General features: G+C 38.4%; 3 protein-coding genes and 1 pseudogene across 4 annotated transcripts in view; 3 read left to right on the plus strand and 1 right to left on the minus strand.

The window, feature by feature from the left end:
- Positions 1-13,936, plus strand: part of LOC102911082 (cytochrome P450 2C27) — a 25,134-nt gene extending 11,198 nt beyond the window's left edge. Inside the window, exons 6-9 of the mRNA XM_015990684.3 lie at positions 570-711; positions 5,891-6,078; positions 12,130-12,271; positions 13,740-13,936. Of these exons, the coding sequence (XP_015846170.1) occupies positions 570-711; positions 5,891-6,078; positions 12,130-12,271; positions 13,740-13,921 (654 nt within the window). The 3' untranslated portion in view covers positions 13,922-13,936. The remainder of the gene's footprint in view (positions 1-569; positions 712-5,890; positions 6,079-12,129; positions 12,272-13,739) is intronic.
- Positions 13,937-54,688: 40,752 nt separating this feature from the next.
- On the minus strand, positions 54,689-106,843 carry LOC102910758 (cytochrome P450 2C18-like). Of its 2 annotated transcripts, XM_076563026.1 has the most exons (11): positions 106,761-106,843; positions 88,744-89,149; positions 70,253-70,386; positions 69,777-69,939; positions 69,411-69,560; positions 66,797-66,957; positions 65,553-65,729; positions 62,985-63,126; positions 60,253-60,440; positions 57,947-58,088; positions 54,689-55,194 (listed from the first exon to the last, which is right to left on the minus strand). In XM_076563026.1, the coding sequence occupies exons 4-11, from the start codon at positions 69,916-69,918 to the stop codon at positions 55,013-55,015; spliced, it is 1,284 nt and encodes a 427-aa protein (XP_076419141.1). In that variant the 5' UTR covers positions 69,919-69,939; positions 70,253-70,386; positions 88,744-89,149; positions 106,761-106,843; the 3' UTR covers positions 54,689-55,012. The 2 variants fall into 2 exon arrangements, with proteins under 2 accessions (XP_076419141.1, XP_006997719.3); XM_006997657.4 differs by lacking the exons at positions 70,253-70,386; positions 106,761-106,843 and having other exon boundaries at positions 54,698-55,194; positions 88,744-88,972.
- Positions 64,265-64,969, plus strand: LOC102911383 (non-histone chromosomal protein HMG-17 pseudogene; annotated as a pseudogene).
- A 9,240-nt stretch (positions 106,844-116,083) lies between the features above and the next one.
- On the plus strand, positions 116,084-117,843 carry LOC102911690 (ornithine decarboxylase). Its single transcript, XM_042260709.2, is given in 3 exon segments — positions 116,084-116,318; positions 116,321-116,722; positions 116,725-117,843. Coding segments are annotated over 3 exon segments (1,383 nt in total). The 5' UTR covers positions 116,084-116,128; the 3' UTR covers positions 117,516-117,843.
- Positions 117,844-144,179: the final 26,336 nt, after the last annotated feature.

The following is a 144,179-nucleotide window of genomic DNA, read 5'->3' on the forward strand; positions in this document are numbered from 1 at the left end:
TTATAGTGGTACACCATGTGATTACAAAACACTGCAACTACCAGCTCCTTCCAGTTGGAAAGGATTCCATTACTATGAAAGACACACCATGCCTCTACTTATCACTCCTTTTCCTCCACACCATCTGTAGTAGTTCTTAGTGTGATTTATGTATGTATAGATTTACCTATGATGAACGGATCATCTAAACTGACTCAGTATATGTAGCTTTCAGTTTCTGACTTGCACTTGCATAAAATCTTGGCCACTGATCTACGTTCATTTTGTTCCAGTACTTTCTCCTTTCTTTGCAGCAAACTTCGTTTTCACAAAACATTTTATAGAGAAGTCTTATTATAAATAATTGCAACTAAATAAAACATCATGTCAAATTAACTAGACCCCAAGTCTATGCAGCTTAGTAAATTCCTATACAGTTAGAACAACCATTTGGAATGGGAGCTATGGAGTTTTACTTTAAATTTTATACTTTCAGTAACAAATATACAAACTGTGTAAAACTGTAGATCCATTGTAATCACATGTTCTGATAAAGAATTTATCAGATTATTGCATCAAATTATTCTTAGGAAAACCACAATCAACAATCAGAATTTACACTTGAACATCTGGCAACAACTGTGGGTGATCTGTTTACAGCTGGGACAGAGACAACAAGCACAACGCTGAGATATGCTCTCCTGCTCCTGCTGAAGCACCCACATGTCACAGGTGAGGACTCAGGTGGTGTCGCACAGTGTTCCTGTAGGATGCTGGAATGACTCTGCTAGTGTCTGTGTGTCATTCTTAGAGAAGTCTCAGTCCTTACCTTCTGTGCCACTCACTAGCCGTAAAGAACAGCATGACTAAGAGAAACAGACTCTGACTGTAGGAAAAGCAATCAAATTCTGGTCAGTTTGTGAGTTATCTGGAAGGTAAACTATGACAGGTGTGGTCAGGATACATTGTCCTGTGGATACATATTTTTTATTCTTAATAGATATGTCTCTAGATCACCTAAAATCTTTCAGTTTCCTTTCCTCAATCTGATGAATCTAACTTTGGGTGGAGAAAAGAAAACTTACCTCACTGAAGCATAAGCAGAATGCCTAGAATGTGCTGAGTCTGGCTGAGACAATGTGCATTCTGATAAGTGTTCAAAATATTTAGATTCTTTAGAAACATTTTTCCATTAATGCAGAAAATGTAGATTAAGGATTTTTTTTCACTTCAGAAGTCTATTTCCTTAAACTTCTATTGAACAATGATTTTTTCAACTGTACCAAGAGCGTTTTCTTTTACACTGTACTTTAAAACAGATCCAGTGTTCCAGCATATATGAAATACACCTTCCCTCCTGTGCCCAATGTATACTACATGATAAAAGCACAAAAGTGAATCAAAATTTAAAATTTTTTTTTTTTTTTTTTTTGGTTTTTTTCGAGACAGGGTTTCTCTGTGTAGCTTTGCGCCTTTCCTGGAACTCACTTGGTAGACCAGGCTGGCCTCGAACTCACAGAGATCCGCCTGCCTCTGCCTCCCGAGTGCTGGGATTAAAGGCATGCGCCACCACCGCCCGGCAAAATTTAAAATTTTATGATAGGAAGAGATAACAATAAGCAGACAAAGGGGCTTCAGCAAATTACTGAAACAGTAGTATGAGGAATGAAAAAAATGTAGAGCAAAAAAGATGATGTTGAAACATAAATGTTAAATCATCATGCACATAGTAAGACAAACAAGCTGTGGATCTATATCTACAGACCAGTGAAGACTCCTGTTCCAAAGGAACAGAAGTTTAAGTAGAGAGTAAAGCTGCGTACAGGATGCTTGCTTTGCTGAGTATTCAGCAGGTGACCCCCCGCCCCCCCGCCTCCACAAAAATAAAATTCTTAAAAGAAACTGAGTCTGTGAAGCCCATTACTCTAGACATTGATGATTGACAGGAAATGAGCAGTGTATAGGGATGAAAGGGGAGGCTGGCAACATTTGAGTTCAAAATTTTAGCTCTCAGAGCCCTTTCAATGCCTTGTTCTATGAATGTGAGCAGTGGGGTCTATCCTCCAGACAAAAGGAATAAATTAGCATTCCTATTTCACAACATTATGGGAAAATATTTTCCATGTATTAATCAGAATTTATTCAAAACATTCACTCAAGACACACACATGGAGTTTCAGAACTGAATAGAAGCATGGAACCCTTCAGGGAGATCCCTGAATCTCATATAAACTATTCTCATTGAGACTCAGAATTCTCAGCATCAGCTGGTTTCTTTTGATTCTATGAAATAAAAGGCAGATGCGAACTCCAGGTTTGCCATAATTTTTGTTCAATTTTGCATCTCTTCATGAAATTTGTAAGAATATTTTTTATCCTAATATCTGAAGTAAAGTCACAGTTAGTCATGGTCTCCTGAAGTCTGAACAGCTCTTGTCAGAGGGTAAGCGTATCAGAGAGATTGCTGGGTACCAGGTCTGGGACGCTCCCAATTCAGCATTACCATGTGAATGCTGTAGGTGTTTAACAGAAAATGAGGAATGAAAGAAAAACACTTTATAGTCTAATGCTCCTTTTAATTAAGTATATATTCCCAGCATTTAAAAATATCTACCTAAATTTCCAGCATAAACCTGTCAAGAAATGGAAATTACAAACAATTAAAAATTTATCCATTTATCAAGAGGACTGCTAATAATGGAAAATACTCATAATTTTCATGATAATGAATAATATTTATGTGATTACAATTAAACTAACAGTGAATATTGGTATAATAAAGTACTATATGTGCTCCTTTCTTCCTTTTATTGAAAATGTATTTTTTTCTCACACAATATGTCATGATTATGGTTTCCCCTCCCTTTACTCCTTCCTGTTCCTCCCTACCTCCTCTAGCTCCAGATATCATTTTCTGCCTCTCATTAGAAAACAAGCATGCTTCTAAAAATAATATATAATATAATACAATATAATACATATAACATGACACAACAAAAAAATAACACATCATAATTGGACAAAACAAACAAAGGAAAAGAACACAAGAGAAGGCACAGGAAACAGAGACCCATTCATTTGTACGTCAAAGAACCCCACAAAAACACTAAACTGGAAGCCATAATATATATGTAAAGGACCTAATGTAGACCTATGCTGGCCCTGTGCATGCTGCCTCAGTCTCTGTGAGTTCATACGTCCTTTGATTATTTTGATTTTATGGGGCCTTGTTTTATTAATATCCTCCATCCACTTTGGTTCTTACACTCTTTCTGCCTCCTATTCCACAGGGTTTCCTGATCCCTGAGGGGAGGGATATGATGGAGACATTCCATTTAGTGTTAAGTATTCCAAGGTCTCTCACTTTCTGCATAATGTCTGGTGGAGGGTGTCTGTGTTTGTTGCTATCTGCTGATAGATGAATCTTCTCTAAAGAAGGCTTAACAAGACAGTGATCTACAAGTATAACAAAATGTTGTTAGGAGTCATTTTATTGCTATGTTTTTGTTTTGTGTCCTCTTGATAATGTTTGTTTTAAAACAGAGTATTTGATTTTAGCATAGGTCCCTGGGCTCTCTAGTCTTCCATTATTGGCTACCAAGCAGTTTTAGGAATGGGTTTCATATCATGGATTGAGCCTTAAGTTAAATCAGTTCTTGGTTGGTTACTTCCACAATTTTTATGCCACTATTCCCCTAGCATATCTTGCAGGCAAGACACTATTTTTGATCAAAGGATTTGTTGTTGGGTTGGGGTTTATGTTTCTCTTTTGACAGTATGCATAGTACATTCCTGTACCAAAGTTGCTGGAACATGGGGGTGAGGGTTCTATGTAGGCATCAGCTTGACTTCTCCATGTTCACAGTGTTGTAGAAGTGCTGCTTCAGCAATGGGGCTTTGCTGTCAGTTTGTGGAAAGCAACTTACTGTCTTGGCAATAGCCTGGGTTTTTTGAGATATCCACAGATTTCCTTTGACCAACAAATCAATTAGATGTAACCTAACCCTGGTACTGGAAGTTTCATTTGATGACAAGAGATGTTCAGTTGGGGCTCCGTCTCCCCATTATTTTATTTGGCTTTTGTTTTAGATCACCTTCATGTATATATGAAGTTTTTCCACTGTATTAAGATTCCATACTATCCCTCAAATGGGCCTGAATTTTAGATATTTCCTGCCCTCATCCTTGTCTCCCCTCCCCACTCAAGCCTCCCCCCAATATATCCATAACTATCTACTCTATCTCCCCTTCCTAACAAGATCTATCTGTCCTCCATAGTCTCTTACTTTACATCTAACCACTGTGGTTATACAGATTGTAGCTTGGTTGCCATTGATTCAACAGATAATATCCACATATAAATAAATGCATACTGTATTTGTCTTTTTGAGTCTGGATTACATCATTCAGGGTGATTTTTTTTCTAGTCCCTTCTATTTACCTGAGAATTTCATGATTTTATTCTTTTTTATGGCTGAGTAACATTCCATTGTATAAATATACCCATGGAAAAAAGTCTATTCTCCTGTTTATGGACATCTACTCTGTTTACAATTTCTGGCTATTATGAATAAGGCAGCAATGAACATGGTTGAGCAAGTGTTTCTGTGACAGGCTGAAGCAGCTGTCAGGTGTATGCCCAAGAGTGGTGCAGCTGTATCTTGAGGTAGATTCTCTTCTTCCTGATGCATTGTCACACTGATATCCTAGTGGCTGTACAGGTTTGCACTCCCACCAACAATGCATAAGTGGCTTCTTGTGTCACTTCTTTTCAGCATGAGCTGTCACTTTTTAAAAATTGATCTTCACCATTCTGAGGGGTGTAGGATGAAATCTCAAAGTAGTTTTGATTTGCATTTCCCTGATGACTAAGGTTTTTGAACATTTTTCTAAGTTTCTTTAAGTTTTTCTCAGCAATTTGAGTTTAATCTTTTGAAATTCTCTGTTTAGATCTGTACCCCATTTATTAGTTGAGTTATTGGTTTTCTTGTTATCTCATTTTTTGAATTCTTTATATATTTTGGATATATATAATGCATAGTATATTCCTGTACCAAAGTCGCTGGAACATAGGGTGTTTGTAGCCCAATAAAGGGCTAAGAATATATATGTATTCATATATATTTGGATGTGTAGTTGGTAAAAGTCTTTTTCTGTAGTCTACTGTTTTGTCCTAATGATGTTTTTTTTGCCATGCAGATTTTCAGTTTCATGAAGTTCCAATATGCTACTGTTAATAAAGTGAGGGGAAGGGAGTGTGTGTGTGTGTGTGTGTGTGTGTGTGTGTGTGTGTGTGTTTAGTGTGTATTTGTTTATGTAGATGATGTAGATGTAACTGAAATTTTCATCTCCTATATTTGAAAGTCATAAATGTTGTGCATATAAAAAGAAACTGTTATTTTACAAATATGAATATATTTCAGAAGTAGCTAAAGAGGTTGAACTTGTTCATTACTGGGTGTGGGAACAAAAAAGAAGAACCTTTCAAATTTTACAAATGTAACACATACATATTCATAAATACACATACATTAGAATGTGATTGTGAAAGAATATTGCATTTGGATACAGATTTAGCACATTACTTCCAATGTTCTTTGCCACAGACTAAAGCATGTTGACTAATTATATTCTGTTTTATTTGATACTTTTAATTACTTATACTTTATTTCCTGCTATGTCTACTAAATAGTAAGTATATGCTGATCTATTATAATATCTATATAAGGGTAGTAATATAAATCTACAACATAGCATTTCTTTATAATTGTATCTATAAATTCTTTTATTCCTGAATCAAAAATGCTCATTTATAATTCTTCTGGAACACTTACATCATGCTGTGTATGGTTTGGCATTGTGCCAAATATATCACTTTTCTTCTATTCCATTTCTCTTTGTGGCCAACCAGCTAAAGTCCAGGAAGAGATTGATCATGTGGTTGGCAGACACCGCAGCCCCTGCATGCAGGACAGGAGCCACATGCCCTACACAGATGCCATGATTCATGAGGTCCAGAGATTCATTGACCTCATCCCCACCAACCTGCCCCATGCGGTGACCCATGACACTAAGTTCAGGAACTACATCATCCCCAAGGTAAGCTTGTCTCTTCTCTGCTGATCTTCTATGCTCTTTTTATTTCAGATGTGAAACTATCTTTATTCCTTTTTTATTAAGAAAATTTTTTTTCATTTTACATACCAATCAAAGATCCCCCTCTTCCCTCCTTCCGCCCCTCTAGCCTCCCCCTCCCAATTCATCCTCCATTCCCTCCTACAAGATGGTAAGGCCTCTCATGGGGAGGTACATTTAGTAGAGTCAGGTCTAAGCACCTCTTCCTGACTCAAGGCTATGCAAGGTGTCCCATCATAGGTAGTGGGCTCCCAAAGCCTGCTCATGCACCAGGAATGGATTTTGGTCCTACTGCCAAGGGGCCCCTTAAGCAGATCAAGCTACACAACTGTCTCAAGAGACTTCTGTATTCTTGATGCTCTCAGTTCACAGTGATGTTCTAGTCCTCTGTGTCACCAGTGCTGCTGGTGGCTTATACTGCTTCATGATCTGGAGGACAGATCTTCTGCAGGTACAGATATATCTGGGTGAATATCTTTCTCTTACTATTTATTTGATGCTTTTGCTATTTTTTCCATCTGCTTAATGGAAACAATTGATGTAATCATTCCATTGGTCTTATTTTTATCTAGACATGTTAATTTTATTATTTCTAATGAGGTATCTTTAAGTGTTTGTAGAATTTGAAGTTATGTGGATTAATACTTTTCTGTGTACTTTTCATAATCCTGTGCTCTTAGTTGCTCTTCAGGTTGATGAATTAAAGCCTAGTGATGAACAGACCCAGTTGCAGTGGCCATCACTTGTCTCATTTCTGATTAGGATGAAGGATTATAACTTTAATATCTCCCTATCAAGTTTGATGTTTTTTGAATACATTGATAGTTATATAGATCATATGAAAAATTTTTGTCTGATTTTTTTAATGGTATAAGAGAGATACTTTACTGTGGAGCCAATTATGTTTAAGTATGTCCCAGGAACACGGATTTTTACTTTGAGATGACTTTTAGTCACAAAAGTCTGTATATTATTTTCAGTTCTCTGTACCCATTTTATAGTTCTATGCAGTGTTTACCCTTGGTCATTGACTGTATATGCTATAAACACATATGTACATTGTATTTTCTCTACCACACATTGCTTAATGACTTCTATGTAAAGAAATTTCTGTCCATAATTTCTTCCCTAAAATTTTTAGAACTTTTATACTAAAACAGAGCTGTTTGCATAAAACTAAGTTAAAAATGTTTCCTGATGTGGTTCTGTTTGTACTTTATTCATTTCTATGGCCAGTTAGTGTTACTTTGAAGACATCAAAATCTTCTCATTGATTATCAAATACTACAGCTGAAAAATGAATTTTTATAATAATAACTTCATCCAGAGAGGATGAAGTTGCTTTCTACAGAGCAGTCCTGTATTTTCTGGAGCGTGAGGTTGGGACAAAAAGAGATTGGTAAGGTTCCTGTTACTAGCATCATGTGGAGATGATAGAATTAACTTTTCCAGTGGCAATAGGATTTGCTGTGTAATAATAGACTTAGTATATGGGTGTGGTTGCCAGTCTGCTCTGGCTAAAGGACACTGCTGAGGTAAGACTGTTGAGGTCTATGCTAATATACAAAACTTGTTTATGTGCATGTCCTTAGACCCAACTAAATGGTAAATAGAACAAAGGACAAGAAAAGAGTGACATATCTGTAGTCAGAAGTTTCTCCAGTCCTGACTGGCCCTGTGGTCTGGACAGATCTCTCTTCCCCACAGTCCTGTAGCCACTTATAAAATAATTACTTAGAGGTTTATATTAATTACTAATTATATGGCCTATGGTTTTAGTTTCTGGCTAGCTAATTCTTTCATCTTAAATGAACACATTCCTATTAATATATATGTTGCCTCATGACTGTGGCATTATGGGTTTGCTAGCATCTTATTGCTCCTTTTTCGGTGGCTGGCATCTTTTGACTCCACCCTTCCTTCTGTATCTCTGCTTGGATTTCCACCTGGCTATAAGCTTTTGTGCCATAGGCCAAAACAGATTTATTTATTATCCAATGGGAGCCACACATATTCACAACATACAGAAAGATATTCCACAGTACTTCTCCTTTTATGTCTAGTCAAAAAGGAAGGTTTTAATTTTAATATAGTAAAATTATATATAACAACAATTATCAAGCAAGAATTATAGTTACAATATCTAGTATATTCTTATTTGGCAAAATTAAATAAAATATTCTATCATCTACTATATTTTGTGAGTCTAAAATTTTTTATCTAATTTATCTTTTATCATGACTAAGGAAAACTAATATTATAACTATGTAGTCTTCAACTTCATCAAAGACCCCAGAAGGATATAATATTACCTAAGTAAACAGGAAGTGCATTGTAAGCAACCTCCAAAGTTCTAGAAATGACATAGATCTGGCTGCCTGGACAGTCATCCCAAGTTCCTCTGTAACATTGGGTCATCTACTTTCAGCCTACAGGCCTAGAGTCTCTGACTGACTTTTTAATGAAGAAATTTGAAGGATATTCTCATCTATTTGCAAAGTTCATCAGTCATTTCTCCCTGTGTCCTGCAGAATGTCTGGCAGTCTCCTCTGTGAAGCAGGAAACTGAAGGAGCATCTGGCCCTGTTTTGGCAAAGTTCAGTAGTTATTTTCTTATGGGTCCTTCATGTCCAGTTTACACAACATGCTGTCAAGCAGTTCAGGCAAGAGCAGTTTCTTGCCCAAATATTTAACGTTTGCCATGAAGAAATCAAACTCCATATGAAGTTTCTTTGATGCCCATCATCTTCTCTGAAGTAGATTGGTGCTGCCAGGAGAAGACATATCTCAATGTCCAGAAAAGCCAAAGTTCTTAAAACATTTTAAATGCCATATTCTGTAGGTCTTTGAAGTGTTTGAAGATTACCTACCTAATTGAAATATATCTATATATAACTAGAAAACTTAGCTAACATGACTATAATTATTATTATAGATGACTAATTATTAATTTATATTTTTAATTATGTATTACAATTTCAAATGAGTTACATAAACCTAATACCTTAAAAAAGAGTAAAAATATACATACAGTATAACAAAATTAACTTTAAATTTGTATCAATAAACCAAAATCCATAGCAATCTAGAAAATTTTGAACAAGTTGTTGCTCTTTAAAAGTAGATTCAATAATTCACTCTTTTATCCTATCATATTTATCCCCTTTTTTCTTTAGAAAAAGATTGCATTTATAATCAACCTGCTTTAAATAAAAATAAACATTTATAAACAATATTTTGGGAATTTGGGCATAGCTTCTCATACTACTTCCTGCTGGTTGGGGGCACTTGCAATCTTATGGGGGATACTGGGAAAATTAAGAATTATAGTTAAATCTTGGTTGTAGTAGTCTGTGAGGGTGTGTTGACCTTTTAGGGGGTCTTGGTTGATCAAACTATAGTAGCCTGTAAGCAATCCACAGGTTCTCATCTTCTGTGGAAACAAAAGCAGAACATTTTCCCAAAGCAATGTATTGTTAGACACAAATTTTGAAGTCAACATACTTTTAAAATAAACATACTGGTTTAATTGAGTAGCTCCTATAATCAAATGTCTCTCTGCAGTTAAAAATCCCAAAGACAATATAATCCAGACTCTCTGTATATTTTCTATCTTTATGTGGCTTATTATTTTTATATTACTTTATTCTCATAAAGGACTTTATTTTATTATTTCAAAGCTATATATGTCTTTATTATGATTGTCTATACCTTCTGATCATTGTTTAAACTGCAGCTTGGCTAGGACCAAAGCGGCAGCCACAGCTGCTGGCTCCTCCCCCTGCTCAGCTTTTGAACATGGTGGAGTTTGCCACCAGCTCTGGGAGAAGCACTCTTAGGTAGTGTGGAGCTATATTCTAAAGCCCTTGACTGAGCACTCAAGCCCACAGGCAGAAGCAGTGGCTGGGAGAAGCCTCTCAGAACCACAGCCTGTAGGAGAGACTGTGAGAGCCCACCATGCCAATTAGCTCATGGCGGCTGGCATCCAGCTCAATCTTGCAGGCGGCTGTTGGGAACCATATCTCTGCACTCCCATTGGCATGAGACTGCAAGACCAGGAAGCCCAGTGCGGCTCCATTTCTGTGTCTTAAGAATCCCTTTTAAAGCCAGGCAGTGGTGGCGCATGCCTTTAATCCCAGCATGTGAGAGGTGGAGACAGGTGGATTTCTGTGAGTTCGAGGCCAGCCTGGTCTACAGAGCAAGTTCCAGGACAGGCTCCAAAGCTACAGAAAAACCAGGTCTATGTGTATCAATGCCTGCCAGGGGTGGCAGTTGTAGCAGGAAGTTTTTCCAGTTCTGCCTTGCCCGCAGTCTGGACAAATCCCACCCACCCACGGTCTCACAGCTGCTTATAAAATAATTACTCAGAGGCTTATATTAATTACACACTGTATGGCCTATGGCTTTAGCTTCTGGCTAGCCAACTCTTTCATCTTAAATTAATCCATTTTTATTAATCTCTATGTTGTAATGTGGCTGTGGTGTTACTGGCTTGCTGGCATTTTGTTGCTCCTATGGTGGTGGCTGGGCTCTCCTTGATTCTCCCCTCCTCCTCTTTGTGTACCCCTGCTTGGATTTCACCCCTGGCTGTAAGCTTTCTTGGCTTAGGCCAAAAGAGCTTTATCTATTATCCGATGGGAGCTACTCATATTCATAAAATACAGAAAGACATCCCAAAGCACATATCTTCTCATATCTTTAGTTTGAGACAAGTGTTGCATCAGCTAAATTTATTTCCCTTCATCCCTCTGCTGCTGGATCATGATATGACTAGTCTCTTTTGAATCTAGTCAAGTAGAATATTCAATTATTTTTCCTTCATGAAACAATCTGGTCTAGAAACAAACATGACTTCACAGTTGATTCTCCCTTCTGACAAGTTGGATAAGTGATCTCTTTGATCAGATTGGAGCCACTGATCTCAGCAGAAGTAATAGGATAGGAAGGAACTAATGATTTTTGCCATAATTGTTCTGGTAGATTTCAGAGTTTCTAGCCCATGGGGATTGTGCTGCCTCTTCAGAAACTCTGTCATTGTAGCAGAGAAGCAGTCATGGGCAATGTGTAAACAAGTGGTTATGAATATACGTTCAATGTCTATTGACACTAGAACTTAATTTTCACACAATTTACATATGTCAATAATAATTTTAAACATATTAAGTTAAGCTGCATATTAATATGTGTGTCAGCCTTGTAAAAGCATTGTAGAGCACATTGCTAGAAACTTTGAAAGGATATGGGGTTAGTTTGTATAGTAGCTAAAGAGAACTTAGCAGCAGCAGGTCACAACAATTTCTGTGTATGTTCAGAAGTTTTACAGATTTAGCTGCCACCAGATCATCTTATCTTCATGTTATTTTGTCTTATTTTTTTCCTCTTTCCCCCATTCCATTCTTTCATTTTCTTCTCCCAAAGAGTCTCCCATCCTATTATAACACATATACATATATGTATTTTTGTATTTGTGTCTGTGCATTCATAGATTACATATGTGACTGTACACCTCTACTCTGGCACATAGCCCTGTATATACTTTCTTATAGTACAAATACAGATATAGACAGATTCTGTGAATGAGAAAAAAAGGAATAGTATTTGTCTTTCAAAATCTACCTATTGTACATAAAGAATGGTCTCCTATTCTGTTCAAAACACTCAATGAATTATTCTACTTGGAATCTGATTCACATGAGGGGTATATACACAGATATGATGAACTAGAGCAGCCAGTGGTCAGAGAAACATGGGTCCAATCTGAAGGTAAGGAAGAAGAGACTGAGCAGTTTTAGTCCAAGTACTCATGTGAAATATCACTGGATGGCACTTTAGCCACATCACTGTGCCTGGCCTCAAGCTCCTCCATGCTCCTTACCTGCTCTGTATGTTGAAATGTCCCTGCAGTTCTCTGTACTTACCCCAGACTACAGAACAGAAGGTGAATTAGGTTACTTTCCTAATGTATTTAGCTCTATGATTTCTTTCTAACTCGACTTCTCTCTGTGTGTTGTTATAGGGAACAACAGTAATAACATCACTGTCATCAGTGCTGCATGACAGCAAGGAATTCGCCAACCCAGAGGTATTTGATCCTGGACACTTTCTAGATAAGAATGGAAACTTTAAGAAAAGTGACTACTTCATGCCTTTCTCAACAGGTAATAGAAACTCATTTCCCTGGCTCCAGTGGCATGAGAATCTGAGGAGACTTACACAGTGGCTGCTGTGGAATGTCTTTCTGTATGCTGTGAATGTGTGTTGCTCTGATTGGTTTTTAAATAAAATGCTGATTGGCCAATAGCCAGGTAGGAAGCATAAGCAGACAAGAAGAATTCTGGGAAGAGAAAGGCTGAGTCAGAATTCTCCAGCCCAACACAGAGGAAGAAAGATGACAAGGCAGAACTGAGAAAAGGTAACAAGCCACATGGCAAAACACAGATAAGAATCATGGGTTAATTTAAGATATGAGAGCTAGCTAGCAAGAAGCCTACTATGGCCATAGTTTGAAAATAACATAAGCATCTGTGTGCTTATTTGTGTCTGACTTTGGGACCAAGCAGGACACAGGAAACCTTCCAACTACAAGTGGCACCCTACGGGCCAGTAGACTTGTAATGATGAGAAGTATTTCTCTCAGTGTCCATGCACTGTCATGATCAAGAGATTTCTTCCCTATCAGGCTATGAAACTGAGCCTTGATTGTTATCCATTGTTCAAAACTGAGAAAGCTGAAGAAAAGAGTGTGTTTAATCTTCCTTTAGGTACATCACAGAAATACCAAAGAAAGCAAACTTCATTTACATTTTACTCACCATGAAAATGGAGACATCATAATTTCCATTCAGGTCTTTTTTGCTGTGCCACTCACCTCCATGCTCAAGTATGCACTTACAAGTCTCCAAAAATACAGAAAATTACCAAAGAGCCTCAAATGCACTTGGTAAACACATGAATGAACAATATTTGTCATATTTCATTTGGACTAGGGCAACGAGAAAGACCCCCAGATCTCTGGGTTATTGGGGATAAATAAGGACATCTATATCTCTCAAACCATATATATTAAAGCAAAAATGGAGCAAAATTCTAATAAATGACTTCTTAGCTGTCTCAAAAGGCATTGGTAATGGAGAATTAGAAGAAATCACATATCACTGAAATAAGTTCATGAACCATTATTAGATCAGAGCATTTTTATGCAGTTCAGAATTCCAGGAACTTCAAGATCATCATGAGATGATGGAGACACTGTAGATGTGGCAGGACATTATGCAAAGATTATCAGGAACCCTGTTCATTCTCATTCATGATGAGAACAATAGATATTGAGTCCATACCTGCAGTATGTATGCTGCCTTTGGATATGCAGTTTCTGTCCTTGGCTTTGTTATTTGTGATAATGAACACAGAATCCCTCTTCCTCAGTCTCCTAGGCAGTCTGATTACAGATGTGAATAACCACAAATAATTTTTGCCTAATTAGGTGTCCATTCATGCAGCCATCCATCTACACATCCATCCAATAACTTACCCTTCATTAATAGTCTCCTATGTCAGGTACAAGTACAGTTATTCTCACATTTATGAATGAGAATAGTAATCTTCTTTGACTTTCTTCCCCACTAGGAAAACGGATTTGTGCAGGAGAGGGCCTGGCACGCATGGAGCTGTTTCTATTCCTGACAACCATTTTACAGAACTTTAAGCTGAAATCACTGCTTCACACTAAGGACATTGATACAACCCCAGTGGCCAATGGATTTGCCTCTCTGCCACCCCACTACAAAATCTGCTTCATTCCTGTCTAAAGGAGATCAGACTTTCTGGTCCAGGCTATGTTGTTTTCTGCAATCACCTCTAGACCTTCATTCAGCTCCTTCTGATCAGGAACAAGCTGTTGTTCCTTCCCTCTCATGTATTCCCATTCTGTCAAGACCCAGGAAACACCTCTCAACCATTTTGCAATTTCTGGAGTCACTGCACAAATGTATTGCTATTTTCTCTTCTCTGCAACAGTGTTATTATTCCTTGTACTAATGTGTATCTGGTCTTGAGTTAAAATAGAACTTCACTGTAAAATATCTAATATAGTAAGATAATTCATGGTCATTTTTCTTCTGCATGTTTTCAATAATAAATACATTTGATTTGCATATCTGTTATTAGACTTGTTACAATTCAGATAAAAAATGAAAGAAAACAGAGTTCCCAATACATCATGCTTGTCCACATATTGTGAAGCATAGAGAATTCAAGCTAGGGTGCTAGAGAGATATTTCATTCATTAAAGTACTTGCCATGCAAACCTGAAGATCTAAATCCAGTCTGTGGCATATATATATATTATGACCAGGCATTGTGGTTTGTTATTATTTTACCAACCCTGAGGAGACAGAACAAGAGATTCTGGGACCTTCCTGGACATCCAACCCAGCCTAATTAATGAGTCTTGTGTCCTGGTGGGAGACACTGTCTCAAAAAACAAGCTTGTCCTCTCCCAAGAAACAATACCCAAGCTTCAACTCTGACTTCCACATATGTGTATGTATATGTGCATACATTCTCTCACATATATACAGCTGATTATGCACACACATCCACACACCCACATACATACATATAAAACAGAATGTGAAGAGGAAGGCATTACCAAAGCTCTTTGGCCAAGCATCACTTAGAGTCACTGGAAGTATTTGTATTTGAAACAAATAAACAGTGTCCAGGAATTGCTCCACCCTGTAGAAGACAAGTCACAGGAGAAATACACATGCAGAGTCAGGTCATGCCCTGCTTTGCTGCTATTTTCAATAAAAGGTAAAATTTTAAACATGTTTTTGACTTGACATTCTCAGGTTAGACCTGACATGCATTTTGCTTTTCTATTGCTAACCATATGCTCTATGTGTGTCCCTTCTCTTTCCAAAAGAATAATGGTCCCAGGAAGAGTCACATTTCAATAATTTCTAGGTGCTACATTCCCTTCCCACTGTATTACAAATAATCAACTGAGAAGTAACTTTACTGATTATCTCTTCCTGTCTTAGTCTCAAAGGAGCTACTTTGTCAGGCATTCCTAAATTCTTACCTTGGGGCCTAGTACAGAGATATGTCTGTACATCTATTAGTACACAAGCATAATTCACACATGCTATTTGATCTATATACAGATTGTTGTGGTATAAAATGCAGCTCTTTGTAAAATATTAATATTTTTACAGTAATATATTTTTGTAGTAAAGTTGTTGTACCCTGTTCTTATAAAATCTAGATGGCTGGTAACCACTCATTAGAATAATACCTTCTAATATTTCTCTCAGAAACATGTGTTAGTTTATAATTTGTTTCTGAGGTTGGAGGGATGTTGATCTGAGTATTCCATTGTTGTAATAGATCATGATCCCATAAGTTCACAGCTATGTTAGCCACATATGGCTTTAATTTTCCTCTCTGTCCCTCTGGACCTATACATTCGAGCCATCTTGCACTCTGTTTTACTTGAGATAATGTTCCAATCCCTAACAGCTGAACATTTACCCCCTGAATAGGCCAAGTTGGATGCCAAAATTCTGGTATAATTATTGTCACGTCCTCACCTGTGTCTACTAGACCAGACAACAAAACATCATTTATTAGTATTTTTAATTTTGGTCTTTTTTCATTTAGAGAAGTTTGCCAAAAAATTGCTTTATGGTTCCTCCTGAATTTTCTATTCTCTCTGCCTCAGCTGTTCTATCACCCTGAGCAGCCTGATTTTTTCCAATAGGCATTTGGTTATTTAATTGCTCAGAGTAGGTGTTTCTTCTATGATGGCAAGAAAGGTCTGAACTGGATTTACTGTGGGGGCCTCCTTGAGGCCCCTCTGGGAATTTCCTGAGGACAGAGGCAAAGGATTACCTTGCCTGCCCCTTGTTGATCTACATTCATTGGTCCAGTGTTTTCCCTTACCACACCTTCTGCACACTCCAGAAGGGAGAGGCATTCTGTTGCCATTGCTCGTTGAAGAAACATTGTTTCTAGGAAGGTCCTGTTTAGAATCCCTTTTCAAATGTCCTTGCTTTCCACATCCAAAACATCTGATATTCCTCAAACCTTTTTGAAATTGCTTCTCCTATCCACATATCATCATGGCCATGAAACTCAACATTAATTGTGTCCCTGATCCAGTCCTTCACAGGTGCAGATCTTGCCTTTAACAGCCTGATTATTCTCTTGCATGCTGCATTTGCTTTTTTCAAAAGCCAAATAGTCAATTATTATCTGGCTAGCTTTTGAATTCAGGGCCATTCTATTTACTGCTGAAAATAGTCTTTGTAAGAAATCCATGAAGGATTCTTTTGGGCCCTGAATAACTTTTGTGAATGACTCAATTTTTTCCTGCTTCCTCAATTCTGTCCCATGCATTCATGGCTGCCATGCAGCACAGAATGAAGTTTTGGTTACCATATAAACATTGACTTTGTATTTCAGCAAATTGTCCTTCTCCAAGAAGCTGATCCTGGGAGATTTCCAAACCTCTAGTCCTCCATTGACTTTTTATGTTCTTAGCCTCATCTCTGTACCACATGGCTCCATTGGAGCTTGGCTCCGGGTTCCAGGACTGCAGTTACTAATTCTTTCCCGTCTTGAGGGGTAATCCTATTACGTTTACCAGGAGTTTAACATTTGCTTTATAAATGGGAAATGTATGCCATAAGATACTATTGCCTCCTTAAACCTTCTTAAATCTAACATTTTAACTGGAGTCCAGTTAGTTTGTACACACCCTTGATCAGGTAGTTGCTGTACGGTTACCAGATAAATTAAGTTTCATTGTTTGAAAACAGACTAGACTGTCTTTCTGTTACCTTATAATCCAATCCTGAAATAATTTCACCCTTAGATTCTTCTGTCTGAGTCTGAATTTCTCTATAATTCATTTTAATAGGCTTTTCTAAAGCTTTTATCCTGGCACTTAAATTGACTATCTTTTTAAATTTTAAAATAACGATAAGTAAACAAATATGTATAATTGATGTTACATATATCCCATCAGCATTAATCCTTTTATGTAATTGTTCCATTTTCAGACTGCCTAATGTTTTATCAAACAAAGACTAATTTACTTCTATTGTAAAGATATTTACCATTTTTTAATGTGGGAAAATTTTTCCTTTTTAAGTAATTTTTCCCATTAATATATCTGATATCATATTTGATTTACCAAGTCTGCATAGAACAGTAGAAGTCCAAGGGAATTTCAAAACAGCTACCTAGTGTCCGAGATGGGAATCCAAAGAAAGAGAAAGAGAGAGAGAGAGAGAGAGAGAGAGAGAGACAGAGACAGAGACAGAGACAGAGACAGAGAAGAAAGAAAAAGAAAGAAAGAAAGTAGAGCACATGTTCAGGCTAAAAGCTGAAATCTAGCCACATGCTCCTGTTTGAGCCGATTCGGACCTGAGCTGCTAGTAGTACCGGCCCCTTTAAGCCAGAGCTGCTTGAATTGGTGATCTGGTCACAAGTAGCTCCAGCTTCCTGTAATGCTTGTAGTTACAGCTGAGTGCAGCTTTGACCACATGCAGCCAGACCAGTAGCTTCAGCCGGGCCTGGAGCCTGTAAACTCTGGCCAAGACTGGGCCTGTAGCCCCTGGCCTGTGAGGCCACTAATGATTTTTTAATGAACTCTTGCCTCATGGGTGCCAACTGTAGACAAAATTCTAAACAATCTTATTAAATAAGAAACACAGTCAAATACAGAGTTAAAGCAAAAGAGCAAGAGCCACCTAGCTTTAGCTTACCACCAGCAATTTACTGGTAGTGAGTATCTTTAGCTGCATAACATATTTCCTTTATTTAAACAGAATCATACTTAATATTTTGTGGGCCTCAACTATTATTTCTAATTTTTTCTCTGATCTTCATATCTGTTTTATTATGCATATGTGGTACTTCTTGACTTTCTTTCACATTGTTTACCCTTTCTATTCCTTTTATATCACATGTATATTTATGTATATACACATGTAAAAATCATAAATTTTGTCATAGTTATTATGTGTTTTTGGTTAATTTACCCATTTTTATATAATATTATATTCTTTTGTTTTGTTTTATTTTTAATATTTTGCATAATTTTAATAAGCATGTATCCTAAAACGATAATAATTACTTATTAAACCCACAATTGTCTTTATTTCTGTGGTGTCTGTTTTCTTTTTGCATGATTCACCCATTTCCTCATCTTTTTTTCCCTTTTATTTTATTTTACAATACCATTCACTTCTACATATCAGCTACGGATTCCCTTATTCTCCCCCCCCCCACTCTCCTTCCCTCTTCCCCAGTCCACTCCCCATTCCCACCTCCTCCAGGGCAAAGCCTCCCCCAAGGACTGAGATCATTTCTGTAGACTCCTTCCAGGCAGGTCCAGTGCCCTCCTCCCAGACTAAGCCAAGGGTCCCTGCATAAGCCCCAGGTTTTAAACAGCCAACTCATGCAATGAGCATAGGACCCGGTCCCACTGCCTAGATGCCTCCCAAACAGACAAGACAATCAACTGTCTCACCTATTCAGAGGGCCTGATTCACTTGGGGGCCCCTCAGTCTTTGGTTCATAGTTCATGTGTTTCCATTCGTTTGGCTATTTGTCCCTGTGCTTTATCCAACCTTGGTTTCAACAATTCTCGCTCATATAAACCCTCCTCTTTCTCACTAATTAGACTCATGGAGCTCCACCGGGGGCCTAGCCGAGGATGTCTGCATCCAGATCCCTCAGTCGTTGGATGGGGTTTCTAGCACGACTATTAGGGTGTTTGGCCATCCCATCACCAGAACTTTTATGAATTCTTTTGTTTTATTACTGAACTAGGTAGACAGTTCAGCAGCTGAAAGCACTTATGGCACAAGAATGATACCTGAGTTCAGATTTCCAGCATCCACATGAGAGCTGGGCATGTCTGCACACTTCTGAAACCATGTATCCTGATTTAGTATAGACACTCCTTATGTGTGAATTCAAACTTCCAGGCACTGGCCAAAACACATCCTTCACTTTCCTTCAACCTACAGGCCCCTTGAGCCACTTTCCAGCCTCTGTGTTCAGTTATATCTTGTATATCTTACCTCAAGTCTGATCAGGGTAATTCAGCCTGATCATCCTCTGCATATACTCCCCAACACCAGTTCTACCCCTTTGCAACAAATTTGGACCAGGACACATTTCCTTCACATTAACTGATCTTTATGTTTCCAACTGACTTTATTCCATCTAAACTATATCCAACATTTAGGCCCAAACCTACCCCACATATACTTTATTCAGTCCCAACCTGCTCTGTCCATATCAGACATAGAACAAACAAAAGAAGTCAACATGCTCAGATCTCATTGCAAAAATACAAACAATATGAAAGATAAAGGCAGTATCTCCTCTACAAAATCCACCAGTCCTATAGAACTATTTGCCAAAGAGAATTACCTAAGATGAACCCCAGGACACAGAATTTAAAAGAATATTCGTGTGTTTCATAAAAAAAAAAATCAAGGAGAGGCTGGAGAGATGACTCACTGGTTAAGAGAACTGGCTGCTCTGCTCTTCTAGAGGTCTTAAGTTCAATTCCCAGCAGCTACATGGTGGCTTACAACCATCTATAATGGGATCTAATGCTCTCTTATGGTATATAGGAGTTCATGCAGACAAAACACTTGTATACATAAAGTACATCAACAAAATTTTCAAGTAAAAAAGCCATAAAGAAGTTGCTCAATGAACTTAAATAGAAGGAATAAACAATAACAACAACAACAATAACAACAACAGAGTGATGCCCACGAAAACCCAAGCAGAAACCTGATGAAAATGGTGAGTACAATACAAGGTTTGAAAAAGTGTTTCAATCAGGAGATAGAAACTCTGAAGAGAAATCAAGATGAAATAAAGATGGAATTGAAAAACGCAATAGCCCAAGTAGAAAAATCAAGGGAAATTCTGAGAAGTACATGAATAAAGCAGAAAATAGAATGACAGGATACAAAGATACAGTAGAGAATTAAGACAAATAAGCAAAGAATATGAAAAACTAAAAGCACATGCAATGAACATGCATGTATGGTGCTACCACAAGGAAACATCAGAGCTTTCAATTATAAGAATAGATGAGAGGAAATATTCATAGGACAGTGGCATAGATCAGATCTTCAAAAAAATCATAGATGAAAACCTCCCTAATAATACAAGAAGAACTCAGAACATCAAAAGAACACAATCAGAAAAAAAAACTTCTCACAGCATATCATGGTTGAAAAACTAATTATATAGAACATAAAAGTATTGAAACCTATCAGAGGAAAACACAAGTCATATATGACAGGAAACCCATCAAAAATGACTGATTTCTCGACAGAAACCTTGAAAACCAGAAGACCCTGTAGCAATGCATTCCAAGCCCTAAAAGACCACTGCTACCCATCTAGAGTAATGTATGTAGCAAAACCATCTGTCACAGTTGAAGGAGGAAAAAAAATCAATGATATGATATGAATGGTATGAATGGCCTAGAAAAATTTATATTCCCCTTTCTGCTCTCTTCCCAGTAAGCATCTGGGCTGGCCTTGTGCCATTAGTCAGCTACTGCTACCTACCCCAGCTCAACAAATTGAAGTACTGCAGGGACAGGGTTGGTGTCCAATATTCCCATTGCCCTATGTCTTATCTGAAATGCATGGCTGGCATCTCTGTGGAGGATGCTCACAACTGTATTGCTGGGTTGGAAATTGAGACAGCTATATTTTGTGATTATGATAGGCATGGAGGGGGTAAAGTTGTCTTATATAGTGGCACATATTTTTCTGATATCATCAAAGAACAATAGACCCTCAAAAAACTCTTTTACTGGCTTTTGGGACCCTACTCCTCATACTGGATCACCTTGTCCAGCCTTAATAAATAAGAGGTGCTTAGTCTTACTGCAACTTGATATGCCATGTTCTGTTGATACTAATGGGATACCTGCCCTTTCCTAAACAGAAGTGGAGGAGGAGTGGATTGGGGGAGTGGTAATAAAGGAATGGAGGTGGGAGAAGGGTCTGGGAGGATGGGAGGGAGGGGAAATTGTAGAAGTATCCATCTTATTAAATAAGGAACACAGAGCCAATGTAAAGATGAAAGCCCAAGAGGTCAGAGCTAAGAGCCTTACCATCTGCTGCAGCTAGCCTCTTCAGCCAAGAGAGACCTACTTCCTGTGTGTTTGTCTTTATATAGACTTTCTGTTCTGCCTTCTTATTGGTTGTAAACCCAACCATATGACCACCTCATTACTGCCTGTCTGTACAGACCTCCAGGTCTTCTATGGTTGGTATTGAGATTAAAGGCATGTGTCTCCAATGCTAGCTGTATCCTTGACCACACAGAGATCTACCTAGCTCTGTCTACCAAGTGCTGGGATTAAAGGCATGTACCACAAACACCCAGCTCCGCTATGGCTTACTATTAGCTCTGACCCCCCAGGCAACTTTATTTATTAACATACAAATAAAATCACATTTCAGTACAAATAAAATATCACCATAGGAAATGGTGACCGGGATGTAAAATAAATAAATAAATTTATTTAAAAAATTCTCCCTGGTCTATAAAATCTTCCAGTTATACAGATACAGGAAGTTCAAAGGTCATTCACTATTCAAGTTCAAGTCTACTCAAAGCAATTATAGTTAAGCACTCAAAAATGAAAAAGAATGCTCCTTCCTTCATTATTTCTTACTTCCTTTTTATGTATATGTGTGTTTGCCTGCATACATATATGTGTACTACATGCATTCCTGGTGCCCATGGAGGTTAGAAAAGGGCATCATATTCTTTTCTTTTTTTATTCATTTCCTTTCAGTATGTTGACCTTAATGAAAAGCTCAGGACAGGAGTCTGTTAGCACATAACCTCCAGCAGATTTTGTATGGTCATTCCAGTTATGGATTTGGGAAGAAAACTACATTGGTGCTGTGTATATACCACTAAATCATATTGGTGAGGTGTTTGTGTGTGTGTGTGTGTGTGTGTGTGTGTGTGTGTGTGTGTGTGTATCACTAACACATCTCTCAACCCATATCAGAGAAACTCCTATTTGCAGTAGATAATGATTAACACAGAGACCCACAGCCTCAAGGCACAGAGCAAAACAAGACTATGGTATGCTCAGCCATAAATGGGAGATCTATATCTCAATGCTCCTTCCTAAGCCTAAGGGATCATTATGGAAGAAGGGACAGGAAAAGGCAGAAGTTGTGGGTGACTAAAAGGAAACAGTGCATCCTGAACACATCAAAACAGCTGCACATGTCAATTTAAAACAGTTGTGACAACATTCTCAAGACCCAGGTAAGTTTAAACCCGACAAAATCACAGTATAGAGAGGGTAAGTGGGTACAAAGTCCCACCAATAGTCAAGAAGCTACTGGTACTATTTAGCTCTCAAGAGAAGGTGAGTTAGTTTTCTTTAAGAATGTAGTCCCTAGCAAGTCATACATAATCCAAAAGAAAACCACGCATACAAGATATTTCACAACCACCATCAGAGAAGCTTCAGTGAACACGGAGGCTGCTAATGGTGAAGGTGCAGAGAATAAGAGAATGCAAAATGTTCATCCCTAAATGTAAATTATGTACCTCTGATCAACTATAGGCCTCTCCAGCTAGAAGGCCAGAAAAGAAACAGTAACCAAAGTGCAAAATGCCCATACTAGTAAAACCTTACTACTATGTTTACAGATCTAATGCTATTTATCAAGCATCTGATAACATATTACAAGTTTAGAAAACCAACAGAGAACTTCATATGGGACCACAAAGAACCAAGAATAGTTAAGGCAATTCTAAGGAGTAAAAACACTGTTTTTATCAATACCTGACCTCAAATTATATTATACAGCTATAGTGATATAAACAGTCTGGTACTCACAAAAAAATTAGCCAAAGGAATAGATTAAATGATGCAGAAATACAGCAGCAAAGCTAGGCCCACTTAGTTTTGAAATGTAAATTTGTAAGGCACCACAAATGATTCTGTTGAGCAGGTCAGATTTGGCAACTGCCACTACAAACACAGAGAGAGGGAACCACTGAAGCTGCACCACAGGCATGCAGTATTTCCTGGAAAGACATGTCCTTCTCTGTAGCATTCTCAGCCCCAGACCTAGGTTTTGCAAAAATTAAAACTGGATACAAATATGACCAAATATGCTGAAAGTTTGGCTTCTTTCTTCCATTTCTTCTGTTATTCCATGTCTATTGGTATTTAGTTAAATACCAATTTAACTAAATTTAAATTAGTCATCAGTTAGTTCTTTAGAGTCCAGCATCAAATAGGTAGAAAATGTATGTCTAAAGTTCTACCTGACTTATTGAATAAAATATTTCTCATTATTGATCTGCAATCAAAAATAATGGAAAAGGCTGGGTTTTTTTTTGCTTTTTTTAAGATAGGAAGTATTCACAAATTTTGTGAGAATTTTTTCTTTTTTTAATAAAATATAATGACATAAATATCTTTTCAACTGAAACCTCACTCATTACTGAATTCCTGACAAGAGACAGCTGTAAAAATCATAAGGTACACAATACTTTGCAAGAGTTTTGAATTTATGATTATTTACAGCAATATTGCCTCTTATACTAGACTTTACTTTAAAGCAACTTTCAATTTATCTTCTTTATCAAGGTACTGGAGGAGCACACAGAATGCTTACATTGGTCAAGGACTGACTGATGTCCTTTACATCTATCTGGAGGAAATTGTCAATGACTGGGAAATGAGTAGGTTCAGGAGGGAGCTTCCTGCTCTCCAAGCTCTTTCTCAAAGAATGAGAAGAGAAGCAGACAGGATAGACTGAGAACAAAGACCAGACCATGACTGGATCTATAGAGACCCTTCTGATGGACACAGCTGTGATTAGCCAGAATGGAGTTTTTATAACACTACCTGATGAATCAGTATGCTCTTCTGTGGAATATCATTAATTGATCAATCAGATAACCTTTAATATCTCTCTCTCTCTCTCTCTCTCTCTCTCTCTCTCTCTCTCTCTCTCTCTCTCTTGCAGATTTTGTCCTTTTGATAGAGGAAAAATAAGATGTTCTTTATCCTTGTCCTTCTTTACAGGGTACCTGTGGTGATATGGTGATATACTGTGTATTCCAATAAAGCTCACCTTGGCATTAGAGGACAAAGCCAGCCACTATATTAAACATAGAGGTCAGGGGGTGGTAGCACATACCTTTAATCCTAGCATTCAGGAAGTAGAGATTTATCCGGATCTATGTGAGTTCAAGGCCACACTGGGAACAGAGCCAGGCATGGTGGCACATGCCTTTAATCCCAGTACTAGGAAGGAAGGAAGAAGGCAGGGCACAGAAAGGTATACAAGGTGTGAGTAAACAGGAAGACACTCTCTTGAGGCTGAGAATATCATAGAGATACGAATGTGGTTAGTTTGATCTACTTCTCTGATATTTCAGCTTTCACCCCAATATCTGGCTTTAGGGTTTTTTTTAATTAATAAGACCTTTTAAGATTCATGTTACTTCTGGTGACTCAACATTTGTGGCACAAATTTTTGAAAAACCCACTTGCCTGTGGCCTTAGGTATGAGCTGCACATGGCCAGAGTCTCCACCCCACATGGGCTGGAGTCTCTTTGGTATCCTCTCTCCTGGTGGATTGTAGGCTCTCTCTGGATCCCCATCTCAGACTGCTACCACACTAGCTAGCTGCCTTGAAACTCACTCCAGCTTCTACTTCTCTATAGAGAAGCAGTCACCCTTACATCTGAATCATCATTGTTGGCAAATTTGGTGATTAAATTAAGATTTCTTAAAGAGAAGAATTAATTAAAAGAGAATTTTTCCCACATTAAAATGAGAACCTTCATCCAGTGACAGATGGAAGCTGTAGCAGAGATCTACAGCTAAGTCCCAGGCAGAGCTCCAGGAGTCCAATCGACAAGAGACAGGAGGGATTCTATGAGCAAGAGATATCGAGACCATGATTGGAAAAAGTACAGAGACAACTAGCCAAACTAGTGGAAACACATTAACTGTGAACTAATAGCTGAGGAGCCCCCATGGTACTTGATTGGCCCTCTGGATAAGTGAGACAGTTGTTTAGCTTGAACTGTTTAGGGGGCCTCCAGGCAGTGAGACTGGGACCTATCCTTAGTGCATGAGCCAGCGTTTTGGAACTTAGGGCCTATGCTGAGACACTTTGAGCAGCCTTGGTGCAGGGAGGAGGGACTTGGACTTGCCTCAACTGAATGTACCAGGCTCTGCTGACTCCCCAGGTATCACCTTGCCTTGAAGGAGGTAGGAATGGGGTGTAGGTTGTGGAGGAAACCTGGGGATGGGAAGAGGGAGGACAAGGGAATCCATAGTTGATGTGTAAAATGAATAAAAAAATCTCTTAATTAAAAAAATGGGAAACATTTTTACAATGGAGGGCATTTGGTCTCTGTTTGATAACATATTAGGTGGTCTAAAAATGGAACAATAAAATGAGAAGAAAAATAATATTGGAATTTACATAACATCAATTATAAATATTATTTCTTTCATCATTTTTTTTAGCATTAAAAAAGTTTATTAATATGGGTAAAAGATAAAAGTTTTAGAAAAACAGACAGAGGAATTTAAAGGTGAACCTATGTCAGCACTGCATTATACAGTTACAGAGACACAGCCTAAGGCTTTCAAACAGCCAAGTTAATCTTTCTAGTAACCTTACAGGAACTGCCATATGCTCAAGGCTGTGTATGAGCTGTTTGGACTCCCATGCAATTGTTAGATTTGAGAAGATTCAAAGAAGCTATAGTCTCATATGGTATGCATTCTCTATATGTGAAGCAAATGTTAAACTCATGGTAAACTTGTAATAGAATTATCCCTCAAGACTGGAAAGATATGGTTACATCTGTTGGGAGGCTGGTCCCCAGTTACAATGGAGGACCTGGTGGAAAGATGAGGCTAAGACCATTGAACAATGATGAAGGGCTAGTGGTATGGAAATTTCCCAAGACCAACTTCTTGGAGAAGGCAATTAGGCTGATATACAAAGACAATGTTTATATGATGACCACACCCTAATTTTATGACAATGACATACTTGAATGCTTGGGACAGAATTAAAGAAGTGGGAAAGAAAATTGAGTCATTTACAAAAGTTATACAGGGCAGAAAAGAAACATTCACAGAATTCTTACAAAGGCTGTCTTCAATAGTAAATAGAATGATACCAAATTCAGAAGCTAAACAGATAATAATTCAATCTCTGGTTTTTGAAAATGCTAATGCACAATGCAAAAGGATAATTAGGCCATTAAAGGCAAGATCAGTACCCTTAGAGGAATGGATGCAAGACACAATGAATATTGAATCTAATGACTACAATGATATTTGGATAGGAGAGGTGATTTCAAGAGGCTTGAAGAAAAATTGTGATGTCAGGTGTTTCAATTGTGGTAAACATGGTCCCCTAAAAATGGACTGTAAACAGTGTTCCTAAAAACAATGTATTTTCAAGGAATAATCCTAACAGAATGTGACTTCCTTCTGGAATATACAGAAGGTGTAGAAAAGGCAAACATTGGACTAATGAATGTAGATCAACAAGGGATAGATAAGGTAATCCTTTGCTTTTGCCTTCAAGAAACTCCCCGAGGGGCTTCTTGCAGACCCCCATGACAAATTCAGTTCAGTCCTTTCCTGCCATTGCAGAAGAAACCCCTTCTCAGAGCAATTAAATAACCTAATGCCTATTGAAAAAAACATTATGGCTCTGAGTGATAGAACAGATATAGAAGAGATAACAAAAAATTTGGGAGAAACCATAAAGCAAATTTTTTGACAAACTTTTATAATTGAACAAAGACCAAAATTAAAAATACAAATAAATGACATTCTCATGGAATGTCTTATAGACACAGGTGTGGACATCACAATAATTACAAACAGAATCTTGGCATCCAAATTGGTCTCTTCAGGAGGTAAATGTTCAGCTGTTAGGAGTTGGAACATTATCTCAAGTGAAACAGAGTACAAGGCTGAATGTATAGGGCCAGAAGAACAGAGAGGAAAATTAAAGCCACATGTGAATAATATAGCTGTGAATCTACAGGGACATGATTTATGACAACATTGGAATACCCATATTAGCATTCTCCAACCTCAGAAACAAACAATAAACTAACATGTCTCTGAGAAAAATATTAGAAGGTATTATAAAGAACAGTCACCAGGCCATCCAGATTGTACAAGAATGAGGCCCAACAAGTGCTGATCTTTCAAAGACACCAACAGCTCTATCTTTAAAATGGTTAGAAGACAAGTCTGTATGGTTTCAGCAGTGGCCTTTAACAATAAAGAAACTGCAGGCTTTTGAACAGTGGGTACAAGAGCAGTTAAATACTGAGCATATTGAAGAATCAACCAGCCCTTGGAATTCTCCTGTATCTGTTATTAAAAAGAAATCTAATAAATGGTGAATAGTAACAGAACTAAGATCAATTAACAAGATAATTCAGCCAATGGACTCTCTATAATCTGGAATTCCTTTGCCTACTCTGTTACCTAAGGGATGACCTCTTATAGTTACTGATATAAAAGACTGTTTCTTCTCAATATCCTTACAAGAAAAAGACAGAAAAAAATTTGCCTTCATGGTACCTACTTATAATAATTTCCAGCCAGGCAAGAGATATCAATGGATGGTTCTCCCATAAGGAATGTTAAATAGCCCAACCCTGTGCCAATATTTTGTATGACAGTCATTGGAAGTAATACGTAAACAATTTCCTAAATCTATAATTTACTACTACATGGATGACATTTTATTAGCTGATTCAAATGTGGATACTTTACAAAGAATGTTTGAAGAAGTAAAGAAAATTTTACCTTGCTGGGGATTACAAATTGTTCCTGAAAAGATACAAAGAGGAGATACTATTAATTATTTAGGATATAAAATAGGTCTACAAAAAAATCTGATCCCAAAAGGTACAAATTAGGAGAGAACCATTACAGATTTTTAAAGACCTTCAAAGATTATTAGGAGACATTTCCAGTCTCTGGACCACTATGAGGATAAAAAAGGATGACTGAGTAATTTGGTCAAAACCTTAGAAGATAACAAGAACTTAAATAGTTCAAAAGAATTATCATCTGAAGCTGAGAGAGAATTGGCTTTGGTGGAAAAGAAAATACAGGATGCATATGTGTATCATGTGGATCCAAAGCTTGATTGCATTTTGGTATTAGCCCTCTAAGCATTCTCCTATGGAAATTTTAATGCAGAGGGAAGACATTATATTGGAATGGATATTTATACCTAATAAATAAAGTAAAAAATTAAAAACTTATGTGAAAAAGATCTCTGACTTGATTTTAAAAGGAAAATTGAGACTTCCTCAATAAGCAGGAGTAGAGCCAGCAGAAATTGTCATACCTTTAACTAAGGATGACATTGACAAATTATGGGCAGAAAGTGAACCTTGGCAAAGAGCTTGCAGTATTTTTTGGGAGAGATTAAAAGCAAACATCCCCAAAGTTAAATCAACTTATAAAGAGAGCTAGCTGGATAGTACTTCACATAATACAGGAAACACCAATATCTGGAGACCCTAGAATTTATACAGATGCCAACAAACAAGGAAAGGTAGGTTACAAATCAGAAAATTTAAGTAAACTGGTTAAAAGTCCTTATAATTCAGTTCAAAATTGGATTATACCTGCACAAATTAAAACTGATATGGTTCAAACATATGTCTCTGGGGAAATGAAACAGTTTTTTTATTATTATAATATAAAGCATATTACAGGTATACCACACAAACCTAAAGGCCAAGCAGTCATAGAAAGATCAAATCAAACTCTAAAAGATACTCTAAATAAACAGAAAAGGGTAACAAAAAAACCCAGAAATAGATTAAATAATGCTTTATTAACTTTGAATTTTCTCAAATTCTTTCAAAAAAGCAAGGAACAATGACTGCAGAGAGACATGGATAATAGAAAAAAACTACAGAATTAAATCAGTCTATATACTTTAAGGATGTGCTGACCTCAGAATGGAAACCAGGATATGTGTTATGTTGGAGATGAGGTTTTGTTTTTGTTTTTACAGGAGAAGAAAAGCTATGGATACCATCAAAATTGATAAAGGTTCAATTAGAACAAAAGAGGCCTCTTAATTAGAAGAGATGATAGTTCATCCATAAGCATGATCATTCAATTTGCATTAACTTATACCACTATCAAGTGCTTTTCATTTAATCAGATAAAACTTGCAAAAAGGGAACCTCCCCAAAGTTAGGGTTGGGGAAGGGTTTTTGTTTTTGTCTTTCAGGAGAATGAAGGCTAAGGAATCTGAAGAACACTGGACAAATGAGACACCTGAAGAAAAGGGACATATAATTTAGAAAAAGATGTCCCAAGAAAAGGAGTGAATTGATCTATTGATATATCACATATAAAATTTCCTAAGTCTTCCTAAATGTTTATTTCTACTCTCCTCTACAGACACTTAACATAAATAGTCTTTTTGAAGTCCCAGTTCAATTAAAAATTAAAGCTGGCTTTGGAGTTGGAGAATGGTTCTCTCCTTCTCTAAACCCAAGCAAATTTGTTAAAAGGAAAATGCAAAATCTCTGTATCATGTCAGAAAAAAGAGCCATCTGACAGAAGAAAACCAAAATTAAGGGACCTTTCTATTGCCACTAATCTCAATTCTTTGGTTCTATTTTGATTCTTTAAACTTTTCTTAAGGTATGAGTTTTATATTAAAATTATATATAAATTTATATATATTTATATAAATTTATAATAATATAAATATAATATAATTTTAATATAAATTTGATATATATATATATATATATACTTTTGTTTAAATGATATTAATGGTCATATAGAGTACTAACTAATCCTAGAAAAAAGGCTTCATTTAGCTGCCTATACATGTTTTTGTGTTAGAGTTTCTATCAGTTTACTGCAAGGAATAAAGACTAGGCCTAAGAGCAAATTTGAAATCTCCAGAAAGATGATGGGGCCCCACAACGATGATTTCATAGAGGTAAGAACATGGCTGGCTTGTTCTGTTTAACTGATCTTTCAGCTTTCACTCTAATATCTGTCTCCAGGGTTTTTTTTATTAATAAGACCTTTTAAGATTTGTGCTATAGATACCCATTGAAATTTCTGGTTTCACAGTACTGATTGGTGTCCAAATAGTGCTAATAAAAATAAACAAACATTTATAATGTGCAACTATTCTTGAGAAGCAATAGATTAATGTTGAGATGGAAGAATGCTCCTCAACCTTTACATTCTCAGATTAGTGACCAAGTAAGAATTTATAACATGGATAGTTTGTATATTCTATGAAATATATTTATTTTTTAACAAAGTCTTACTATGTAGCTTAGATTGACCTCAAACTGACAATTCTTCTACTAAATTATCACTATGGCTGGAAATATTTTTGTGTACCACCATGGTCATGCATATTTAAAATATTTCTTTGCAATATTAAACATTTGGACATACTTTTTTCAACAGTATAAGCCTTATAGCTCATTATTTCACTCTTTGGCTGTTTATAAAACTGAGATAACAAAACATACCTATCAGTCACACGTCTTGAATCAGAAAATATATATTAAGCTTTTAGCTGAAGAGAGTTATTTCTTTTTTAGTGTTATGTAGTTCAATCATAAAGACCTTTTTCTTAAGGTGATGGGGCAGAAAGAATTGTCAGTGTCTCACAACTCATAGCTGGAAGAATTTAGAAATCTAAATGTATGTAATGTGCATACTTACTCCCCTGACTTTACCATAAATTCTTAAAGAAAGGTATTAGAATTCTCCTCATCCCCCCAGCGCTGATGTAAAGCTGAGTAAGCACAATAATCTATAGAGATAATAACAATAATTGATATGAACTAAACCTCTAAAATAGCACCACCAAATGGATACCAAGTATTCAAATGCTTGAGCCTAAGGGGACATTTCTAATTTAACCCACACTTCTTGCATTTTGCTCCTGTTCCTGAACAAAAGCATTCAGTTTAATGATGCCCATCACAATTTCTTGACTGTGCACTGTGGCACTATCCTGATCATAATCACTAACATTCACAGTAAACATGAATCTAGTTAATAATTATGTCATCATTGTTTTAACATAGAAGTCGCAAAAGTTTGCTCAAGGTTCTTAATCTTGCTCAAAGATTACAAAATAAATAGCTAAAAAGGATCTAAGATAAACTTTAGAAAAACTTAGTCAGGATTATTCTCATTATTTGCAATGAAGTAAGCAATAATTTATTGCCCAAATCATATTGCTCTAAAATTCCAAAGAATATATTTGAATATACCAGACTCAGTAGATTTCTTTTCATGCTTGAAGTAATACTTGATCTGGCACAATTTTACTTATTTGTAAGTCAGCATGATGCCTTGGACAAATGTTTTCTCTTATAGAATATAAGAATCAAAGAGCAAATAAAGGGAGATGGGCCTCTGAGCTCAACTGGTTTACATTTTGCTTTTTAATGAAGAGCTGTTGGTGATCCATGGAGTATAACCAATCACCGTAACTCAATCAAGATGAATTGACTTTTGAGAAAACTTTCTAGAGAAGCTTCATTACATTTTGTTTGTTAACTTGTCTCTTCTTTCATCAACACTGTATATTTTTAAAAAATATTTTGGTATTTTTATGAAAAATTACCAGTGTATATTCAATACACAATTGAATAGATTTTATAATGCCATTTTTATTCAAGCTTATCATGACTGTAACATTATAAACACCCCTTCTTTAACATGGCGGTGCCTCCTCATTCTGACTACCAGTCATTTCTCCTCTGAAATAGTCCCTCTTCTATGGCTAAGAAATTGCTCTAATTTGAATAAAAGAAATAGTTTATTCTGGAGTCAAATATACGGGACCTTGGCTGAGAACACTGGGACTAATGTTTTCCCCAATATACCTTGTTTCAACATGGGAACAATTTCAAAGAAAACCATAAATGAAGATGTTTGTCAAATTTATCTTTGGAAGTATTAGGTAAGGTGATTATAAAATGTGAAGAAATATCAGGTACAGACCTCAGATGCTTTCTGACATTCTTAGCATTTCGGTCGGTAGAAGCTAGGGATCTATTTATATATTCAAAAACATTACCTAATAGTCATAAAGATAATAGGTCATATAAAGAGTTGGAAAAAATTACTACAAAGGAAGCTGAGGTGGCCTAAGGTCATTTGATTCTAGCCTCGTCAGTGTACTGAAGTTCTTTTTTTTCTTAAAACATACAAACATTTATTAAACAAACTTAGACTCAATATTACTATTTTGTCAATTAGACAGCAGAAATTTCTTCCTAGGGCAAATATATAAAAATATAAATAGTTATAAAAAAATCACAGTGATTTTTAATTGTGCAACAGGATTAGAAAATAAGAAAAAAAAACAGACTTTTTCATTCCACACAATAATTTCGAGTGAGCCAGCAGGTGCTCAGCCATGGGGGGAGGGCACATCTGTATAGTGCATATGGGCACCTGTTACCACAGCATGTCCTATGGTGAACCCCGGCCCACTCTGAGAAGACCTAAGGTCACCAAGGGTGGTTTGAGCCTGACCTGTGTGGAACAGTAGCACAAAGGCTCCTGCTCACTTCCCCTAAGTCACATAGGTAATGACATATATTACAGAACAAACAGAGCAAACCTCGCTGCCACCCTGAAATGACAGTGTGTAGTGGGATGCAAGGCTGTGAGGTTTGCTAGGCAGATTTGGTGGGAGTGTGTCAGTTCTGATCAGTCAGTCAGCCTTCATGATTACCTCTACCTTCAAGGAAGTAGCTAGCATTCATGAGGAGAATCCTCTAGAGAGATACCTTTTTGACATGGTGGTCTCTGGCAACTAAAATAACGAAAATGATTGTATTGTGTAGGCAGATGTTTCTGTGTCCAGCCAGCAACTCACAAATACGGGTGGCTATAGAAAAACTGTGTGGGACTACCACAACCACAGAAGACAGACCACTCTCTGAATGTACTCCTGGAACCTATTACAGTGACCCTAGTGTGTTATTTTTAAACTAAATCTCAATCTTACAATTTTACCAATAAAAACCCAGTAGTTAGATGCTGGGGTTAAAATCTGCTGTCTCAGAGAGGCCAAAGAGCAACCAGCTGACTTTCCTTCTTAGCCAGGATCTCAGAAAGAGAGCTTCTCTTCTGCTTTCCCAAACCAAAAAGCCACCAAACTCCAAGTCCCTCCTCACTATTTCCTATGCATTTCTCTATCCATTTTTTTAAAACTCCCTCTTTTGACCACTGACAGTAGTCTATAGTGGAGTTATCTTTGTGGATTCCTGGGGACCTCTCTAGCACTCTCCTTCTTCCTATACCCATGGAGTCTTCATTTATCATGGTATCTCTTTCCTTGTTCTCCCACTCTGTTCCTGATCCAGCTGGGATCTCCCACGAGACCATGATTGGATAAAGCACAGGAACAAATAGCCAAAGTAGCAGAAACACATGAACTGTGAAACAATAGCTGAGGAGCCCCCATGGAATTGGACTAGGCCCTCTGGATAAGTGAGACAATTGATTAGCTCGAACTGTTTAGGAGGCCCCCAGGCAGTGGGACCAGGACCTGACCTTGGCTAAGCTGTCTTTTTGGAACCTAGGGCCTGTGCTGAGACACTTTGCTCAGCCTTGGTGCAGGGAGGAGGGGACTGGACCTGCCTCAACTGAATGTACCAGGCTGGGCTGACTCCCCAGGTGAGACCTTGCCTTGGAGGAGGTAGGAATCGGGGGTGGATTGGGGAGGGAGGCTGGGGGTGGGAAGAGGGAGGACAGGGGAATCCATGGCTGATATGTAAAATGACTAGAAAATCTAGAAAATATATATATATATATATAAAACCTCTCTCTTACTCTCTATAGCTACTTTCCATCAACTAGTTGGTGGCTCCACTTCTTGAACCAAGGTTGATTTTATTTATTTAACACAACCTCAGGGTTCACAGTGTGATCAAGTACCCTACAACAATAGTGAGGACTCCTAGTAAAGGAGAATACAGAGCCTAACTGGGTCATCAGCTGTAATCACACAAGGTTCTCAGTGGTGGGACTGAGACTCTAACTCAACCACAAAGCTCTTGACCCACACCTGTCCTGAGCCCTGCAAGTTGTGCTGGACTAAAGGTGACTCAGAGTTTAGGGGAGTGTCCAACCAATGACTGGTCTAACTTGAGGTTCACATCACAAGAGGGAGCCCATGCTTGACACTGCATGGGTGGCCAGGAAACTAGAACTGAATGGATCAGAGACCTAAGGTAGAACCAAACACAACTAGCCACTCCCCCTAACAAAAAAATAAGAAATGATTCTTAATGGCATTCTGCTATACTCAGAGATTGGTGCCTGGCCCAATAATTATCAGAGAGGTTTCCTCTGGCAATTGATGGGAGCAAATGCAGAGACTAACAGCTAAACATGATGCAGAGCTTGGGGAACCCTGTGGAATAGGGGGAAGGAGTATTGTATGGGTCAAGGACCAGGAGAACGTGACCCACAGATTCAACTAAGTAGGACTCATGGGGCTCAAAGAGACTAAAACAGCTATCACAGAGCCTACATTGGTCTGCACTAGGTCCTCAGCAAACATGCTGTGATTGTTTAGCTTGGTGTTTTTGTGGGACTCTTAACACTAGAAATAGGGGTATCTCTGTCTCTTTTGGCTCCCGTTGGAACCCTTTTCCTCCTAGTGGGTTGCTTGTCCAGTTTTTATATGAGGGTTTGTGCCTAGTCTTGTTGTGCCTTGTTATACTGTACTTGATTCATATGCCTGGGTCGCCTGTTCTTTTCTGAAGGGAAACAGAGGGGCAGTGGATCTAGGAGAAAAGTGAGGGGAAGGGGGACTGGTGGGAATAGAGGGAAGAGAGGCTGCAGGTTAGAAGTATTCTGTGAGAGAAGAATAAATAAAAAGAAAAAAGCATTAAAAAGTTATGGTTTAACATTTTAAAATGTTATAACAGGTCAAAAGTCCCACTCTGTGTGTATATTCCTCCCTGTGACTTGTCCTCACTCCATTTCTTTACATGGTACTGCTGCTTCTGGTTACGGTCTATCTGTTTCAAATACAAATACTGCTAGCTACTCCAGCTGAAGCTCAAAGTGCTTTCCACTTTACATTCACTTTTGCGTTGGAGAGGGGGAGGTAGGGTATGCATGATTATGTGAATGTGTGAGAACAAAAACATATACATGTAGAGGCCAAAAGTAAACCTTGGTTGCTATTTCTTAGCAACTGCTCATCTTGTTTTGTGATACTGTGTCAGAGACACTAGGACATGAGGCTTGATTATTAAGCTAGTATGGATAACCAGTAAGCCTAAGTGATTCTCCTGTGTCTACCTCCTAAGCACAGATATAACAAGTATAGGCCACCATGCCTGGACTTTGATTGAGCTGACTCCCCACCATTCCCTCTCTACATGCTCTGTTCTTCTCATTAATCAATCAGCATGATATGTTGAGAATCTATGTTCTTTTGTTTCTAACCTGAATTATAATTAAAATTCTAGGCAAAGGCATATCAATCAAAAGTCCTTATTGAAATCATGCAGAAGATAAATTACTGTGAATTATCATAAGACAATAATTTCTTGGTGTTTCAGTTAAACCATAATAACTAAAGTTTAGATACACATGGGCACAAGTGATGGGAACACTGTTACAATGAATAGGAAAATGCTGACATATGTGTGCAGTGACTCCAGAATCTGCACAATGGAATACATGTGTTTCCTGATCTTAAAAGATGTGCAAGCTATGAGAAGGGAGAAAGGACACAGGGTCTTCTGCAAGATGAATTGCTAAATGGTCTTATTAATAATAAAAAAAACAGCAGCCAGATACTGGGGTGAAAGCTGAAAGATCAGAGGGATAGAACAAGCCAACCACAGCCACAAGTTCTTACTGCTAGGAAATCCTCAGGCCAAGAGAGCTACTTCCTGTATACTCACACCTATATACCTTTCTGTGCCCTGCCATCTTACTTCCTCTCTCCACCCAGCTACTCACTTCCTCTTTCTGACCAGCTCTATCACTTCCTGTCTTTCTGTGCAGACCTCCAGACCTTTATGGCTAACTAGATCTGTGATTAAAGACATGTACCACCATGCCTGGCTCTGTTCCCAGTGTGGCCTTGAACTCAAAGAGATCTGGATGAATTTCTGCCTCTGAAATGCTAGGGTTAAGTATTGGTAAAATTATTAAGGCCACTATGCGCTACAGTTAAGGGTGTGTGCTCCCACCACCTGACCTCTATGTATAATATAGTGGCTGGCTTTTTCCCTCTGATCCCCAGACAAGCTTTATTGGATTGGGGTACACAAATAAAATATCACCACAGTCCTCAATGTGGAAAGAGTTATATGAGGACCTGGAGGGGATTGCAGAATACAACACATCAGGAGCCAGACATTCTGATCTCTTCAGAGAGGAATGAAGCAGAGCTCGTAAGGGGGTGGCAGAGAGGCAAATCCATTGCTCACTGGGGTCATATTGATGTCCTTCGGGTGAACCAGAGATTTCAGCTTAAAGTTCTGTAAAATGGTGGTTAGAAATAGAAACAGTTCCATGTGGGCCAGGCCCTCTCCTACACATATCCTTTTTCCTTTTTCTTGGTAGAAACACCAAAGAAGGTAATTATTCCTTGTATACAACAAGTATTACTCTGAGATGCACTGTGTTGGCACAGATACAAGAAAATAATAGTAACTGATGAGTTACTGGGTAGGTGGTTAGATAAATTGATGAGTGAGGGGAAAACTAGGTATTAAAATAGATTAAGGGAGGCATATTTCTAATTAATATATAGTCTTAAGGAATATGTCACTCAAAAATATTTTTCAGCTAGCCATATTTGCTTGCACCTGTATTTAAAATACCAGGGAGGCTGTGGAGTGGGGGATTATGAATCTGTTATAAAGATTCCAAAATCAGTCATTGGAGAAAGGCTCTGTGATGAGAGTTAGGGTATTCACTGATCTGATCACTGGGGCAAACCAGTTCAGTTCAGGTGACTCTCTACTATTTCTAGTAGTCCAAGCTGGGGTCATCCTTGGGGATTCCTGGCAATTTCCTTAGCACCAGGTTTCTCTCTATCCCCATGATATCTCCCTCCATCATGGTATCTCTCTCATTGCTTTTCATTCCTTCCCTGTTCCAGTTCGACCATCCCCTTCCCTTATGTTCTTATCCCTCATTCCCTACCTTCCATTGTCCACTCCTTACCCCCAGATTACTTGTGGATATCTCATCTATTCCTCTTCCCAGGGCCATCCATGCATCCCTCTTTGGGTCTTCCTTGTTAGCTAGCTTCTCTGGAGTTGTGGGTTGTTGTCTGGTTATCCTTTGCTTTACATCTTGAGGGGTCCCCAGCAGTAGAATCAGAATCCATCCCTGGTGCATGAAGGGGATTTTTGGAGCCAACTTACCTATGATGAAAAACCTCTTGCAGCCTTCATGCAAGGAGAAGGGCTTGGACTTGCCTCTGCTGGATGTGCCTCCTCATGGGAGACTCTACCTTCTGGTGGGGAGAAGTGGGGAGTTGGGTTAGGAAAGGAGGCTGGGGGAGTGGGAAGAGGGATGACAGGGATCTTTGATTGGTGTGTAAAATGAATGAAAAAAATTTCTTAATAAAAAAATAATTTTTTTAAAGATCACAAAATCAAGAAAGGGAGCTCAGTATCCAAATAGCACACATATTGCAGGTATGGACCCAATGTTCATAGCTCATACACTTAATTTGGGGGAGGGGAGCCTGTTACCACTTCTGGGCATCATGGCCATCTACAATGTCTCTATCATCCCAAGGTGATCTGGAAGATTAGAGGAAACATCCTCCTCCAGTGGTTCATGCCCTTCTTCTGAAAATTCCCCATACCTATGCACTTTGAAGGAGCTAAAAAGTCCTTAATGGAAAGGTTGCTCTATTTTGTGCTCAAAGTGTGATATATGAAAAAGCAAAGTCTAAATTTCTCCCCAAGAACCCTCTGGCCTTGGAATGAGTGATAATCTCATACTACATTGGTCCAATTGCATTAACATGAATTATTCACTCATCAGTTTCCCAAATGTGCTTCAGTCCCTTTTATGTGTTTCTGTATTTTTGGATACACAGTTCAGCCTGGAGGTGAGTAGCACAGCAAAAAAAACTTTAATTTAAATAATGAAGAAATCTCCATTTTCCTGATGATTGAGTAAAGCATAAATGAAGTTTGCTATCTAGGATGGTATCTTTAGTATCTCTGTGATATATCTAAAGGAAGATAATAAGTGGCCTACACTCTACCTTTTTCAATTTTGAATAATGATGGAACAATGAAATGTCTCAATTTTGTGCCTGGACAGGGAGGGTGCTCCTTAAAAGGACAGTGCATGGGCAATGGAAGTCATGTTCCTGATCATGCATAAACTGCGAATCTACCACCCCCTGTGGAGTCACTGTGTAAGTCCTCACAGACCCTTAGGGCACTGTAACCATGATAATGAGTTTCTATTACCTGTAACGCATGAAGTAGTCACTTTTCTTAAAACTTCCATTCCCATTTAGAAAGTGGCCAGGGTCAAATATCTCTGGGTTGGAGAATTCCTTGTTATCACATAGCACTGATGACAGTGATGTTATTACTGTTGTTCCCTGCAATGACACACAGAAAAAAAAATATGTTACAATGAAATCATGGGGCCATAGTTCATTTTTCAAGTTCCATAGATGGAATTAAGTATAGACTAGCAAGGACATTTCCAACAGTCAGAGCATGCAGGGAGCATGGAGGAGTATGAGGCCAGTCACAGAGATATTGTTAAAGTACTTTCAGTACAATTTGAATTCCATAGTTGAATGTTGATCATATCAAAAACATCATTTACTACAACCAAATTGGCTTAATTCCAGAGATAGTGGTCTGGACAACATACAAGATGAAAATACCTCTCATACTCATGAGGAAAAATAATTATACTTAGTGAGGCCACCCACCTCAAAGATACAAATGCTTTATGGTCTGCGTTACTTGAGAGTCTTAGCTTAAAATTATTTGTTTGTTTTTTTATATCTAACGAGTTACATGTGGAAGGTAGGAAAGTAAAAACAGGTCATTAACAGCAGAGGACACATTTGGGAGGGGGAGTAGAACGTAGAATAAATGGAAGTAGAAAGGGGAATAATAGAGGCAGGGTTCAAGCAGGTAGTGTAGTGGCATAAATGGGAGAGTGGGCAGCAAGATGTAGGGTTGAACAAAATGCAATATACATGAAGAATCTACGTGGGAACCTCTGATCTTACAACCCAAGTATAAAGATACATAAAAGGGGGAGGGAGAGATAGGAGAACATGTGTCACATTAAAGAACGGAGAAGATGCTGGGAGCTAAAAGTTTAAACATGGATAGGGAGTTGGGAGGAAAGGTCCTCACAAGATTAAGCCAACTAACAATTCAACATGGATTGTGAAATGGCTCTTAAGACCTCAACTCTACTAAAGCAACTCAAAGAGGGTCACTATTTTTTAAGTGTGTGGCAATTGGTATGATACCTACACCTCAGGATGACCCACACCTATGTACATATGGGCAATATTAACTGGACTCAGTGGGTTAAATAAATAAATAAATAAATAAATAAATAAATAAATAAATAAATATATGTAAGACATGATAGGGATGGAGGTATGATGGGGTGTCATGGCAAGAAATGAGAGGGGTGAGGGTTTGGTATGATCAAGATTCATTGTATAAATGTATGAATTTTTCAAGTTTTAAATTTTAAAAAAGTAGAAAACCTCTAAAATTATAACAGAGAAGTCATAAACAATGTGTGGCCAAGCAAATCTAAATGTATGCACATGCTTATAATATGTACACTCAATGATGAAAATATAGTCAATATATAGAATCATAAAAATGGGTGCAGAAGCTGGGCGTGGTGGCGCACGCCTTTAATCCCAGCACTCGGGAGGCAGAGCCAGGCGGATCTTTGTGAGTTCGAGGCCAGCCTGGGCTACCAAGTGAGCTCCAGGAAAGGCGCAAAGCTACACAGAGAAACCCTGTCTCGAAAAAACCAAAAAAAAAAAAAAAAAAAATGGGTGCAGAAAACATATCTGAAAAGAAGGTACATGTTTTCTTGATTAAAATCCATACCTGTAGCTGGAGAGCTTCTCTCCAGGTCCCACCAACCCCCGACAGTTCCCACAACTCATGAATAAAATAATCACTCAGACACTTATATTACTTATAAACTGTATGGCTGTGGCAGGCTTCTTGTTATCTACTTCTATCTTAAATTAACCCATTTCTATTAATCTATAAGTTGCCACATGGCTCGCGGCTTACTGGTACCTAACATTTCACTTGTCATGGTGGCAGCTGGCAGGCCTCTCCCTCTGTTTTCCTGTTCCCTCTGTCTTCCTGTTCCCTCAATTCTCCTCTCTGTTAGTCCCACCTATACTTCCTGCCTGGCTACTGGCCAATCAGTGTTTTATTTACTAACCAATCAGAGCAACACATTTGCCATACAGAACATCCCACAGCACATGCCAAAGTAAAGATCAGGGGAAATGTGTTTAACCTGATCAATAAGTCTTTCCAAACCTTCTTAAGGTATCAAACTTGACAAGAAAGTATTAAAGCTACATTCCTTTGTATTGCTCAGAAATAAAACAAATCAATGCTCGTTACAATCAGTCATGTTCAGTGGAGGCAGGTCCAAGTCACTCCCATTATTTGTGCTGAAATGTGATTTTTTTTTTCGAGACAGGGTTTCTCTGTGTAGCTTTGCACCTTTCCTGGAACTCACTTGGTAGCCCAGGCTGGCCTCGAACTCACAGAGATCTGCCTGGCTCTGCCTCCCGAGTATTTTATTTGTATGTTAATAAATAAAGTTTGCCTGGAGATCAGAGGTCATAGCCAGCCATAAACAGAAGTCAGGTGGTGGAAGCACATGGCTTTAATCCAATCACATGGCAGGCAGTGTATCTGTGCATTCAAGGACACAGCCAAGCATGGTGACACACACCTTTAATCCCAATACCAACCCAGGAGACCTGAAGGACTGTATAGACAGGCAGTGAAGAGGAAGTGAGGTGTCTGGGTTAAGAGCCAATGTGAAGGCAGAACTATATAAAGCCATCCTTTAGATAACAGAGCAAAGGAACTCCAGATTGTAGAGAAATCATTGCCTGAATTACCTTGTTAATTGCTTTTAGATCTGTTACTATTCTCTGCTTAAGAGATTTTTTTTTTAAATAACAAATACAGGAGAATTCAAAGGGCTGGTTGACTCTTCAATATACTCAGCATTTAACTGCTCTTGTACCAGCTCTTACAAGGCCTGCAGTTTCTCTGTTGTTAAAGACCATTGCTGAACCCATACAGGCCTGTCTGTTAACCATTTTAAAGTTAGAGCTGTTGGTGTCTTTGAAAGATCAGCAGCTGTTGTGCCCTGTTCTTGTACAATCTAGATGGCTGGTGACTGTTCTTTATAATATCTTGTAATATTCCTCTCAGAAACATGTTAGTTTATGGTTTGTTTCTGAGGTTAGAGGAATGTTAATCTGGGTATTCCATTGTTGTAATAGATCATGGCCCCATAAATTCATAGCTATATTAGCCACATATGACTTTAATTTTCCTCTTTGTCCTTCTGGCCTTATATGTTTGTCCCATCTTGTGCTCTGTTTCACTTGAGATAATGTTCCAGTCCCTAACAGCTGAACATTTACCTCATGAAGAGGCCAATTTGGAAGCCAAGATTCTGGTGCAACTATTGTGATGTCTGCAAGACCCTCAATAAGAATGCCACTTACTAGTATTTTTAATTTTGGTCTTTTTTCAATTAGAAAAGTTTGCCAAATAATTGCTTTATGGTTTCTCCTGAATTTTTTGTTCTCTCCGCTATAGCTGATCTATCACCCCAAGCAGTATGGTATATTACAATAGGCACTTGATTATTTAATTGCTCTGACAAGGGGTTTCTTCTATGATGGCAGGAAAGAACTGAACTGAATTTGTCATGGCAGCTTGTGAGAGGCCCCTAAGGGAGTTTCCCAAAGGCAAAAGCAAAGGCTTACCTTGTCTGTCCCTTGTTGATCTAATTCATTAGTCCAAATTTGCCTTTACCACACCTTATGCATAATCCAGAAGGGAGGGGCATTCTGTTGCCATTGTTCATTGAAGAAACATTGTTTCTAGGAACACCCTGTTTACAGTCCCTTTTTAGGTGGCCTTCTTTACTGCAATTACAGCATCTACCATTATTATTTTTGTTCAAACCTCTTGAAATCACCTCTTCTATCCATGTATCATCATGGTCATGAGATTCACTATTAATTGTTTCTCGGATCAAATACTCTGAGGGTGCTGATCTTGCTTTTAACAGTGTAATTACCCCTTTGCATGCTGCATTAGCTTTCTCAAAAGCCAGAGATTCAATCATTATCTGTCTAGCTTCTGAATTTGGTATCATTCTACTTACTAATGAAGACAGCCTTTGTAAGAAATCCATGAAGGTTTCTTTTGGGCCCTCCTATAACATTTGTAAATGACTCAGTTTTGTTCCCTGCTTCTTCAATTTTGTCTCACACATTCATGGCTTCCATGCAGCATAGAATTTGGGTATGGTCATCATATAAAGATTGTCTTTGTATATCAGAATACTTACTTTCTCTAAGAAGGTGATCTTAGGAAATTTTCATACCACTAGTCCTTCATCATTGTTCAATGGTCTTAGCCTCCTCTTCCCACCAGGTCCTCCATTGTAACTGGGGACCAACCTCTAAACAGCTGTAACCATATCTTTCCAGTCTTGAGGGATAATTCTATTACAAGTTGACCATAAGTTTAACACTTGCTTCCCATATGAGAAGAATGCATACCATATGAGACAATAGCTTCTATGAATCTCCTCAAATCTAATATTTGTACAGGAGTCCAATCAGCTCATACACAGCATTGAGCATATAGCAGTTCCTGTAAGGTTACCAGATAGATTAAGTTTTGCTGTTTGAAAGCCTTAGGCTATTTCTCTGTAACCATATAATGCAGTGTTAAGATAAGTTCACCTTTAAATTCCTCTGGGTTTGAATTTCTCTATGATCTGTTTTGACAATTTTTTTCTGAAACTTTTATACTGGTACTAATATTAACCAACTTTTTAAATGCTAAAACAAAAATGATCAAACAAATAATATTCATAATTGAAGTTATGTAAATCTCATTAACATTATCTTCTCATTTAATTGTTCCATTTTCAGACCACCTAATGTGTTATCAAACAGAGACCAAATTCACTCCATTGTAAAAATGTTTCCCATTTTTAAGTGTGGGAAAAATATCTTTTAATTAATTCTTCCCTTTGAGAAATTTGCTGACAATGAGGATTCAGATGTGAATGTGACTGCTTCTGTGTAGAACAGTAGAACCCTGAGTGAATTTCAAGGCAGCTAAGTGTGGTAGCAGTCTGAGATGGAGATCCAGAGAAATCCCACAATCCACCAGGAGAGAAGAAACCAAAGAGACTCTGGCCCATGTGGAGTGGAGACTCTGGCCATGTGGAGCTCATGCCTGAGGCCACAGTCAAGTTGCTTTTTCATAAATTCATGTCACAAATGTATTGAGTAGCCAGATGTATCATGAATCTTAAAAGGTCTTATTAATAAGAAAAAAATCTGGAGCAAGATATTGGGGTGAAATCTGAAATATCAGAGAAACAGAACAAGCCAATGACATTCTTACCTCTATGAAATTCTCAGCCTCAAGAGAGAGACTTGCTGTTTACTCATGCCTTATAGACCTTTCTGTGCCCCACCTTCTTACTTCCTTCCTGGTGCTGGGATTAAAGACATGTGCTATCATGCATGGCTCTGTTCCCAGTGTGGCCTTGAATTCACATAGTACAGATAGCTCTCTGCTTCCTGAAGGCTTGAATTAAAGGTTTGTGCTACCACACCCTGACCCCTACATTTAATATAGTGGCTGGCTTTACCCTCTAATGCACAGGTAAGCTTTATTGGGATACAAAATATATCACCATATCACCACAGGTACCCTGTAAGTAATCTAGACATGTTCAACAGAATCATTTGTGGTGACTTATGAATTTACATTTAAAAATAAGTGGGCCTGGCTTTGCTGCTGTATTTCTACATCATTTCATCTATTCCATTGGTGTATTTGTCTGTTTTATGTGAGTAACAGACTGTATATATCACTATAGCTCTATAATATTTGAGCCCCACAATGATGATTCCATCAGGACAATGATTGTAGATGTAACCAACCATCTTATTAAATAAGAAGCACAGAACCAATGCAAAGAAGAAAGCCAGGAGGTCAGAGCTAAGAGCCAAAACCTTACCCTTCCTCCTGCAGTGGTCCTACCTCTCTGAACCAGAGCTACTTCCTGTGTGTCTGTCTTTTTATAGTGTTTCTGTTCTGCCTTCTCATTGGTTGTAAACCCAATCACATGACCGCCTCATCATGGCCTGTTTGTATAGACCTCCCGGTTTTCTATGATTGGTATTGAGATTAAAGGCATGTGTATCCAATACTGGCTGTATCCCTGAACACACAGAGACTTACCCAGCTCTGCCTACCAAGTGCTGGGATTACAAGTGTATGCCACCACTGCCCTGCTTTCCTATGGCTTGCTAATAGCTCTGACCCCTGGGCAACTTTATTTATTAACATACAAATAACATTTGAATACAAATAAAATATCACCATAAGTGATAGTACTATTAAGCTGACAAACACCACCCAAAGAATGGCTTTGGACTACAACCTGCTCAGGATAATTTTGAGATGGCTATCTGAAATGACCCAGCCTCACAGGCTACTCTAGCCAGGACTTGAGTTAAGTCCTGCACTTTCTCATTGCCCTGAGACTGGACAACAAATGATATAGCTACCTCTCCTAGGACTTGGCAATTAAAGCAAAATTTTCTTTTCAGGATCCCCTAAAGATGCCGTTGCTCCCAGACAGCAAAAAGTAATTTTAAGAACGTGATGACCACATTCACAACATATGAGGTGGGTGGTTTTTGGTTGTTCAGTTAATTGTGGATAATTGTCATTGTTTAGGATGGCTGGTTACAAGTTGTTATTGGTAATGTAATTTTCAAGAAAAAATTAAACAAAGGAGATTAGATTCAGAGTTCTTGTTTGAAAAGAAAGAAAAAAGAAAGAGAATATAGATATGATTAGATAAAATGTAGGTTATTGAATCTACTCTAAAAAGAAAAAAAGGATACAGATATGATAAGATAAAAGGTGGATGTAGCATATACTCACAGAACAGATTTCAGTGTAACTTTTTACTATTGACAGCCCTCAGTAATCAACCACCTGTGTCTTCTTGCCAATTCCTCAGCTGATCCTGGTTCCTCAAACTAGAAGCCTCTATGTCCTCATCTGAATGGATCTCAGCTGAACCGCTGCTCAATAGCCTAAAGGCTTAACCAGCTCTACTTCCTGGTCCTCATGCCTTATATACCTTTCTGCTTTCTGCCATCACTTCCTGGAATTAAAGGCTCACTTCCTGGGATTAAAGGTGTGAGTGCCACCATTTTGTTGCCTCTATGTCTGTCTAGTGGCTGTTCTGTTCTCTGACCCAAGATAAACTTATTAGGGTGCACAATATATTGGGAACACAATATCACCACAGGTGGATTATTGAATCTACTCTGAAATAAAAGATATAGAATTGAAAGTGTAAAAAGTTAGATTATTGAATCTACTCTAAAAAGAAAAAAAGGAAGATATAGATATGCTAAGATAAAACATTAGATTTTTGAATCTACTTTTAAAATACCTCTACTAGTTTTAAATATTTTACATTGGATTGGATTTTTTTATATTGTATACAAACTTTACATATGGATACAAATTTGAGATTAATTTTGTTGGAATATATTCTACATACATTTTAAATCTTGTTCAAGGTATTGTACCTATATAACTCATTTAACAATGTAATGCTATTTTCTAGTCCTTGACAATTATTATTACAAATTATTTATGATAATAAAGAAATGCAGTTTAGTGGTTAGTCACTTATTACAATGGAACCTGTCAGGCTAGGTAGGTTTTCATGTCAAACAGATATGTTTTAGATAAACAGGTCATCTTCAAACACTTCAGAGACCTACAGAATATGGCATTTAAGATGTGTTAATAACACAGATTCATTTTTTTTAGTGACAATGAGCCATGTCTGCTCCTGGCAGCATCAATCTACTTCAGAGAAGATGATGGGCATTGAAGAAAACACATGAAGTTAAATTTCTTTGTTGCAAAGTTAGCCATTGGACAAGAAAGTGCCCTTGCCTCAACTTCTGACAGTATGCTGTCCAAATGAAGAAGCAAGACACAAAAGAAAAGACTGCTAAACCTTGCCAAGACAAGGTAGGAAGGCCCTTCAGATAATTCTGCTTCACAGATGAGTCTGTCAAATATGCTACGACTACAGGCCAAAGATGGATGCTCCAATTGTTGGACCCCAAAGTTTAGGGTCTCAAGTGGGCACCCCAAGAACCTAAACTCCAGTCCAGTTGATGCAACAATCTGAGGATTTATTAATCTTCTATATAGAAGGGCAAACTCAGCTCCTAAGAGCAAGAGCCGCATCTTACTGCAGCCCAATAAGGGCTTATAAAGGAAAAACCCACAAAACCCACAAGATTACAATTCCCATACAATTTCGTTTCACAAGATCATGGTCTGGGTACACAGAGTGATCACAGAGAGGGTACAGTTACATCAACAGGTACATTTTTCCTGAAACCTCAAGGGGGGGGGTATCAAGGCGGGAGTGGAGTTTACACACAGATCACAGTGGTCCTTCCTGGAACACCTGCAACTATCCCAGTCTCAGTTGAGCACATCTCTTAACAGAAATCTCTTTACATTGTTATATGGTTGCAGGGGAGATTGAACAATGGCTGAGTCAGCTTGCTCTTGGAACTAGATTTTTAGTTTCTCATTTCCTGGTGCTTGAAGTTTCTCTTTTCCTGAGGCTTGGGGGTGTAAGCCTTAAGGGTTAGGGTCTTTCACAATGTTGCAGAAGAAGCTTGGGTGACTGTCCAGGCAACCAACTGTTTCTGTCATTTCTCACATTTTTTGGAATTCACTTGTTTTCACTTCCTGATTACTCAGTAAATATTATTTTCTTCTCAGGTCTCTGAGGGAGTTGAAGACTAGAGAGTTATAGTTTTCCTTGTTAACAAATTCAGAAAAGAAACTCACTAACAAAGTATATAGTGTGTAAGTCTGAAAGATATCAAAAGACAGTTTTCAGTTGGTAATACAAGTTAGGATAGAAAGTGAATTAGGTACAACATTTTGGACTCACCAAAATATGATAAATAATGGAGTATTTTCTCTGAATCTATCAAATGTTCATGGACTGGACATTACTAACATAATTCTTGACTGTGTATAGTATATATAATTATTGTACTTATTATATATAGTTTTTCTTATATTAGTTACGACGTTCTTTTATTGTTTTGGACAAAATAGAGGAAATGTGGTGATATAGTGTTTATCAAATAAAGCTGTCCTGAGGATCAGAGGACAGAGCCAGCCACTAGATTAAATATAGAGATTAGGCAGTGGTGGGACACACCTTTAATTCCAACACTTGGGAGTCACATGCCTTTAATCCCAACACTAGAAAGGAGGTGAAATAGCTGGGTAGAGAAAGGTATATAAGGCGAGAGGAGACAGGAACTGAGGCCCTTAGCTTAGCATTTTGGCTGACACCCCTTTCAGCTGAGGACTCAGAAAAATTCAGACAGAGGATTGGTGGAGTTGGCGAGATGAGACATGGCAGTGGCTTGTTCCTTTGTCTCTCTGATCCTCCAGCATTTACCCCAATATCTGGCTCTGGGTTTTTTTGAATAAGACCTTTAGAAATTCATGCAACAGTTGCTACATAAACTGCATCTGATCCTTAAATATATTTCTGTCCCCTGATGTACAGATGGAAATAAGTTTCTGTTTTCTTACTTTAAGTTTACACTCTCATCTACAAAATAGCAGGGTCAAAGGTCTTGGGGTTGGGGAATGCCCTGTTCTCATTCAGCATGGACATCAGTGATGTTAGTACTACTGCTGTACTCTGGAAATAACACACAGACAAACTGAGTTGCAAAGAAGTCATGGAATTGGAGGACAGAAAGGAAATCATTTTGCTCAGCTTTTTCATCTGTGAAGGGACACTAAGTCCAAAGAAGGAAGGTGACATTGAGAGCAAGTAAGCTCACATAACAAATAAGGATCAGCTTGTGGCCAGTAGCAGGGCTCTCATTAACTTGCTCTCCAGCAGCATTTGAATTACTGAGAACCTGGGTATTTGTTGTCAAGACTTCTGAACCAGTTCCCCTTATATGGCACTTGACACTGGTAATGGTCACACTGGCTGTTCTAGGTCATCATGTCAGTTTTTACACAGCACATGTAGTCTCTGGGTTTTGTTGGTTTTGCTATTTTGTGTTATTTTCTTTTGATTTTTTAATTCATTTACTTTTGTTCTTCTACTCACTTTGCCTAACTGAACTCCTTTTTGGTTGCCTTTTGCCCCTTGTGATTTCTGGTGTTCTTCTGTTAACCATAACCTGATTCACCATACAAGGATTCTTCTCACCATGTAGGCTCCACCCCCAGTGCCAGCTTCTAATCCACTCTCTCACCCTGGAGCTTATCTGGTTTTAAATGGAAAATTCTTTTTGAATTTGAGTTTATTCACATCTAGTTAACAATGTTCTCACCTGGGATAAAAACATGTCCAAACAATTACTGAATGATTACCACTTAAGTGGTTTATCTGAATTGGAAAGCACAGAGAAGTTTTTTATTATAAGAATGAGCTAGCTGACAAAAACAACAGGATATTTGAAATATCATAATTTCCTCTTAATTCCTGTACAGATTATCAGTTCCCCACAGAGACTATGGCAGCATGCACATTGCCTGTACCAGCTGAGGCTGGACAGGGTTCCAGCACAGAGAGGGAAAAGTGGGCACCAAGAAGCTATCTCTAGCTGACAATTGCTTGTAAAGGAAAAATTAGTTGTCTCCAATGGAGTCTCATTGAGTATATAAGCCACATTTAATGTTAGGTCCCATGCCTAGCAGTAGATGACAAAATGAAATAGGCGCAATGATATTTTTGTAGATGTGTTGTGTCTCACAATGCTTTGTTTGGATTCTCTTTTGATCTTTTTGGTCTTTTGTTTGTGTATCATGTTGTCTGCCTTTGCATTTTAATGGTTTTGCTTTTCTATGTGTGTGTGCGCTTGTTTGTGTTTCTTATGCTTTTTGTTGTTGTTGTTGTTTTAAATATTGATTTGTTTGTTTTATTTGCCTGTTTGCTTTATAAAGAGAAAGAGAGAGAAGGCATAGAGTTTGAGGAGTACAGAGTTATCGAGGTTCTGTGAAGAGTAGGGAGAGGAGAAACTGTTATCAGATTATATCTTATGAAAAGACTGTATTTTCCATAAAAGAAAGAAAAGTATTTCAGACAAAACCAAAAAATAATATAATAAAAATATATTGTATGAAAATTTCAAAAAATAACTCAAAATAAATAAAACAACAACCCCAATTGGTGCTATAATTAAACTATTAAAAATAACAGAATCCTTAGGGAGAGGTACAAAGTTGCATATGTTTCTTTAGGAAGAGAAACTTGATGGGATATGAAGTAGATTTGTTTGTAGCATTACTGATTTTTCTCACCAAGAGTTAAATATTTAGTTGTTTTAGAGAATTAAGCATGTGAATACTGTAGTAATTTAAATGTAATTGGCCTCCACAATCTCATAGAAAGTGGCACTATTAAGAGGTATGGCTTTTTGAAGTGGGTATGGCCTTGTTAAAAGAAGCGTGTCACTGTGGTGGTGGATGTTGATGTTTCCTATGCTCAGGATACTTCCCAATGTCTCAGTTAACGTCTTGTTGGCTGCAAGATGTAGCACTTCCAACTACTGCTCCAGCACTATGTCTGACTGCCCGCCACCGTGTTCCTTGTCATGATGATAATGGACTGAACCTCTGAAACTCTAAGTGGGTCAACTCAATTAAATGTTTTCTTTATACAAGTTGCCAAGGTCAGTGTCTCTTCACAGCAATAGAAAACCTTAGTCAGAGGATATTGCTGTGATAGGACTGACCATGTTTTTGTCTGGAGTAATATGGACTTTGGGAGTTTGGGTTAGGAAAGCAGTGGAGTGCTTGAAGTGATGCTTGATGGGCCATACTAGTAGGAGCATGGAAGACAGTGGTGCTGAATGTGATTTGATGAACTGTGGGGATCAAGAGGTTTCCGAGGAGAAGAATGTTTGTAGATGGCCTAGACATCGGTCTTGTCATATTTTGATATGACTAAAAGCGGCTGCTTTTTGCCCTTGTCCAAAGAGTCTGCCAGAGGCTAACATTAAGAGTTTGGGATTAATTCCATTGGCAGAAGAAATCTTAAAACACCGTAATATAGACTCTATCCTGTGGTTATTAGTGGTAACTCTAATGAAGATTTATGATGGAAAAGTGCAAGCTGAGCAGGGTAAATTACAAAATATAAATTTTGAGGAGAAAAAGCACCAGGGAGTGGAATGGAACTAAGTCCTGTGTTTAAGGAGATAAATAGATTAGGAAATGTGATAAAGGGAGTGATGACCTCAGGACAACATCCCACCCAGCTAAGTTTCCAACTTGTAGAAAGAAACTAAAGAAATTTTAAGGCCAGGTGTGGTGAGAAACATCTTTAATCACAGCATTAAATTTAATCACAGAAGACAGAGGCTATGAATCTCTAAGTTTGAGGCCAGCCTGGTCTAAAGTTCCAGTTTCAGGACAGCCAAGTTTAGGCAGCAAAGTACAGATAGCTGGTAAAGACATAGTTGAACAAGGAGGCCATGTTCCAGCCCCAGTAAGCAGTAGAACTTGGCAGATTTCGTCATGTAGTTCTGGGATTAAGGATAGAAGAAAGGGGCTATGGAATTTGCCAATAAGGAAAGCTGCTGAGGCCAGGCATGTGTCAGGGTTATTCCAGAACAGAGGCCTAGAGAGGCCATTGTGTGAAGCTGTGAAATTGAAGCCTGGATTGCCTTGCAGACTCCAAGATATTAGAAATGCAAGAGCTGTGGGATATCTGCTGAGGAGAGCAGCTAACAGGGAATGGAACCAGCCCAAGAGAAGGAAGTGTATTGCAGTCAACAAAGCTGAATGGACTTGGAGATCTGAAGCGTGTTTTGACAAAGAAATGGAGAAGCAAAGTTTGTGGCATGCACAGCTGGTTTTCACTCTTGCTTTGTTCTAGTATTTCCTCACTATGCTCCCTTCTCTGTGCCTTGGAATGGTAATGTATATCCTGTGCCATTATATGTTAGAAGTATGAGATCTACTTTTTTGATTTTAAAGGAGATTACAGTTAAGAGAATACATGGATCTCAGAAGAGATTTTGTACTTTGGACATTAAAATACTCTTAGGACTGGGATAGATATGGGAACTTTTGAAGTTGGATTAAATGAATTTTGCATTATGATAATGTTACAAGCTTATGGGGGCCAGAAAGTGGAATGTGGCAGTTTGAATATAATTGACCTCCATAATCTCACAAGAAGTGGCACTTTTAGGAGGTGTGGCTTTATTGAAGTGTGTATGATCTTGGTAGAGGAATAGTATTACCATAGGGGCAGGCTTTGATGTTTCTATCACAGGATACCACCCAGTCTCTCAGTCAACTTACTGCTGCCTGCAATATATAGGACTCTCAGCTACTACTCCAGCACTATGTCTACCTGCACACAGCCATGCTCCCCACCATGATGATAATTGACTGAAACTCTGAAACTGTAAGCAAGCCACCACAATTAAATATTCTCTTTATAAGAGTTGCCATGTTCATGGTGTTTCTTCACAGCAATACAAACCCTAATTAACACATATACAAAGCCATTTAAACATCTACAGAGATAAAATGGGGTAAAACTAAAGCAAAAAATTATATAGATTTCTGGGTTCTTTGGGGAATACTCTTTACATAGTTATGACAAACTAATTTTTGAACAATGACTTAAGCAAAATTGTGCTACATACCTACCAAGAAGACCCTTGAAAAGGAATTGGTTCTTGTGGTGGTGCTATAAGATAAAGTAAGGAGATCTACTGGAAAAGAACTCTTGGAAATTTCTGCCTGATTTCTCCTAGACTTTTTTGTCCATCATTTCTCTCTGAATCAGTTTTCATATATCACAATGCTGAACAAAAACCACCTCTGTAGTTCAGTGGTAAAATGGGCATTATAATAGCAGAGTGGTCAATGACATAGTTATATTATGACCCAATCAAAGCTATCCCTGCCCCAATGTTTGGGACCTGTAACCCTGTACCCATGCTAATTTATATGCTGAAAGGGCACTGCACTGATAAAACAGGAGAAACTTATGACTGTGTAAAGACCTCGATGCAGATAATTTTTATAGGTTATACTGTGTAATCAGAAAAATCCTCATAAGAAAAGAAGTCAGTAGTAGATTCTGTGCTATACCAAACAAGACATTTTAATGGTACAGAATAAGTCAAGGATGTTGAAGGCCACAAGAAGTAAAATGTCAGGGAAGTGGGTTTTCCTCTAGACAGGTGGTTCTCAACCTGTGTGTCATGACCCTTTTAGAATAGGATGACCCTTTCACAGGGGTCACATTTCAGATATCTGCATATCAGATACTTACATTATGATTCATAACATTAGCTATGAAGTAGCAGCAAGAATGATTTGTGAGGGGTCATCACAACTTGAAGAACTGTATTAAAGGGTCACAGCACTACATATATTCAGAACCAGTGATCTAGACCCTCCAGATGGAACCTATTGTCCACACACTGGTCTTAATGTAGTAAATTGATATTGGACTTTTAAACTCAAGAACTTCAGAACAAAAATCATTATTGTTTGATGTTGGTGAGCTTATATTACTTTATTACAGTAATTATGGGAGCTAATATTAATGATATTTTCTTCCTAGGTTTATGAAATCAGTCAAGTAACAAATACACCAAATACCAGAATCACAAGAAGTAAAATTACAAGATGAATCATTGAGGTAAGAGAAGATAAATTTTAATATTGCACTCAGGTGTCACTGACTCTGACTTTATTTCAAGGACAGCACATGCCTTTGCCCATACTTGTCCTATGATATTTTTATTTTCCAATAAAAAATTTAAAAGGTACACAGCTTGGGTTGAATTTGCAGTTTTCTTTTTAAACTTTTGTTCTCATTTTAGGTCATTTCCCATCACTCTGTTATCCTGAGGCTTTTCCTAGAACAGAGTTTTGTGCAAATATAGCAAATGGCAAGATGCATGCTACATGAGCTCAATTCCATATAAATGCCTATGTATATATGGTATGTACTAGGCATAAATTGTAACTATACTCATATATATATATATATATATATATATATATATATATATATATATATATATATACTTCTAGGCACTAATATCTTACATGGAGGAGCAGTATCAAGTTCCTTTTGGTCAACTAAAGATTTCAGATTAAAATTCTATAAAATTGTGGTCATAAATAAAAATAACTCCAATTGAACCAGGCTCTCTCCCACACAAACTCATTTTCCTGCAAATAAAAGAAAACAGAATATAATTAAATCCTCGGGCAGCCACTGTGTTTGTAGCTATAACAGAGAGAATGGCAGGTAGCTCCTCTGAGAAATAAACTTTAAAAGGCCACTGACTGATGTAAGATTGAAAGAAAGGAAAATATTGACAAGAATGAATGATATCTAGGTGTACATCGGTGTATTTTCCAGTGATCCAATAAGGCCAATGACTTTACAATCATAGCATCAAGTTGTCATCATACTTAAGGGTGAAAAGCAATGTGTGGAAATTAAAAACATAAATTGATGAGACTTTTCAAGAACTCTGGTCTTGTTTGGGAGAGAAGGGTTATACATAGAGTACAGGAATTCCATCCAGAGAATGGATGCATATTTGATTCTAGGTAATAATCATAAACTGAAAAGACCATACCAAGTGTTTATGTTCAGAGTACCACCAACTCAGGGACAGGAGTCATAACACTTAGTGTGGAATCCTCCCTACATCTAGTCCTTTCTATATTTCCTTTTACAGCATCATTTTTCTCTCTCAGGTCCAAACTTGTAGTCATTATTAGTGATGCTCAGCTAAAGAGCCTTTCTGCCACCCACTCTTACTTTCTTTGCACATAGTATGATGAAGAAACAATCTTGGGACATTGATTTATTACTGCTTCCTTTATGAACAAAAACATGACACTGGATCAGGTTGTGCAGGTATATACATGGAATCCCAGCACTCAGGTGGTGGGACAGGGAAATTTTAGGTTACATTCAGCTGCACAGCGATTTTAGAGACAGCTTGGACTATGTGAGTTCATATTTAAAAAAAGATAAAGGAAATTTTGAAAACAGACGAGAATTATAACGATTTTATTTAAAACACACAGGGCTAGGTAATGCTGAAGGTTCACATTGTCTCAGTTTTACAGTAATAATATATTAATAACTCATTAGATAAGTATTAGCCATGCTGATGTCAATAAATCACTGCACAGCACAGAGAGTTGTAGCTGTGTTTGTGGGGTGACCCTGAAATTTGTCCCAAGTAGAAGACAGGCATTCTCTGGACTTTGGGGGGATGAGGCAATGTGAGATGGAAGGCCAGAGAGTCATGCCTGACAGAAGAGGTCAACTGTGCCCTGGAGGAGGGGGCTTCAGAGAGACATACATTCAGACTGGAATGAAGCAGATCTGGAACTCGGGTGGCACAGAAACAAATCCGTTGGCAACTGCAGTGGTATCAAGGTCTTTTGGGTCAACTGGAGACTTCAGATTAAAGTTCTGTAAAATGGTGGTCAGGAATAAAAACAACTCCATTCGGGCCAAGCCTTCTCCCACACAAATCCGTTTTCCTGCAAATTAAAACAAACAAACTGAGTAGCTCAACCTCCACATTGGAGAATTGAACCCTGGTCTCCCAGATGACAGGCGGGTAGACTGAGAGCTGTGGAACCTGCATGGGACTGGACTAGACCCTCTACACAGTTGTGCAGCTGGGTCTGTTTGTGGAGGACCCTGGCAGTGTGATCAGGATCTATCCCTCGTGCCTGAGCTGGCTTTCTGGATCCCATTACCTGCTGTCCCCCCACCAGAGAAATTACCCTTTTGATGGAGGGGATGGTAAGTTAATGGGGGTTAGGGGAATGGGATTAGGGATGAAAGGGAGACCTGTGGTTGGTATGTAAAATGAATAAAATTTTTTTTTTAAAACCTGAGTATAATTACTCCTTGTGTTTGGCTGATACAAGCACTGTGTTGCAACTATAATAGAGAATTTGTGTCAATCTTTGATACATTGGATGGATGGATGGGTGGATGGATGGATGGATGGATGGATGGATGGATGGATGGATGGACAGATGCATGGCTAGATGCATGGCTAGATGCATGGACGGATGGATGGGTGATGGGTGGGTGGGTGGATGAATGGGTGGGTAGATTGATAGATAGATGGATGGATAGTTGGGTAGATAAATGGAGAAAATAGGACATATTTTCCATCATTTTAACATTGGGAAACACAGTATTAAAATTCTTGGATACAAAGCTTTAGAAGGTGCAATAGTAATACTGAATAATAGACTTCTCATCCACAGGGTGAAAACAAAGGCACATTCATTTAACTGCTCATGGAGGTGAGTGGCCATAGTGAGCCCTGGGATTGATGGAGCACAAAAGTAGAGCTGGTGTGCTCCACAGGATAGAGGATGCAGCAGAAGAGGCAGAGTACCACTGCTTTGAAACCCAACACCAGGATATGGGAGAGGCTCCCACTGAAAGGGGAAAAGGAAAAAGAAAGTCTCACAGCATAGGCAGAAGGCTCTCCATCCTATAGAAAAAGAAATAGCTTAACTGAGCAGATAATCAGGATCCTTCCCAGCTGAGATGATTGAAAGAAAACCTTCACATATCAATCAGCAAACACTCAGAGTACTAAAGCCAGCAGCCATCTTGAGAATGGCCCTAAATTGTAGAAATTGAATCGTTTGTAGTACTGGAAGACCTAACATCATCACAGAGTCCCCATGGACAGTCCACAGCTATAACTGGATATGCAGTGGCCACCAGAGACAGTTGCTTAGAAAAGAATCTTTGGTGTGTATTGAATATATATCCTTCATTGGCTTCTGTATTTAAATACATTATCTAGTTGGTAAATCTATTTTTCAATGTTGTGGAAACTTTAGCAGGTAGGGCCTCACAATAGAACATCAGTCACTGAAGGTGGATCTTCCAGGTTTATAGTCTCCACCAATTCCAGCCTGCTATCTGCTACATGTTCAGCCAAGATGTGAGGATGTGAGTGGTCTTAGCTGCTCTCTCCAGGCACCACAGAGTCACCTACTTCCACGTCTCCTTCTCCATAATAGACTATACTCCCTGAAACTTTAGCCAAAATAAACCCTTAATTGCTTCTTGTTAAGTGTTTGTTCACAAGAACAAGAAAAGTAACTTGTACAAAAAACTGGTGCCAAAGAGTAGACTATCATAAAGCTAGCTGCCTTCCTCACAGAGGGCAAGTTGTTTTCTTGTCTAAGAAGACTTTAATTGTAGCCCAGTGATATATCTAGACACACAATCCACCTGAACTGTGGTCTAGAATTGTGAATCAGAAAGAATGAGTGAACACTCTAAAGGACCACTAATATGGCTCAGCAGATAATTTCATCTCAGAGACAGTGAGTGCATGGACATCAGGAATGGTGATCAGAACTACCATGCCAAGAGAAACCAACATGTAATGTTCAAGGGATACCCACAGTTTACCTTGTTACCTTAGAAATATGTTTTGCAATTATATTGATACATATAAATGTACCATGTAGTTATATATAAATAAATACCATTGGATGTATATGTAACATCTATGTATATAGATATAAAAATACAACCTGCTGAGTCCATTAGTGTTATTCGTTCATGGATGTTTTATATGATTTCAGGGCTGACCAATTAGTATTATAAGACCAATTAGGAGGGTCATAATGGGTATGAAGTTTTCTCCCACTCTTAGTAATCTTTATTTGTCAATTGCTCTTTGTTAATGGAAAGAACCCAATGAGATTTGCCCCTTCCATTTTAGCATACACATCGGTATTGTGGTTCTTTCCATGTCATTTCTAGGAGACATAATTTCAGAAGGGAGGGAGGCAACCAATATACTAGACCTAGTTATGACACCCATAATGCACAGTCATGGCCAGAATATAAAATATCCCCGAGTGCAATAGTGGCACACAAGTCCTGGTAAACAATGGCTGTTCAAATGGTCTAAAAGTCCCCTCAACAAGAAGGAAATATTGCCCAGTACTAGAAACCTTCCCCAATTTTCCTGAGCTAGTGAGATCATAGATCTACATTTCTTTATACCCGCAGACAAGTGTAGCTCTCATATTCATAAAAGAAATTTATATTAGCAACAAAGAGAGACCTTTACAGAAAAACCACAACTGATCAAAATGCAGAGAACTATTTATCAATGTGTGCCTAGCTCCAGTGGACACATCTACCACACAACTGCTGCAGCTGAGGCTCAGGGAACATTGAGGAAGTGGGGGAGGGGTGTGTTGTAAGATCCAAAGACCAGGAAATCGTTTTGATTACCTGCTGAGAAAGGAAAAAAGTAGTCACTTTTCTTAAACTTGCCATTCTCATCCAAAAAGTGACCAGGATCAAACTTCTCTGGGTTGGGGAATTCTTTGTTATCGTGCAACATAGATGTCAGTGATGCTATGACAGTGGTACCCTGGAAACAAAAGGGATAGACAAGTCAAGTTATATAAATGTTACAGAGGTAAGAGAAATAATGGGCATGGCATAGTCAAAGCTTCTAAGGAAATCATGTCTAAACAAGAGAAGACGCATATCTAGACAGACAGATCATGTAACACACAGGGATGAGTTGGGATCCAGTGACAGTGATATTGATACAGTGTCCTCCAATAACTTTTGAAGTTCTAAGTAATGGGATATTCATTTATCGAAAAGCTTAACACTGGTGTCTATCGCCACCTACTGTTGGACTTTACCACTGCTGCTATTGCATCAGGCATATGTGGAATGTGGCTTCAAATGTAAGATTTTATGTATAATACCAGAGGTATCTGCCCATAGGAATGTTGCATGTACATATCTGATAAAATTAACTATGTCTTCTGGAATAACACAGCCAAAACCAAATAAAACATTATTCAGTTTTTTCCCTGGCACACAGTTTATTTGCCTTCATTTTAAAATGTGGATGAGATGCTATGAATGAGAGATTATTATATTTAGGATTCCTTGAAAAAAATTAAAGGATGACAGACTTAGAAATTTTCTACTTTTGTAAGAATTCCAGTCAGGGTCATCAGTTTACTTGAGAATAAATATTGAAACTGATCAGACGACTCACTAAGCAGGATATTCATGAGCTGTGAATGGGCCATGCCAGAGATTTTTATTAATTACAAAAAGAGCAGAACCTCTTCAATGGAGAGATTTGAATATCATCTTAAGACAGGAAGAAGTAGGCATATCTACTAATAGCATAGTTAACATATGCAAACCCTCCTTAAAATATGTGAGTCCTATAGGGTGCCCTGTAGCTTGATTTTTTCGCCTTGCCCACAGTCAGGACAAATCTCTGTCACCCGCCAGTCCCACAGCCGCTCAGACCCAACCAAATAAACACAGACACTTATATTGCTTGAAAACTGTATGGCCGTGGCAGGCCTCTTGCCAACTGTCCTTATCTTGCTAACTGTGCTTTTATCTTAAATTGATCCATTTCCATACATCTAGCTGGTGGATTACTGGCGTCTTCACATGCTGCTGGTCATGGCGGCGGCTGCAGCCTCTCTGGTCATTGCGACGGCTGCAGCGTCTCCTTCTGCCTTTCTGTCCTTTTATATCTCCTCTCTGTTAGTCCCACCTATCTTTCCTGCCTAGCCATGGCCGATCGGGTTTTATTTATTAACCAATCAGAGCATACAGACCATCCCCCAGCACAGCCAAGTGCAGACCATCTCAAACACCTGCACTCAGGCCCATGGTCCTAATCATCCTCTATACGGACCTGCTGGGTAACGCCACAAAGAACCTGAGAATGGGCTCCCACAGGACCTACAGAACATCCCACAGCAGTGCCCTTTATACATTTTTCTTCTAAAGTTGTAAGAGGAAGCAAACTTCTAGAGGACAATGATACACAAACCAACCCTGAAACTGAATACATGAACTGAAAGGTTTGGTGGGTCAATGTGTGAATTCCCTAAATGTGCCTATACACTTCTCAGCATCCTGATACAATCCTAGAAGAGTCTTTCCAGAGAGTGACAATGTGAACTTTGAGTTTTATTTGAAAGAGTAAACAATCAAGAGAGGCTTTAAATGGAATGTAAATTTGGAAGACCTACAATTCCACAAACTGAGACTTGTTCTAAAATCCTACTGGAAATAGCATAAAGTCCATCCAGATTCCAGATTTAAGGTGTTTTTATTTCTCTCATCTTGTGGAGACAGTAAATTGGGACCAATCACACTGTAAATTCTTTTTTTTTTTTTTTTTGGTTTTTCGAGACAGGGTTTCTCTGCGTAGCTTTGCGCCTTTCCTGGAGCTCACTTGGTAGCCCAGGCTGGCCTCGAACTCACAGAGATCCGCCTGGCTCTGCCTCCCGAGTGCTGGGATTAAAGGCGTGCGCCACCACCGCCCGGCCACACTGTAAATTCTTAAGAATTCTAATACAGTCTGATTGGGAATATATGATATATGGCTTTGTTTGTTTAATATCCCTTAAGGTTTTTATAACTTTTTTTCAACACTGGTAGTCTAAATTTGAAAGACCCAGTATCGTGGGCTTATGATTTTATTTCACTCACTCATTTGAGATCAACAGCATTAAGGTGCAGTGTAGACAAAGGAAACTTACCTTGGGAATGAGATAATTTCTGAATTTAATATCACAGGTCACTGAATGGGGCAGGCTGGTGGGAAGGAGGTCAATGTATCTCTGAATCTCATGCAACACAGCATCAGTGTAGGGCATGTGACTTCTGTCTTGCATGCAGGGGCTTCTGTGTCTACCAATCACATGGTCAATCTCTGCCTGGACTTTGGCTGGTTCAACACAGTAGACAAAAGACAGAAAAGGAAGTGGCACATTAGTCACAAGTCAGGGCTACCTGTAGCAAGATTTAGGTGCCTGGCAGCATTATGAAAGCATAATTTTTGCTAATGAAGTGATGGTTGCTATGATATAAATACTTCTATAATATATACTAAATGTCAAAATACACAGCCCATTTAGCATACTTAAAAATCAACATTAATTATTACTAATAAATAATAAAAAGAACAGTAAGTCAAGAATATCAACTCTTACAGAAGAAAACTATTGATCAAACATTATTTGTACCAAAACAATGCAGTACATTGAAAAGTAAATTATAATGGTATTGTGTGTATATTTGTATGTAGTTTATAAAGGTATGTAATACCCTCTTACTTCCCAAATATGGCCACATACAAACAATTTCTCCTGAAATTTATGTTTATATTTATATGTAATGACTATTTCTTTCTTATCCATCATTGGAGAAATTAAATTCTTCTCATGTGGAAATAATGGTTTAATACTCTCTAGATGTATTAAATATAAATATTCCTCAGTCCAATCCTCATAGGGCAACTTTGGCTTTATACATTGCTGAAACCTTTGTGACTACATTAAATCTGTGCCCTAATCATTGCTGTTGCTTTCTTGGACTTAACTCTATTTCTCTTTATCAGTTTACATTTTTCCTTCTACTGGAATTATTTTGCAATATTCAGGTAGATGATTCAAAGTCTTTCCAACACTTGTCCAATCACGGGGAAGTCTCAGACTATCAACCACTTATTTCCCTTTTTTCTTGGTTCTTTCTTCACACCTTCATCATCCATTGGTCCATTCTGAACTGGATATTTTCTAGGTGTGATGCTAAGCAGCCTCCCTGACAGTTTCATCCTTCCCCTTGAGTTCTCTGGATTCCTTCAGGACCTGGGTTCTCTAGATTTCTGAAGGACCTGGGTTCAATTCCCAGCAATCATATGGTGGCTTATAACCACCTGTAATTTCAATTCTAGGTATCTGATGTCCTCTTCTGATCTCTGTGGGCATCAGGCATGCACATGGTACACACACACAAATTCAGGCAAAACTTTCATATACATAGATTATTTTTAATTTAAGATAAAATTAGAACACTCCCCCAATAATCCATCCTATGTTAAATAGTATTTTATGGAAACTTATTTCTAAAATAATAAATGAAATTCCTTTAGAAATTCTGCTCAAATAGGAGTATCTTGTTTATGGATCTAAGCTTTTGGAATAATTTCCAGGTTTATGTCTCACTAAATTCTAGAATTGGTATTTCTTCTTCTGTAAGGAGAGTTTCTATTCCAACAAAAGGATTGTCAGAATAAGGAAAAATATCCTCAAGAATATATTTTCTATTCAATATGGCTTTGTCCAATTTAAGCTAATTTGCATTTTATGTTGTATTTTTATTTTATAATTTAATTTAATTTTACCTATCAGCCATGGATTCCCTTTTCCTCCCCCCTCCCGCACTGCCCCCCCCCTGCCTTCTCCCCAGCCGAACCCCCCCATTCCCATCTCCTCCAGGGCAAAGACTCCCCTGGGGATTAAGTTCAACCTGGTAGATTTAGTTCAGGCAGGTCCAGTCCCCTCCTCCCAGGCTGAGCTATGTGTCCCTGTATAAGCCCCAGGTTCCAAACAGCCAGCTCATGCACTGAGGACAGGTCCTGGTCCCACTGCCTGGATGCCTCCCAAACAGTTCAAGCTAATCAACTGTCTCACTTATCCAGAGGGCCTGATCCAGTTGGGGGCTCCTCAGCTATTGGTTCATAGTTCATGTGTTTCCATTCGTTTGGCTATTTGTCCCTGTGCTTTTTCCAATCATGGTCTCAACAATTCTCCCTTATTCAAACCCTCCTCTTTTTCGCCAATTGGACTCCTGGAGCTGGAGAGGATATGGAGCTAGGGGAACTCTCCTCCACTGCTGGTGGGAATACAAGCTTGTACAACCACTTTGGAAATCAATATGGTGCTTTCTCAGAAAATTGGGAATCAATCTCCCCCAAGACACAGCTATACCAGTCTTGGGCATATACCCAAGGAATGCTTAATCATACCACAAGCGCACTTGCTCAGCTATGTTCATATCAGCATTGTTTGTAATAGCCAGAACCTAGAAACAACCTAGATGCCCTTCAACTGAAGAATGGATAAATAAAATGTGGTACATATACACAATGGAATACTACTCAGCAGAGAAAAACAATGACATCATGAGGTTTGCAGGCTAATTTGCATTTTAAGAAGTTTATGTGGACAAAATCACTTCTAATGAAATCCAGGCACTAGAACAATACTTTATTGATCTTTCCTCCTGCCTTCTATCTTCACTTCTATGAAGCATCCTCCTCTGTTATGGGCTAAGACATCTCACTTCAGTCCTCCTGATAAATGTAGCAGATTTTTGGGGCACAGAATGTTAAATTCTGAGGCTTCCATGAGACAAACAAAATCAAGGACTCCTGGGTTGTCTTCCAATTCCTTTCTGAAACTCACTAGCTTCCCACCTGTGTCCTTACCTGTGACTTCTGGGTACTTGAGCAGGAGCAGCAGAGAGTACCTCAGTGTTGTGCTTGTTGTTTCTGTCCCAGCAGCAAACAGGTCACCTGCTGAGAAGACCAAGTTTTCAGAAGTAAACGCCGTCTTTGGGTTGTGCTTCTCCTAGGAATAGTTTGACTGTATTAGCCAGAGGATTATTTGTCAGTATACTTATTACAGTGAATAAAATGACTTACATGTGAGGAATTTAAAATGACAGACCCTGGAAAGTGCAGCAGGAGAAGAAACTGACATGTTCAAGAGACATGTAGCCCCCCCAGACCCATCTTCACTGTCTACACCCAGTTTTCTAGTCTTGAAAAATATCCTTCATGAGACTCCTCAGGCAGTGAGCTATGCAGTGTACCATCTTCCCAGAGGCATAAACAAAGGAATTGATGCCCATTTCATTTTTTAAAATGTTTAAATATTTTACTCAAAACATACATAAAAAGGAGGAGAAAAGGCAGACAGCATGTTATTTGAGGGCTAGTCACGAAGGTGAAGGTCTCAATTGTGAAAGTGGTAAAGAAAGATGGAAGGTCCCTGACTTTCATGAGGGAAGTATACTGCATGAATAAGGTAAATCCAGGACTCAGATAGCATAAGGGTACCGTTCAATGAAGCAGAACGGAGAACTCACAAAACAAACAAACACCTTATTATGATGAGTGCTAACAATATCCAATGAAACTAAGTGGCTTTCAATAAATGAAGCCATGATAGTAGCATTTATTCCCATAGGGGCCTGACAGACATCCATCTTTATTCCATGTCCATTTCAGTCCACTTGAAATTAAACTCAGTCAAGTCTCCTTTCATCCTTGGCACTAATCATTCCCTTCTCACACCACAACCTACACCTTATAATTCATCTGAAATTCCCTCACCTGTCCACAGCTAATATTGTAAGATTTAGTTCAATCTACAGATGCTATAGGAAGTCTGTCTAACTTGAGCTGCTTTTCTAAGTTTCCATACATTGTCTGCAAAGACAACATTCATCTTTATATCATGTTATGACATTTTTTTCTGAGCATTTTGGAAATATTTGCATTCCATGAGCCCGTTGTATTATATGACTTTTCAGCTAGATTATTTTTGTCTAATAAAACTAGGGTTAAAATAAAAACTTTATAACCCTCCCCCCCCCCTCCCGGAGCCCAAGCAGTGTGAGGAAGCAGCGAGAATGACCCCCGGACGGACCAAACCCGTGCACTGCTGCATCCCTCGTTCAGGGCCGACATCCCCCGCCGCCGCCATGCCCAAAAGAAAGGCTGAAGCGGATACTAAAGGAAGTAAAGCCAAGGTGAAGGACCAGTCACAGAGAAGATCTGCAAGGTTGTCTGCTAAACCTGCTCTTCCAAAGCCAGAGCCCAAGCCTAAAAAGGCTCCTGCAAAGAAGGGAGAGAAGGTCCTCCAGGGGAAGAAGGGGAAGGCCAATGCCGGGAAGGATGCAAATACTGCAGAAAACGGAGATGCCAAAACAGACCAGGCACAAAAAGCTGAAGGTGCTGGAGATGCCAAGTGGGATGTGTGCATTTTTCATAACTGTGTACTTCTGGTGACTGTACAGTTTGAAATACTATTTTTATCAAGTTTTATCAAAATGCAGAATTTTGTTTTACTTTTTCTTTTTTAAGCTATGTTGTTAGCACACAGAACACTTTACTGTTTTGTGGGGGGAAGGAACATGTGTCACTAACAAAATGTCTCCCAAGCTGGATTGGTGATGGTTGATGTTGGAAAACATCTTTCTCTGATGATTTTGAAAGACTCTCTTGGCTCTCAGGAGAGACGTCCTGGGGTTGACATATGTGCCACCATGGCACAAAATGCCTTGTGTGGGAAACTCTAAATTCATTTTTGTGTCTTCCTCCTCTGTAGCATCAACATAGACTTAACTCCCTTCAAACGAGAGACCTCTTGGAACTTGACCCCCAAAATTGGTTTTGCTGGTCTATGAAGCAATCTGGACTTTGCAGTGGTATCATTGTGTCCTCAAAAGAGCAGCGGTTCCTTTTATAAAAGATTGTGGATCTTCAGATTGATAATTCTGCTGTGTTCATTTGGGTTCCTGAAAGTCAGGGTCAGCTTGTGAAGTTATTAAACAACATCCTCAGTGTGAACTGTCAGCCCTCACTCTAAGCTCTTGCCCCTTTTCAAAGTATCAAATGAAGATTCATCGAGTTTTATAGTGGCTTTCTGATTTTGGTTGTCTATACAAGAAGGGAGTTTGGACGTTCTTGTATACTGTTAATGACTGTCTCCCCATGTCCTGCCGGAAAAACCATGATTGTTTATGGAAAGTGTCTTTAATAAAGCTGGATACAGTTTGGAAAAAAAAACTAGGGTTAATATATTCAAACTACTTAACTTTATATTTTTTTGGGATGCTTACTACAAATTCATGTACACATTAGGCAGACAAAGTGGCTGTCAAACATTACTGGTCTGAACCATTTAAATATGCCTGTAAAATAGAGACTATTAATGGAACAAAAGATACTCAAATAATCAAATAACTGAATTGAGTTTTATTAATTTACCTGCTCCATTTTGATCAGGAAGCAATCAATAAAGTCCCGAGGATTGTTAATATCCAGTGATTTTTGGTGTTCTATTAATTTTGCCAAAAAATAATGTTTTGAAAAAGTGAAATTTTTAAGTAATTTTCTGTGACTTCCTGGTAGATAATCAATCAAAGCAGGAAAATTATTACAAATCTACAAAAGAAAAATAATAAAAGTTTAAAACACAAGACATATACATGTGTACCTTATAGTGGACCTTGGCCAAAAAGAATAAATAGAAAAATAAATAATATATGTCATTCATCTTGATGAGTGATTTTTACAGTGTATATAGGAATCCTCTTTGCTTGTAGAGATGTAAACACAAGAACATAATGAACGAGTTCAAACATGATAACCACTGCTTAAATTCTCACACAATCATTATTCCTTATATGAATATTACATCAGCTTATTCATTTTCTACACAGTCTCTTCAATACAACCTTGAACACAAAATGGCATGAAATGATGTGATCTACATTGTGTAGACTGCAACAAAGATGAAGGGACTTGGGGTATCCTGATTGAAAGCATAGATATCATCCTTGCTACTTAGTTTCTGTCAGCCGCTCTCAGATACAGAATAAGAATTTTAGCAGTGAGATTCTTAAGAATTCTTGAAGTACAACAGTGAACCCGGGCAGACCAGCTGGTGATTTTTTTCAAGATCATTAAACAAATTGTCTAGTTCAGCTCCGCACAGGGAAAAATTTGATGGGATCCAGACACTACTCATTTTGTCACTCCTATGACAGATATATTGCTGCTTAGGATGTCAACTGTTCATTAAATATCATTGCCATACTCCAGGAATGCTATTAGATTCAATGATTCCAAACACTGTCCCTAACTGAAGAAAATAGTCTCATTGCAAATTATATTTTTAAGTGTTTTGATGGCAAGATCTCTAAAGTACTGAACAGAGCATAAGCCTTGTTGCTAACAGATTTCAAAAATGAAACAGATATCCACTGAGTTATGGAAGTATCTCTGAGTATTGACCTGATGATTTTTAGAGATTAGAGAAAGTGATTTGAGGTTTAATGGAAAGTCAATGAACAGAGTTCTAATAGCCCACAGTTAACCCCTCATTTTTTAAAGAATTTTTTGGAACTTTGGGGAACACATACCTCTAGGTATTTTGGGGGGGGGTTGTTGGTTTTGGTGTTTTGTTTTGTTTGCTTTGTTTTGTTTTGAAGGAAAAATCTTGAACTCACCTGTATCCAAGGGGAACTCAGAATCTCTACATTTTCATTTAAAATGTTCATGAAGGTAAGAAATTCCTGATCTTTATAATCAAAACGATTCTGGAAAACAATGGAGCAGATGACATTGCATGGAGCACAGCCCAGGATGAAGGTGGGATCACAGGGTGAGCCTGAAGAGTTGGGAACAATTGTAAAATGCCATTGAAATATATGTGTGTAAAACACTGCATCTCTTAACAAATAAAAGAACTTATGACAATTTAAGCAAGACTTACCCACAAGTGGCCTGGTAGACATAACAATATGCATTACATCTGTGCATCATTTTTATGTTTAATATGATTTCAGTAATCTGGTCATCTATCCAATTTATGAAACTGAGTATACTCAGTTTTCATCTCATACCTTTATTGATTTGCCTGTCACCCCAGGGGTCTGCTGTTTAGAAGGGGTAATGGGATTTTTAAAATCTTCAGCAATTCAAGACTTCTGGGGGGATTCAAGTCTGTTTGTGAAGCCTCTAAACAATATGATACAAAGATTCATGGGGATGGAAGGCAGGTGGCTCTGGGAAGAGGTGAGGGTGTAAATATAATCAAAATACACTGTACAAACTTCTCAAAGAACAAATAAAAATGAAGGGGAAATGAATCTCTCCCAAAAAAGAGGAAAGGGAAAGAATAACAGGAACTTAGGAAAACTTATATATAGGAATTGAAAGGCTCATGTCTTTAGCCAGTAGAGTATAATAAACAGAGAGATTGTGTTAAGTTCATGCATTCAGAAAACTAACATGAAAAGGAAACACATCTATGTTATGTGAAATGAAAATTGTATAAATAAACATTAATTATAAAATAGATTTCTTAGGGTAAAATTAAGATGAGAACCTTTGTTTGAAATATGCCTCCAAAAGAAAGCAAAAAAGTAGAAAACAGATAAAGTTTTTAATTCTCAATTCTATGTATAAACTCCCTATGATTTTCTGATTTAAAAGGAAGAAAATGCCTGTGATGATTAATATTGATTGTCAACTCGTCAGCATCACCAGGGATAGAGGCTTGTATATGTTACAGGGAGATGAGAAGATCCATCCTAATTGAGGAAGGCACCATTCCTTGGACTTGGCTGCTAGACCGCATACATGGAAGGAAGCTGGGCAAGCAGGAGCATTCTATCCTCCAGTCTTCACTGAGCTGACAGTGTGACCAGGACACCTCCCTGGTTCAGGCTCCCCTTCTGTGGCATCCCATTACGATAGATTAAAACCAGAAACAAGAATCCCAGATAATCTCTTCTTTCCTTCAGTGGCTTTTGTCAGGTATTTTATTATAGCAACAAGAGAAGTAACTAACGTGTTTTCCATCATCCCCTAAATTCCTTATATTTTTTACCATTTCTGTATTCTTTGAGGAGGTCTCTATAATCAAATTACTAAAATCAAATGATTACACTTCATATAGAAAGTGTGCACAAAACTAAAATCCATAGACCCTAAGATAAAAATAACTTGAATCAAAAGTACTTTGGATAAAGACTAGGACATTGACAATAAGAAATTGTGTTAGTTGTTTAAATGTCACATGCTTTTAAACACCATAGCATTCACAGAAATGCTATGTCAATACATATTTTATTATGTCAAAGGAGGAAGAAGTTTATTTAAGAAGTGTATTATGTTCATGGGTATGGGTAAATGGCTAGGAGCATATGTGAGACTGGGCATGTGTGTAACAGAGAAGAAATCTGGCTTTTTTCCTTTCCTTTCACTTAATTTGAAAGATGATATTTAAACAAGGTCATGTTTCATTGTGAGAAGTATTTCAAGTGGTTGCAAACTTGAGAGTCAAAGAAGACAACTATTGTCATAAATATATTACCCCACATACAACAAACAGAGGCAGATGAGATAAATAAATGAAGATGGAGCCAATAGTGAAGGCTAGTTGTATGCATCACTGAAAACTTAACATTAATTTTGTAGAATCATGTAATAACATATATCTATTCAAAAATATAAATCAATAGAATAAAAGATTAGAAATAATACATTCTGTCTTGTATAAATTATTCTGTGCTTTTAGAAGAGAATGAACTGATAAATCTTTACTAAATTTTGCAAATCTTTTTTGTTTACACTGCAACATCCACCAGAACTTTGTGCATGGACCTGAGATATGTCAGTTGCACAACATAGTCCAATTAAAGACAATTATACCATCTAGTTACTTTTCTATACAAGTGTGATACAGTAATTGCCATCATATTCACAGACCAAGTATTTGCTAGTGAAATTAATATTTATGCTGAGGGAAATTATTGTCCCTTAAATCATCAGAAAAATGAGCTTAAAACCCAAATTCATATAGTCATTTTGTTTTTTGAAAACAAAGCAGTTGGAAAAGATCTAGATTAAATGATGGCTTAGACCCTCTACAACAGATAGAATCCCACCATAAAACAAAAGTCACAGATAAAAAAACTCTTTTTTAAACTACAAATCATACTTTCCATATGAAGACTGAACCAGAACACAGAATGAAAGCTCTGAAAGCTCTGGTCACCCTCAAAACTTCTCAAGGACCTAATAACAAGTCAGAAATCTATGATGAGTAACATTCACCATTGGTTTTCCTCAGTTCCTCCACAAGACAGCGAGCTTCCTCTTGAACACGGTCCTCAATGCTCCTCTTTCCCATTCCAAAGTTCCGTAGAGTCACGAGTGAGAAGCGCCTCATCTCTTTCCAGATCCTTCCATCGCTGAAAACAATGCCTAAAAGAAAGAGCAGAAATGAGTAAGTACATTCCAAGTAAGGAAGATGGGCTAATAGGTAGTTGCCGCATAGAAAGCCAAGCTGGGTCTGAACAAGTTTTCAAGATTACATTCCATCCTCAAATTTCCTATGACCACATCCCAATATATATACACATGGACAAATAGGTGCACAGACATGAAGATATATGGACACGTAGGCACAAGGACACTTACCACGGCCTTTAGCAATCTTATCAAACACTGGAAAGGTTCCTCTTCCAGCAAACTCTTCCCCATGATCAATCAAGGCTTCTTTCACAACTTCATATCCATGCAACACCACAGCAGGCTTCCTGCCCAAGTACAGAGTGAACATAGGACCATAGACTTTTGAAAACTGAAAAATAAAAAAAGGAATTAAGAGTGAAGCAAAAAGATGTCAGTGTTTGAAAGGCCATGCGACCAAGAGACTAGGTAGGCTACTCATGGACCTTCTCCACTCTTTCTATTACTCCGTAACCAATTATCAAGCAGAACACCAGCTGCAGCTTCTCCCCTCCTCTCCCTGCAACCCCCATCCACATCTCCTGTGGATCCCACAGACCATCCATCCCCACCTTTCCCTCTCTGCCTCTTGGCTATATCCTTTACCCCAACTTAACCACAGGCCACATCTCCCAGCAGACCAGGTAGGATGCCCATGGGCCTACCTCACTCTCACTGTTACCCAGAGCCAATACTCAGGGTCATGTCTAGCACTGCAACAGTCCAACTCTTTTTGACTTCCTCTCCCCGCAGCCTCCAACATCAGTAAACATTCCAATGAGTACAGAAGATGAGCAGGCTAGGAAAAGAAACAACACACTCTGAAAATCTGGAGTAGAAACCGAAATGAAGGTACAAAACAACCAGCCAACCAAGATAAACCTAGAAATTAGCACCTAGACCTATAATCTCCTCAAACCTAGATGCCTAGACTCTAGTGTAAGAAGACAATCAATAACAGCCAGGACAATGTCTCCACTGAAGCACAACTGTTCTACCAAAGCAGATCCTGATTATTCCAGTATAGCTAGAGCACAAGAAAAAAACCTTAAGCCAATATGTGAAGATGATAGAGGTGTTTAGAGGAAATGAATAAATCCCTTAAAGAAATTCAGGAAAACAAAAACAATCAATTGGAGTAAATAAATGAGTCCCTCGAAGAAAGCCAGGAAACACAAACAAACAATTGAAGGAGATGAATAAATAAAGCCAAGAAAAAACAAACAAGTTTAAGTAAACAAATAAAACTGTTCAGGAACTGAAAATGGAAATAGAGCAATAAAGAAAACACAAATAAGGGAATTCTAAAAATGGGAAGTCTAGGTAAATGAACAAGAAATACAGAGGCAAGTTTCACCAATAGAATACAAGAGATGAAAAAGAATCTCAGGCATTTAAGATACAATTGAAAAAATAAATACATCAGTCAAAGAAAATGTTAAATTAAAAACTTCTTAACACAAAACATACATGAAATATGGAATACTATGAAAAGACCAAACTTAAGATAATAGAAATAGAGGAAAGAGAAGAATGCCAATACAACGGCCCAGAAAACATTTTCAACAAAATCATAGACAAAAAATTTCCTAACTTAAAGGAGATGCCTATAAAAGTACAAGAAGCATACCGAAGACCAGATAGATTGGGCCAGAGGAGAAATTTCCATTGCCTCATAATAATCAAAGCACTAAGTACTAAGCATACAGAGCAGAGAAAGAATATTAAAAGCTGCAAAGGAAAATAATCAAGTAACATATAAAGGTCGAACTACTCAAATTACACCTGATTTCTCAATGGAGATTCTGAAAGAAAAAAGGGCTTGTAAAGATGTACTTCAGACTCTAAGAGACTGTAGATGCCAGCCCAGATTACCATACCAAGAAAAAGTTTCAATAACCATAAGTGAGAAAATAAGATATTGCACAATAAAGTCAAACAGTATTGATCTACAATCTAGGCCTACAAAAGTTGCTAGAAAGAAAAATCCAAACCTAGGAGGTTAACTACACTCATGATACATGGGAAATAATCTCACACCAGCAAAACCAAAATAAAGGAAGCACACACACACACACACACACACACACACACACACACACACACACACACAACTACCACCATCACCACCACCACCAAAATAACAGAAATTAACAATCATTGATCATTGATATCTCTCAATATCAATGGCTTCAATTCCCCAATAAAATGACACAGATTAATAGAATGGATGACAAAATAGAATCAATCCTTCTGCCTCATCCAATAAATATACCTCAACATCAAGGAGAGACATTATCTCAGTGTAGAGGGTTGATAAAGCTATTCCAAGCAAATGGACTTAAAAAACAAACGGGTGTAGCCATTTTAATACCTAACAAAATAGACTTCATACCAAAATGAATCAAAAGACCTGGGGAAGGACAATACATATTCATCAAAGGAAAAATCCACCAAGATGAATTTGAAATTTTTAGCATCTGTGCACTAAACAGGGCACCCACTTTTGTAAAGGAAACACTGCTACAGCTTCAATCACACATTGACCCTCACATAATGATAGTGAAAGACATCCCTTCTTGGCCTTTTGGCTAAGATCAAGTATAGTATGATAGTAAAAGACTTTAGTACTCCACTCCAGTGGACAGGCTGCCAGACAAAACTAAACAGAAATGCTGGAGCTAGATGACATTATAAACTGAATCAACATAACAGACATCTGAAGAACATTCCACAAAAACACAAAAAGAATATACTTTCTTTTCATCACCTCAAGAAACATTCTCCAAAATTGACCCCATACTTAGACACAAATAAAGTGTCAATAGATACAAGGAAATTAAAATTACTCTCTGCATTCTATCAGACCACCACAGATTAAAGCTGGATATCAACAACAACAGAATCAACAGAAAGCTTACAAACTCATGGAAACTGAGCAACTCTCTACTGAATGGAAACTGGGTCAAGATAGAAATCAAGAAGGAAATTAAAGGATTTCTAGGATTCCATGAAAATGAATGCACAACATACCCAATTTATGGGACACAATGAAAGCAGCGTTGAGAGGAAAGTTCATAGTACTAAGTGTCTACATAAAAGAAATTGAGACATTTCATACTACAAACTTAACAGCACACCTGAAAGCTCTAGAACAAAGAGAAGTAACCATGCCCAAAGGAGTAGATGGAAGGAAATAATCAAACTGAAGGCTGAAATCAATAAAATGGAAGCACAGAGAACAATGCAAAGAATCAATGGAAAAAAGAGTTGGTCCTTTGAGAAAATCAGCAAAGTAGACAAACCCTTAACAAAACTAACTAAAAGACAGAGAGTGAACATCTAAATTAATAAAATCAGAAATGAAAAGGGTACATAACAGACACCAAGAAAATTCAAAGAATCATTAGGTCATATTTTAAATACATGTACTCCACCAAATTGGAAAATGTAAAAGAAATGGATAATTTTCTCAATAGATACCACTTACCAAAGCTAAATCAAGGTCAGATCAACAAATTAAATAGACCTATAAACCCTAGTGAAATAGAAGCAGTCACCCAAAGAGGAACCTCTTTGTCCTGCGGAAAGACACAAACAAATCCCCGGGCCCACACCAACACCGGATCGGGTCCCCTCCAAGTGCCAGTAGAAAGATACTTCCATCACACCAGAGGATGATTTGCAACAGGAGCCCTCCAGTGCTTATCTGCAGCGGATACTCCAGCAAAATCCACCGATAAAAAATTTAAATATATAAAACAAGGGAAAGAATAGAATGTGGAGAGGAGAGATGATCCCCTAGCTCCCCCCTTTTTACTTTAGCAATATATGTTTTTAAGGTATGATGGCAGCCTTCTACTATAGCTTGTCCTTGAGGATTATAAGGAATACCAGTCTTATTAACAATAGAAAAGTCTTGGCAGAATTTTGAAAATCCCGTATTGCTGTAGGCAGGACCATTATCAGTCTTTGCACTTGCAATAAATATTCATGAATGGGAGAAATGGATGGTATGTAGGCTGCAGTCTCCAAAGGCATAACTGCATGTGCCACATATTGGCTATCAGTATAAATATTTACACTCTCATCAGAAAACATCTGTAAAGCAAGCAACAGTGCCTGTACCTCTGCCATCTGGGCAGAAGAGCCCTGTACTTTCATTCTCTTCATTATGTTACCAGAAACCACCACAGCAAAACCATGTGAAGTGCCATCAATAAATAACACCCGGGCCTGAGGAATAGGAGTTATCTGTATTATCTTGGGAAATATAACAGGATGCAATTTAAAAAATTGACACACACCATTGGAGGGGTAGTGAGTATCAAACTGACCCTGAATGGAGCATGTCAATATTTTTCCAATCATTATCATTAGCTTGCAACCATGCTATTTGAGACTGGGTGTATGGGGTCACCACAATATCTGGCTTCTTACCAAAAGTTTGAACACTGATCTTGGTTCCCTTAGATATAATCTGAGCAACAGCCTGTGGATAAGGAGTAATGGTTTTTGCTGGAGAAGCTAGGGAATGTACCCACAGAATAGGACCTGTTTGCCAAAACATTCCAGTAGGTGAATGAATAAAACAAAATATTCATGACCTAAATATTGATAGGGAAAAGATACCCATACCTTTTCTTGGGCTATCTGTAAATTAGCCAGGCTAAGAACCTCTTGTAATTTAGAAAAGGCATCAGAAAACAAGTTTTTCATCTTTAGCAGCCATAAAATATAAGTCCACCACAATTAAATGCCAATGTTTAGGAATTGCCACAGGGGCAGGCAAGCCAGGCTGTGTTGCTCCCATGAGAAGCATGGTTTATTTACAGCTCTAGGATCCTGTAATAGCCTCCATTTTCCTGACTTCTTTTTAATAACAAATATAGGTGAGTTCCAAGGTGAAGTGGAAGGAATGATATGTCCAGCATCTAACTGTTTACACCAAATGCAGGATACACCAACAAAGAACCTCTGGTGAACATTCAATAAGAAGGAAACTGGCAGGGAATCAGCATAGGGAGGACATCAAGGTCAAGGTCAGCAGGCAAGTTGGCAGCTACTCAAAATGGGGGCCAGGGCCCAACACCTTTCTGTGCCCTGCCATCTTACTTCCTCTCTCTGCCCAGCTACATAACTTCCTCTTTCCACCCAGCTCTATCACTTCCTGTCTGTCTATACAGACCTCCAAATCTCTATGGTTAACTAGTGCCAGGATTAAAGGCATATGCCACCACACGTGGCTCTGTTCACAGTGTGGCCTTGAACTTACAGAGATCCAAATGAATCTCTGCCTCCTGGGATTAAAGGTATTTGTTACCACTGCCTGACCTCTATGTTTAATATAGTGGCTGGCTTTGTCCTCTGATCCCCAGACAAGCCTTACTGGAGTACAAAATATATCACCACATTTTCACTTTATCATCTAAAATAATAAAAGAAGGCTATAATTAATATAATAAAAGCTATACACAATAAGTACAATATATGCAATATTTACTGGCAATAAATATATCAACAATGTCTGGTCCATTTGCATTTGACAAATTCAGTGAAAATATTCCATTATCTATTATATTTTGGTGAGTCTAAAATGTACTTAAATCACTTTATAGCCTAAATTGTATTACCAATCAAAAACTATCCTTTGATGTCTTTCAAATTTACACACTTTACATCACTTTAGCAAGTTTCTGTTCTGAATCTTAACAAGGAAAACTATATCTATTTAATCTTTAACTTCCTCAGAGACCTGAGAAGGAAATAATTTTGTTTGAGTAAGGAGGAAGTGTAAACAAGCAACTTCCAAAAAATATGAGAAATGGCAGAAACAGCTAGCTGCCTGGACAGTCACTGGAGGTTAAAATGTTTTATATTCATTGCTCAAGATTTTAGTTTATTACAAATTCAAAGTTAATTTTGTTATACTGTATTTATATTTCTACTCTTGTTTAAGGCACTATGTTTATGCAGCTAATTTAAAATTGTAATATATAACTAAGAATACAGATTAATAGTCATCTAGGATAATCAAACTTATAGTCATGTTAATTGTTTTTTAGTTACATAAAGGTATATTCCGATTAGGAAAGTAATCTTTAAACACTTATAGAATATGGCATTTAAAATGTTTTAAAAACTTGTACTTTCTGGACAGTGAGACACATCTCCTCCTGGCTGCACTAATTTACTTCAAAGAGGAAGATGTGCATGAAAGACACTCCATATGGAGTTTCTCTTCTTTTTGGCACAAAATGGCCTGCTGGGCAAAGAAATGCTCTTGCCTGGACTGCTTGACAATATGTCAATACAAATAGACTAGATATAATAACTGTAATTCTTGCTTGATAACAGTTTAGTTCTATATAATTTTATTATGTTAAATTAATACCTTCCTTTTAGATTATATAGAAAAGGGGAAGTGTTGTGGGATGTCTTTCTGAATGATATGAATATATCTTGTTTCCATTGGTTAATAAATAAGCTGCTTGGTCCATGGCAAGGCAGCTTAGAGTCAGGTGAGATATCCAAGCAGAGAGAGAGGAAAGAGACAGGTGAGAATAGGAGATACCAGCCCACTGCCCAAGGAGTAACAAGATGCCAGAAGACTGGTAATGCCACGGCCACATGGCCACATGTAGGTTAATAGAAATAGGTTAATTTAAGATGAAAGAGCTAGCTAGAAAGAAACTGAAGCCATAGACCATACAGTTTATAATTAGTATAAGTCTCTGTGTGGTTACTTGGCAACAAGCAGCTGTGGGACCAGGTGGGACACAGGAAAACTTCCAGCTACAATATGATCATCTCAATAGATGCCACAAAAGTCATTTACTAAATTCCACACCCCCTTAAAATAAAAAAAAAAAAAACAGAAAAAAATTAGGAATACAAAAGACATACCAGAACATAATAAAAGCAATTTACAGCAAGCCTGTAGCCAACATCAAATTAAATGAAGAGAAACTCAAAGCAATTTCACCAAAATCAGGAACAAGACAAGGCCAAGGCCGTCCATTCTCTCCACATCTTTTCAATATAGTACTTGAGTTTTGCTAGAGCAATAAGACAACTAAAGGGTATTAAGGGGATATAAATTGGAAAGGAAGAAGTCAAAGAATCATTATTTGCAGATAGTATAATAGCATACACACATGGCTCTAAGAATTGCACTAGAGAGCATCTATAGCTAATAAACATCTCCAGTAAAATGGCAGAATACAAAATTAAGTCAAAAATACCAAGAGGCCTCCTATGTACAATGACAAATGGACTGAAAAGAATTAAGAGAAACAGCACCCTTTACAACAACCTCAAATAATATAAAATATCTTGAGGTAACTCTAAACAAGCAACTGAAATACTTATGTTGGTGGAGGACTTCTCTCCAGCTTCTACCAAGCCTCACAGTTCCACAATCCAATGTGATACAAAGTTCAAGTCTTTGAAAAAACAGATTGAAGAAAATATCAGAAGATGTAAAGATCTCCCATGCCCATGGATTAGTAAGATTAAAATAGTAAAAACTGCCATCCTACCAAAAGCAATCTTTAGACTGTGTTGGAATTTTGAAGCAATCCCATCAAAATTCCAAGACAACATTATACAGATGATGTAAGGACAATTCTCTACTGCATATGAAAAAAATTAAAAACCCAGGATAACTAAAACAATCCTGAACAATAAAAGAACTGGAGGTATCACAATCACTTTTTTTCAGGCTGTACTACAGAGCTATAGTAATAAAAAGCATATGGGATTGCCATAAAATCTGACACATTGATCAATGGAATCAGATTGAAGACACAGACATAAAAAAAATCTAAATTTGTATGGACATCTGATTTTGATAAAGAAGCTAGAAATATACAATGGGAAAAAAGAAAACATCTTCAACAAATGGTGCAGTTAAAACTGGTTGTCAGCATGGAGAAGAATGCTACTAGATCTGTATCTATCACTCTACACAAAACTCAAGTCTAAGTGGATCAAAGACCTGAACATAAAACCATATATATTGAATCTGATAGATGAGAAAGTGGAGAACATCCGGGAACACATTGGCACAGGAGACAATTTTCTGAACATGACACCTAACCTATATTGCAGGCACTAAGATCAACAATTAAAAAAAATGGGACCTCATAAAACTGAAAAGCTTCTGTAAGGCAAAGGACACTGTCAATAGGGCAAAATGACAGCCTACATGTTGGGAAGAAATTTGCACCAACACCACATCTGATAGAGGTCTAATATCCAAAATATGTAAAGAACTCAAGAATCAAAAGCCAAATAATCCAATTTTAAAAATAGAGTAAAGATCTAAACAGAGAAGTCTCAACAGATGAATCTCAAATTGCTGAGAAAAATTAAAGAAATGATCAGCATCCTTAGCTATCAGGGAATTGCAAATCAAAACTACTTCTAGATTCCATCTTATACCTGTCAAAATGTCTAATATCAATAACACAAGTGAGAGCTCAAGCTGATGAGAATGTAGAGTAAGGGTCACACTCCTCCATTGCTGGTGGGAGTGCAAACTTATTCAGCCACTATGGAAATCAATATGGTGGTTTTCAGAAAAGTGTGCATCAATCTACCTCAAGATCTAGCTATACCAGCCTTTGGCATATATCCACAGAATTCTCCATCATACCTCAAGGATACTTGCTCAACTATGTTAATACCAGCTTTTTTCATAATAGCCGGAAACTGGAAACAACTGAGATTTCCCTCACTTAAAAAATGGGAAAAGAAAATGTGGTACATTTATACAATGAAGAATTACTCAGCTGTTAACAAAATGACATCAGAAATTTTTTAGACAAATAGATGGAACTAGAAAAAGAAATCCTCCTCAGTGAGGTAACCCAGACCCAGAAAGACAAATATGTTATATATTCATTTAAAAGTGGATATTAACTTTTAAGTAAATGATAACCAATCTACAATTCACAGACAAAGAAAGGGTAGATTAAAAGAAGGGTTCTAAGGGAGCTGCATGGACCTCCCTGTTAAGAAGGAATAGAATAAATTTTGTGAGTGGACTGTGGGCAGTTGGGGATGAGAAAAAGAAGGCTTGTATTGGGAGAGAATGTAGGGAGCGACAGCTGGAATTGGGGGTAGGGAGAACCTAATGAAGTGAAAACTTCCTGGAATCTATGAGGGTGACCCTACTGAGGCCTCTTAGTAATAGAGGATACAGTGCCTGAACCTGGTCGTCACTGTTAACCAGGCAAGGCTTCCCAGTGATGGGACTGGGCTGCATTTGGTTGAGCCTTTGCATGAGGGGATCCTGTGGAGATCTCTAAACAACCCAGGCTGATGCTAGGACAGAAGGTCCCTTTCTGAAAACTGAGAGCAGGACCCCATTGCTAAGGACAACATCCACACAGCTCATTGAATGTAGAGAGGCAGAGGTGGTGTGGGCATGGAACCTTCACCCCTACATTCTAGTTTCTTTGGTGTGAAAAGGCACTCTGAAGACTACAGAAAGAGAAAACTAGACATCAACTCAGCCACAAAAGCTTCGACATGCAATTTGTCCTATTTGCCAGATGTGCTGGGGCAATGATGGTGCAGAATTTGTAGGAGAGGCCAACCAATATTTGTTTTAACTTGAGATTTAACCATGAGATAGAGCCCATGCCCTGTTCTGTTGGAACCCCAGCTCGCCCCTCCACAAGCTGGGAAGTCCTGTATGCCCTACTTCCCAGACTGAAAAAACTCTGAACAAAGAAATGGCACCAAAAACACGGGTCCATCTTCCTGGCAGCCAATGAAATCCTCCTTTCTGACATTGCCAGTCCACCCAGGAGCCTTCCCAGGGATTAGCTTTTGACCATACTTGTGAACGGTTTTAGCTCCTAGCTGACATGCCATCACCCCTCACCTAAGGGCTATAAAATATCCCTGCCTTTGCCCAGGTTTGTGAATTCTCTGGCCCCATTCTTTGAGATGGTGTACCTACCCAGAAGGACACCAATCATATCTGTAATTATCTGTTTTTAATATAGTCTGATCTGGCCTTTTGGATTGGCAGAAACCTATCATCTGGTGCCAAGAAAAGAAGTTGTGACCCCAGCCTGGAGAGCTGGGTCTCAGGCAACTTGGGGACCACTTCCTTCCCCCCTTTCTCTGCCTGACATAATTGACTTAATTTGGGGTCAGTCGCCCTTTTCCTAGCGATACCTTAGAGGTACCAGATACCTCTTCTGGTTCAGGCCCTTGGAGCCCCATGCCCAGAGTTGCAGCTGAGCCCAGCGCAAGCCCAATGTGGAACAGAGATGATCTCTGTTCAGAAGAGCCTTAGATGGGAGGCATTCCTCCCCAGGCTACTGAACCTCCCTCCACTGCTTGACCCCAGGCTACTGTGGAGGATGCCTCCCTCTAGTGTCTCTAGTACAGGCTGGGGAATGGGCAACATCAGATCTAAACCTGATCCTCAGTTGCCTCTGGAGTGCCTGCTATGAAAATTTTCCAAATTGGGGATAAGACTTTATGCCCAAAGCACAACCAGTATAAATGACCAGCAGAGAGCACTCTTGATTTCAACATCCTCTGATCTTGAAAACGTCTGCAGGCACACTGACAAATGGTCTGAGCTCCCTTATGTCCAGGGCTCTTGGGATCTGTGCTCCTGCCCCTCCCTTTGTAGCCAGTGCTTGAAGGCCCAAATCTCATTGGCCAGGGTTAGGGCATCTCTATATGCCCTTTCAACCAGGAGCTCCCTGACTGAGTCTCCTTAGTCATTGTCACCCCAGCCCCTTCTTCACTGACACATACTCCACCTAGTGGCCAGCCTTCTTCCCTTTACCCACCTCTTCTTCCTTCTCCCCTTGATAACAAAGGTCAAGGGTCAGCCTCTCCCCATTACCCACCTCTCTCTCTCTTCTTCTCCCTTTTCCTACTGCCCCTCCTTCTCTACCACCCTAAGCTCCACCTAATGATCAACCTATCCCCTATATCCCTCTCCTCCCCTCTCCTTGCCTTCACTAATCACTACCCACACCCTTGTCCAAGTCTCCTCCCCTCTCCTTGCCCTCACTAATCACTACCCACACCCTTGTCCAAGTCCACACACTGGCCTGCTCCCCCTGAGTGCTCTGCTGTGGCTTCTCATACATGATCCTGGCAGATCCCTTTTCTCCTCTGGCACCTTTGAGAGCTGCCCAGGTGCATGTCCCTTTCTTACTCCAAGATCTATTCCAAATCAAAAAGCACTGGGTGTGGTGGAGCTTTTGGAGCATAGGATTTGTAGAATACAATATTTGGGACCAATGGACAACTTTCTCCAGTAGGGAAGCCTATAGGTAGTCCTGCTGTAACACCTTCATGCCCCCCCCCAAATTAAATTCAATGGCACACAAGTTACTCCTCCCCTGAAGTTCCAATACTAGCAGAGATAGGAAAAGTTTTGTTTATTTTATACATATTAATGGATCTGGGCCTATAAGCTTTGTTGCAAACTCGGACCAGCACAGAATAGTGTCAGACTCAGTTAAATACAGAAATGTATATGTCCACTGCATGTTTGTTTCTGACTGGTCTTGAAGATGTAAGTTTACTATGTTCCATGTGTCTTGATAATAGCTCAACTGTTACTGTTGCAACTAGCTATCTGGGCTCAGAATTTACCTCTGGACTTTCTGGCCACTGAATCTAATGTAATAACAGGAATTCATATGTCATTAGAGTATAAATAATATTAAAGTTGTTTTATGCTGTTCTACTTTATTTAAAAGCTGACTCTGGAAGTGGGTTATGGCTCTGCCCTTTTCAGACTCAGGCGGGTTTTTAAAATATGTCTGAGGTCAAAACTGCTAAGAAGAAAGAAAAAAAGCAGAGTAGCTAAAGGTTTATTGGCTTATAAGTTATTGGGTATGGTTAAAAATCTGAAATATCTGTAACAAGATTAACTTAAAACTCTTAACTCAGAGTTGGAGCCATTCTGAGAAACAACACATGGTTTGCCACCATCTTAACTAAGAACAGCCACAAGGGTAGTTGCCATTTTGACTAGGATTGGAGAAGATGGATATCATGGTTTCAACTGCCACCATAACTGAGGTAACCATATGGTGTGGGCCAATCAAGGAGACAACAAATCTCCAGGGATACTTTTAAATTGGGACAAGATTTTTGTATAATTCCTGTCCTGTCTTAAAAACGATGTTTATAAAAGAGAGGATTTAAAACAATGTTTGTTTAATAGGGTTTTAAAGCTGCATCTCATTGTGTTCATAAATAAGAATATGTTTTACAGGCAGCCAAACTTTGTAACATAAGAGTAATCCACTTGGTGTTGATTTTAGAAACACTGGATTATTTAAACTGTTAAAACATGGTTTTGCCTTCTGCAAATTATGGTTTTCTTCTTTCTTGAAATGAAAAAGTACTTTCATTTAATATTACCAGAACACACAGTTAAGAGATCTTAAACTTCTTTAAAAGGGAATTTTAGAATTTCATAAAAAGATTAAATAAACTGGATATTTGTATGAAACAGTTTTAAAATGTTTAAATGTATAAGTCTATGAGATATTTTAAATTTTATAAGATATTTTATTACAATATCTTTGTTAATATATAATTTTGATAAATAGATAAATAAAAAGCTAAAACTTAGGACCACTGATAAACACCAGAGAATGAGATATTCCTATTTTAGGATACAGTAAGATGGTGACCTAATCAGTCTGGAAAAAAAAGAAAGAAAAAAGAAACTTGGGACCACCAGCTTAGCGAATGTCTCTCCTTACTTAACGTCTATTCAAGCTAAAAAATACTGATTTAAAGATCTATATGTCTAACCTCCTTGTTTTTGCTAGCATTGTTAAGCTGTAGCTATTTTGGTAAACTAAGTGATACAAGGAATTGTTATGTTCTATAGTGCTACACTATGTAAGGATCAAAAAAATTCCCAATCTCATGTACACTTTCTTTTTAAGTCTTATCTTGATACTAAAAGGATGTCAAGTCAAGATTGTTAATTGTAGTATAAATTGTTAAAAATGATTAAGCCTTGAGATATTTGGTACCGTATTTAACAGATAATGGTCCTGTCAGAGATTTGCTGAATATTACATTTAAGATATTTAAACTTCTATGACAGATACAGACTCCTAGATCCTGGCAGTGACCCCTAAAGTCTGCAAAAGAACAGTGGACACAATGATGGATGAATTCACCTGGACTGTGGTAATGCTAACCACTGAATAAAACTGCCTTAATGCCTTACCTGCCAGGGCTCAGCCCAAACTGTAGACAAATAGGACACTGGAGAGTTGATTGCCCTACTTTGCCTAGACAAAGTAAGGGCAATCCCCCAGTTCTTCCAAAGAAAAGCATCTCATCTTCTGGGCCTGGCAGCAAAGAATGTTGTCTTGGTAACCCTTGCACCCAATGGCCTGGAGAGCACAAGAGCCTGGGAAATTGTCTAAGTAAAGGACAATGCATTAATCTCTGTCATTTTTGTTGGTCCTCAAATCTTTGATCACATTGAAGGCTAGGCTAACTGCAGTTTTGTCAGTTAGGCAGCAGCAGACAATCAGCTCCTCCTCTCCTCTCCTAAGGCTATAGCCACCTTGGTAGTTCATTAGATAGTTAAAGCTATTAGGTTTCTTGTTTTAAAAAGGCAGACAAACTACCTCTTCACAGACTTCATGTTAAAGGATAAATGGGTCTCAGATGGAGTTTCCCACTAAAGAAACATGCTTTGCTATGATGGTTCTCAATAATAACTATTTGTGTTGTTGGTAAATGATTAAACTCCATAAAAGGTCTAAGTTGTGATGGTCTAAGAAAAATCTCTCATCCACAATCTCTCCATCCACCTCCCTATGCCTTCTGGTGACACTGGTCCTGTAGGTGCACTCTGTGGACAAGTTGAGTTTGCCATGATTTCCTCTTCCTCTTTTAAGCCTGACTTGGGCTAGACACATAGTGCAGTCTTTCTTCCAGCAACAGTGGGTATCTTATTGTCCTCAGCTCTGATGGCATCTGGCTTAGGCACAGGTACCATAGCACACTCAGTTACTGTAACTACAAAATTATCTGAACAATTCCAGAAGGGCATCGAGGACTTGGTAGAGTCCTTGGCCTCTCTCCAGTGCCAAATCATTTCAGTGGCTCAGGTCATAGTGCAAAACTGCAGAGCACTGAACCTCCTCACAGCAGACAGAGGAGGCACCTGCATGTTCTTAGGGGAAGAGTGTTACTACTACATCAACAAGTCTTGCCTGATGGAGACCCATGTCAAATTACTCCAGAAATTGGTGGAAGATCTCAAACATTGTAAACCAACCCACTTCCTCTCCTTTATCATGGTAATAGCAAGGGTTTAAAGAAAGATGTTTCTATCACTTGGCAAGAAGCCAAGGAAATTATAAAGAAACGTCCTACTTATTCCTTTTATAACCAAATTCTGTTACCTGCAGGAAGTAATCCAAATGGTACTCAAAGAAGTGAAATTTGACAAGTGGATGGGTTTCATTTTGGGGAGTTTAGAAAACTAAAGTATGTGCACCATACCATAGATACATATTCAGGATTCCAATGAGCAACTGCTTTGAGTTCTGAAAAGGATGATTGTGTAATCACACCTTTACTAGAAGTTATAGTTATAGAATACCTGTACAAATTAAGACTGACAATGCTCCAGCTTATGTCCCTAGTGAAATGAAACAGATTTTGCATACTATAAAATAAAATATATTACAGGTATACCACACAATCATACAGAACAATCAGTTATCGAAAGTTATGCTTAGTAAACACAAAGGTGTGATAAAGACCCCCCCAGATAGATTGCATAATGCTTTATTACCTTTAAATTTTTTAATGATAATTAGAAAGGAACAACAACTGTGGATAGACATTGGATAGTAGAAACAACTGCTAAATTAAACCAATCTATATATTTTAGAAATGTCTTCACTTCAGAATGGAAGTCAAAGAATATGTTGCATTGTGGAAAAAGCTATGCCTTTGCTTCCATGGGAAACAAAAAGTTATGGTTTTCTTCAAAACTAATGAAGATCAGATTTGACTGAGGGAGACCTCTTGAAAATCTTGACCACAGTCATGATAAAAACAAGAAAGATGACAAAACAGGTGGCATATATGTTTTCCCTCTTCATGGGAAGAGATCTGAGACTGGATGAGACATTATAAATCTTGTTGGCCACAGAGTCCTCATGACTTATTATTACAAGCCATGCTGAGGCATGTGGAAGCACATAGATTAATAGGAATTGGTTTAATTTATGTTATACAAGCTAGTTAGAAACAGGCCTAAACAGAGGCTGAGCTTTCATAATTAATAATAAATTTCTGTTTTATGATTTGGGGACTGATGGTACAGAGAAAGACTTGCTACAGCACATGGCCTACATGGATCTGTGCCAGGTCTTCTGTGTATGTGGCTGTTAGCTGGGTGGTGCTGTGGGACTCCTAACAGTGGTAGTCAGTGTGTCTCTGACTCTTTTGCCTGCTCTTCGGACTCTTTTCTTCCTATCGAGTTGCCTTGTCAGGCCTGAACATCAGAGCTTTCGCCTTGTTTTATTGTATTTTGTTTTGACATGTTTGGTTGTTATCTCCTGGAGGCCTTCTTTTATCTGAACATAAATGAAGGGGAAGTGGATCTGGCAGAGAGGACAGGTGGGAAGGAACTGGGAGAAGGGAAGGGAGGGGAAACTGTGGTCAGGATGTATTATATGAGAGAAGAACAAGTTTAAAAAAAAGAAACATATGATCAGTAATTCTGGAATCTTGTATATTGTAAACCCATATTTTCCTTAAATAAGAATACAAATGTTATGATGTCCTATGTAAATAGAAAGTAATCTATCTACTTAAATCCCAAGGGAAAATTAAATGCAGCTTCTTCAGATGAGAGAAGGAGAAAGCTATGAGTGTCTTTTCTATGCAATATGTTCAATTATTGTTTGTTTTGTTTTTGAGACAAGGTTTCTTTCTGGCCATCATGGAACTCAATCTGTAGACCAAGATGGTCTCAAACTCAGAGATCCACCTGCCTCTACTTCCCAAGTACTGGGATTAAAAGCATGTGCCACCACCACCCAAAAATATGCTCAAATGTTACAGATGTTTGAGGTGGTATTATGTTCCCCAAAATATGGTGTACCCTAATAAACTTATCTGGGGTCAGAGAACAGAAAAGCACTAGATGCTTAGGATAGGCAGTGGTAGCACACGCCTTTAATCCTAGTATTCCAGAGGCAGAAATCCATCTGTTCAAGGATACAGCCAAGCATGGTGACTCACACCTTTAATCCCAGAGAGTGATGGCAGAAAGCAGAAAGATATATAAGGCATGAGGACCAGAAACTAGAAGCATTTGGCTGGTTAAGCTTTTAGGTTTTGAGCAGCACAGTTCAGCTGAGAGACATTCAGATATGAGGACATAGAGGCTTCCAGTCTGAGGAAACAAGATCAGCTGAGAAGTTGGCCAGGTGAGGTTAGCTGTTGCTTGTTTTGTCTCTCTGATCTTCCAGTATTCATCCCAATAACTGGCCTCAGATTTGATTTTATTAATAAGAACTATTAAGATTCCTGCTACAGATATTATCATAATAATTTTGTATTTTCTACCACATTTTGCATCAATATTTTAATTTTATACATAAGTATTAAAGAAATAGTAATAACTTTCACTTATGAATGGCCTACAATTTCCAACCTAGTTGGTAAACATGTTTCAGTTAACTATTAAATCTACATATTTAGCATTTACTATCATTCTATATTAAAATAAAAAGAGCAGAAATATCACAATTTATCTTCCAGTGTCCCAAATATCAAATTGTAGAAATCACAAGGTCAAACACATGTGTAGTCCGTGTTTCATACTTGAGCAATTAATTTACCATCTGCTGATTCTCACCTTGAAATTAATACCCAGGTGGCTGCTTCAGCATAATCTACAAGCTCTCTTCATAGAGGTCCTGAATTAGAACCTCCAGCATTAGCTAGAATATTCTGTATTTTCAAGTGACATTAAGATGTGTTCATCACCCAGGCTGCTTTGCTCTCAGCAAGCACTACTGCTGTAAGTAGCAGGAAAATGTAATAGAATTCAGCTACTATCACAAAAGCAACTACTTGGAAAAGTCAAGGACATTTCCAAAGGTCAAGTCATGACTTAAGAAGTCTCGGTGATATTTTAGCTTTTGTGAATATATATATATATATATATATATATATATATATATATATATATATATATATATATATATATATGCCAAATCCTGCAATGATTTCCTTGTATGCTACATATGCTTCCAAGAACTCATAACAGTGTATTTAATCTGAAATGCCTATCAAGCATCCAAGGCCAAACGATCTCCTGAATTAAGGTAAATTAAGCTCAGATCTTCCTTTCTTATACAGCCTTAGTGGTATTTATACTAACATTATAGACTCCTAACATTTTCCTAACCACCCCTTGTAACACAAATTGTTAGAAGGTCTTGTTAATAAAAACAAACCCAGGCCAAGTATTGGGGTTAACCCTGAAAGATCAGAGAAACAGAACCAGCCACAGCTAACCTCACCTCACCAATTCCTCAGCTGATCCTGTTTCCTCAGACTGGAAGCCTCTGGGTCCTCATCTGAATGGATCTTAGCTTAACTGCTGCTAAAAGCCTAAAAGCTTAACCTCTAGTTCCTGGACCTCATGCCTTATATACCTTTCTGCTTCCTGCCATCACTTCCTGGGATTAAAGGCATGTGTCACCATGCCTGACTGTTTCTAGTGTGGCTTTGAATTCACAGAGATCCAGATGGATCTGTGCCTCCAGAATGCTAGGATTAAAGGAGTGTGTGCCACCAGTTTCTGGCCTCTATATCTAGTGACTGTTCTGTTCTCTGACCCCAGATAAGTTTATTAGGGTTCACAATATTTTGGGGAACAAATTATCACCACAACCACTAGGATTATAGTTTGAACACATAAATTTCCTTTTTCTGATATAGTAAATGATTTTTAGCTCTTAGTTGACTGCCTCCTTTACTATTCCCCTTTTGGGTTATAAAAGAAAGCCTCATAATCACTAGCTGAGGAAAACTCTTGTCTGCCTTTATGACCCTGTAAGAATTCAAGCCTGCTGACCTTGCTTTAGCTAGAGCACTGCTATTGCATGGGCATATAACTGTAAACCTCGGACTTAGGAAGGATTTTGAGGATTTTGACTGGAGAACTAGATGGAGAACCAGAAAAATGAGATGGAAGATGAGGAAGAGCCAGATGGGTAAGAATGAGATGACAAAGACCAAGATGGGGCAGAACTGTGATGAGAGATTTAAGATAGAACCTAGAGGGGACAGCAGATAAAGGTAGAAAGAAATCAGGCAAGAAAGGAGCTAGGCATGAGAACAGAATGTAGCTGTGTAGATAGAATTTTATCCCAGAGGAATAAAGTAGACAGACTAAGAGCTTGGTGTACTTAGATTCATTTCCAGAAAATAATTTGTGCCATTCATAACTTCTCTTCTGGGCCCTGGGAAAATTATTAAGGCAGGTCCTTAATAATATTTGAGACATTACAAAGAAAAACTCTCTCAAAGTGGCAGTATTTTCCAGAAACAAGTTATGACATCATGCCATATTCTTGTCCTCAGAAAATGGGTGTGGTCAGACTCAAAAGAATTCTAGTAGGAACTCCTAGGCCCTGGCACTACTTGTTCCCATCATTTCTTACACTGTTCAGACCCATGACATTTCTGGACATTGAACAGAGGTTAAATCCTTCACAAAAGTTCTGTTTGTTTACCAACTCTACATACAATGCATGGCTAAAATATGTGAAGGAAATCTCTGTCTAATTACATCCTTTGTTTTACCTTCAACCAGCAGCCAAAAGTTTTAAGGAGGGGAAAAAACATTTACAATTTCTGCCACACTGCAATTTTTATTCTACTAAACACCCTCTAATGTATAACTATCCATATCACATTACCTCATTCTATGATTTCTGACAAGGCTGTGGTGAAAATGCAGCTGGTACATCAAGCTTTGGTAACAAATTTACAATTGTGTGTTACATGGAGCAAACCCAGGCATATATTTCATTCAAACAGTGGTCCACTACTTCCCTTTGGATGCTACTCAGAAAACCAAACTTATACTTACATCCCTCAGTGACTTGCTGATGTTCTTAAGATCTATCTGAAGAATATTTCCAATGACTGGGAGAGGGGTGGGTCCAGGAGGAAGCTTTCTTCTCTGGGAGCTCTGCCTCCACAGTGAAAGGAGAAGCAGACATGAGAGAACAAGCCCCAGAAACACACCTAGAACCATTGCTGCCTTCTCTTCTTACTGGCATGACTGTGTGCTTACAACGCAAAGCTTATATAGTGAAGTTTGCTAATCTACCTGGGAGTCTCTGATACAGAACAGACTTTGTTCCTACATAGTGAATGAAGTAAAATATTAACTCTCAGCTCTCATTTATAAGATAGCACATCCTGTAGATTGTGGCTTAATTGTAATGGGCTGGGTACCAAGAATTTGGGTGAAAAGTACTTCCCATATGTAGCTGCAATTGAAAAAGAAAAAAATGAAGTTAGTTAATGAAAGAAAACTGGAAAGTTATGCAAAATTATGGATTCTCAAGTTAATGACCACTTAAGAACTTATAATATTGTAGAAGTTTAATATTTTATACAACTTGCAAATAAATAAATAATTTATATAAAACACTGAATATTGTTCCCAATAATTTGATAAAATAATTTTTCAAATAATATACTAATGTTAATAAGACACAACATAAAATATCAAACATAATATATTGTGAATGACAGTACATCAAGTTTTAAATTAAACTAATATGCACAATTTTTACCATAAAATAAATTTTAAGATGAGGGATAGTATTTTATATTTAAATGTAGAAAGAAACTTTCTGTTAGGAGACCTGTCATTCTAACAAAGCTCTTATATATCAAGATCTGATAACCACTGTGCTGTGGGATAATGCTTTTGTACACTGGTTTAATAAAAAGCTGATTGGCCAGTAGCCAGGCAGGAAAAGCAGACAAGGAGAATTCTGGGAAGAGGAAGGCTGAGTGAGGAGACATCAGCCTGCCATCAAGGGGGCAGCATGTTATAGCACACAGGTAAAGCCACAGATGTGTGGTGACATATAGATTAACAGAAATGTGCTAAGTTTATGTGTAAGAACTAGTCAGTAGGTAGCCTTATCTAGTGGCTGAAGAGTTTTAATTAATATAAGCCTCTGTATATTTACTTGTGTCTGAGTGACCACAGTGCTGGGCAGGACACAGGAAAACTTTTGGCTACACCACTGTTGTTCACCATTGCTTACAGCTCAGAATAAGTCTATCAAACAAACAAACAAAAAATACCCCATGATAGGAATTAACCTATTGTATGTCCTCTGTTCTTGTTATAAAGCCAGAAGTTTTACATTAAATAGAAGCACTCCATTTGAATTCAAGGATAATACAGTAGGATAGTCTCACAAACAGAAAAAAAAAAAAAGAAATCTTGTTCTCCATAACTAAGAAAGATGGAATCCAAGAGAACTTGTTGATGACAACTTGGAAAATTGTCAACCTCAAAATATTACTAAGAGATTCTCATTCTGTCATTTTCACAAATAAATTTTATTTTACTTTATTTTTTCTTTTATTAAGAGATTTTCTATTCATTTAACATACCAACCATAGATTCCCCTATCCTCCCCCCTCCTGGCCTCCCAGCATTCCTCCCCAACCTACCCCCTTTCCTGCCTCTTCCAAGACAAGGTCTCCTATGGGGAGTCAGCAGAGTCTGGTACATTCAGTTGAGGCAGGTCCAAGCCCCTCCTCCCTGAACCAAGGCTGTGCCAAGTGTCTCATCATAGGCACTAGGTTCCAAAAAGCTGGCTCATGCACTGGAAACAGGTCCTGATGCCACTGCCTGGGGCACCATAAACAGTTCAACCTAAACAACTGTCTCACTTATCCAGAGGGTCTAGTCCAGTACCCTGGGGGCTAATGCAAACTTGTACAGCCACTTTGGAAATCAATATGGTTTCTCAGGAAATTGGGAATCAATCTTCTCAAGACCCAGCTATACCACTCTTGGGCATATACACAAGGAATGCTCAATCATACCACAAGGACACATACTTAACTATGTTCATAGCAGCATTATTTGTAATAGTCAGAAACTGGAAACATCCTAGATGCCCCTCAACTGAAGAATGGATAAAGAAAATGTGGTACATTCACACAATGGAGTACTACTTAGTAGAGAAAACCAATAACATCATGATGCTTGCAGGCAAATGGATGGATCTAGAAAATACCATCCTGAGTGAGCTAACCTAGACTCAGAAGGACAAGCATGGCATGTACACACTCCTAAGTGGATATTAGATGTAAAGCAGAGGATAACCAGACTGCAACCCACAGCTCCAGGGAGGCTAGCTAGTAAGGAGGACCCTAGGAAGGGCACATGGATTGTCCAGTGATGGAGAAATGGATGAGATCTACATGAGCAAACAGGGAGTGAGGGGTGGTAATGGAGGGCAAGGGCCAGGGGATGAGAGCTTAGAAAAGTAGGAGGTTCGAGCTGGAAAGGGAACAGAGTGGGAGAAGAAGGAAAGAGATACCATGATAAATAAAGACACCATAGGAATAGGAAGAAGTGGAGTGCTAGGGAGGTTCCCAGGAATCCACAAGGATGATTCCACCATAGACTTTTTGCAATAGTCGAGAGGGTGCCTGAACTGGCCTACTCTAGTGATCAGATGGCTGAATACCCTAGCTGTGATCACCAGTGACTAAAGGATGCAGATGCAGAAATCCATGGCCAGGTCCCAGGCAGAGCTATAGAAGTTCAATCAATGAGAGAAGAGGGATTCTATGAGCAAGAGATATCGAGACCATGACTGGAAAAAGTACAGACACAACTAGCCAAACTAGTGGAATTACAAATAAAATTTTAAAATGCACAATAAGAAAACAAACTTACAAGTAGAACAACTGGGTGCAATAGAACATGAGTGTTGTAATCCAAATATGAAATGAGTCCCATTGGCTCATGTGTTTGAACATTTGAAGGCATCATTTTGAAAGAATATGGATTCATTAGCAGATACAACTTTGTCCAAGGCAGAGGTTAATTTCTTCAGAGTATTTGTGGGTGATGAGGTTTTCCAACCTGAATTCACCTCCCATTGCTCTCTGCTTTCTGTTCCAACAAAATGTGAAGCATGGATTTCTCCCAGTTAGACATTCCTGCTATCAGAAACCACCTTTCCCAGTGCCTCTCCTGTTGTGGAATATTATTCTAAGATGTGTTACTTTTGTTCATGTTGCATATGTTTAACTCTGTGAAGCTGTGTTACTATGTCTGTTTAAAACACTTGATGCTCTAATGTAGAGCTGAATGGCCAATAGCAAGATAGGAAAAAGAATAGATGAGGCTGGCAGTCAGAGAGAATATATAGGAGAAACCTGGGAGGAGAAAGAAGGAGAAGTAGCCAGAGAAGGAGGAGGACTCCAGGAGCCAGCCACCAAGCTACACAGCAAGCCACGGAGTAAGAGTAAGTTTTACAGAAGTAAGAGAAAGGGAAAAACCTGGAAGCAAAAGGTATATGGGCTGTTAAGTTAAAGAAAGCTGGAAAGAACCAAGCCAAGCTAAACCCAGGCATTCATAAGTAAGAAAAAGCCTACCTGTGTGATTTATTTGGGAGCTGGGTGGAAGCCCCCTGCCAAAGAGTAAAAAATAACCAATAACATTCTCCATACATGGTTAACTGTAATACCTCATACCTTGAGTCAAAATAAACTCTTCCATCCACAAATTGCTTCCTGTCAGATATTTGGTCACAGCAACTAGAAAAATAACCAACAGAGAAAATTCATACAGAAGAGTGGGGTCATTCTAAACCACCTAAATGTGACATTCTTGAGGTTTGGAACTGGTCTGCTAGAAGATTTTGTAAGAGTTTGGAGATGTGAGCTAGAAAAGTTTGGAGTGCTATAGCAGAGCTTAATGCGACATCTGGCAGGAGTTTGGAGAACTAGAATGCTGAGGGAATGTGGGCCACGGGAGACTATTTCACAAGGTTTCTGATGAGAAATAACTACTCTTCAGGAACTGGACTGAAGGCCATTCATGCTTCATTTGGACAGAAATTCTGACTGCATTTATGTTACAACAACTTGAGTAAGGCTGGATTCAAAAGTAATAAATTTGTTTAGTAGAGGAAAAAGTCAAGACAGGACAGCATTTTAGGTGTGGCATGCTTCCCGATCACTGCTCTTACCCAGTCTGCAGTGAGAAAGAACAACAAGTGGGACAGAACTATAGGAAAACAGAGAGTTTCATGGGGAAAGGATGGGAAGCACGTCTAATGTAGCCTGTACTTGATGGATGAAGGTACTAAAACAGTGTAACTGGGAAAGATAGTACCAACACAAACTAGAAACAAGGAGCTCTGCATTGAGACAATAAAAAAGATTCCCTGGGAACAAAACCCCATTGATAATAGGTTGTAACTTATAAGAATGCAAATTCATTTTAAAGGAGAAAACAACAGTTTTCATTTCCAAAAGCCTTGTCTTTGAAGAATTTCCTTATGAGGAACCTCAAGAGAACACAGAAGTCATGGCATATGTAGCCCAAGGAAAGCTATAAATTATCTTGATCTTGCAGCAGACCCTGGTGGCATTGTCTACATGGTTAATAGCCTTGTAGGCATAAAAGATGGAGTTAGAGAGTCATGGAGGCTTGCCACAGGCTCGAAAAAAACCAACCATTTAAGACCAATTAATGTATCTCAGGATGGAATTCCACACAAGAAATAAGTAAGAGACCATTACATGAAGCTGAGAAGGTGAACCATTTGTAGCAAGTAAGACCTCATGCTGTTGGAATGCCAGTACTATGGGACATTTGCTGAAGAAGCCTCTATACATAGGATGTAGCTGAGTCAAAACATTAGTCACATGAAATATGGAAGACAGACATCAGGGGTTAAGGCTACCCTAAGGTGTCAAAATCTAATGGATTCCATCATGAGGCTCAGGTGCTGGAGATTGAGCTGCAGGTTTTTTTTTTATTCCCTACTTGGTTTCATTCTTCATTTATTAATCATTCTTTCCTTTCTCTGCTTCCATTCCTCTCCTTTGGAGTGGAAATATTTACCAGATCCCATATCAGAGGTGTTCCCCTTTTCTATTTTAATAAAAAGAAAAAAAAAGCAAAAGGTTATGACTAACAAAAGAAAAACTATATACAAAAGTACAATAACTATATACAATATATACAAATAATAAATACCTAAACAGGTATTGGACAAATTAGAGAAAATAATTCCATTATCTATCCTATTTTGGTAAATCCAAGATGTATCTAATGCACTTTCTGTGGTGGTAATCTAATTGTACTGAATTATTATTTTGATTGTATGTTAATAAATAAAGTTGTCTGGGGGTCAGAGCTATTAGAGCCATAGCAAGAGTGTGGCGGTGGTGGCACACGCCTTTAATCCCATAAGATCTCTGTGTTCAGGGATACAGTCAGCATTGGAGACATATGCCTTTAAGACCTAGGGGGCTGTACATTCAGACAGTGACGAGGCAGTCATGTGTTTGGGTTTACAACCAATGAGAAGGCAGAACAACATACTATAAAAAAAACGAACCGACAGGAAGTAGGTCTCTTTTCACGAAGCTGGGACAGCAGGAGGAAGGGTGAGATTTTAGCTCTGAGCTCTGACTTCTCGGCTCTCTCTTTTACATTGTTTCTGTGTTTCTTATTTAATAAGACAGTTGGTTACATCTACATCTGGCGCCCAACATGACAAGAATCCATTAAAAACTGCTTGGCTTGGCGGCAGGTCCGCTTTCCCGCAAGGGCGGCAAGCGGCCCGCGGAGGCGGCAGCGGCAGCGGCGGCGGCACGCGGCGATCGGCTTCTTAGTCCGAGCAGTGGCTTCTTAGCCTGGGTCTAGTGCTGCTTGACCTCAGGCTGGACTATCGGTGAGCTGCTTGCTTAAATCCTGCTTGCTTAAAGCCGGTGCTACAAACAACTCAGACCTGCCCTGCCGAACAGGGCCCTGCCTGTAAAGCCAATGCACGTGGTCGGAGCTTAAGGAAGTCAGACCCAAGCCTTGACTCGGCACAAGAGGGAACACGTGGCTGCATTTAAACTTTAGCCAGCTACGCTTTCTTGTTCTCTCTCTCTCTCTCTCTCTCTCTCTCTCTCTTTCTCTCTCTCTCTCTCTCTTTCTCTTTGGATTTACACCTGGGACACTAGGTGGCTGCTTTGAAAATCCCCTCGAATTTCTACTGTTCTACGCAGATTTAGTAAGTCATAATATATCAGATATTTTAAAGGAAACTATCTAAAAGAGAATTTTTTTCCACATTAAAAAACAAATGGGTTTTATGTGTACATTGGAAGAAAATTGGTTTTTGTTCGAAATTTTAGGCAGTCTGGCAATGGAACAACTATATAATATTAGTATTGGTGGAATTATGCACCTTATCACTATAATAATCCACATTTTAATATTTAAAAAGATAGTCAATTTAAGTGCCAGGATAACAGCTTTAGAAGAACTTGTTAAACCTGTAAAAATTCAGACAGAAGAAATTAACAGTGAAGTTGTTTCAAGTTGGGATCATAAGGTTGCAGAAAGAAAGCCTGTTTTCACACAGTCACCCTTAATTTATCCTGTAACCATACAGCAGATGCCTGATCAAATGGCTACACAAAATACTTGGGCTCCAATTGAAATGTTGGATTTAAAAAGGTTTAAGGAGGCAATAGTATCTTATGGCATGCATTCCCCATATGTAAAGCAAATGTTAAACACTTGGTCAACATATAATAGGATAGTACCACAGGACTGGCGGGACCTTGCACAAGGTGTTCTGGAACCCAGCCAGAGACTTCAATTTCTGACTTGGTTTAAGGAGGAGGCTAAAAACATAGAAAAACAATGGAGGGATAAAGGAATACAAGTTTGCCAGGATCAGCTTATGGGCGAAGGCCAATATGCTTCAGCACAAACACAATGTTTATATGATGTCCAAACCCTAATTTTATGTCGAACAGCAGCCTTGAATGCATGGGACAGAGTTGAGGAACCAGGAAAAAATCTGAGTCATTTACAAAGGTGATGCAAGGCCCAAAAGAGTCTTTTACAGATTTTTTACAAAGACTGGCTTCAGCAGTAAAGAGAATGGTCTCGGATTCAGAAGCTAGTAAGGCAATAATTGAATCTTTGGCCTTTGAGAATGCGAATGCAGCATGCAAAAGAATAATCAGGCCATTAAGGGCAAGATCTGCACCTATGGAAGATTGGATTAGAGAAACAATTAATGTTGAAGCTGATGAGCATGATGATACATGGGTAGGAGAAGTAATTTCAAAAGGTTTGAGGAGTGTTAGATGTTTTGGATGTGGAAAGCAAGGACATTTGAAAAGGGACTGTAGACAGGTCATTCCCAGAAACAATGTTTCTTCAAGGAACAATGGCAACAGAATGCCCCTTCCTTCTGGAGTATGCAGAAGGTGTGGTAAGGGAAAACACTGGACCAACAAATGTAGATCAACAAAGGACAGACAGGGTAATCCTTTGCCTCAGTCTTCGGGAAACTCCCAGAGGGGCCTCAGGCAGGCCCCCAGTGCAAATCCAGTTCAAACCTTTCCTGCAGCCATAGAGGAAATGCCTGCTCTGGAGAGCAATTAAATAACCAAATGCCTATTGGAATAAATCATGCTGGTCAGGATGATGAAACAGAGAGAATAGAAAATTCAGGAGAAAACATAAAGAAAATTTTTTGGCAAACTTCTATTAATGAACAAAGACCAAAATTAACAATAAAAATAAATGGTGTTTTGTTGTCTGGTCTGGTAGACACAGGTGCGGACGTTACCATAATTGCACCAGAATTTTGGCATCCAACTTGGCCTCTTCAGGAGGTAAATGTTCAACTGTTAGGAATTGGGACATTATCTCAGGTGAAACAGAGTGCAAGATGGCTCGAATGTATAGGTCCAGAAGGACAGAGATGAAAATTAAAACCATATGTGGCTAACATAACTATGAACCTGTGGGGTCGACACTTGTTGCAACAATGGAATACTCAGATTAACATCCCTCCAATCTCAGAAACAAATCATAAACTAGCACATGTTACTGAGAGAAATATTAGAAGATATTGTTCTAATGAGTGGTCACCAGCCATCCATATTATACAAGAACAGGGCACAATAACTGATGATCTTCCAAAGACACCAACAGCTCTACCTTTAAAATGGTTAACAGACAAGCCTGTATGGGTCCAGCAATGGCCTTTAACAACAGAGAAACTCCAGGCTTTAGAAGAGCTGATAGAAGAACAGTTAAATGCTCAGCATATTGAAGAATCAACCAGCCCTTGGAATTCTCCTGTATTTGTTATTAAAAAGAAATCTGGTAAATGGAGAATGGTAACAGACCTGAGGGCAATTAACAAAGTAATTCAGCCAATGGGTTCTCTACAATCTGGGATGCCTTTGCCTACTCTGTTACCAAAAGGATGGCCTCTCATAGTTATTGATTTAAAAGACTGTTTCTTTTCAATACCCTTACAAGAAAAAGACAGAGGAAGATTTGCTTTTACAGTGCCTACTTATAATAATTCTCAACCGGTTAAAAGATTTCAATGGAGGGTCCTCCCACAGGGAATGTTGAATAGCCCAACTCTGTGCCAATGTTTTGTACAGCAACCATTGGAAGTGATACGTAAAATTTTCCTAAATCTATAATTTATCATTATATGGATGATATTTTACTAGCTGACTCAAATGCAGATACTTTAGAAATAATATTTGAAGAATTAAAGAAAATTTTGCCTTGCTGGGGATTACAAATTGCTCCTGAAAAGATACAAAGAGGAGATTCTATTAATTATTTAGGATATAAAATAGAGCTACAAAAAATTAGACCCCAAAAAGTGCAAATTCGGAGAGATAGACTACAGACTCTTAATGACTTTCAAAGATTATTTGGAGATATTTCTCATCTACGAACTATTGTTGGGGTAAAAAATGATGAACTGACTAATTTGTTCAAAACCTTAGAAGGTGACAAGGACTTAAATAGTCCAAGAGAATTATTACCTGAAGCTGAGAAAGAATTAGCCTTGGTAGAAAAGAAAGTGCATGAAGGACACGTGGATCGTATTGATCCAAAGCTGGATTGCATTTTGGTTATTTTACCTTCTAGGCGTTCTCCTACTGGAATATTAATGCAGAGGGAAGATATTATATTGGAATGGATATTTTTACCAAATAAACCAAATAAAAAATTAAAAACTTATGTGGAAAAAATCTCTGACTTGATTTACAAAGGAAAACTGAGACTTTGTCAATTAGCAGGCATAGACCCAGCAGAAATTGTCGTACCTCTGACTGAGGAGGAGATTGAAAAATTATGGACAGAAAGTGAACCTTGGCAAAGAGCTTGCAGTAATTTTTTGGGAGAAATTAACAGCAAATATCCCAAAAGCAACAGAATTGATTTTATAAAGAGAGCTGATTGGATCTTGCCTCGAATTGTACGGCAAAAACCCATATCTGGAGTTCGTACATTTTATACAGATGCCAACAAACAAGGAAAGGCAGGTTACAAATCAGAAAATTTAAGTAAAGTGGTTCAAAGTCCGTATAATTCAGTTCAAAAATCAGAATTGTATGCTATTCTGTTGGTATTAATGGATTTTTCAGAACCTCTCAACATAGTAACTGACTCTCAGTATGCTGAAAGAGTGGTGTTACATATTGAGACTGCAGAATTTATCCCTGATGCTTCAGAATTAACTTCACTATTTATTCAATTACAAGATACAATCAGGAAAAGGAATCATCCTTTATATATAACTCACATTCGATCCCATACTGGTCTGCCAGGCCCTCTAGCACAAGGCAATGATGAGATTGATAAATTATTGATAGGAAATGTGCTGGAGGCCTCAGAATTTCATAAAAAACATCACGTCAATAGTAAAGGTTTAAAAAAGGATTTTTCCATAACCTGGCAACAAGCCAAAGAAATAGTAAAGAAATGTCCTACTTGTTCCTTCTGCAATCAAACGCCATTACCAGCAGGATGTAACCCAAAGGGTACTCAGAGAAATGAAATCTGGCAGATGGACGTGTTTCACTTTGCAGAATTTGGAAAATTGAAATATGTATACCACACTATCGATACTTATTCAGGATTTCAATGGGCAACTGCTTTGAGTTCTGAAAAAGCTGATTCTGTAATCACTCATTTGCTAGAAGTTATGGCCATCATGGGTATACCTGCACAAATCAAAACTGACAATGCTCCATCATATGTCTCTGTTAAAATGAAACAGTTTTTTGCTTATTACAATATAAAGCATATTACAGGCATACCACATAATCCTACAGGTCAAGCAGTTATAGAAAGATCAAACAGAACTCTAAAGGATATGCTAAATAAACAGAAATGGGTAACAAAAACCCCCAGAAATAGACTGCATAATGCTCTTCTAACTTTGAATTTTCTGAATGCCAATGAGAAAGGAACAACAGCTGCAGAGAGACATTGGATAATAGAAAAAACTACAGAATTAAATCAGCCTATATACTTTAAGGATGTGCTGACCTCAGAATGGAAACCAGGGTATGTATTACATTGGGGACGAGGTTTTGCTTTTGTTTCTACAGGAGAAGATAAGCTGTGGGTACCATCAAAATTGATAAAGGTTCGATTTGAACAAGAGAGACCTCTTAATTAGAGGAGGTGATAGTTCATCAACCAGCATGAACATCCAATTTAAACTAACTGGTATCAATAACACATGCCTTTTCATTTAATCAGATAATAACTTGTCAAAAGGAAACATCCCCAAAATTAGTCTTGGGGAAAGGTTTTTGTTTTTGTCTTTTAGGAGAATGAAGGTTAAGGAATTTGAAGAACACTGGACAAATGAGACAACTGAAGAAAAGGGACAAATCATCTATCCCAAGAAACAGAGTGAAACGGTGTATGGGTATATATTATCTAAAAAATTTTTATGTCTTCCTAAATGTTTGTTTCTGCTTTTCTCTAAAGATTTAACACTATTGGTTTTCAAATAGTCCCAGTTCAACTAAAATTTAAAGCTGACTTTGGAGTTGGAGAATGGCTCTCTCCTTCTTTAAAATCAAGCATGTTGTTAAAAGGAAAATGCAAACTCCCTGTATCATGCCAGAATAAGAGCCATCTTCTGCTATGGTACAGGACAAAAGCAAAATTAATTAAGGGACTATTCTATTACTAATCTCAACTCTTTTGATTCTATTCTGATTCTTTAAACTTTTCTTAAAGTATAAATTTTATATCAAAATTTACAAGATTAATATATATATATATACATTTTAAACTTTGTTAAGATATGAATGGTCACATAGAGTACTAACTAATTCTAGAAAAAAGGCTAGCTGCATATATATGTTTTTGTGTTCGAGTCTCTTATCAGTTTTCTGCAGGAAATCACGGCCAGGCCTAACATCAACTGAAGTCTCCAGAAAGAAGATGGGGCCCCACAACAACAACAATTCCACGTGGACAATAATAATATCATTAAGCTGACAAACATCATCCACAGATCAGCTTTGAACTACAAGGTGCTCAGAGCAATTTTGAGATGACTAGCTGAGATGATCCAGTCTCAAAGACTACTTGAATAAGGACTTGAGATAAACCCTGAACTTTGGCATTATACACGGACTGGATAATGAAGGATATAGTTACCTCTCCTAGAATTTGACAATTAACCTAAAATTTTTCTTTCAGGATAAAGAAAACTTCGCCCATACACAGCAGGAAGCAATTTTAAGAATACGATGCCCACATTCCCAAAGAGGTGGTGTGGGGAGGGTGGTTTTTTGGTCTTTTTAATGGGTTTTGGGTCTGGGATAATTTTCAGTGTTTAGGGTGGTTGGTTACAAGTTATTGTCAAGGGTTAGGAAAAAGGCTAAGCAAAGGAGATTAGATTTAAGGTTCTTGTTTAAAAAAAAAGAAAAGAAAAAGAAAAAGAAAGAAAGAAAAGAAAAAGACAATTACTAATTTTAAATACTTTACATTGGATTGGATTGTTTTATATTGTATACAAATTTGAAATTGATATTGTTAGAAAATGCTATATGTATATTTCTAATTGTATTTATACCATTCATTTAACAATGTAATGCAAATTTCTGATCCTTGAATGTTATTATTATCAACTATTAGGATATAAAGAAATGAAAGTTAGTAGTTAGACATTACAATAGAACTTGTTGTCATATTAGATATGTTTTAAAAATTGAGCAGAGATGTTTTAGACAGGTCATCTTCAAACCCTTCAGAGATCTACAGAATATGGCATTTACAATGATTTAATAACTTAGAAAATTTTTCTTTTTTGAGACATGTTGGCTCCTGGCAGTACCAATCTACTTTAGAGAAAATATGGGCATTGAAGAAACTGCATATGGAGTCAACTTTCATTTTGGCAAAAGTTAGCCACTGGACAACAAAGTATCCTCGAATCAACAGGACAAAATGGACAGACAGATCACGAAATAAGGGACTACTGATTCTTGCCAAAACAAGTGTGGTTATGGCTTTATCAAAAGGCATCTTCTGAGGCCAGGACAATATGGCCCCATCCCTGAAGTGGCCTTCGCATCCGGAAAAGGTACGGTGCCCTTTTCTTCGAAGGCAGCTTAACAGGCAGAGGGCCGATGGATTCTGTTGTACAATGGAACAGCAGCTGAAAGCTCATGCCTCTCAAAAGTAGACTGGCATTTAATAGAGGGATGTAGAGAAGAAGGGGATGCTGAGATGAAGCCATATATATACAGCCAAGAAGAATGGACAGCTGAATTAAAAAACTGTCAACAATTTCCAGAATTTAAAATCCTGAATCATGACAGGATACTAGTGGAATTCAGGTGTTTCTGGTACGTGGACTGCTCTCACCCAATGTGAGGTTGAACTGTTGACCTTGTGTACATCCTACTTCACAAATGAGTCTGTCAGATACACTAAGCCTATAGGCTGAAGATGATGCCCCAACACTGCGGAGAAACCTCAGGTGACTGCCCAGGCAGCTGGCTGTTTCTGTCAACTCACAAAATTTTTTGGAAGTTGCTTGCATGCACTTCCTGTTTTTATTTTTGTTAGCTAATATTATTCCCTTCTTGGGTCTCTGAGGGAGTTGAAGATTAGTTAGTTATGGTTGAAGATTAGTTAGTTATAGTTGAAAATTAATTAGGATAGAAAGTGCATTAGATACATCTTGGATTTACCAAAATAGGATAGATAATGGAATTATTTTCTCTGATTTGTCAAATACCTGTTTAGGTATTTATTACTTGTATATATTGTATATAGTTATTGTACTTTTGTATATAGTTTTTCTTTTGTTAGTTATAACTTTTTGCTTTCTTTTTCTTTTTATTAAAATAGAAAAGGGGAAATGTGGTGGTAATCTAATTGTACTGAAATGTGATTTTGATTGTATGTTAATAAATAAAGTTGCCCGGGGGTCAGAGCTATTAGAGCCAGAGTGTGGCGGTGGTGGCACACGCCTTTAATCCCATAGATCTCTGTGTGTTCAGGGATACAGCCAGCATTGGAGACATATGCCTTTAAGACCTAGGGGGCTGTACATTCAGACAGTGACGAGGCAGTCATGTGTTTGGGTTTACAACCAATGAGAAGGCAGAACAACATACTATAAAAAAAACAAACCGACAGGAAGTAGGTCTCTTTTCGCGAAGCTGGGACAGCAGGAGGAAGGGTGAGATTTTAGCTCTGAGCTCTGACTTCTCGGCTCTCTCTTTTACATTGTTTCTGTGTTTCTTATTTAATAAGACGGTTGGTTACATCTACAACTTTCTATCCTAATTAATTTTCAACTATAAGTAACTAATCTTCAACCATAACTAACTAATCTTCAACTCCCTCAGAGACCCAAGAAGGAAATAATATTAGCTAACAAAAATTAAAAACAGGAAGTGCATGCAAGCAACTTCCAAAAAATTTGTGAGTTGACAGAAACAGCCAGCTGCCTGGGCAGTCACCTGAGGTTTCTCCGCAGTGTTGGGGCATCATCTTCAGCCTTGTCTTGTTCTTGATTTTGGTGGAATTGCTTTGAGTTTCTCTCCACTTAATTTGATGTTGGCTGTAGGCTTTTATTATGATTAGGTATGTTCCTTGTATACCTTTATCTTTTCAAGACCTTTATCACAATGGGGTGTTGAATTTTGTCAAAGGTTTTTTCATCATCCAATGAGGTGATCGTGTGGTTTTGTTTTCCTTTCAGTTTGTTTATATGGTGGATTGCATTGACAGATTTTTGTATGCAAAACCATCCCTGCATCTCTGGGATGAAGCCTACTTGATCATGGTGGATGATTTTTTTATGTGTTCTTGGATTCGGTTTGCCAGTATTTTATTGAGTATTTTTGGATCAATGTTCATGAGGAAAATTGGTCCTTAATTCTCTCTCTTTGTTGAGTCTTTGTGTGGTTTGGGTATCAGGATAACTGTGACCTCATAAAGTGAATATGACAATGTTCCTTCTCTTTTTATTGTGTGGAGTAATTTGAGGATTATTGGTATTAGCTCTTTGAAATTCAGGTAGAATTCTGAGCTAAAGCCATCTGTTCCTGGACTTTTTTTGGTGGGGACACTTTTAATGGCTATTTATTCTTCCTTAGGAGTTATAGATCTATTTAAATAATTTTTCTGTTCTTTTACAAATGTAGGTGCCCTTGAATTTGGGGCATAGTTAGAAATGTCATCTATTATTTTTCTTTTGATGAGTATGGAATGTTCTTCTCCATCTCTTTTGATTTATTTTAGTTTGAAGTCTATTTTGTTAGATATTAGAATGGCTGCACCAGTTTGATTCTTAGATCCTTTTGCTTGGAAAAACTTTTTCCCAATCTTTTACTCTGAGGCAATGTTTTTCTTTGATGCTGAGATGTGTTTCTTTATGCAGCAGAAGTGGGGGATCATGTTTTTGTTTGCATTCTGTTAGCCTGTGTCTTTTTATTGCAGCATTGATTCCATTGATATCAAGAGACCAATGATTATCAACTCCTGTCATTTTGTTGTTGTTGGTAGTGGTAGTGTGTGTGTGTGTGTGTGTGTGTGTGTGTGTGTGTGTGTTTCCCTTCTTTGCATTTTACTGGTATGAGATTATTTGTTGCCTATGTATTCTGGGGTGTAGTTAACCTCCTTGGGTTCAGTTTTTCTTTTAGTACCTTCTGTAGGGCTGAATTTGTAGATAAGTATTGCTTAATTTGACTTTGTCATGAAATATCTTGCTTTCTTCATCTATGGGGACTGAAAGTTTTCCTGGGTATACTAGTCTAAACTGGAATTCATGGTCTCTTAGAGTCTGTAAGACAACTCCCCCGGTCCTTCTGTCTCTTAGAGTCTTTAATGAGAATTTGGGAGTAATTCTAATATATTGCAGCCCAAAAGACCAGGTCCCAGGGCTGCTCCAGAGTAGTAAAGGAATGCCACAGAGTAGTGGGACTTAGGAGTGATTTTATCTTCTGAGAGAATAGGATTCACACATGTACTCATATATTTCTCTCAACTTGAAACCAGGCCCTCTTTTCTTACACAGCTGATATATATCCAACATAAACTCTTTAGGCAATAACAGTTTCATTTCAAATTTACCTTTCATTTCTAAAGTAAATGAGAAAACACAGAGTGTCCTGATAACACACTTATAACATATCTATCAGTTTCCTAATTAGTAGGGCAGCTGTGGCTGCAAGGGAGATCTAGCCATTCTGTTATCTACTAAGGAGATAGCCTATAAAGAATTGTAAAGTTAAACTATTGGAGAGTCCAGAAAACAGAGAAATTGTGTATTATATTCTATATTTTTAAGTTTAATAAACATTCTAAACTAACATTTTGTGATTAACAATCTTAAAAGTGTCAGTTCCTCTCAGACTTGGAATGTCTGTACTGACAGGGAAGGGCAGACTGCAGTCCGGAGAGAGTAAGCATGGCTGCCAGGCCCCTGATATGCAGGCTAGAAAGTGCAAGGTGGGGGCATGGCACTCTCCAAGGGAAAGCAACCCAAATCTTAGAATATATTCTCCTATCCGGTGTGCAACCCCAGATCACAAGAACGTACACTTGTAATTCTTCCTCAGGCCTGTGAATTTAGATTATTCTCTGTAGCCCTTGCTAGTTGAGAAAACCTTTCCTGCCATGTAGTTAGATGAAAGCTGTTTCTCTCTGGGCATTGGTTAATTGCTTCCCTGGCACCCGTGTAAATTTCAAGATCCAACATAAGCAGTTAGTTAGCTGAACCTTGAGTCTCATATCATAAAACTGAGGCTAGGAGTTCATGTAGAGTGTTAATTGCTGAGGAATTTGTGCAGAGTTAATCTTTGGTTTTATGTTATCAGCCAGACTTTAGCAAGAGAGAAGTTGTCACGAAAGTTGCTTTGTGCCTATAACCTTGGTCCAACAAATCAGACACATGGCAATTTTGTCCTTGTGAACCTGGACTGCAGCTGGCAATCTGTCCTGCGTTTCCTTGTTAAAGTTTATCTTACAATCCATTTGCAGGGCCATTTGTTCTATACCGAGCTTACTCTGGGGCTTTGAATCAGTTAATTTTATAGAATTGTTTTAAAGTTTGGAAGATACTTTTGTTGTCTCATGTCAGCCCGATCTATGATATAAAACAGCTTTCAGGTGTGACTCACAGGCCATGTGTATAATGATAGCCCTAGCTATGAAACATTGTTACTCATCAAAATTATAGATTAAGGAGGAGTCATCTTTTAGACAGTCCACAGATATAAGTGCTCATAGATTGAGATGTAATCATGAGAATACATGTACACATTACATGAGATTACACATTACAAAAAGGCAGTGAGGAGATTCCACAGCTATTTTTGCACATGTGGATTTAAAGACAGAAGCAAACAAAATTGAGTCTGTGGCCTCATAAGCCTACTTTGAATGGTATTCCTCCATCAGAGAATTATTCATCTGGTGGGTTGACACCTGAATATAAATTGTCATCTGCTGTATTATGTCACAGTTCATGACACTAATAAGTCTGCCTTTATATGTTACTTGGCCTTTTTCCTTTGCAGCTTTTAATATTCCACATTCTGTATGTTTAGTGTTTTGATTATTATGCTATGTGGAAACTTTCCTTTCTGGTGCAATCTTTTTGGTGTTCTGTAAGCTTTTTGTACCTTTATAGGCATGCCCTTCTTTAGGTTAGGAAATTTTTCTTCTATAATTTTGTTAAATATACTTTTTGAGTGGGGATTCTTCTCCTTCTCCTATTCCTATTAGTCTTAGGTTTGGTCTTTTAATAGAGTCCCAGAATTCCTGAATGTTTTATGCTAGGAATTTTTTAGATTTAACATTATCTTTGACTGATAAATTTATTTCTTCCATCATATCTTCAATGCTTGAGATTTTCTCTTCCATCTCTTGTATTCTATTGGTGGTGCTTGCTTCTGTATTTCCTGTTTGCTTACTCAGATTATCCATTTCCAGATTTCTCTGTTTGTATTTTCTTTACTGCTTCTATTTTAATTTTCAGGTCTTGAACAGTTTATTTGTCTGTCTGTCTGTGTGTCTATTTGACTTTCTTGGCATTTTTAAGGGAGTTAATGATTTCTTCCATTTTTTTTGTGGCCTGCACCTGAGCAGCTAAAGTCCTCAGGCATTAGGAGTTGGAAGCAGTTGTGGGATGGATGGTGAGGTGAAGGGGTGGTGGGATGGGTCTTTGGGAATGGAATCTCAGGAGTGAGGCAGTTCAACTGGCAGGTGGGTCACTCATTGTTCTTCTGACTGATGTGGCCTGCAGCCAAGAGGCTGAAGTCTGCCCTATATATTTTAAATTACTTTCTTAGACCTGCATGTAGCTAGAGTTTTCCTGCCTTGCCCACAGTCAGGACAAATCTTTGTCACCCGCCAGTCCCACAGCCGCTCAGACCCAACCAAGTAAACACAGGGACTAATATTGCTTCAAACTGTATGGCTGTGGCAGGCTTCTTGCTAACTGTTCTTATAGCTTAAATTAATCCATTCCCACAAATCTATACCCTGCCACGTGGCTCGTGGCTTACCGGTACTTTACATCTTCCTTGTCCTAGAGGCGGCTCCAGGCAGTGAGTCCTTCTGCCTTTCTGTTCTTTTATTTCTCCTCTCTGTTAGTCCTGCCTATACTTCCTGCCTAGCCATGGCCAATCAGGTTTTATTTATTGACCAATCAGACCAACTTGACATACAGACCATCCCCCAGCACAGCCAAGTGCAGACCATCTCAGATACCTGCACTCAGGCTTGTGGTTCTAATCATCCTCTATGTGGATCTGCTGGGCAAAGCCATGAGGAACCCAAGAATGGGCTCCCACAGGACATACAGAACATCCCACAGCACCTGCATAACTTCTATCATTTTTTCTTGACCTACATAACTTACTTTTCTGTTTCTCAAAATCTTTAGAAACTTCAAATCTTTCTTAGCATGAAGCCTTTCAGCAAGGTATATATGATATGGATTGACCAGGAAACTGGATGTTTGCTGTTATGAAAGCTGTAGTTAGCCATCAATGCCATCAGAGATCTGAGAAGGATAAAGTTTGTTGCAGGCAACCCTGTGTGGACACGCCTTGGGGGAGCGGGCGAGAAGGTGTGGTGTGAACAAAATAGGCTCCAGGACTCAGGGGAGTAGCAGAGCTCACTGCAGACTCATTTATTGCAGAAACAGGGCTTACCTATATATCCCTTTCCCAACACCCCATTGGTCCTCTAGGCCTCTAGGGATGTGTTGTTCTTTCTCCATTGGCTCTGTAGACTATGGACCTCCACAACAGCAGTCTCTAGCCACCAACACAGACTCCAGGTTGGGCCAAGGGGGAAGTTACTATAGCACATGCTCAATTGAGTTTGAACAGCTATGGCCTATTGGCCATCGTCTTCCTACACATCCACCCTTTTTGTTCAGTGTATAGGCAGCCCATCAGGAGTCAGAGTTCCAAGCTCTGGCCTTGTTGACACCACTTTAGAGAGCATCCAGCATGATGGACCATGCTTGTCTTAGGTCAGCTTGTCTCACAGGTCCTTACCTATCATTGATTACCAACTCTTTAAGGATGACATCTCCTGGGAGCATGCCAGGGCAGAAGGAGGGGTATTTACAGAATGGCTTCTTAGATTTCAGAGAGCCAGGCCTAAACAAACTCACAAAGAGGGCCATTCTCAGGATGTTTAAGAGCCATAAGGACCTGAAGGGTGGACTTGTTGATTGTGCATTGCCATGCCACGTGCTGTAGGAGACACTTAAAAAGAATGATTAGCAGTAAAACAGTATAATCAATTATGGAATGGATTACAATCCCTGAGGGATTAAGGAATCTTTCAAAATTTGACAAACCTTGAAGAGGAAACTGGCTTCAAAAGACATGGCCAGAATCCTAGTCAGATTAAGATGGGAGATCTGTTCCCAGAGTAAAACAGAATTATCTATCACCAGGCAGAAGAACTGGTGTCATGGTTGGGATGGGCTGTGTTGAGCGTGGTGGTTTGGGAGGCATCAGCTGGCAAGGCTGCTCTGCCTTCTCCTCATTTGAGGAGGGTGGGGTCTCTGCCAAAAAAAAGGGCACCGAGGTGATAGAAAGGTTAACACTAGCCTGCGCCTAGCAATGTTTGTTATCAGCGACAACTGCTTCCTCTAAAGAGGACTTAAGACTGGCAATAATGGTGAGCAGGATAGAAACAAAGGAAAGGGGGGGTCATGGTTATGCTCGATCCAACCTTGCACTTGTGGACAAGGAAAAGGACATGCATCCAAAGATCGAGCTTGCACATGTTCTCCAGAGAGATCCAGGGAGCTAGCATAATGGCCTCATTCCAGAAATCCTCCAGATCAGCAGTGTTAACTTAGAGGCCACTAGTTATAAGGAGAGATTTTAATGCCCTCACTTGAGGTTTCTCACACTGAGAAGGCAAATTGTCCATCCTGTTGTGAGTAGAGAGAGCAGAGTGGAGTTATCTAGTGGAGATGTGATCTGGGAGAAACAGGGATAGAGACAGGGAATCCATCGACAAACAAAGACAGGAAGTGTGTCAGACCCAGATAGCTCAAGCTTAGAGGGTGACTTCCAAAGCTCATTAGGCCATGGCCTTGTGCTCACATGGTGTCTCTGGACAAGAAGAGGAAGTCGGGGGCCACTCTAGGGTTCTACCTCCTGAGAAGTCAGCCATTATGTGGAGATGCCACCAAAAGCAAAATGTGTACTTCCATGGACAAACAGACTAGAGAAGGAAACAGGGAGAGAGGAGGTACTTCCACTCACCTCTGAGAAGACCAAAGACATCAAATAATAAGGGGCCACCTCATTGAGTAAACACCAAACAGGGGGCACTGAACTATACCCTGAGTATGAAGGGGCATCTCAGAAGGTGAAATGGAGAGAGCCGAACCCAAGCACAGCCAAAGTCTATGCCAGTATGGGAACCCTGTGTTGGGTACCAGATGTTGCAGATGACCCTTCATGGACACCCTTGGGGGAGTGGATAACAAGGTGCAGAGTCAATGACATAGGCTCTAGGAATCAGGTGAGTAGCAGAGCATACTTCACACTGGTTTATTGTGGAAATCAGGCTTGCCTTTGTATTCCCTTCCTAGCACCCCATTGGTCTTCTCGGTCTGTAGAGATGTGTTATCCTTTCTCCATTAGCTCTTTCAATCATGTGCCTCCATGTCAGTGGTCCCTAGCCACTGCAGCATACTCCAGGTTGGACCAAGGGGGAAGTTACTATAGCACATGCTCAATCAAGCTTAAATGGCTATGGCCCAGTTGGGCCTATTGGCCATCTTCCTCCTACAATAGTTGAGTAGGAATTATAATGAAAGTGGTTTTCTGTATCAGTTAAAATGATAGAGACTTACTTAGATCATAATTTAAGGCTTACATGTTTCATTGTAGAAGCAGTTGATCTTCAGATGTCAGGAAAGAGCAACAGTTAATCTTCAGTTGATTCACAGAGCAGTGGACCTTCAACTGTCAGACTCAGGTCTGAGAAATTTTTCCTAAAAAGAAAGAACTTGGGAAATTAACCTTACTTTGATGAAACAGGGCACAGCAGTCAAGATGAAGTTTCCACAGTTTGTGCAGGTTCCTGGTGGCAACTGAGGCATGGGGCAGTTCCGCCCAGGCGTTGGAATTACCACAATCAGAACAGAGTCATTGGTGCAGTGTCTCATCTGTTCTCTTTGGAGAACTTGAAGTTTTTTTTGTTAGGAGGGAGTCTGTGTTCATTGTGAAAGTTTTTATGGCACTTTAAATGGCATATTCAGCAGATCTCTGAGGAGTTTGAGGACCAAGTATCTATTAGGTATACCTGATTTTAGGCTTAACCTGAAAACACATATAGGAGGCTAAATAAAGCTTAGTTTTGTAATTTATCATGACTATAAGGATAGTTCTGAACACATTAAAGAATCTGATTATTTATTAAGTAACTGATTATTAACTTGTATGTTTTCATTATTTAAGATAGTTTGTAATAAATTAATATAGCATAAGATTAGTACTTGCAGCTTTATCCCTACTAACTTTGAGCCTTAAATCCTGAGTTGAAGATTTAATTGGAGACCTTTTAGCACGAAAATAAACTATAAACCGTAGTGTAGTAAGCTTTTGTCATTACAGAGTATTACAGTTATTTTTGTATGACTCAGTTTAAGCTGTAGCCTGTGTCAGGATAGGAAAGGGTTAAACCAGACACATCTTCTATCAAACAGTTCATGGTGCTGAATATAATTTTATACAAGTGTCAATTGGCATATAAAATATCCAGAATAGCTAATTACAGGAAATTGGTGCATTTAACATTGACCTCCTCTATAATGAAAACATGTCCATCCATGAGCACAGCAGTGCTATATGCCTATCATTGTCACATAATTCATTTGTCTTCACTTTAATGTATACAAGAGTTATTTAGAACTATTAAGCCAACAAACATGAAGACTAAAAGGCATGATAAAAAATATGATACCAATTTTACAATAAGTCAATGTCGGTTGTAGTCGGCAATTTTTCTGTGTCTCACCTGATCTCGCAGAATCTCGAACACAAGGAAAGATACAGAGGCTTATATTACTTACAAAATGTATGGTCTATTGGCTCAGGCTGTTCACTACATAGCTCTTACAATTAATTTAGTGCATTTTTATTAATCTATGCATTGCCATGTGGCTTTGTGTCTCACTAGTATCTCCATATCTTGTTTTTCCTGGCAGAGGCTGGCAGCATCTCCCTTGCCTCTGTCTTTCCTCTTCTTGCCTGTCCAGTTTAAATGTTAAGTAGTCCGGGCAAGAGCAGTTTCTTGCCCAAATGGCCAGTTTTTTCAAGAAGAAGATAAACTCCATATAGAGTGTCTTCAGAGCCATCTTTCTCTTTGAAGTAAATTGGTACTTTCAGGAGCAGACATGTCTCATTGTCCAGAAAATTCTAAGTTTTTAAAACATTTTAAATGTCATATTCTGTAAGTCTTTGAAATATTTAAAGATTACATATCTAATTAAAATATCCATATATATATATAAAATTTAATGTTACATGACTACAAGTTTGATTATCATAGATGACTAATTATTAATCTGTATTACTTATACATTACGATTTTAAATGAGTTGCATAAACACAATACCTTAAACAATAGTAGAAATATATATATAATAACAATTAATTTTAAATTAATTTTAATATGCTGCAATGTGATATGTGTGCTACTAGTGGAGAAAAGTTACTCTCAGTCTCACACACACATGAACCTGCAAGTTACAACAATGCCTGGCCTGGTAAGTCATGCCCACGAGTGCAATAGTTACACCAATGTCATGGGAGCCACAACCAATTTCTGATGGGATCTAAGGCCCACTTCATTAGATAGGACCCATATCTGCCACTGTTAATGGGGCTAAGAATCGACAATAAAATCTATTAGTCTAATGGACTAATGGGCATAGTGTTGAAGTGATTCCTAATGACTTACTACTATATCCATAGATCAGAACTCTTACTTTTCATCAGAGAAGCTTCTCCTTACAGAGGATGGCAATCAATACAAAGTCACCCAACTGTTCAATGTGCAGAGAATAAAGCATTGTGACAAGCTCACCCCTAAATCATAACACACTCCTCACCAGAAGGTTTAAGTATCTTTGTGGAAGAATGGGCAGAAATGTTATAAGAGCCATCAATGTGATCAATAACATCAAGGAAGCAATGTTTTCTGGACATAAAAGGACAGATGAACATAAGAACTGTGTGACAGCCTGCACATAAAAGTGTGTGGGCTTCACCAGATAAAAACCCAGCATAAAGTAGAGAAAGGAAATATGAAATCCCACCTCTACCTGATTAGCTCCTGAGAAGGGGAGAGTCAATTTCCTTCAATGATGTGACCCCTGGTAGGTTGATCACATGCTAGGTGAGCAACAGAAACTGGACTCAATGAGGAATGAAGTGAAAAAAGAAATCACAAAGTATGGTGGGAAGATATGAGAGGATGGAGAGGATGACAATGAACCTTGAGGGTTATGTTAAAATTACACATATGAAATTCTCAAAAAAAAATAAAATCTTGCAAAAATAAAATAAAACAAATGGATCAAACACAAAAGAATTATTTTAAACATCTTATTGCAGAGCTACAGTAGTGAATGTAGTGAAATGTTGAACACACAAATCAGCATTAATATCAGTAGAGCTTTGATAGCCAGGAGTTAACCTAAACATCTCTGGCCAAGACTTTTACAACTGAGTTCCAAGCCTGATCCATCTAAAGGAAGAGCTTTGAGCAAGTGATGACAGAACAGCAGGATAACATGAAATGAAAGATGTTGGAAGAGTAAAATAGGGATAAGCCTTGTTCCCTATGGTTTGGACTCATAGATTTCAGAAAAAAATGTACCAAAAACCCAGATAAACCAGACTTCATCCATTAAAAATGCTAATTCATTCTGGACATAATTAAGAATGTGTAAAGTATAAGCTACAGGATGGAAATATGTTTCCATGTCATTTATATGGAAAAGTTAGTATCTAGAAACATACAAATTCCATAACTCCACACAGAAAGCAATCCAACAGGAGAAATATTGTAATAAAAATTTCCTGAATACATAGAAAGGCACCTAAAATGATGTGCAATTTCATTGCTTGTTAAGAAAATACACATCAAATCTGCCCTGAGGTACCACTTCACACTCACTGGGTTGCTGTGAATAATCAAGTTTCAAAATTATATCTTTTGGCAGCTATTTGGAAAATAAGGGATCACATAGATATGAAATAGTGTATTAGTGTGAAATTTGTATAGCAGTTGCTCAAAAAAGAAAGGCAGAAAGGAAGATATTATCATTTGACTCAGAAACCCCAGTTCTGGGGATGTAGACAGAGGAAGTACAAATAAACTATGAACAAGCATGTCCACATATGTTTATATTTATAGCTTAGAGGAGCCACAGGTAGGAATAACAAAATATCCATCTATGAGTAATAAGTGCAGTGTTCTATCAACGCATGAAAATGAAGTTTGCTGCAAAGAAAGGACAAAGTATTGGAACAAGATACACTTAGATCAATGTCCAAGATTTCATGCAAGTGCAAGGCAGAAATTGAAAGCTACATATACTGAGTCAGTTTAGATGATCCATTCATCATAGGCAAATATATATATACATACAGAAATCACACTAACAACTACTACAGATGGTGTGGAAGGAAAGGTGTGATCAGTAGAGGGCATGGTGTGTTTTTTCATGGTAATGGAATGTTTTCCAACTAGAAGGAGATGGTAATTTCAGTGTTTTGTAATCACATAAAGTACCACCATAATCTAAGTGAAACATGGTTACAGCCCTGAGATATCACTTTACATTCAGTGGTCTTTGTGAACTATATCTTACAAATTTAAAAGGCACAAACTAGACATAATAGTATGTCAAAAGGACATTGGCCTGACTCCAGGCCTCTAGTTCCTGTTACACTGTCAATATTGGGCCCTCACTGGGAATATTCTTGGATAACCTGTTACTGCCCTGTGCTGTGAAGGTCTTGCAGGCCTGGGTCTATCGGACCACCCAGCCCCTCCACGTGCTCCAGCAGATTACAGATGATGAGGATGTTGGGGTGGGCCAACTCAATGTTTTGAGCCTGGGCGGCTTTAGTGTTGGCCAGCCCTCCACCTCTCCCCAGACCTCAGGACCAGGGTAAGCTCTCTGGTATAGCTCTGGCTAGTTTACCCCTTATAGCAATTAGCTGCTTTTGTGCCCTCAGCGTTGGCTCCCCAACACATATACCATTAGGACCAGCTCTACTTTGTTACCCAAGTAAGGTTCAGGGGTCCCCTTCCAAGTGTGCTACAACTGGTGAAGGGCAGGGACAGCCACCTCCCCCCCAACATCAATAGGTTCATACAGATCAACACTTCTGTGCTTCTCAGGCAAGGTGCAGAGCCCTCTTTCCCAGGTGCTGAAGCTGGTAAGGGGTAGGGTCAGCTTCCTCACTTACCACATATGATACAGGGAGGTCATGTTTCCCTTTCCCTCAAAACCATATGGCAGATGATGGAGGTGTGGCCAGCTATCACATGCTCACAATCTCAGGGCCAGTTTACCCATGCCTCCGCCAACGGCATCAGCTCTACTGTGCTACTCAGGCTAGGAGCACAGCCTGCTTAGCTAACCGGTGCAACTGCTAAGGGTGAGGGTCAGCTCCCTTATCTGCCTCAGGCTGCAAGGAGTGAAGAGTAAAGGGGGCATCTCTCTCCAAACCACATCATCACATGACAGCAATTAATGGGGACAGCTCTCCCACACTCACAGCTACGTGGCTGACTCACCTACACCCCTGCCAACAGTGTTGGCTCTACTCTGTTGCCCAGAAAAAGTGCAGAGTCTGCTCTCCTGAGCACTGCAGCTATTGGGGGCAAGGGCAGCTCTTCTGCTCTTATAACTTCAGGGCCAGCTCTCCCACCTGCAGGTGGAGGGGCATCTCTCCCATGCCCATGCTACCATTTGTCAGAATAGGGGCAGCGTCAAATTGGCCAAGCTCACATTCTTGGGTCTGGCTCACCCTACCCCTGTAAACAGGATCAACTCCACTGTGCTGCCCTGAGGAGTTAGAGGGCCTGATACCACTAGTGATGCAGCAAGTAAGGGGCAGGGTCAACTGTACTGCCCTTTCCTATTGGCCTTAGGTGATATTAGGAGTAATGCAGACCATGGCTGCAATAGGGACATGAACCCAGACATGGGCCCTGGCAGCAGTAAAGGCCCAGATATCACTGTGGCCCTGGGTATCAATCAAGTAAACCACCTCAGCCCACTGGTCACTGCTTTCACCGCTTCAGATACACCTCTGTCCACAGGACATGAACCATTTCACCTCTCTCTTTCCCATTTTACACCACACATTTGCTCACTATAGTACTGCCTTGTTGCACAGGGCAGCCAAGATCACAGTCATTCTTTATGGATAGTTCAGGAGATGCCAGTTCAGTCTAGGATAACTGATAAGATGTGTGTGGGCCACACAGCATTAAACCAATCATCTTCTCATTTCAGCATTTCATCTTGTCAAGTAAGATTCCAGCTGACACACCAAACCACTGAAACTATTTCAGGGTTTCCAGATTTCATTACCATTAATATTCTTATTCCTTTAAGAAAATATTTTTTATAAACTAAAATATTCTTGCCTAGTAATATGATGAGGATGTTTAATAATAGTAAAGAGGATAATAATTATGCATAGAAGCATATCCTGTGAACAACTGGCCACATTTCTAGATGTGAGTGCAATAATACTTTCTACAAACAGTTCTGTGGACAACAGTTGGAAAATCAATGGATAGGGAACTAGCAGGCTTGAGTCAATCTAGCATTTGCCTTCAGTTTTGTTATTTGTATAGCAAATGGCTTAGACCTGCCTTCCAGATATTCTTTCCATAATATATTATTCCAAACTGTGGTGTCTGGCCACCTCACTTCTTGGTCCATATTGAATTTGAACTATAAAAATGAAAGATTTTATGTATGTTCTAAAAAAGGAAAAGATCTTGATTTCACTTGCAACCAGGGTAGCAGAGAATACTGACATTCTCTCTTAGTTTTTCCATGAAGTTAAGAAATCCTGATCGTGGTCAGTCCCTGCAGCGGCTGCCGCCGTCCGTTCCGCCAAGGCGGCTGACTGGGCGGCGGAGGCGGCGGGTGGCCGGGCACCCTCCTCGGGGTTCGGCGGCGGCGGCGGCATCTCCATCTCCATGGGGCTGGCCAGCGGCGTCCGTCCGTGCACTGTGAGAACGCTTCCACCGCTCCAAGGAGACAGCATGCAGAGTTCCTGGATAGCTTGCCTTGTGAGGAGCTGGCGATAGTTTAATTCCACCTCTAGTTTTTTTTTGTGGCACATCGAGAATCATGAACAGCTTTAATAAGGAAGAGTTTGAGTGCCATATCCTCGATGAAGGCTTTACTGCCAAGGACATCCTGGAACAAAAAATAAATGAAGTTTCTTCCTCAGACGATAAGGATGCTTTTTATGTCGCGGACCTTGGGGACATTCTGAAGAAACACCTAAGATGGCGAAAAGCCCTTCCCCGAGTCACTCCTTTTATGCTGTCAAAAGTAACGACAGCAGAGCCATAGTGAACACCCCCGCCGCCATTGGGACGGGTTTTGACTGTACAAGCAAGACTGAAATACAGTTGGTGCAGGGGCTTGGGGTGCCTCCCGAGAGGATTATCTATGCAAATCCTTGTAAACAAGTGTCTCAAATCAAGTAAGCTGCCAGTAATGGGGTCCAGATGATGACTTTTGACAGTGAGATTGAGTTGATGAAAGTGGCCAGAGCACATCCAAAGGCAAAGTTGGTTTTGTGGATTGCCACTGATGATTCCAAAGCAGTTTGTCGCCTCAGTGTAAAGTTTGGTGCCACACTCAAAACCAGCAGGCTTCTCTTGGAACGGGCAAAAGAGCTAAATATTGATGTCGTTGGTGTCAGCTTCCATGTGGGAATGGATGTACTGATCCTGAGACCTTCGTGCAGGCCCTGTCGGATGTCCGCTGTGTCTTTGACATGGGAACAGAAGTTGGTTTCAACATGTATCTGCTTGATATTGGTGGTGGCTTTCCTGGATCTGAGGATACAAAGCTTAAATTTGAAGAGATCACCAGTGTGATCAACCCGGCTCTGGACAAGTACTTCCCACCAGACTCTGGAGTGAGAGTCATAGCTGAGCCGGGCAGATACTATGTCGCGTCAGCTTTCACACTGGCAGTCAACATCATTGCCAAGAAAGTGGTGTGGAAGGAGCAGACCGGCTCTGACTATGAGGATGAGTCAAATGAGCAAACCATCATGCACTATGTGAATGACGGAGTCTATGGATCATTCAACTGCATTCTTTACGATCATGCACATGTCAAGGCCCTGCTGCCGAAGAGACCCAAGCCAGATGAGAAGTATTACTCATCCAGCATCTGGGGACCAACATATGATGGCCTTGATTGGCTCGTCGAGCGCTGTAACCTGCCTGAAATGCATGTGGGTGATTGGATGCTCTTTGAGAACATGGGTGCATGCACCGTTGCTGCTGCGTCTACTTTCAATGGGTTCCAGAGGCCTTCCATCTACTATGTGATGTCGAGGTCATTGTGGCAACTCATGAAGCAGATCCAGAGCCATGGCTTCCCACCAGAAGTGGAGGAGGAGGATGTGGGCACGCTGCTGCCCTTGTCGTGTGCCCAGGAGAGCGGGATGGACCGGCACCCAGCAGCCTGTGCTTCTGCTAGTATCAATGTGTAGCTCTCACTGCAAGTTTAGCTTGAACTAAGGAATTTGGGGGACCATTTAACTTAATTACTGCTAGTTTTGAGGTCTTTGTAAGAGTAGAGGTTGCAACAGATGCAGAATGGAAGGCTAGGAGATGGGTCACACTTCCCTGTGTTCCTGTGGAAACTTTGAATAGTTTTATATGGATTTTTATTCACTTTTCAGACATGATACTAACGTGCCCCTCAGCTGTTGAGCAAGCATTTGTAGCTTGTGCATTTGGCAGAATGGGCCAAAAGCTGATGTTGTGACCCATTTTGAAAATAAACGATCTTGAAATAAAAAAAAAAGAAAAGAAAAGAAAGAAATCCTGATCTTTATAATCAAAAAGATTCTGGAAGATAATGGAGCAGATGACATTGAATGGAGCACAGCTCAGGATGAAGGTGGGATTACAGGGTGAGCCTGGATAAATTGGAAACAATTAGAAAAATACCTTAAAAATATACAAAGAAGAAATTTTGTTTTTGTTAACAGGTAAAGTGTAGTGCCTGGGCTACCACCCATCCACCATGTCTGAGCAAGAGGCTGAGGATTAAAACAGAGACAAGACAGTGGGTCATTCATCTCAGTAGAATGCCTTTTATTGAAGGAGGGAAGAGGCCTTAAATACAGCCTTACAGCACGGTGGGAGAACCCCTGAAGGGAGAAGTTTGCTACAGATGTTTTACAATCTTGCAGCCTAGCTGTTTATACCAAATATGCAGGATACACAAGCAAGGAACCTCTGGTAAACTGTTTAGGAGAAAGGAAACCAGCAGGGAATTAGCATAGGGAGAACATCTGATCAAGGTCAGCAAGCAGGACAACAGCTACCCAAGGAACAGAGGAGAGGGCCCAACAGTAAAAAGTCTTTAAAAGTTTTAAACCATATCTTATCTACAATTTTACTACCAGCTAAGTATTTGTTATATATAGAATCAACATATCACTTTCACCTTTAAAATGAGGTGGCCTCAACCTCACTACTTAAATAAAAACATATCATATCTGTTACACTAATTTTTACACTTTTATCTGATACTTGAAAGAAAACAAAAGATTTTATAAACCTAAATTTTTAGTATTCAGAAAAATGGCGCCCAACGTGGGGCAAGAGTTTCCACCTAAAACCTGACAAAAAAAGATTCTAAAATGGAGCTTTAAAAAGTTCCTAGTTGTCTCTCTCAAGTTAGTGGCACCTGTGTGTTTGAGCTACTATGGCGGGTTCCTGGCATGCATGCTCGACCTGCAGTATGGCGGGTTTGAGGCCTCTGCAAGTGGCACATTAAGCTGTGTTGTGGATTTAGCCTTTGCTAGTACAAAACAAAAAAAAAAAAAGAGGTTTCTGGGCTACACCCTGCTTAGATAACAGCATAGACCCATGATGGCTCCTAGAGCTAGCAGAAAACATACCACCACCGTGTTGGGAAGCTGAAGTGGGCAGAGCCAGCAGCTACAACGTAGTTTCAGGCTTAAAAGGCTGCAGTTTAAAGCAATAGGCTCAAGGTAATATAAAAAATAAGCCACATAAAGATGGCTACCACACAGAGAATCTGGATTATGTTCTCTTTGATATTTGTAACTAAAGAAAAGCATTTGATTACAAAAGCTGTTGAGTTATGCCAAAATGTATATTTTAAAGGTACCTTGACTTCAAAATTTGGATATAAGGATATGTTGCTTTGGAAAAGAGGCTCTGCTTTTGTTTCTACAGAAAACCAGAGGCTATGGATTGGTTCCAGATTAAGATACATCAGGTTTGACCAGCCAAGACCACCTGAAAGGTATCTGATGACACCATGGCCCAGATGATCCAACATCCAGAATCATTTCAAGGCAACTGGCTCAGACGATACAGCCTTACGGACTACTCCATTATCCTTAAATTTTCTTTGTGTCCCCGTAAGATATAGCGCCCCCCTCCATCAGGAAGTAGTAAGAGAAACTATGCCCAAATTCCTAAATTATATGTAATTTTACTTTGTTAAGGTTAAAACCTTCCTTTTTGAAAAAAACAAAAAAGGGGGGGGGCAAGTGCTGTGGGATGTTCTGTATGGCAAATGTGTTGCTCTGATTGGTCAATAAATAAAACATTGATTGGTCCGTGGCTAGGCAGGAAGTATGGGCAGGACTAACAGAGAGGAGAAAAAGAAAGAACAGGAAGGCAGAGTCACTGCCAGCTGCTGCCAGGACAAGCAGAATGTAAAGACACCAGTAAGCCACAAGCCATGTGGTAAGGTATAGATTTATAAAAATGGATTAATTTAAGATATAAGAACAGTTAGCAAGAAGCCTGCCACGGCCATACAGTTTGTAAGCAATATAAGTCTCTGTGTTTACTTGGTTGGGTCTGAGCGGCTTTGGGACTGGCAGGTAACAAAGATTTGTCCTGACTGTGGGCAAGGCAGGAAAACTCTAGCTACAGTTACACTAATTTTTACAATTCTATCTGATACTTGAAAGAAAACAAAAGATTTTATAAAATTTTATAACCTAAAATTTTTAGTATTCAGAACACAATTATTTCTTACTAGAATACCTAATTGTCATATAACACTGGGATTTAAATAGAGGAGATCTGCAGCCACAATGAGTAAGCAAGGAAGCAAGTATTGACCCAAGGAAGGAGGAAATGTCAACACTGCAGGTGAGTTCTGGTACTAGAAGAAAAAATGGCGAGATTCCTCCTCCTCACAGGACAATAATGTGTAATCTGAAGAACAGCCACTTCCATGTGGATTCGTTTGCATTATGAAATAAAAGGAAAGCTTTTACTATATAGTTAAATTCCAAGAAGGGGTTTGAAACATAAGGGTTGTAATAGAGACTTCTCTTTTCTCATTTCATCATTTAAAATAATACATTTTGCTCCATAGGAAGTAAATTTGAAAAGTAGACACAAAGTATAACAAGGTCAGTGCTAGACAGTCAGCTCTGCCCTCAGAGTACTTGCTGCTGTTTTAGAGGAACAAAGTTCAGTTCTGAGCACCCTCCTGGTGGCTCATAACTTTCTGTAACTCCAGTTATAGTGGAGTATGACACAATTTTCTGACTTCTTCCCCACCAGGCACACAGGTGGTACATACATAGATTTAGAGTCCAACATTTTTAAAATATTTTTTATTTAAATTTTTTTCATTTTGCATACCAACCAGAGTTCTGCCTCCCTGCCCTTCTCCCGGCCCACCCTCCCTCTCCCCCCTTCCCCCATATACTCCTTATAGGGCATAAGGCCTCCCTTGAAGTGTCATAGATAGATAGATAGATAGATAGATAGATAGATAGATAGATAGATAGATAGATACATACATACATACATACATACATAAAATCTGAATTTCCTCATTGTGTGTTTTAATGTCTCCGCCTTCATCGGCAGATTTAGCAATTTCATCTATCTCTCTCTTTTGGTTAATTTACTGAACATTTGAAAAATCTGGTTAATCTTTTCAAAGAAACAATGCTTTGTTGTTTCTCTGCATTTTTGTTTGTTTGTTTCTATATCATTAATTTATTTTGTCCTTGATTTTTATTATTTTTAGCTGTTTACTTTTTTGTTATTATTTTGATTTGAGAAAAGCATAGATCTAGTTGACCAGGAATTTATTATGTAAACCAAGCTGGCCTCAAATTCACATATATCTACCTGTCTCTGACCCCTGAGTACTAGTAATAAAAGCATGAACCACCACATCCAGCCTTCTTCCTATCTAACTTCTTATGGTATTAGTTGTTCAGTTTTTGGAGGTTTTTAGGTGTATCATTAAGTTATTAATATTAGATTTCTAAAATTCTTGATATAGGCTAGGTCTCACAGTGCTAGAAGGTACGATGTAAGCTACCAAAAGAGAAAAGTAATAATCAATATCACTAAGCTATAAACTCTGCAAGTAACAACTTTCCTGGCAAGACATATCAGCTGGTGCCACAGTGAGCATGAACACCATGGAAGTTAAAAACAACTTTCTTCTTGGATTTAAGGCCTGTTTCAGGAGAAAAATCCCATAATTGGCACCATCATCAGGTCAAGGCCCTGTGCCTAGACATATCATCAACCTTAGGGGAGAATCCACTATCACTCTGCTAAACGGGCATAGTATTAATTAACTCCAAATAAATTATCATGATATCTATTGATTAATGCATCTCTCAACCCATATCAAAGAAACTCTTATTTGCAGTAGATGATGATTAATACAGAAACCCACAACTACTCAAGGCACAGAGCAAAGCAAGACTATGGTATTCTCAGCCATAAATGGGAGATCTGTATCTCAATGCTTCTTCTAAGTCTTAGGGATCATTATGGAAGAAGGAACAGAAGGCAGAGGTTGTGGGTGACTAAAAGGAGACAGTACATCCTGAACACATCAAAGCAGCTGCACATGTCAGTTTAAAACAGCTGTGACAACATTCACAAGGCCCATGTAAGTTTAAGCCCAACCAAATCACAGTATAGAGAAGGTAAGTGGGTACAAAGTTCCACCAATAGTCAAGAAGCTACTGACACTACTTAGCTCTCGAGAGAAAGTGAGTCAGTTTTCTTTAAGAATGTAGCCCCTAGTAAGTCAAACATAATCCAGAAGAAAAAAACTCACATACAAGATATTTGTCAACCACCATCAAAGAAGCTTCTGTTTACAGTAGATCATGATGAACACAGAGGCTACAAATGGCGAAGGTGCGGAGACTAAGAGACTGCTGCTGTTGGATAATGCTTTTCTACACTGGTTCAATAAAATGCTGATTGGCCAGTAGCCAGGCAGGAAGTATAAGCGGAATAAGCAGACAAGGAGAATTCTGGGAAGAGGAAGGCTGAGTCAGGAGACATCAGCCTTCAGTCCAGGGAACAGCATGTAACAGCACACAAGAAAAGCCACAGAACACATGGCAGCATATAGAGGAACAGAAATGGGCTGAGTTTAAGTGTAAGAGCCTGAGCTAATGGTTGAGCAGTTTTAATTAATATAAGCCTCTGTGTGTTTACTTGGGTCTGAGTGGCAGTGGAACAGGCAGGACACAGGAAAACTTTCAGCTACAAATGGAGCCCATTGGCTCAAATTTCTACCTGAAAACTGAAAATACTTAATAAGTGATTCTAAATGGAGCTAAAAACAGCTTCCTAGTTGTGTCTCTCAGGCATCCCATGAGCAACAATATGGCAGGTTCACAGCAGTATGTGGGCTTGACCTGCAGCATGGCAGATTCCCACCACCATACACAGAGGTGTCTCCAAGACACATCTGCTCCTGGCAGCACCAATTACTTCAAGGAAGATGATAGGCATTGAAGACACTTCATATGAAGTTTATCTTCTTCTTGGCAAAAATATCTATTTGGGCAAGAAACTGTTTTGCCTTAAGTGATTGACAAAATGTCAAGCAGTATAAACTGAACACGCACGACCCATAGCAAGGTGAACACTGAACTTTGCAAGGAAAGATGGTACTTCAGGCTTCTGCTTCACAGAAGAAAATGCCAGGTATTCTACAGGACACAGAGAGAAGTGACTGAGAGACTCTTAGCCTATAGGCTGAAGATGGATACCCCCAAATTGCACAGGAACTTTGGGTAACTGTCTGGACAGCCAGCAGTCTCTGTCATTCTAGATTTTTGGAAGTTGCTTACAATGTACTTCCTATTTACTTAGGTGATATTATATCCTTCTGAGGTCTTTGATGTAGCTGAATACTAGATAGTTATAATTATGGTTTTCCTTGGTTATGATAAGAGATAAGGTAGATATGAAATCTTAGACTCACAAATATAGGATAGATAGGATATCTTCTTTAATTTTGCCAAATACAAATAGACTAGATATTGTAACTGTAGTTCTTGATTGATAGCTGTTCTAGTATATGTAATTTACTAGGTTAAAGTTAAAATATTCCTTTCATTTGTAAAAAAAGGGAAAGTGATGGAGGAATGTCTTTCTGTATGCTGTGAAAATATGTTGCTCTGATTGGTTGATAAATAAAGCCATTTGGCCTATGGCAAGGCAGCAAGAGGCAGGCAGAAAATCCAAACAGATAGGAAGAAGTAGAAAGGCAGAACAGAGAAAACACTGCCAGCAGCGACCATGACAAGCAAGATATAAAAATATCGGTCAGCTATTCTGGTGATAGGATGGCCAAACACCCTATTTGTTGTGCTAGAAACCCCATCCAATGACTGAGGGAACAGGATGCAGAGATCCATGGCTAGGCCCCGGGTGGAGCTCCGGGAGTCCAATTGGCGAGAAAGAGGAGGGTTTATATGAGTGAGAATTGTTGAGACCAACAATAATAAAGCACCAAATAAATAGCCAAATGAATGGAAACACATGAACTATGAACCAATGGCTGAGGGGCCCCCAACTGGATCAGACCCTCTGGATAGGTGAGACAGTTGATTGGCTTGATCTGTTTGGGAGGCATCCAGACAGTGAGACAGCATCCTGTGCTCAGTGCTTGAGTTGGCTGTGTGAAACCTGGGGCTTATGCAGGGATGCTTGGCTCAGACTGGGAGGAGGGGACTGGACCTGCCTGGACTGAGTCTACCAGGTTGATCTCAATCTTCATGGGAGGCTTTGCCCTGGAGGATGTGGGAATGGGAGGTAGGCTGGGGGGAAGAGGAGGGGGCAGGAGGGGAGAGAACAAGAGAATCGTGGCTGATATGTAGAACTAAATTATATTGTAAAATAAAATAAAATATAATAAAAAAGGAAAAAGAAATAAAATAACATGTTTCTCTTATAAAGAAAAAAAAATCGGTCAGCCCGAAGCCACGTGACAAAGTATTGATTTATAGAAATGGGTTAATTGAAGATATAAAAAATAGCTAGCAAGAAGCCTGCATGGCCATAGTTTCAAAGTAATGCCATAGTTTAGAAATAATATAAGCCTGTGTATGTTTATTTGGGTCCAAGTGACTGTGAGACTGGTGAGTGAGAGATTTGGTATGACTGTGGGCCAGGTGGGATACAGGAAAATTTCAGTTACAGGCTCAAAATATTCATCCCTAAATGTAAATTATGTACTGTACCTTTTTTGAAAGACTCAAGGATCATTGAAGAAGAGGGGGCAGAGAGAGCATAAGAGCCAGAAGTGGTGGATGACTACAAGTATATGGGCACAGCAGGGCAGATGCACATATGAACTCACAGAATATGTGACAGTATGCACAATATCTGTGCAATCCAAAGCCAGAAAGAATCCTAGCATGGAGATGGAATTTGGGTATGATGTTATACCCCTAATGGAGGTGTTATTGGCAATTATTAGCTTCTGGAAGAGGAAGGGTCAATTTTCTCTAAGAGTGTAGCCCCTGATAAATCAGCCATTCTTTGTTGTAAGGTCACACATACAAGAATATTTGAACAGCACAAATTGGTCTTTGTGGAAAAAATTACAATTATAATTCTTTATTACATCCTAAATCATATACTTATAGGCATAGTTAAGTGTAGTTATCTCTCCTTATTAAAGAGATCTCCTTCTACTGCAAATGGAGACCATCACAGAAAACCACAATTGGATATAATGCAGACACCAACAGATTGTGGGGATCTCACCCTTAACAGTCACAAAAACATCACAATTTCTGCATCCTATGACTCAGGGAAAATCACAAAAGAGGAGGCAGAAAGACTGTAAGAATGAGAATATAAAGAAGTCTACTATAAAACAGTCTCACCTAGAAATGGCTGTAAAACAAGACTGGAAAAATTGCAAAATCAATAGATGTGCTAATGTGGAAAGGGAAAATTTTCATTCATTCCTACTGCTAGAAAGTGATCTCCACACAACTAATGATTCCTGAGGTAAGGGTAATTATCCTCACTTATTGTTTGTCCAAGTGCAGACAGGTCAATTCTGAAATTATGTATACTATATTCAACAACAAAGACTACTCAAAAAGTTGTGTATGTATGTGTGCATGTACATACATATATACACAATAATAATCAAAGAAAAAGAGGCTACCAATTGGAGAGCAAGAAAGGTATGAGAGGGGGACAAGGAAGGGCATATGGGAAGAGATAGAAGGAGAAAACAAAAGGAATTAGGTAATTCTATTCAATTAAAACATTTTTAAACAAGTAAAAAATTCTGAAATCACTAATAAAAATTTTCTTTAAACATCATGTATGTCAAGCAAAAATCAGATGTGGTAGGGTAGTGTAGCAGGTATCTCAGAAGGTCTTATTAATAAGATCAAACCTGAGGCCAGTTATTGGGGTGAACACCGGAAGGTCAGAGAGACAGAACAAGCCACCGCTAACCTCACCTGGACAATTTCTCAGCTTGTCTTGTTTCCTCAGGCTGGAAGCCTCTGAGTCCTCATCTCAATGGCTTTCAGCTGAACTGCTGCTCGAAGCCTGAAAGCTTAACCAGCCAAATGCTTAACCAGCCAAATGCTTAACCAGGCCAAATGCTTCTAGTTTCCGGTCCTCACGCCTTATATACCTTTCTGCTTTCTGCCACCACTACCTGGGATTAAAGGCTTGTTTTCTGGGATTAAAGGGGTGATGAGTCACCATGCCTGTCTGTATCCTTTAGCACATGGATTTCTGCCTCTGGAATGTTAGAATTAAAGGCATGTGCTACCACTGCCTATCCTTTATGTTTAATATTGTGGCTGCTCTGTCTCTGACCCCAGATAAGTTTATTAGCATGCACAATATTTGGGGGAATACAATACCACAGGGTAGATATTAAATAGAGCTACAGTAATAAAAACAGTTTAGTAGCAGCATAAAAACCAACATGTGGACCAATGGAACCTAACTGAAGACACTGGCATTAATTCACACACCTATGAACATATGATTTTTGACAAAGAAGCCAAAACTCTACAATGGAACAAAGAAAGCATCTTCAACAAATGGTGCTGGCATAACTGGATGTCAACATGTAGAAGATTGCAAATAGATCCATATCTGTCACCGTGCACAAAACATAAGTCCAAGTGGATCAAAGACCTCACCATAAATCTAGTTATTATGAACCTGATAGAAGAGAAAGTAGGAAGTAGTTTTGAATGCTTCTTGAAGTCTTCACTTTCTAAATATAACACCAGTAGCACAGACACTGAGAGAAACAATTAATAAATGGGACCTCTTGAAACTGAGAAGTTTTTGTAGGGCAAAGGACATGGTCAATAAGACAAAATGACAGCCTACAGAATGGGAAAACATCTTCACCAACCCCACATCTGTCAGAGAGCTGATATCCAGAATATATAAAGAACTCAAGAAATTAGACATCAAAATACCCAATAGTCCAACTAAGAAATGGACTGTAGAGCTAAACAGAGAACTCTCAACAGAAGAAGCTCAAATGGCTGAAAGACATTTAAGGAATTGCTCAATGTCCTTAGTCATCAGGGAAATGTTAAGTAGTTTGAATATATTAACCCTAGTTTTTTAGACAAAAATAATCTAGATGAAGAATCATATAATACAATGGACTTATGGAATGGAAATACTTCCAAAACTCTCAGAAAAAATGTCATGTCATGATATAAAGATGAATGTTGTCTTTGCAGACAATGTATGGAAACAGAAAAGCAGCTCAAGCTAGCCCGACTTCCTATAGCATCTGTAGATTGAATTAAATCTTAAAATATTAGCTGTGGACAGGTGAGGGAATTTCAAATGAATTATAAGGTGTAGGTTGTGGTGTGAGAAGGGAATGATTAGTGCCAAGGATGAAAGGAGCCTTAACTAAGTGTAACTTCAAGTGGATTGACATGGACATGGAATTAAAGATGGATGTCTGTCAGGCACCTATGGGAATAAATACTCTGTCATGGCCCCATTTATTTAAAGTCACTTAGTTTCATTGGATATTGTTAGCACTCATCATAATAAGGTGGGTTTTTGTTTTGTTTTGTGAGCTCTCCATTCTGCTTCACTGAACTGTACCCTTATGCTATCTGAGTCCTGGACTTACTATCCTTATTCATGCAGTGTACTTCCCTCATGAAAGTCAGGGACCTTCCATCTTTCTTTACCACTTTTACAATTGAGACCTTCATCTTCGTGACTACCCATCACATAACATGCTGTCTGCCTTTTCTCCTCCTTCTTATGTATGTTTTGAGTAAAACATTTTAAAAAAGGAAATGGGCATCAATTATTTGGTTTATGTCTCTGGGAAGATGGTACACTGCATAGCTCACTGCCTGAGGAGTCTCATGAAGTATCTTTATTCAGACAAGAAAACTGGGTGTGGGTGATGAAGATGGGTCCCGGGGTCTACATGTCTCTTTAACACATGTCAGTTTCTTTTCCTGCTGCACTTTTCAGGGTCTGTCAGGTTAAACTCCTCACATGTAAGTCATTTTATTCACTGTAATAAGTATACTGACAAATAATTTTCTGGCTAATATAGTCAAATTATTCCTAAGAGAAGCACAAGCCAAAGAAGGCATTTACTTCTGAAAACTTGGTTTTCTCAGCAAGTGATCTGTTTGCTGCTGGGACAGAAAAAACAAGCACAACACTGAGGTACTCTCTGCTGCTCCCGCTCAAGTACCCAGAAATCACAGGTAAGGGCACAGGTGGGAAGCTAGTGAGTTTCAGAAAGAAATTGGAAGACACCCTAGGAGTCCTTGATTTTGTTTGTCTCATGGAAGACTCAGAATTTAACATCCTGTGCCCCTAAAATCTGCTACATTTATCAGGAGGACTGGAGTGAGATGTCTTAGCCCATAACAGAGGAGGATGCTTCATAGAAGTAAAGATGGAAGGCAGGAGGAAAGATCAATAAAGTATTGTTCTAGTGCCTGGATTTCATGAGAAGTGATTTTGTCCACACAAACTTTTTAAAATGAAAATTAGCTAAAATTGGAAAAAACCATATTGAATAGAAAATAAATTCTTGAGGATAATTTTCTTTATTCTGACAATTCTTTTGTTGGAATAGAAACTCTCCTTACAGAAGAAGAAATACCAATTGTAGAATTTAGTGAGACATAATCCTGGAAATTATTCCAAAAGCTTAGATCCATAAAAAAGACATTCCTATTTGGGCAGAATTTCTAAAGGAATTTCATTTATTATTCTAGATAAAAGTTTCCACAAAATACTATTTAACATAGGATGGATTATTGTGGGAGTGTTCTAATTTTATCTTAAATTAAAAATATCCCATGTATATGAAAGTTTTGCCTGCAGTTATGTGTGTGTACCATGTGCATGCCTGATGCCCACAGAGGTCAGAAGAGGGCATCTGATACCTAGAATTGAAATTAAAGGTGGTTATAAACCAACATATAAATGCTGGGAATTGAACCCAAGTCTTCCAGAAATCTAGAGAACCCAGGTCCTATAGTAATCCAGAGAACTCAAGGGGAAGGATGAGACTGTCAGGGAGGCTGCTTAGCATCACACCTAGAAAATATTCAGTTCAGAATGGACCAATGGATGATGAAGGTGTGAGAAGAGAACCAAGAAGAAAAGGGAAATAAGTGGTTGATAGTCTGAGACTTCCCCATAATTGGACAAGTGTTGGAAAGACGTTGAAACATCTTCCTGAATATTACAAAATAATTTCAGTAGAAGGAAAAAATGTAAACTGATAAAGAGAAATAGAGTTAAGTACAAGACAGCATCAAAAATGACAATAGTCATTGTTTTCTTACTAGGGCACAGATTTAATGTAGTCCCAAAGGATTCAGCAATTTATATAGCCAAAGTTGCCCTATGAGGATTGGAATGGGGGAAATATTTATAATCAATACATCTAGAGGGTATGAAAACAATATTTCCACATGAAGAAGAATTTATTTTCTTAAATGATGGATAAGAAAGAAATAGTTGCCGGGCGGTGGTGGCGCACACCTTTAATCTCAGCACTTGGGAGGCAGATGCAGGTGGATCTGTGTGAGTTCAAGGCCAGCCTGGGCTACCAAGTGAGTTCAGGAAAGGCGCAAAGCTACATAGAGAAACCCTGTCTCAAAAAACCAAGAAAAAGAAAGAAAGAAAGAAAGAAAGAAAGAAAGAAAGAAAGAAAGAAAGAAAGAAAGAAAGAAAGAAAGAAGGGAGGGAGGGAGGGAGGGAGGGAGGGAGGGAGGGAGGGAGGGAGGGAGGGAGGGAGGGAGGGAGGGAGGGAAGGAAGGAAGGAAGGAAGAAGAAGAAAGAAAGAAAGAAAGAAAGAAAGAAAGAAAGAAAGAAAGAAAGAAAGAAAGAAAGAAAGAAAGAAATTGTCATTACATATAAATATAAACATAAATTTCAAGAGAAATTGTTTGGATATGGCCATATTTGGAAAGTAAGAGGGTATTACATACCTTGGAAACTACATACAAATATGCACACAATACCATTATAATTTATTTTTCAATGTACTGCATTGTTTTTGTACAAATAATGTTTGATCAATAGTTTTCTTCCGTAAGAGCTGATTTTCTTGACTTGCTGTTCTGTTTATTATTTGAAAGTAATAGTTAATGTTGATTTAAGTATGCTAATTGATACTAATTGATAAGGGCTGTGTATTTTGACATCAAGGATATATGATAGAAGTATTTATATCATAACAACGATCACTTCATTAGCATATATTATGCTTTCATAATACTGCCAGGCACCTAAATCTTGCTACAAGTAGCCCTGACTTGTGACTAATGTGCCGCTTCCTTTTTGGCCATTTTCTACTGTGTTGAACCAGTCAAAGTCCAGGAAGAGATTGACCAAGTGATTTGTAGACACAGAAGCCCCTGCATGCAGGACAGAAGTCACATGCCCTACACTGATGCTGTGTTGCATGAGATTCAGAGATACATTGACCTCCTTCCCACCAGCCTGCCCCATTTAGTGTCCTGTGATATTAAATTCAGAAACTATCTCATTCCCAAGGTAAGCTTCCTTTGTCTACACTGCACCTTAATGCTCTTGAACTCAAATGAGTGAGTGAAATAAAATCAAAAGCCCAAGATACTGGGTCTTGCAAATTCAGACAACCAATGTTGAAGAGAAAGTTATAAAAACCTTCAGGGATATTAAACAAACAAAGCCATATATCATATATTCCCAATCAGACTGTATTAGAATTCTTAAGAATTTACAGTGTGATTGGTCCCTGTTTACTGTCCCCACAATTTCAGAGAAATACAAACACCTTAAATCTGGAATCTGGATGGACTTAATGCTATTTCCAGTAAGATTTTAGAACAAGTCTCAGTTTGTGGAATTGTGGGTCTTCCAAATTTACATTCCATTTAAAGCCTCTCTTGATTGTTTACACTTTCAAATAAAACTTGAAGTTCACATTGTCATTCTCTGGAAAGACTCTTCTAGGATTGTATCAGGATGCTGAGAAGTGTATAGGCACGTTTAGGTAATTCACAAATTGACCCACTAAACCTTTCAGTTCATGTACTCAGTTTTAGGGTTGGTTTGTGTATCATTGTCCTCTAGAAGTTTGCTTCCACTTATAACTTTAGAAGAAAAATGTACAAAGGATATCTTATAGGACTCACATATTTTAAGGAGGGTTAGCATATGTTAACTATGCTATTAGTGGATATGCCTACTTCTTCCTGTCTTAAGATGATATTCAAATCTCTCCATTGAAGAGATTCTGCTCTTTTTGTAATTAATAAAATCTCTGGCATGGCCCATTCACAGCTCATGAATATCCTGCTTAGTGAGTCATCTGATCAGTTTCAATATTTATTATCAAGTAGACTGATGACCCTGACTGGAATTTGACAAAACCAGGAAATTTCTAAGTTTGTCATCCTTTAATTTTTTTCAAGTAATCCTAAATGTAATAATCTCTCATTCATAACATCTCATCCACATTTTAAAATTAAGGCAAATAAATTGTGTGTCAGGGAAAAAACTGAATAATGTTTTATTTGTTTTTGGCTGTGTTATTCCAGAAGACATAGTTAATTTTATCAGACATGTACATGCAACATTCCTATGAGCAGATACCTCTGGTATTATACATAAAATCTTACATTTGAAGCCACATTCCACATATGCCTGATGCAATAGCAGCAGTGGTAAAGTCCAACAGTAGGTGGTGATAGACATCAGTGTTAAACTTTTCGATAAACAAATATCCCATTTCTTAGAACTTGAAAAGTTATTGGACGACACTGTATCAAGATCACTGCCACTGGATCCCAACTCATCCCTGTGTGTTACACGATCTGTCTGTCTAGATATGCCTCTGCTATTGTTTGGACATGATTTCCTTAGAAGCTTTGACTATGCCATGCCCATTATTTCTCTTACCTCTGTAACATTTATATAACTTGACTTGTCTATCACTCTTGTTTCCAGGGTACCACTGTCATAGCATCACTGACATCTGTGTTACACGATAACAAAGAATTCCCCCACCCTTAGAAGTTTGATCCTGGTCACTTTTTGGATGAGAATGGCAAGTTTAAGAAAAGTGACTACTTTTTCCCTTTCTCAACAGGTAATCAAAACGATTTCCTGGTCTTTGGATCTTACAACACACCCCTCCCCCACTTCCTCAATGTTCCCTGAGCCTCAGCTGCAGCAGTTGTGTGGTAGATGTGTCCACTGGAGCTAGGCACACATTGATAAATAGTTCTCTGCATTTTGATCAGTTGTGGTTTTTCTGTAAAGGTCTCTCTTTGTTGCTAATATAAATTTATTTTATGAATATGAGAGCTACACTTGTCTGTGGGTATAAAGAAATGTAGATCTATGATCTCACTAGCTCAGGAAAATTGGGGAAGGTTTCTAGTACTGGGCAATATTTCCTTCCTGTTGAGGGGACTTTTAGACCACTTGAACAGCCATTGTTTACCAGGACTTGTGTGCCACTATTGCACTCAGGGATATTTTATATTCTGTCCATGACTGTGCATTATGGGTGTCATAACTAGGTCTAGTATATTGGTTGCCTCCCTCCCTTCTGAAATTATGTCTCCTAGAAATGACATGGAAAGAACCACAATACCGATGTATATGCTAACATGGAAGGGGCAAATCTCATGGGGTTCTTTCCATTAAAAAGAGCAATTGACAACTAAAGAATACTAAGAGTGGGAGAAAACTTCATACCCATTATGACCCTCCTAATTGGTCTTGTAATACTAATTAATCAGCTCTGAAATCATATGAATAATACACATACAGGTAACACTAATGGACTCAGCAGGTTGTATTTTTATATCTACATACATAGATGTTACCTATACATTTAATGGTATTTAGTTATATATAACTACATGCTATACTTATATGTATCAATAACAAAAGGAGACCATGAATTAGAGAGGAAGCAAGGGGGCATATAGAAAAGGTTACAGAAAGGAAAAGAAAGGGGGAAATGATGTAATTATATTTGCATTTACAAAAATATATTTCTAAGGTAACAAGGTAATCTGTAGGCATCACTTGAACATTGCATGCTATTTCCTCTTGGTATGATAAATCTGATCACCATTCCTGATGTCCATGTACTGTCTCTGAGATGGAACATTATATCGACTAAACCATATTAGTGGTACTTTAGAGTGTTCACTCATTCCAAATTCACAAAGCTAGACCAAATTACAGTTGGATTGTGTGTCTAGATATATCACTATTGAAATCTTCTTAGACAATAAAACATCTTGCTCTCTATGAGGAAGGCAGCCAGCTTTATGATAGTCTACTCTTACCAGTTTTTTATACAAGTTGCTTTTCTTGTTCTTGTGAACAAACACTTAACAAGAAGTAACTTAAGGGTTTATTTTGGCTAAAGTTTGAGGGATTATAGTCTATTATGGAGAAAGAGACATGGAAGTACATGACTGGAGAGAGCAGCTGAGACCACTCACATTCTCACATCTTGACTGAACATGAAGCAGACAGCAGGTTGGAACTGGGAAGACTATAACCCTTGAAAATCCACCTTCAGTGACTGATGTTCTGTTGTGAGGCCCTACCTACTAAAGTTTCCACTACATTGAAAAATAGCATTACCAACTAGATAATGTATTTAAATACAGAAGCCAATGAAGGACATATTTTCAATACACACCAAATATTCTTTTCTAAGTAACTGTCTCTGGTGGCCACTGCATATCCAGTTATAGCTGTGGACTGTCCATGGGGACTCTGTGATGATCAGAAATTCCAATACCACAAATAATTTAATTTCTACAATTTAGGGCCGTTCTCAAGATGGCTGCTGGCTTTAGTACTCTGAGTGTTTGCTGATTGATATGTGAAGGTTTTCTTTCAATCATCTCAGCTGGGAAGGATCCTGATTATCTGCTCATTTAATCTATTTCTTTTTCTGTAGGATGGAGAGCCTTCTGCCTATGCTGTGAGGCTTTCTTTTTCCTTTTCCCCTTTCAGTGGGAGTCTCTCCCATTTCCTGGTGTTGGGTTTCAAAGCAGTGGTACTCTGCCTCTTCTGCTGCATCTTCTATTCTGTGGAGTATACCAGCTCTACTTTTGTGCTCCATCAATCCCAGGGCTCACTATGGCCACTCACCTCCATGAGCACTTAAATGAATGTGCCTTTGTTTTCACCCTGTGGATGAGAAGTCTAGTATTCAGTATTACTATTGTACCCTCTAAAGCATTGTATCCAAGAATTTCAATACTGTGTGTCCTAATATTAGAAATGGAGAAAAAAATGTGTCCTCGTTTCTCCACTTATCCACCCAACTGTCCTTCAATCATCCATCCATCCATCCATCCATCCATCCATCCATCCATCCACCCACCCATCCTTCAACCAATCCACCCACTCACCCATCCATCCATTCATGCATCTATCCATCAATCCATCCATCCATCGATCCATCCATCCATCCAGTCTATCACAAACTAACACAAATTCTCTTCTATTGTAGTTGCAAACACAGGGCTTGTCTAAGCCAAACACAAGGAGTTAATTATACTATGGTGATATTTTATTTGCACTGAAATGTAATTTTATTTGTATATTAATAAATAAAGTTGCCTGGGGGTCAAAGCAAATAGTAAACCATAGTGGAGCTTGGTGTTCATGGTGCACACCTTTAATCCTAGCACTTGGTAGACAGACTTGGTAAGTCAATTAACATATCAGATATTGTAAAGAAAACTATTTAAAAGAGAAATTTTTTTCCACATTAAAAAGATGGGTTTTATGTGTACATTGGAAGAAAATTGGGCTTTGTTTGAAATTTTAGGCAGTCTGACAATGGAACAACTATATAAGAAGATTAATGTTGATTGAATTATGCAGTTTATTACTTTTCTTATCCTCAATTTACTATTTAAAAAGATAGTCAATTTAAGTGCCAGGATAACAGTTTTAGAAAATCCTGTTAAACCTGTAAAAATGAATTATAGAGAAATTCAAATTCAAACAGAAGACATTAACAGTGAAGTTGTTTTAAGATTGGATCATAAGGTTACAGAAAGAAAGCCTGTTTTCACACAGTCAGCCTTAATTTAATGGTAACCATACAGCAGTTGCCTAATCAAATGACTACACAAAATATTTGGGCTCCAACTGAAATGTTAGATTGACAAAGGTTTAAGGAGGCAATAGTATCTTATGGCATGCATTCCCCATATGTAAAGCAAATGTTAAACTCCTGGTCAACATATAATAGGATTATACCACAGGACTGGTGGGAGCTGGCACAGGCTGTTCTGGAACCCAGTCAAAGGCTCCAGTGGCAAATGTGGTTTAAAGAGGAGGCGAAAAACATAAAAAAACAATGGATGGGTAAAGGAATACAAATTTGCCAGGATCAGCTTATTGGAGAAGGCCAATATGCTTCAGTACAAACACAATGATTATATGATGTCCAAACCCTAATTCTATGTTGAATGGGAGCCTTGAATGCATGGGACAGAGTTGAGGAACCAGGAAAAAAAAACTGAGTCATTTACAAAGGTTATACATGGCCCAAAAGAATCTTTCACAGATTTTTTATACAAAGACTGGCTTCAGCAGTAAAGAGAATGGTCTCGGATTCAGAAGCTAGTCAGATAATAATTAAATCTTTGGCCTTTGAGAATGTGAATGCAGCATGCAAAAGAATAATCAGGCCATTAAAGGCAAGATCTGCACCTATGGAAGATTGGATTAGAGACACAGTTAATGTTGAGGCTCATGACCATAAGGATATGTAGGTAGGAGAAGCAATATCATAAGGTTTGAGGAATGTTAGATGTTTTGGATGAGGAAAGCAAGGATATTTGAGAAGGGACTTGTAAAAAGGTCATTCCTAGAAACAATGTTTCTTCAAGGAACAATGGCAACAGAATGTTCCTTCCTTCTGGAGTATGCAGAAGGTGTGGTAAGGGAAAACACTGGACCAACCAATGTAGATCAACAAAGGACAGACAGGGTAATCCTTTGCCTCAGGCTTCAGGAAACTCCCAGAGGGGCCTCATGCAGGCCCCCATAGCAAATCCAGTTCAAACCTTTCCTGAAGTTGTAGAGGAAACCCTTAGTCAGAACAATTAAATAACCAAATGCCTATTGGAATAAATCATGCTGGTCAGGATGATGAAACAGAGAGAATAGAAAATTCAGGAGAAAACATAAAGAAAAATCTTTGGCAAACTTCTATTAATGAACAAAGACCAAAATTAACAATAAAAATAATTGGTGTTTTGTAGTCTGGTCTGGTAGACACAGGTGCAGACGTTACCATAATTGCACCAGAATTTTGGCATCCAACTTGGCCTCTTCAGGAGGTAAATGTTCAACTATTAGGAATTGGGACATTATCTCAAGTGAAACAGAGTGCAAGATGGCTCGAATGTATAGGTCCAGAAGGACAGAGAGGAAAATTAAAACCATATGTGGCTAACATAACTATGAACCTGTGGGGTCAAGACTTGTTGCAACAATGAAATATTCAGATTAAGATCCCTCCAATCTCAGAAACAAATCATAAACTAGCACATGTTTCTGAGAGAAATATTAGAAGATTTTATTCTAAAGAGTGGTCACCAGCCATCCATATTATACAAGAACAGGGCACAACAACTCATGTTCTCCCAAAGACACCAACAGCTTTACCTTTAAAATGGTTAACAGACAAGCCTGTATGGGTTCAACAATGGCCTTTAATAACAGAGAAACTCCAGGCTTTAGAAGAGCTGGTAGAAGAACAGTTAAATTCTCAGCATATTGAAGAATCAACCAGCCCTTGGAATTCTCCTATATTTGTTATTAAAAAGTAATCTGGTAAATGGAGAATGGTAACAGACCTTAGAGCAATTAACAAAGTAATTCAGCCAATGGGCTCTCTACAATCTGGAATTCCTTTGCCTACTCTGTTACCAAAAGGATGGCCTCTCATAGTTATTGATTTAAAAGACTGTTTCTTTTCAATACCCTTACAAGAAAAAGACAGAGAAAGATTTGCTTTCACAGTGCCTACTTACAATAATTCTCAACCAGTTAAAAGATTTCAATGGAGGGTCCTCCCACAGGGAATGTTGAATAGCCCAACTCTGTGCCAATATTTTGTACAACAGCCATTGGATGTGAACATAAAAAGTTTCCTAAATATATAATTTATCATTATATGGATGATATTTTACTAGCTGACTCAAATGCAGATACTTTAGAAAGAATGTTTGAAGAAGTAAAGAAAAATTTGCCTTGCTGGGCATTACAAATTGCTCCTGAAATGATACAAAGAGGAAGATTCTATTAATTATTTAGAATATAAAATAGAGCTACAAAAAATTAGACCACAAAAGGTACAAATTAGGAGAGATTGACTACAGACTCTTAATGACTTTCAAAGATTATTTGGAGATATTTCTCATCTACGAACTCTTGTTGGGGTAAAAAAAATGATGAACTGAATAATTTGTTCAAAACTTTAGAAGGTGACAAGGACTTAAATAACCCAAGACAATTATCACCTGAAGCTGAGAAAGAATTGGCCTTGGTAGAAAAGAAAGTACATGAAGGCCATGTGGATCATATTGATCCAAAGCTGGATTACATTTTGGTTATTTTACCTTCTAGGCACTCTCCTAAAGGAATATTAATGCAGAGGGAGTTATTATATTGGAATGGATATTTCTACAAAATAAACCAAATAAAAAATTAAAAACTAATGTGGAAAGAAATCTCTGACTTGATTTGGAAAGGAAAATTGAGACTTCGTCAATTAGCAGTAATAGACCCAGCAGAAATTGTCATACTTTTAACTAAGGAGGACATTGAAAAGTTATGGACAGAAAGAGAACCTTGGCAAAGAGCTTGCAGTAATTTTTGGGAGAAATTAACAGCAAATATCCCAAAAGTGGTAGAATTGATCTTATAAAGAGAGTTGATTGGATCTTGCCTCGAATTGTATGAAAAAACACATATCTGGAGCTCGTACATTTTATACAGATGCCAACAAACAAGGAAAGGCAGGTTACAATTCAGAAAATTTAAGTAAAGTGGTTCACAGTCCTTATAATTCAGTTCAAAAATCAGAATTGTATGTTATTCTGTTGGTATTAATGGATTTTTCAGAACCTCTCAACATAGTAACTGACTCTCAGTATGCTGAAAGAGTAGTATTACATATAGAGACTGCAGAATTTATCCCTGATGCTTCAGAATTAACTTCACTATTTATTCAATTACAAGATACAATCAAGAAAAGGAGTCATCCTTTATATATAACTCACATCTATTCCTATACTGGTCTGCCAGGCCCTCTAGCACAAGGCAATGAAGAGATTGATAAATTATTGATAGGAAATGTGCTGGAGGCCTCGGAATTTTATAAAAAACATCATGTCAATAGTAAAGGCTTAAAAAAGGAGTTTTCCATAACCTGGCAACAAGCCAAAGAAATAGTAAAGAAATTTCCTACTTGTTCCTTGTACAATGAAACACAATTAACAGCAGGATGTAACCTAAAGGGTTCTCAGAGGAATGAAATTTGGCAGATGGATGTGTTTCACTTTGTAGAATTTGGAAAATTGAAATATGTACACCATACCATCAATACTTACTCAGGATTTCAATGGGCAACTGCTTTGAGCTCTGAAAAAGCTGGTTCTGTAATCACTCATTTGCTAGAAGTTATGGCCATCATGGGCATACCTGTACAAATCAAAACTGACAATGCTCCATCATATGTCTCTGTTAAAATGAAACAGTTTTTTGCTTATTATGTTATAAAGCATATTACAGGTATACCACATAATTCTACAGGTCAAGCAGTTATAGAAAGATCAAACAGAACTCTAAAGGATATGTTAAATAAACAGAAAGAGGTAACAAAACCCCCCAGAAATAGACTGCAAAATGCTCTATTAACATTGAATTTTCTCAGTGCCAATGAGAAAGGAACAACAGCTACAGAGAGACATTGGATAATAGAAAAAAAAACTACAGAATTAAATCAGCCTATATACCATAAGGATGTGCTGACCTCAGAATGGAAACCAGAATATGTGTTACGTTGGGATGAGGTTTTGCTTTTGTTTCTACAGGAGAAGATAAGCTGTGGGTACCATCAAAATTGATAAAGGTTTGTTTTGAATAAGAGACCTCTTAATTAGAGGAGGTGATAGTTCTTTAACCAGAATGAACATCCAATTTAAACTAACTTATACCAGTAATACATGACTTTTCATTTAATCAGATAATAACTTGCCAAAAAGGAACATCCCCAAAATTAGTCTTGGGGGAAGGTTTTTGTTTTTGTCTTTTAGGAGAATGAAGGTTAAGGAATGTGAAGAACACAGGACAAATGTGACAACTGAAGAAAAGGGACAAATCATCTATCCCAGGAAACAGAGTGAAATGGCATATGGGTATATCATCTAAAAAATTCTATAAGTCTTCCTAATGTTTGTTTCTGCTCTTCTCTAAAGAAATTTAACACTATTGGTCTTCTTGTAGTCCCAGTTCAATTAAAATTTAAAGCTGACTTTGGAGTTGGAGAATGGCTCTCTCCTTCTTTAAACTCAAACATGTTGTTAAAAGGAAAATGCAAACTCCCTGTATCATGCCAGAAGAAAAGAGCCATCTTCTGCTAATTATTAATTACTAATCTCTGCTAATTACTAATCTCAACTCTTTGGTTCTATTCTGATTCTTTAAACTTTTCTTAAAGTATGAATTTTATACCATATTTAAAAGATTAATATACATATACATAACTCTTAGGATATGAATGATCATATAGTGTACTAATTCTACAAAAGGCTTCAATTAGCTGCATTATACATCTTTGTGATTGAGTCTCTTATCAGTTTTCTGCAGGAAATCACGGCCAGGCCTAACATCAGCTGAAGTCTCCAGGAAGAAGATGGGACCCCACAACAACAACAATTCCACGTGGACAATAATATCACTAAGATGACAAACATCATCTACAGATCAGCTTTGAACTACAAAGTGCTCAAAGCAATTTTGAGAGGGCTAGCTGAGATGATCTAGTCTCAAAGACTACTTGAATAAGGACTTGAGATAAACCCTGAACTTTGGCATTTTACACCGACTGGATAACGAAGGATATAGTTACTTTTCCTAGAATTTGACAATTAACGTAAAATTTTTCTTTTCAGGATAAAGATAACTTCGCCCATACCCAGCAGGAAGCAATTTTAAGAATACGATGCTCATATTCCCAAAGAGGTTGTGTGGGGCGGGTGGTTTTTGGTCTTTTAATGGGTTTTGCATCTGGGATAATTTTCATTGTTTAGGGGGGTTGGTTACAAGTTGTTGTCAGGATAAGGAAAAGGGCTAAGCAAAGGAGATTAGATTTAAGGTTCTTGTTTCAAAAAAAGAAAAAAAAAAGACAATTACTAGTTTTAAATACTTTACATTGGATTAGATTGTTTTATATTGTATACAAATTATATATATTGAAATTTTTATTGTTAGAAAATGCTATATGTATAATTCTAATTGTACTTATACCATTCATTTAACAATGTAATGCAATTTTCTGATCCTTGAATGTTATTATTACCAACTATTAGGATATAAAGAAATGAAAATTAGTAGTTAGACATTATAATAGAACTTGTAGTCATATTAGGTATGTTTTAAAAATTGAGCAGACATATTTTAGATAGACAGGTCATCTTCAAACCCTTCAGATATCTACAGAATATGGCATTTTTTTATTTTATTTTACAATACCATTCAGTTCTACACAACAGCCACAGATTCCCTTGTTCTTCCCCTTCCTTCCCCCCTCCTCTTCCCCCCAGCACACCCTCCACTCCCACCTCCTCCAGGGCAAAGCCTCCCCTGAGGACTGAGATTGGCCTGATAGACTCAGTTCAGGCAGGTCCAGTCCCCTCCTCCCAGATTGAGCCAAGCATCCCTGCATAAGTCCCAGGTTTCAAACAGCTAACTCATGCAATGAGCTCAGCACCCAGTACCAATGCCTAGATGCCCCCCAAGCAGATCAAGCCAAACGACTATCTCACCTATTCAGAGGGCCTGATCCAGTTGGGGGCCCCTCAGCCTTTGGTTCATAGTTCATGTGTTTCCATTCATTTGGCTATTTGTCCCTGTGCTTTATCCAACCTTGGTTTCAACAATTCTCACTCATATAAACCCTCTTCTTTCTCGCTAATTAGACTCCCGGTGCTCCACCCGGGGCCTAGCCATGGATCTCTGCATCCAGATTCTTCAGTCCTTGGATGGGGTTTCTGGCACAACTAATAGAGTGTTTGGCCATCCCATCACCAGAGTAGGTCAGTCCCGGCTGTTTCTCGACCATTGCCAGCAGTCTTTTGTGGGGGTATCTTTGTGGATTTCTGTGGGCCTCTTTACCACTTTGTTTCTTCTCTTTCTCATGGGGTCTTCATTTACCATGGTCTCCGATGTAGATGTAACCAATCGTATTATTAAAATAAGAAACACAGAGCCAATGTAAAAGAGAAAGCCGAGAGGTCAGAGCTCAGAGATAAAATCTTACCTCCTGCAGTGCTCCTAGCTTCCCCGAGAGAGAGCTACTTCCTGTTTGTCCGTGTTTAAATATTCTTTCTGTTCTGCCTTCTCATTGGTTGTAAACCCAACCACATGACTGCCTCATCACTGCCTGTAAGTACCGCCCTCCAGGTCTTAAAGGCGTATGTCTCCAATACTGGCTGTATCCCTGAACACACAGAAATCTACCTAGCTCTTCTAACCACCACGCTCTTGCTATGGCTCTAATAGCTCTGACCCCAGGGCAACTTTATTTATTAACATAAAATCAAAATCACATTTCAGTACAAATAAAATATCACCATATTTCCCCTTTTCTATTTTAATAAAAAGAAAAAAGGCAAAAGATTATAACTAACAAAAGAAAAACTATATACAAAAGTACAATAACTATATACAATATATACAAGTAACAAATACCTAAATGATGTCTAGTCCATTTGTATTTGACAAATCAGAGAAAATAATTCCCTTATCTATCCTATTTTAGTAAGTTCAAAATGTATCTAATTCACTTTTTATCCTAATTAATCTTCAACTATAACTAACTAATCTTCAACTCCCTCAGAGACCCAAGAAGGAAATAATATTAGCTAACAAAAATAAAAACAGGAAGTGCACAAAAGCAACTTCCAAAAATTTTGTGAGTTGACCGAAACAGCCAGCTGCCTGGACAGTCACCTGAGGTTTCTCTGCAGTGTTGGGGCATCATCTTCAGTCTATAGGCTTATGGTATCTGACAGACTCATTTGTGAAGTAGGTTGTACACAAGGTCAACAGTTCAACCTCACATTGGGTGAGAGCAGTCCATGTACCAGAAACACCTGAATTCCACTAGTGCCATGTCATGATTCAGGATTTTAAATTCTGGAAATTGTTGATGGTTTTTGAATTCAGCTGTCCATTCTTCTTGGCTGTGTATATATGGCTTCATCTAAGCATCCCCTTCTCCACATCCCTCTATTAAATGCCAGTCTACTATTGAGAGGCGTGAGCTTTCAGTTGCTGTTCCATTGCACAACAGAAGCCATCGGCCCACTGCCTGTTCAGCTGCCTTCAAAGAAAAGGGTACTGTACCTTTTCCAGATTGTGAAGGCCACTTCAGGGATGGTGCCATATTGTCCTGGCCTCAGAAGATGCCTTTTGATAAAGCCATAACCACACTTGTTTTGGCAGGAATCGATAGTCCTTTGTTTCGTGTTCTGTCTGTCCATTTTGTCCTGTTGATACGAGGATACTTTGTTGTCCAGTGGCTAACTTTTGCCACAATGAAAGTTAACTCCATATGCAGTTTCTTCAATGCCCATATTTTCTCTGAAGTAGATTGGTACTGCCAGGAGCCGACATGTCTCAAAAAAGAAAAATTTCTAAGTTATTAAAACATTTTAAATGCCATATTCTGTAGATCTCTGAAGGGTTTGAAGATGACCTGTCTAAAATATATCTGCTCAATTTTTTAAAACATATCTAATATGACTACAATTTCTATTGTAATGTCTAAGTACTAACTTTCATTTCTTTATATCCTAATAGTTGGTAATAATGTAAAGTATTTAAAACTAGTAATTGTCTTTTTCTTTTCTTTTCTTTCTTTCTTTTTTGTTTTTTAAACAAGAACCTTAAATCTAATCTCCTTTGCTTAGCCTTTTTCCTAACCCTTGACAACAACTTGTGACCAAACCCCCTAAACAATGAAAATTATCCCAGACCCAAAACCCATTAAAAGAACCAAAAAACCACCTGTCCCACACCACTTCTTTGGCAATGTGGGTGTCATATTCTTAAAATTGCTTCCTGCTGGGTATGGGCGAAGTTATCTTTATCCTGAAAAGAAAAATTTAGGTTAATTGTCAAATTCTAGGAAAGGTAACTATATCCTTCATTATTATCCAGTCTGTGTATAAAGCCCAAGTTCAGGGTTTATCTCAAGTCCTTATTCAAGTAGTCTTTGAGACTGGATCATCTCAGCTAGTCATCTCAAAATTGCTCTGAGCACCTTGTAGTTCAAAGCTGATCTATAGATGATGTTTGTCAGTTCAGTGATATTATTATTGTCCACGTGGAATTGTTGTTGTTGTGTTTGTTGTTGTGGGGCCCCATCTTCTTCCTGGAGATTTCAGTTGATGTTAGGCCTAGCCATGATTTCCTGCAGAAAACTGATAAGAGACTCGAACACAAAGACATATATATGCAGCTAATTGAAGCCTTTTTTTTCTAGAATTAGTTAGTACTCTATATGACCATTCATATCTTAACAAAGTTTAAAATGTATATATATATATATAAATCTTGTAAATTTTGATATAAAATTTATACTTTAAGAAAAGTTTAAAGAATCAGAATAGAATCAAAGAGTTGAGATTAGTAATAGAATAGTCCCTTAATTAATTTGGCTTTTGTCCTGTCCCATAGCAGAAAATGGCTCTTTCTGGCATGATACAGGGAGTTTGCATTTTCCTTTTAACAACATGCTTGAGTTTAAAGAAGGAGAGAGCCATTCTCCAACTCCAAAGTCAGCTTTAAATTTTAATTGAACTGGGACTATTAGAAAACCAATAGTGTTAAATCTTTAGAGAAAAGCAGAAACAAACATTTAAGAAGACTTAAAATTTTTTAGATAATATATACCCATATGCCATATGCTCCCATATACTCTGTTTCCTGGGATAGATGATTTGTCCCTTTTCTTCAGTTGTCTCATTTGTCTTGTGTCCTTCAGATTCCTTAACCTTCATTCTCCTAAAAGACAAAAACAAAAACCTTCCCCC

The sequence above is a fragment of the Peromyscus maniculatus genome, chromosome 1 (genome assembly GCF_049852395.1).
Source record: "Peromyscus maniculatus bairdii isolate BWxNUB_F1_BW_parent chromosome 1, HU_Pman_BW_mat_3.1, whole genome shotgun sequence".
Classification (NCBI taxonomy): Eukaryota; Metazoa; Chordata; class Mammalia; order Rodentia; family Cricetidae; genus Peromyscus; species Peromyscus maniculatus.

Coding starts and splice junctions, on each gene's coding strand:
- LOC102910758 (XM_006997657.4), bottom strand. CDS start 88,911: ATGGTTCTAGGTGTGTTTCTGGGGCTTGTTCTCTCATGTCTGCTTCTC. Junction 60,441..62,984: donor CAAGTACCCAGAAGTCACAG/GTAAGGACACAG, acceptor GTGTTGAACCAG/CCAAAGTCCAGGCAGAGATT. Junction 58,089..60,252: donor GAAATTATCTCATTCCCAAG/GTAAGTTTCCTT, acceptor TTTTGTTTCCAG/GGTACCACTGTCATAGCATC.